The 122,756-nt window shown below is 43.2% G+C and overlaps 4 protein-coding genes across 6 annotated transcripts in view; 1 reads left to right on the forward strand and 3 right to left on the reverse strand.

Moving 5' to 3' along the window:
* Positions 1–10,541: 10,541 nt before the first annotated feature.
* On the reverse strand, positions 10,542–16,898 carry G6pc2 (glucose-6-phosphatase catalytic subunit 2). Its single transcript, XM_057755799.1, is given in 6 exon segments — positions 10,542–10,674; positions 14,478–14,589; positions 16,074–16,183; positions 16,681–16,790; positions 16,792–16,865; positions 16,868–16,898. Coding segments are annotated over 6 exon segments (570 nt in total).
* A 9,743-nt stretch (positions 16,899–26,641) lies between these two features.
* Positions 26,642–35,482, forward strand: Spc25 (SPC25 component of NDC80 kinetochore complex). Its single transcript, XM_057755524.1, has 7 exons — positions 26,642–26,736; positions 27,539–27,688; positions 27,783–27,848; positions 29,676–29,822; positions 30,424–30,528; positions 33,318–33,416; positions 35,320–35,482. Exons 2-7 carry the CDS (start codon positions 27,550–27,552, stop codon positions 35,442–35,444), a joined length of 681 nt encoding a protein of 226 aa, XP_057611507.1. The 5' UTR covers positions 26,642–26,736; positions 27,539–27,549; the 3' UTR covers positions 35,445–35,482.
* Positions 35,483–40,216: 4,734 nt separating this feature from the next.
* Nostrin (nitric oxide synthase trafficking) lies at positions 40,217–90,803 on the reverse strand. Of its 2 annotated transcripts, XM_057755220.1 has the most exons (16): positions 90,702–90,803; positions 81,884–81,969; positions 71,953–72,036; positions 68,786–68,848; positions 68,469–68,550; positions 66,665–66,727; positions 64,533–64,631; positions 59,035–59,160; positions 53,762–53,860; positions 53,531–53,656; positions 48,662–48,770; positions 47,299–47,387; positions 45,201–45,326; positions 44,185–44,299; positions 43,236–43,322; positions 40,217–40,421 (listed from the first exon to the last, which is right to left on the reverse strand). In XM_057755220.1, exons 1-16 carry the CDS (start codon positions 90,726–90,728, stop codon positions 40,285–40,287), a joined length of 1,518 nt encoding a protein of 505 aa, XP_057611203.1. In that variant the 5' UTR covers positions 90,729–90,803; the 3' UTR covers positions 40,217–40,284. The 2 variants fall into 2 exon arrangements, with proteins under 2 accessions (XP_057611203.1, XP_057611204.1); XM_057755221.1 differs by lacking the exon at positions 81,884–81,969 and having other exon boundaries at positions 90,702–90,788.
* A 20,317-nt stretch (positions 90,804–111,120) lies between these two features.
* The window catches only part of Cers6 (ceramide synthase 6), a 228,347-nt gene continuing 216,711 nt past the window's right edge, over positions 111,121–122,756 (reverse strand). The window contains exons 9-11 of one of the 2 annotated variants that reach the window (XM_057755084.1): positions 119,992–120,148; positions 119,392–119,415; positions 111,122–116,784 (exon numbers count right to left, since the gene is read on the reverse strand). In XM_057755084.1, the coding sequence (XP_057611067.1) occupies positions 116,632–116,784; positions 119,392–119,415; positions 119,992–120,148 (334 nt within the window). In that variant the 3' untranslated portion in view covers positions 111,122–116,631. Of the gene's footprint in view, positions 116,785–119,391; positions 119,416–119,991; positions 120,149–122,756 lie in introns of both variants that reach the window. The other variant, XM_057755085.1, reaches the window with a different exon arrangement.

A 122,756-nucleotide genomic window follows, 5' to 3' on the forward strand; every position in this document is an offset into this window, starting at 1 on the left:
CCCTGCCCCGTGTTGCCTGATGTCCCTTATTCCTGTGAAATCCTGGTCATAGAATGGGAATGCAGCAGCTTCTGAAGCTGTTACATAATAATCTAGTTAAACGTCGTAGAAAAACACCATGGTTATCATTTTCTTCAGAATACCACTAAATACCACTTCTTACCGTATCAAAGGAGGCATGAAGCCTTAGGAATAAAGAAAATTTCAAAATGATGACAGGTGAAAAAATGTGTGAGCTAAATTTGTGACAATGGATTTCAAAGACAAGAGGAAATTGGCATGCAGTCTGTTCACCAGGAAGAGCTTGTAGACACCTTTCCTACCACAGACCCCTGGAAAGGCTAAGATACAAAAGTCTCAGGGTCCTTTTGGAAGGAGGAGTCAGGGGAACAAATGAGCCCAAAGTTAGAAGAATGGGCTGAAAACCTGTGTAAATCTTGTGGGTGCACAGCCCACTCTTGCAGCAGGCTGGTAGCCCTGGTTCAACTCCTGAAGGACACTAGCTACTGTTTCCCTTGCCCACAGGCAGGCTTTAGTGTAGGGACATAAGCTACGACTGAAGGGCTGAGTCCTATACAAGAGCCGAGGGCCTGGGTATAAGATTATAGATGAACAGAAAATCTTGCGGCTGTCCTGTCTGGCAGGGGATCAAAGAATTACTCTCTGGCTGGAGCAATTGGTCAGTATAAAAGTGGAAGATCTATGGTCTGATGCTAGGAAAATTCCACTCACTGTCCTACAATGAAGTCCAAGAGCATGCATCCACTGAGTGTGCTGTTCTCTGGCTGTTCGGTGTCTCTCTCAGGAGGAGACAGACCTGCTGGGATTAGTAGGACGCACTTTAACAAGTAAAGCAACCACAACAGGGCACCAGGAGATAGGAAATGACAAAGTAGGGAAACACTGAGAGAGAGACAAGATAATTCCTGCTATCCAAATAAAAATAGGGCTCTATGAAAATGACCACACAGAAACATGTGCATGCTGGCACACTCACATCACACACACACACACACTATATATATATATAATAGCGCATGATTAAAGCAATGGAAAATTAAATTAAATAACAGAACAGTTCATGGGCCATACTGTGATTGCAGCACCTCCCCCTCTTCCCTCTTCCTCCCAAGTCCATCCTGCTTATAACTTCATCATCCCATGCCTATCAAATGACTCTCTGCCTACAGCCTCTTCCCATGCCCATCAAATGATTAGCTGCCTACAGAGAAAGACTGAGCTGTGATATTTCGAAATGGACAGTTATTGTTGCCATTGTTATGTGCCATTTGGTGTTGCCTGGTAGATAACTGCCAAGATGGGCTAGCAGGTTAACCTGAAAGGTCAGACTTGCTGAAAGTGCCAAGCTGGGGAGGCAGATGGTAGAGGAATGCCTCTCATTGTGGAAAAGAACAGGGGTGAGTAAGTTCAGAACAAATGACTGCTAAAAAGGAACTAAGGCCTGTAGTAAAACTTGCCTCAACTACAAGTCACTTGGTTAGTTTTTTCAAAGGGTGAGGAGGGGCTGTTTTCTGCGAGGTCGCCTGTTTCCTAGGAAGACATCTGTGGAATGCGTACAAGAGGAATGAATAAATGTTATCCTTTTAAATAAAGCAATTCTAAGTAATTGACGGGAGGGAAAGGACTAACCAGACTAGTTGCTTCTGGCTGTGTTGTTTATTGCAGCAATAGAAGCCTAACTGATACGATTGACCTCTTGATTCTTTCATCCAAAGCTCTTTCAACTCCAATGGCTCTGTGTCTGCTCTGCGTGCACGTGGGCTAAAGCATCCCAGCGAAAGAATGTGTCCTGGTGGAGAAAAATGTATTGGGATCCCAATTAAGAGTATTTTGTATGTATTAGTCAAGCGTTAAATTTAAGTTTTCTATCTTAAGAAATATCATTGGATTTGTGAGATGGCTCAGCGGGTGAAGACACTTGCTGCCAAACTGATGACCTGAATTTGATCTTCAGGTCCCACATAGTGGAAGAGGAGAACAATAATGGATTCCTACAAGTTGTCCTTTGACACACAAAGGCATTCACGAGTATGTGTGTGTGCGTGCACACATACACACCCAGAGGGAGACAGGCAGATGACACACACACACCAAATTAAAAAGAAAGACATAATTTTTAAAGCTATCTGCCTTTTTAAAAAAAGAAGTGATCAGAACATTCTCACAGAACTGGCTGGCTTTGGATCTAATCTCATCTGTTTTCTTAAGGGCTTGGTTGATTATATATTTCTTATACATGCAAATCTCCCTGTAATCAGGCCACGGAAAGATGTCAGTAGAGAATTTTTAAGGAACTGCAGATTTCATTGCTGTTTCCTAGCATGCTTAGAGAGCAATTTGCATGCACATAGGCACCGTGCTAAAATAGGCATTATGTTCCTTTGTATTTTCTGAATCTTGGGCATCAGTGAATAATTTCACCTGCACAGGATGACAAGCGAACGGAACTCCCATAAACAACCAAACTCCACTGCAGTTCTTTCAAACTGTGTTCAATTAAATGCCCAATTAATTTAAATGGATAGACTGTAAATAAAATAATGCACATGATTATCATCTAATTAGCACCGGCCAGCATTAAAATGTGCTCATTAGTGAGTTGTAGAGTATCCTAAGGCTCACAATTAGTAATCAGGGTGTACGTGATTGGCATGGGTAGCTGCCGAGATGTAGCTACTCAACCCAATAAATCAGAGTTAGGGTGAAATGTGCCTTATAAAGGGGAAAGAGGAGTACATAGCCAGTTGGTGAATTACATTTTTCTCCTTTATGTAGGTGCAATTCCTATTCTCAGACACAAACAGATAAATCTAAGAACAACAGAACCTCTATCGGAAAATAAAAATGTGCACTCAAGATGAAAGAGGAAGTCCCAATAATTACAACAAAAGAATACAAAAAGGAAAAAATACACAAAAAAACCTTTGTGTTCATTAGCTGAGAGCATGAAATTCTACTAGAGTAGAATAAGAGTACAGAATAAGAGGAAAGATAAGCAAGGTCTCAAGCTTTCATGCATGTTGAAAATTCCAATAATCATTTCAATATGCCTGGAACACATGTTGTAATTTAGAGAGTACCTTGCCTTTATAATTTCACTGTTAGTGTGAAATCAACAGGCTGCAGAGGACAGACACAATGGAAGTTACATTCATATCTAAATGAAGCCATCATGGCAGATGCTGTTGATTGGCTACACTATTTCCCCTATTACAAAGGCTAGAATTTCTTTACCTTTTCAGACTCTCTTGCAGCTAGAGAAGGTCAGGTGATCCTGTCAGCCTTATGAAACATAGGCACTGGACTCTGTGTGGACTTTTCCTTCCTAAACAAAGCCTTTGTTTCCCCTCTTGTCTAGATGTAAGCAGCCACACTGTGATGACTTAGACAAAGACATGGTACACAAAGAGCAAAAAAGACCAAGCCTGATTCCTGTATATTCCCCAGCTGGTTCACCAGCCTTGGCTATTTACCTCACCCACCTTGGTAAAAGAGAAAAAGGCACATTTTGATTGCATAAGGCCCTGGAATAGCTTGTTATTAACTATGAATAAATAAATAGGTTGTTAACTATGAATAAATACAGCTTTAAGACAGGTTTTTATTCATAAGAATATTGAAGAATAAGTATATGGAAAACTAAACTGTACTATGCTTAAATGACCTTCAGATATGACCTTTATATTGAGAGATAGTCTAAAATGATTTTTGTTTATTTTTGTGTTGCTGGAGGCAGGTGCTAGTTATTTGACTAAGTCTAGTCTGGAGCAGTCTGAATGTCCCAAATTACCTAGAACTCACCTCAAATTACTTAGAACTCATGTTTCTCCTGCCTTAACCCCCAAGTGCTGGCATGACTAGCATGGGTGATCATGTCTAGCTTTTAGAGTGATCTCAAAGTTACTAATTTAAAGGAGGAACCAGTTCATCTGCTTGCAAGTTACTATTGTGGAAAGGATGGTGGATGTCCCTGTAGCTTATGTTAACTGTCTTCCAAAAATATTTCACCTCCTCTGCTTTAAATAAAGGAAGCTGTTAATTAGGCATTTCCTATGATGTATGGGAACTATGAAGGTTATAGTCTCTAGCCCTCACTAAGTATATTGGGCTTACATTGGGAACATCTGGATTCCATTTAAAGGTGATAAACCATTGAAAAGAAAGTAAATGAAGGAGAGGGGAGATTTAAAGGACAGTCTAGAAAGATGTGAGGTCATGCCCCCAGTCACCTCACAGCCAGTTATGGTCTCAACAATTCCCTAAAACCCACAAGCTAGAAGTATTCCTAGGATCTAGTAGATCTGCAGTAGATGGCTGGGAGCCAATGGGACACTCCTCAGGGCAAAGGCTATGGTATTCTATGATAGCTGTGTATAACCCTACACCTCGAGCACCCAAAGGCGCTTGATTAATGTCAAGTGGATGGTTGAAAAGTTAGAAAAGAAAAGCCCAATTTGATCCTAAAGAGATCTTTGTACAGTTTTTGAAACTGTTTTCTAATATTTCTTTTACACGGTCATTCTCAAATACCTCAGTATCATAAAATTAACTTACAAAGTGTTGTATTATGTTCAAGAAGCACATTTCAACTCATTGAAAAATTAAAATATGACTTATCTTTCTTTTTTTTATTTTTTGAGATCTACTTACATCGTTTCCCTCCTCTTTTCTCCAACCAAACCCTCCCGTATCTCTTTTAAATTCTTGATCTCTTTTCTCAATGGTGCTACATGCATATGTTTATACTTGTATATATTCCTAAATACATACGTGCATCCTGCTCAGTCTGGATATTGGTACTCGCATGCACATTTTCAGGGCTGATCATTTGGTATTGGATAACCGGTTAGTTGATGCATAATCCAGTAAGCTTCTGAAAACACGAGTTCAAACAGGCTCATTTTCCTCACACAGCAAACATCTCCAACCCCACAAAAGTCACCTCTTTTTTATACCTGCTAAGTATCTCTTCTAACAAGAATTCCCATCTTAAGATGTCAAGGAAGAATGGAATTGGCACTTTAATTATAAGAACAATCAGTGGGCATGAAGTCTATGAATATACGCATTTTAATAGTGTTGCTTCATTATATCAGTTGAATTATTTCACATCTTCAAGTATTCCCTTTCATAGCTATAAAACTTAAATTTTAATTGGCATGAAATGTTTGAAAGGCCAAAATGTATTATATAGATCCGAAATTGTTTAACAAAAGAGCAAATTTCAAATCGGATTACAGCCTTTTTTAGAATTTATAGCCTTGTTCATCCCATTAAGCAAAATTAAAACAGAATCTATGAAACACATTTTACACAGCCTTTCATATCATCTTTCTTGCTCTTTTTATAGAGAAATGACAATACCCCTATATGTCTTCCACAAAGACGGTTCTTCGCAAGAGCAAACAAAAGAGGAATTTGAGGAAGGGTTACAGTTTGAATCTGATATGTCCCCCATAAGCTCAGTTGCTGGCATCTACCCCCTGTATCCTAATGCTGTGTGGTCCACACAAATTGAGCTGCAATTGTGCCTCTTGATTGGCCGGGATGGGAAAAGCACAACCAGACCAAAGCCAAGAGAATAAGATGCCCAGCAACACCCCAGGACGGGCAGAATGCTTGCTTCCCCTTTGCTAAGTCAAGGCAGTCCTTAGATAAGAAGAGATAGACAGCTCCACTACTCCTTCACCCGCCTCCCCAGATGTTCTAATGGCAGAGCTAGGGATAATTGTGAAGAAAAAAAACAGCCCAAGGACTACATGCTTTTAATGCGGAATTGCTAAAGTTGGAGATGTCAGCGTGTGTTACAGGCAGTGGTGGCTAAAACACCATTCAGTAAAAGCATGGTGTGGTCACGGAACACAGCCTGGGCAACACTGTTTAGGAAGTGAAGCCTGGGGCCTGGAGAGCCCATTTTACAATGGGAGTTGGAGTATGATTGAGCCTACAGTGTGCTGCAGTAGACGAGAGCTGGGAACGGGACTATTTTCTTCATCTGGGGTGGGTTCTCTCTCGGGTACACATGTCACCTGCTCTTGCCTACATGGTTCCCAGATGATCCCAGGGCAGGGCTTCAGCCCTCATCTAGCCCAGCACTGGAAATGAGGTGATGGACTTCGGGAGCCACTGTAACCCCTGAGTTGTGCCACAAACCTAACCCAGCAGGACCCCAGCTGCCATATTCTTGCATCTCCCAGCAGCCTCTGGGAGGCAGGGTGGGGTGGGGTGGGGTGGGGGGGAGCAACACAGTCTTTGAACTGAAGGCAGGATTATATTCAGAAATCATGTGGCAAAATGTTGGTGGAATAGTAAAGACCCCAAGAAATTAAGAATTCACAACAGAACAGAATTAATTGGCTTCACGCTAACCTTTATAACTCCACTTTTGAGTTTTCTCCCTACCACTTCTGTGCTGCCTAAAGAAATGCGATGTGGTTCCTTTGAAATCATTACTGCGATCTCCATCAAAGACAGCAAAGACAGTAATTAGTACTTTTCACAAACCAGCCTCGTATCTGACATAAACTCCAGTTGTCCTTTGTGGAGCCCCAAATGGAGCCTTTATTCTCAGAACTTTCTCATGAGTTGTTACGGGAGCTGCGTCTGGATCTTTCTACCACTCAAGTCCTTTTTGTGGAAACAGGATAAGGACTTCAAAGCATTAACAAAGTAGCATTACCTGACCTTCATGGGGGAGTCACCAGATGACATTAAAGATAAGGGGACAGTTAGGAATGGCTCTTTAGTTCCTTGGCAACATTAGATTCAGGTATTCATCCAAAAATGCTGCCTACAAATTACTGGAAGACCAAGACGAGGACCAAATCTTCACGGTAACTTGATACTTGGGAAGCTTTTGTTACTATTTTCTGACATATATGTATCCTAAACAAGGAAAACTTGTTCATAAAGTCATCCAGTTATCAGAATATGGCCATGAATAATGGACAAAACACACAGTTTTGATGCCTTTGGCTTCCCAGGACATGGTACAAGGAAGATGAACCCAGAGTCCTCGATTTGGAGCAACAAAGCTTCAGGGAGACCCAGGTGGCCAGAACTCACAGGATGGAATCAGGGGGAAGGGACCTGGCCTCTGCAGCGGTGCCTCTGGAAAATGCTGCCGAGACCAATGCTGACATGCTACAGAGCCCCACCCCCCACTTCACCTTATTGTAGTTAGGGATAGGAAACAATATAAATTTTGTTTTGCTTTTCAAGGAAAAGCACGGTGGAGTTGGATTTGTAATACCCAATTCAGTAGCTACTAGACACACACTTAAATTAACTAAGAATAAATAACATTTTATAATACCTATGCTAGTTATTCGTTTTTTTAAAAAGATTTATTTATTATCTATTCAGTGTTCTGCCTGCATGTGTCCCTGCAGGCCAGAAGAGGGCACCAAATCTCACTACAGATGGTTGTGAGCACATATGGTTGCTGGGAATTGAACTCAGGACCTTTGAAAGAGCAGGCAAAGCTCTTAACCACTGAGCCATCTCTCCAGCCCCACATGCTAGTTATTCTTATGTCAACTTGACACACAAACTAGAGTTACCTTAAAGGAGGGAGCCTCAATTGAGACTAAGATCTGGTTGTAATACATTTTATTAATTAGTGATTGATGGGGGAGGGCCAAGCCCATTGTGGGTGGTGCCAACCCTGGGCTGCCTGTCCTGGGTTCTATAAGCCAGGAGGAGCAAACCAGTAAGCAGCGCCCCTCCATGGCTTCTGCATTAGCTCCTGCCACCGGGTTCCTGCTGTGTTTGAGTTCCTGTCCTGACTTCTTTTGATGATGCACAGCTGTATGAAATGTAAGTCAAGCCGGGCGGTGGTGGCGCACACCTTTAATCCCAGCACTGGGGAGGCAGAGGCAGGTGGATCTCTGTGAGTTTGAGACCAGCCTGGTCTACAAGAGCTAGTTCCAGGACAGGCTCCAAAACCACAGAGAAACCCTGTCTCAAAAAACCAAAATAAAAAAAAAAACTGAAATGTAAGTCAAACAAACCCTTTTCTCCCCAACTTGCTTTTAGTCATGGTGTTTCATCACAGCAACAGCAACCCTAACTAGGACAACACCCTTCCTCAGTTGTGTTAGGCACATTTTTAAGAGTTTAGTAGTCACATGAGCCAGTAACTACAATATTATACAGAAGCAAATATCTTTATCATTCTAAAAAGTTCAATTAAAAAACTGCTGGGGAAAGTAGTTTGAACATATTTAATGAATCAAACTTTTAAAAACTGTTTTTAACCAAGAATTTTGTGTGTGGGTCCATTTTGTCTCAAAAATTTTGGACCTATAAAGTTTAGAGTTCTGTTCTTGGATTTCAAGAATGTCTTATGACATGTTTAGGCTCTCTGTTGTGGGGACATGCATACAGAGATGGCATCAACTTAACCTTCTAAGGGAGAAGCCCAATCAATAGGCTATCAAAAGAAAGTGACTCAACATTCTTCTTAGTAGCTAGTTTTAGTAATAATAAATTCCCTTGCATTTCTTTTCAAATGCATGTTTGATTGGGATAGCTTCTAAGCCTCTTGTCTAGATTGTATTATCCTGACAGCTTGGGATATTGACATTTTTCTCTTGAATATGCAGATGCATAGACACTGAATAGATGGATATAGTGAGTCAAATGAGCTCAATTTTGCTTATTTCTTGTGAATAAATTGAAAGCTGAAGTCTTCTACATCGTGATTAAAATCAGGCATTTTCTCCAAGGCTGTTCAGAACCGTTCCTCTTGTTGCCGAAGCAATTTCAATCACAAAAGCAAATTGCCTCCATGTGGATTCCTCCAGGAGATTTCAACTAGATGGAAAGAAAAATCTCCTCATGAAGGTCTCAGAGGCTTCATGGTAGATGGGGGTAGAGTTGTTGGAGATTAATTATTGAAAATAAGCCGTGCCTCATCCCATTCCCTCCCCCCTGAGGATCACATGTCATCTACAGATAACTGTGTAGGGTAGCTGAAGAAAGTTCCTCCATGGCAACCAACCTACAGGGTAGAGTTGGGCACAGCAGCAGAATCCCCAGCCTATTGATGCCCCAGTCCCCTCAGGCCTGGGTGAAAGCAGGCTCAGAGTGTACGTGGATGGACATTATTGACTCTACAGGAAACTTCCAAAAAACGCTCGGAGGGAAATGGGCCTCTTACATCTGCAGGTGGTTGGGGGGGGGGGCAGACAAAACGCAGTGTGCTGTAGCCTCGTACAGGGACAAGGAACGCTGAAGAAAAGAACGATTCTCTCCTACTTCTCTCCCGCAGTTCCCCAATCAACATGGGATGGTTTTATTCTCAAGTAAAAGCTTCTTTCGCCCTGAGCTTTCCCCCCCCTAAGGAATCAATTGCCAAAAAAAAAGCAAAAAAAACCAAAAAAAAAAAACAAAAAAACTCTAGTTAATGTGTCTTATAAAACCAACAGGACATTTTCTAAAAACACACTTGGAGAGCAGCCAATGATTAGGTGTTAGAGATGCTATTTTCTATGACTCCAACCCACTGGTATGTTTTCATCCATATTTATGGCCTATTTAATACATCATCACCTAAAGTAATTCCTGTCTAATACCCCTGAGAAGAGTTACAGACTGCACTGAAGGAGAGCACAGGCTATCGACATGTAGCGAAGACAGACTCACAGTCTTTGAGCTTGATCAGAAAGACACGGTTATCCACGGAAAGTCTAGAATTCCATGAGGAAGAAAAGAAATCCTGCTGAGAAGTTGTTGGTGTAATAGTACACTCCATAATTAATTTTCTAAAGTGAGGCACAGAGATTGGTCCGATGAGTCAATGTGCATGTATCTAATAGTTTTTTGGTGGTTGAAGAATTTGGTTTTCCTGATTTTGAAAGACTTGACTCCTAAAAGTAAAATATGGGGATGCCACAGTGAAGACATTTTCCGGTAAACAGTAATCCAGTGGGGTTACTTCAGCAGGGTTTATTGACACACTGACAGGCACTTCTGTAGCACAGAGATCAGCAGTTGACAGTTTCTGGTCCAGACAGGAGTTGGCTCTGCTCATTTGCCCTGGATAAACTTGGGTGTCACATGTTCAGCCATTGTTGGCCTGGAAAAGACTGTATTCTGGATGTAAGTCAAATAGATATGGCATTTCAATGCACTAAGCAGTACAAAGCAGCCACCGAGTGAAGTTGAGTCATGCAATAAAAACTTAGATAACCCAGACCAAGGGGCTGTGAGTTGTAGGGTCTTTATGAAGTCCCCCAAAAGCACAGTATATGACATGATGGTTTGGAAGATGGACTTCATTTCAGTGACACCTCAGAAAAGCCCATCTCACTGTGCAGTTACTCATTTTCACAGTGAGAGAGACTGTGTCAGCATGAACACAGACTCAGGAGAGCAGTACATCACCTAAGCCCCTGTGGTAGCATTTGTGTTAGTAGCTTGCTAGAACTACCTCTGACACCAGAAACCTGATGACCAGGGAGTGCCTGACACCACGGAGCGGCAAGCAAAGCAACGGTGAAATCACACAACTAATCCTAAGAGACCATCTTACTACCCACGACTGCAAGAATGACCTGATGGGGGAAATGTATTGCTATGAACACTCTGGAGACACAGACGCTGACTTGAAACAACCAGAAAGCACTCCAAAGGAAGGACCAGGTCAGTCTGTGATGGAAGAATAGACACAGGTGTGACTAGCAAAGAAATTGAAACTCCTTACACTTAGGCGTTGACGCCTCACAGTCCTTATGGGAATCTCCCAGACATGACATAATGCAATTCGAGAGTCTCTTTTCCACATGCCTTCACATCTTCCATAGGATTCAAGAGCTTTTGCACAGGACTTCAGATTCCTCAATGCTATCTCCGAAGGCTTTAATGAATGCTTAAAAGGAATGTATGTAGTCAAAAATCTAAGCACGGGGGAGGGGGTGCAAGAGGGATGTGCATATGAAATCCCACTCCAACAGAGGAACTACTGGCATTTGATAGCCACGGGGAGGGGGAGACTTAGAGTTGTTTTTCTAAGAGTGTGATACCTGCTAGGTCCACCATGCTCCAGTAAGGCTCCACACCCAAGAGCAGTTGAGTAACACAATTCCCTCTTAATGAGTTTGGGGGGGGGGGTAGAGGGAGGGAGAGAGTGATGGTGGGGAGAGGGAGTGGGGTGATGGAGACAGAGACCCTAAATTGGATTCGTAAGGAGGTAAGGGTGGATCTGGGAGAAGGTAGATGAGAGGAAAGTAATATCAAGATACACTGCATGAAATTCTAAAAGATGTTGTTCTTTGAGAAATATTTTAATACTATTCTTAAAGAGGGGGGCATTTGATGACCTTGAAATAGAGAAAGGGGGGCAAGGAAGATTCAGGCATGTGGGGGGGGGGGATTAGCAGTATCCAGAACAATCACGAATGAACCATGCAGATCTTTGTTCCCTGGCATTTGTGCTTCCTCGCTGCCCTCCACTCTCAGCTTTTCTTTGTTTGAAGGAAACACTACTACTCTGTGTGTAAACTCATAGACTCTCGGGGCCCTGATTGCTGTATGATATACAGAAAAATGAAGAACAAGAAATTATACTGTATACATTCTATTAAAAGCAGAAAGGTACACAAAAAAAACAGGGTAGAATATTAAAATCCAAACAATAAAAAAAAATGCTGTATTTAGTGCCAGGAACCCTCAACTGGTTTATTGTTGACAACTAAAATTTAATTATAGCAAGTTCAAAGATTAAAAAGAAGAAATGAGTCTACCAAAGGAGAGGTATCCAGTGATTATCCAAAGGGAAGAAGAATTAACAGAGATTTGGAAATGTCAGGTAAAATGCAGGAACTCGCTACATTTTCTTTTGAAGACTTAATTTATTTTTATTTTATGTGTATGAGTGTTTTGTCTCCATGTACGTATAAAGCACCATATGTGTGTCCCTGGTGACCTTAGAGGCCAGAAGAGGTTGTCAGATCCCCTGGAACTGCTCTTATGGATGGTTGTGAGCCATCATCTGGGTTCTGGGAACTGAACCTGGATCCCATGCAAGATTAGCAAATGCTTTTTTAACCTCTGAGCCATCTCTTTAGGCCCCACTCACTAAATTTTGATAGATGAAGAAAATATTGCCATTACAAATATCATAAAGGAATAAGGATATTTTTTAGAACAAACATATTTTTTCAGAATTGTTCATTTGAGGGAAGAAAGGCCCACAGAGACTCCTTGCTTATGTTATTCTGCGCTACTCTTAAGAAGTAAAATAGTATTTTCAATTTTTCATTTTAGAAGAAATTTTCTATACTGGTAATGGTTGTATGCTAGATTTTTTTAAAGGTTGACATGTTTTTCTTTCAATAACTAAATTTTGGTTTGCTTGTCAGCAACATAACATTTGAGGATTCTTGGCACTCAGTGCAATCTTTTTCTAATAGTTGAATTTTTTTTTTACTTATTTATTTATTTTTATTCTTTTTTAATTAAAATTTCCACCTGCTCCCCATATCCCATTTCCCTCCCCTCCTCCCAAATATTGCCCTCCCCCCACTTCCCTCCCCCTATCCCCACTCCTCTTCTCCTCCCCCCACTCCATTCCCCCTCCCTCTCAATACTGAAGAGCAGTCCAAATTCCCTGCCCTGCGGGAAGACCAAGGTCCTTCTATCTACGTCCAGAAAGGTGAGCGTCCAAACAGGCTAAGCTCCCACAAAGCCAGTTCATGTATTAGGATCGAAACCTAGTGCCATTGTCCTTGGCTTCTCATCAGTCTTCATTGACCGCCATGCTCAGAGAGTCCGGAATCAACCCATGCTTATTCAGTCCCAGACCAGCTGGCCTTGGTGGGCTCCCAATAAATCAGTTCCACTGTCACAGTGGGTGGGTGCATCCCTCGTGGTCCTGATTTTTTGCTCATGTTCTCCCTCGTTCTGCTCCTCATTTGGACCTTAAGAGCTCAGACCGTTGCTCCGAATTGAGACTCTGTCTCTACCTCGATCCATCGCCAGATGAAGGTTCTAAGGTGATATGCAAGAGATGCCACATCAAATGACAAAAGTATCTGTTCAACTATGTTCATAGCAGCATTGTTTGTAATAGCCAAAACCTGGAAACAACCTAGATGCCCTTCAATAGAGGAATGGATGAAGAAAGTGTGGAATATATACATATTAGAGTACTACTCAGCAGTAAAAAACAATGACTTCTCGAATTTTGCGTGCAAATGGATGGAAATAGAAAACACTATCCTGAGTGAGGTATCCCAGACTCAAAAAGAGGAACATGGGATGTACTCACTCATAATCGGTTTCTAGCCATAAAATAAAAGACATTAAGCATATAATGTGTGATCCTATAGAAGCTAAATAAGAAAGTGAACCCAAAGAAAATCATATAGTCATCCGCATGGAGAGGGGGAAGTAGACAAGATTCCAGGGCAAAAACTGGGAACTTGCGGGTGAGGTGGCATGGGGCAAAGGGGAAATGGGATGAGAAATATGAGAAGGGGAGGATGGGAGGAGCTCGGAGGATTGGGATGGTTGGGATATAGGAAGGATGGATACGGGAGCAGCGAAGTATATATCCTATCTAAGGGAGCCATCTTAGGGTTGGCAAGAGACTTGACTCTTGAGGGGTTCGCAGGTGTCCAGGAATATGTCCCCAGCTGGTACCTTGGGCAACTAAGGAGAGGGAACCTGAAATGACCCTATCCTATACTGATGAATATCTTGCTAATAGTTGAATTTTAACATTTGATAGGATTTTTTTGCATGTTTCTGTTTCTAATCAAAACTGTACAATCTATGACCAAGGTGATGTCTAGGATTGCTTTAGTTACAAAGAATTTCAAAGGAAGAACAGAGGAAAAAGGCCAATTTCTACATGGTGTGCTATCTTAAAGTTCTGTAAGGGTCTACACATTAAGAAATCTGTTGGCAGTAAATCTAACAAGCGAATTTAATTTTGCCTCTAGAATGTTTTAATTAAAAAGACTGCACAGATTTTAACAGCTAGAATATATTTTAGTGATCTTAAAAGCATTGGGTGTTCAGAGTAGGAAGCATAATTTCACTAGATAAATCAACGCATTCAAGAGCAACGAAGATTCTTAAATTTTTAAGTTAATCTTAAGGCAAGAGAATGTGCACACAAAAATGTTTCCTTATGCAATTTTAGATGGCTTGTTTATGAGGTATCAAAATAATAATTGAATTTCAGAATCCCAAAGGCATATTTAGCAAGTCATTAATCAGATAAACATTTCCAACTCAATTATAAAAGTGGTAATAGCTGTGAGCTAATTAGGACATTATCTTAAAGCAGAATATTCATTTCCCCTCAGCCTGCTACATGGGCTGTGAAAGAATAGAATAAGCACATTTCAGTGGACAACTGAACATGTATTAAAATGAATATTTAGAAATGACTTCCCAAATTCAACACTGTCTTGTTAATGCTACAGAAGTCGGGGCACGCTGACCTGTGCAGAGTGACAGAGGACTTGTCCATCTGGCTGACAGTGTTGCTTAGGACAGCTGTTACCATGACATACCAGACACATGATGAACCCATTGCGTGACCAGATGGACTTCCTGTAACGAGCATTGTTTGTTCAAAAAGTGGTTAGTTAAGCATCAGGATCAAAAATGAGACAATAGGATGTTATATTTGCCATGTAAACTACACTAAAATAAAATAGAAGCCTCGTTGGTTACAGGTTAATATGTGCTGTACAGAAGTAGATAAAAGTGGAGTCAATTTGAGGCTTAAATTCATGACTTCAAAAACACTGTTTTTTTTTTTTTAAAAAAAAAGAAGGAACAGAGAGAAAATTGCTAGAAAGATCTGATTTTTCCTCTTGGTCCCTGGAGGAGTAGCCCATTCTTGATCATTTGTAATGTGGATAATAATGGTTAGAGTTAAAATTGCCATGTCAAATACAGGGAATGTGACTTCTCAGACAATTCTACATGATGGAATAGGCCATGAAGTCCTAAATATCATGAACCTACAACATATATAATCAGATATCACTTTATGTAATTCTACATTAACTTTCTTTAATGAGAATGCGCTAGGTCTCTCTCTCTCTCTCTCTCTCTCTCTCTCTCTCTCTCTCTCTCTCTCTCCAGACTTTCAAGCTGACTGAATTCTGCAAATCAATGTATCCGGGTGTAATTAAGAGCATGGGCAGTTGCAGACAACGCTAACAATCTTATTCATTCTTCATGTATTGTTTTCAATTGACAAGAAAATTAAAGTACTTCTACTGGACCTTGAATCGATTTATTTTCCTTAAGCTAATAGGCTACCATTGTTCTGCTTGTGGTCACCAATTGACTTACAAACAGCTGCTGTGTGCATGCAGAAACCAGAATGTGCACCCTGTGGCCACTGCAGTGAGAATCTTGGCGAAACGATGGAGAATCCAATCCACAAAGACACTAAAAGGGGGGTGTGACTTGTGACAGGAAACATCTGCAGTCAGGTGTTTCCTGTCAACCGGCCTTTCCTTAGCACCAAAATGGATGTCTTTCCTATATACTGCTAGTTTTGCTTTTAACTACTTTACTTAGATGTTGGACATAACTTTTCACCCAGCAGAAAGCCTCTCAGGTTAAATACCAAACCCTTGCTGTCCTAGAACTCGCTCTGTAGACCAGGCTGGCCTCGAACTCACAGAGATCCACTCGCCTCTGCCTGAGTGCTGGGATTGAAGGAGTGCACTACCATGTCCAGCCATTTCTAGACTCTTAATGGAGTTCTTTGAGACTCATTTTAGATTACTGTTTTTTTTTCCATTTGGTTTCATACCAAACCATTACTTCCAAAAGCAAATACTCAAGTATAAATGATTTGGATAGGATTCTCCACACGTAATCTTTCACAAATAACAATGCAGAATTCAACTATCCATAAAATTCTTTCCTTCCTCATTAGCAGTTGTTATAATAACGTTAAGCTTCCCCACTCATGACACTTTCTTTGAGATCCTAGCTATCATATGATCATAGGATGCTAATCATGCATAAAGCTTAGAATACTCTCCGTAAAGTGAGGTCGCTTTAATTGTTACCTGGACCTGTCTCACATGTAATAGGAAACTGGTCAAGACATGGGCTTGAGTGATTTGGGTAAATCTGACTTTCTTGGATCCACCAGTAAGGACGATGCCCAAATAATATCCTGCAATTAAAGGCATACAAATTTCACCTGTACTTAAATACAACCATTAACTAAGTGGAGACTTGTCATTCTTGTAAAACCTAACTCAAGTAAAGAGTCATGATTGAAACACCCTGATATAACTTGCGTTTTGGGCTCTTATCTTTACAAAAGATGGTAGTATCTGGGGTTTGGGTACCCTTGTCTCCCACAAACAAGGAAGTCCTACGGGTGCTTTGGGTACTTAGAGTGAGACTATCAAAATGGTCCTTAGACTCATCAATCACACTACTGTCCCGCTGACTCCTTGGTTAATCATAGCATATGTGTTAGTGGGTTTTGTAATCACCTATAATTCAGTCAAAGTAAGTATTTCTGTTTTTTGTACAAAAAGTAACCAATTTGTTTGGAATATATTCCAAGTCAAACTACATACATCTGAAACCTGATCATTAATCGAAAATCACAAATTTAAGAATAAATTTTAGGAAAAAAATAAAACAAGTCAGGAGTCTTACCATTTGAATATAAGGTTGAACCAGTCCCCTATGACTGCTACCCATATCATCTTGGTTCCAACAGCCTGATTCAGTGGAAACCAATGTGGAAAGTAAATAGAAAAGGTATTCCAGGGGGTCTCCAACATTGGACATAAAATGCAGAAAATCGTAGTAAGCCCTGCAGTCTCTCTGTAGACGCTGATTATGAGTACTCCGCCCCTATGAAGGAAATCCATCTTGAAAAGATGCAGCTCTATGCCTGAAGCACTGGAGCTGTGTCTTTCTTTATACAGCACCCTGGTGATGTGTTGAGTGTTGAGCCATCACTGTGACACACGATGCCGAGCATCCATGGAGACAGGATGATGGTCCTCCTCCCTGCAAAACCTCATCTGTTTACGACTTTAGTTGGAGGGAAAAGAGGTGCTGATTTGGGCACTTGGGGGGAAATCTGGAGAGAAGCCCATGGATTTCTTCTGCCTCCTCCTTTCCCGTGAACAGTTGGACCGTGTTTGCTTGGAACTTTTCACACAGTTCATTCCCTCAAGGGCAGACATTAGCAATCTCTATGCTTGGCTAGCAGACGACATAAATAATTATTCCTCGTCAAAGAAGCCTCGAAGCCATGCATTTTAATTTCAGATAGACTGTGGCTTTCTGACTATTCTACTGTGTCTTTCAGGAAAAAAGAGAGCGAATTTTTTTTTTATTTGAAATCTCTTATGATTCGACAGATTCATTTCTGATCATAGCTTTTGAGAAATAAATGACCGGGTAGATCTTCAGTATCAAAGACTGTCGGGATATATATGAAGCAAAGACAAGATACAGCAAATACACGAACTCAGAGGGAGATGTGGTGTTTGCATGTTTGAGTGTAAGGCCAAAAAAAAAAAAAAAAAAAAAAAAAAAAAGCAGACTTCTTTGACTTACTTGGGTAACAGAAATGTGTTAGGACTAAACTATTATTATGATTATCATTATTACAATGTATGTATGTCTGTGTGTCTATGGGTGCACACATAGCATGGTGTAGTTGTAGAGGTCAGAGGCCAAAGTTCAGGATTCAGTTCTGTTTTCGCGGAGGGTTCGAGGGCTTGAACCCAGGTCATCTGGCTTGTGGAACAAGCACCCTTACCACCGAGCCATCTCCCTGGCTCTATATTGCTTTTAACTGACTACAGAATACAGCTGCGAGCTTTGGAAAACTGCATTGGGACAACGGAACTGACTCCCAAGGGCTTCCCACCAATCAGGGATTTTCAGCCATTTGGATTGTTGAGAGTCGCTCGTCAGAAGTAAATGAGAAGCACCCCCCCCCCCAAAAAAAAACAGCTGGGGTGAAGAGAGTGCCACATGGAGACCTAGGGGTCACTGTCAGAGTGAGGTTTCTATCTAGTAGGGTTGGCAAGGGGATAAAGTTAACCCTTACAGGTGCTGAAGGTGCGGCCAGTAACACGCTACTCATCCCTCCATTCAGACAGTTGTCTTTGCTGGTCACAGCCTCCTTTACCAGAAACTCTTTTCACTGGCTGCAGTTGTATCTGTGAGTCTCTTCCAGATATCCCATCATTCCACAGGAACAGTGTGACGGGCATGCAGTCAGTCCCTACGGGTTTCTGTTGCCCTTTGTTGCCTCCCCTGGAAGAAATAGATTGACTGGCCATTAAAAATGTTTGGGGGCGCTTTACAGTGAGCATAGTTCTTCTGATAAGGGAGAAATATACATGGCCTTAGAAGAATTATTCGTAGCTGACAATTAGACACCTCAGGCTATCATGGGCAATGGCCTTGTCTTATCCCATATCTATTGAGTTCTACTGGTGGGATCTGGGCATTGGTCATATAAAAATACTCCGAGTGGGTGATTCTGGTGTAGAACCTGGGCTTAGAATGATGGAGCTCGAACAAGCCGTATGCAGCATCTGCCTTGCCCAACCAACGTCTATGCTTCAGGCTTTTTTGTTTTGCATATTCAGGCTCTCTAATTTCCATAATTTCTTTAATGAGCCATGAGAAAGGACATAACTCCCCTTTATTCTTTTTCTAAGAAGTATCTGAGCTACATAATTCATGATATTCATTTTCTTCAGAAGTGTCATGTCCTTAAATCAGGGTATAAATGATATCAAATACATTTTGTCTTACAATTAAAAATTAAACTTCATGCTCATTCAACATTTCAGAGTCGATGGACTGTGATGTAGTTGACTGCGGATTTGTTCTTCATCTTAGGTAGTTAATTTAGACAGACCCTGTGTCTCCAGAGAACGCCCGTTCTGTAGATTATAGGATAATTAACAGAAGCAAAAGCATCTCAATGTCCTTTTCCCTTTAATACAATCTGCTGAATCTTCTTATTCCATCATAGCTTGCAAAGGCTTTTCATGTCTTTGCTCAATGCACTTTTTCAGCTGGCATTCCTTTTAGGGCATCATATTACCCTGCTAAAGTTGCCATGAGAGCATCAGACTGGGTGGCTAAAATGAACACACATTTATTTTCTCATAAGCATGGAAAGTAGAAGTCATGATGAAGGGGTCAACACTATTATAGTTTGCTCCATGGCCCCTCCTTGGTCTTTGGATGGTTGTCACCATCTCCACGTGTCTTTACATGATGGAGATGGGTCTTGTATTAATCTGTTGCTTTTATTGGTTAATTAATAAAGAAACTGCCTAGGTCCATTTGATAGGCCAACCCTTAGGTGGATGGAGTAAACAGAACAGAATGCTGGGAGAAAGAAGCCGAGTCAGGGAGTCGCCATGATTCTCCCACTCCAGACAGACGCAGGTTAAGATCTTTCCTGGTAAGCCAGCTCATGGTACTACACAGAATATTAAAAATGGGTTAGATCAATATGTAAGAGCTAGCCAATAAGAGGCTGGAACTAATGGGCCAGGCAGTGTTTAAAAGAATACAGTTTCCGTGTAATTATTTTGGGTAAAGCCATACGGGCAGCCGGGTGCCGGGGACGCAGCCCCGCCGCAGATATTACAACATTTACATGGTGTTCCTCTGTACCTGTCTCCATCATGTCTCTCCTTTCCCTTCCTACCTTTGTGTTTCTTAGTCTTTCACCTTTCCATCTCACCCCTTTTTCCCACACTTATTGTGTGGTTTAATTACCTAGACTCATCACTATTGTTGTTGTTTGAAACAAGGAGTCCAGGTTGACCTTGAATCTCCAGTTCTGGGGCCAGAGGTGTACTCTACCACATCTGGCATTATCTGAGACTTCGAATTGATTGCTATCGTTACGCTTCCTAGCCAAAGAGCAAAGGCATTTCTAAACCAGCCACAACAAACATGAAATGTCCAATGTTGCATTTGAAGATCAAGTCAAGGCCATTGAGATGGCTCAACAGCTAGGAACGCTTGCTGCCAAGCCTGGCAACCTGACTTCAAGCTCAGGAACACACATGGCAGAAAGACAGAAGAGACTCTGCTCGCCTGGGCATACATACCCACCTACATACATATAAATGGAAAACTCCCACACAAAGCAAAGACTGCTACTCAAAAGTACACAGTCAAGCACCGTTTTCTTCAGGATCAGTCTATCCTCGCCTTGCTGTGGGATTCGTCTCCAGTTATTTCTCTAGACTTTCAACAACTAGAATTCTGCTATGCCAAAAAATGCATATTGTGTATGTGTGTGTGTGTGCGTGTGTGTGTGTGTGAAAAAGAAAATTTTTTTCTTAGTATGTGGTTTGGGTCCAGTCTTGAACTTTCTGGAATCACAGGTAGTATGTTTGTCCTTACATTTCTTCTAAGAAGGGCACAGCTTTCTGCAGATTTTCAATAGAAGCCCTGACCCAAACAAATTAAGTACAACATGAAGTTTACTGGCATCCCTGTTCTGTCCGTGTGCCTATTCCCAGGATCCCTCCCTCCCTGGTTTCCTTGGAGACTTCAGTACACCATCCTCCCCAGCATGACTGGCTTGTGTTAATGATTTCCTTACTTTTAATGACTGTGTGGGTGTGTTTCCTTTCACTAATGTAGCCAGTCTCGAAACCCTCTACTGTTGCCCTGTTTCTAAGTTAGTTCTAGTAATTAACTACTTCCAACTCTCTCCAGAATGTTCTCATTCTGGTTTATTTAAACTCTCGCTGGGTTTTAAGCAAGCCCTGCTGGTTTTAGACTGCAACCTGGAGGCCACAGTGCAGACTTTTTTCAGTAAGTTTCGCCATAGCAAATATTAAAAAAAAACAAAAACTCACAAGATATATTCTTGTCATAAAATGAACTGTTTGTCTCCAGTTATAGTTCCTGCTGCAATTCAGCGCCATGCAGACATGCTTGACTTTGGCTAGCGCTGCTCCTGTGTTGGCAGCAAACAAAACCAGGCCTTTAATGCCTTCGTGGGCTTTATCCCTTCCTAACAAACTCATCTGCCTCTTCTACAATAAATCATATTCGAGAACTCTCCAGCGTCACCTTGCAGAGTAAGTGGATTTATTTCAGGCTCTAGAGTTGAGACTCTAGTGACTTTTATAAAAGAATTACCTCCATTCTGGCTAGCATCCCAGGAATACTGGCATTCCATAATGACACTATTATAAATTGTCTTGCCACAGCTTTCAGGTACCCCTTCCATTAGTCTCATTAGGAACTACTCTCTAGAACTGATCATGACCTACACATCCGTAAGCCGAGGCTTGGATCACAGGAGAAAACAACAGCGTTGCCCATGGAATAGTGCTCTTCATTCTTTCCTTCTTGGTGGAGTTAAGGTGTGTTATGCAGCTGAGCTCATGTTCGATGGCCGAGGGAGCTCTTGCTCTTCAACACAGTAGTCTCAAAGTCTGGTTTGCATCCTGCTCACCTAGACTTGTTAAAACCAAGATCCCAGGAACCCCTTTCTGGAGTCTTAGATGTAGTATTAATTGAGCAGGCCCTGTGAGTTTACATGTCTACTGAACTCCCAGAAGGTGGTGATGCTATTGGGTGTTGAACCTTAGTTTTGAGAAGTACTGACAGGTTTTGAGAGTCACCTGTTCTGGGTAGGACAGAGGTAGATTGTACAGCAAGAATCTTGTAGTCTAGTAGAGGGGCTGAGACAGCTGCATAAACACCCATGCTATGCTCTTAGACTTGAACAGGGAGAAGAAGAGGAACTTTCAGTCTATGCGAAAGAGATTAGGAAGTTTTGGGGAAGAGGAAGCCTGTGACTGGGCCTTGCACAGGGAAATGCCATTTGAGAATAGAGTGGAGATGATACTGTTGTGCTAACATGTTTGCATTAATTAGTAGACCTCATTTAAAAGCTGTAAAATAGCCGGGCGGAGGCGGCTCCCTCCCTCCTTTCCTCCTCTACTTCCTTTATTTTGAAACTGGGTCTCAAGTTATAGCTCAGACTGGACTGGAACTTACTATGTAGCCCATGCCTGGTCTCAAACTCATGGCAATCCTCTTTCCTCAGCCTCATGAACCCTGGGGTGAAAGATAAGAACCACCATGCCTGGCTTCAAATGACCACTCTTAAATTTAAGAGACAATTAAAAACTTTACTGGCAATTGAAGCCATGACTTCACACATGCTAGGCACTCATCTCTGAATTACAATCTTAACTCTTCTCTTCCTCCTCATCCCGGAGACAGGATCGCATGCAATCCTCCTGCCTCAGTCTCCCTAGTACTGGGAACAGATGCAAACCATCATGCCTGACTAGCAAACAGATTCTTAGAGAAAGTGGAAGAGTGGCGGCCAGTGCCTAGGAGACGGAGAATGGGATTTGTGCCCAGTGGGCACGGGGATGTGAGTAGCCGTGGTGGGTGCAACTGTTAGTACAGCATCAACGCTAGGACGCGTAAAAAGAGTTGAGGTTGTAAATAATCCGTCATGTGTACTTTACCACATTTTCCAAAAGCTGAGTATTTTTCTTTTGGCATTGAACGTTTTCTGAGTATTGAGCAATGTCCTGTCTTTCCCCCTCTGATGCCCTGATATCATTCATCCTTTTTTTTAATTGAGTAGTTTATTAGTGCAATTGTTTTAAATATACAATTCAATGTTTTTTAATAAATTTATAGAGCTGTCATCAATCACCACAGCCTAGTTACCGAGCATTTCTGTCACCTAGAAGGCTCCTGCGTGTCCTTTGGCAGGAGGTAGCTGCTGCTCCTGGACTCCATGACCAGCCAGCTGTCTTCTGTGTGGATCGTCATTTTCTGATAATGTCATACAAGTGCAATCACATACTATATATTCCTTTGCATCTAGCTTCCTTTGCGTAGCATCATGTTTTTTTAGGAAGTCCCCTGTCCCACGCATAAAGTTTGCTGTGAGCCTTTCATTCAATTTCCAGGGCCCTGAAATGACTGTCATTTTTATAAATTTCAGTGTTTCATTTGTAGGGGGAAATTCTTAGTGACTTCATCAAACTGCCATGCTGGAGGGCTCAGGTTAACATAGAAGATGAAAGAGTCTAGTGAGATATGTGTGTGTGTATGTGTGTGTGTGTGTTTGTTGTAACAGGGTCTCAGTATGTAACACTGGCAGACCTGGAACTCATTATGTAGACCAGAATGAACTTACACTCACAGAGATCATCTTGCCTCTGACTCCCAAGTGCTAGATTACAGGTGTGTGACACGTTGCCTGGCGATTAGCCCTCTTTCATAGTTATATTTATATTCCGTTGGTTCTATTCCTCTGGAGAACCCTGGCTAACTCACTGATTGAGACTCCTTCAAACCGCCCCACAGAAACATTTCCAGGCTGGAAGATGTAGTATCTTTTTCCTCCCTACCCTTAAGAAACCCAATATGGGTCACAGGCTATATAGATATTCCACCAAAAAAAAACAAAAAAACAAAACAAAACAAACGGGCGGTGGTGGCACACGCCTTTAATCCCAGCACTCGGGAGGCAGAGGCAGGTGGATCTCTGTGAGTTCGAGACCAGCCTGGTCTACAGAGCTAGTTCCAGGACAGGCTCCAAAGCCATAGAGAAACCCTGTCTCAAAAAACCAAAAAAAACCAAAAAAACAAAATAGATATTCCAGAGAAAACAGCACTCAGTTCAACACATAATTTAATAGATTCACAATAAATCCTGCCTGTGTTGAAATGAACGGCATTTAAACACAGTGATGGAGATAACGACAGTGTTTGTGGATGGTGACCAAGGAGTTCTGCTTTCTCCTTTCAAAGACTCAGAAAGCTATTTCCTGTGATGGAAGGTAGGGGTGGGAGATATTTTTCTCTCTCCAGTTTTCCAGATATGAAAAATCTGACAAATGATAGCAATTTCTTTCTCATACTTTAGTTGAAAGGGAGTCTGGACAAAAAGTCAGTGGCTATGGCTAGGTGTGATTGAGTGTCTCAAGCACTCAGGAGGCTGGCAAAGAAAGAACAGAGATCAAGGCCAGAAGCCTGGGCTACTCAGGAGGCTGAGTCAGGAGGATTACACGATCAGCCAGAGCAACATAGTACGGCTGTCTCTAAATGAAAATGAGGACTGGAGATAGGGAGGAGAGAATTGCCTGGAATATGCCAGGCTACAGGTCCAAAACTGAGTATGGCAAAAATATAAAGAAAGGGAGTGAGAGGTTGTGGGGGAGGGAGGAAGGGAGAGCTATCAAAACTAGGAAGACCAAATAAAGAAACAACTTTCACAAAGAAAGCAACGGTCATCCTAGAGAAGGTCACGCTGAGACTCTAGTGCTAAAGGCAATCTTGTTCTCAGTCCATAGTCCTCAGACATCTAGACTCTCATCACTTAAGAACCAAATAAAGAGCATCATAAAGGTGAGCAGGAACAAGGCTTCAGTTAGCACCTTGCCTTGAATCTTACCTGTAGGCGGAAAACCTAGCACAAGCATCATCACATTTAGCTGAAGACCCAAGACACCCAAGGCATAAAATGTCAGGTAAACGCTACCAGGTATCTGAATCCAGAAGTTAGTGCATCCGTGTTCAAAATTAAAGGCTTTTCACAGCAAACTATAGGTCCAATTTTTAAAAACTTGAAAGTATTTTATAATTAAAAATGTGTTTGTGGGGTTAGAGAGATAGTTCAGTGCCTAAGAACACTGGCTGTATTTCCAGAGGACCTGGGTTTAATTCACAGCATCCACACGGTGATTCACTGTCTGTAACTCCAGTTCCAGGGATCTGATGTTCTTTTCTGACCTCCAAAGGCAGTATGTACTCACAAGACACACAGACATATGTGCATGCAAAACACCTATGCACATTAAATAACAAACAACAAACAAATAAACGAATAAATAGTGCTTTGGGGGAGCTGTATGTACAGGCGTGTGTGAGTGTCCATGGAGACACTTGCATGCTGTGAACTTAAGCCAGGTCCTCCACAGAGGTGGTCAGATTTGTTAATAACAGGTCTCAGGCAAGAAAGTGACTTTCAGACACACTGTGATGTGCTAAATGATGATAACTAACTTGCCGTGATTCACAAGTCTTGGTTTTTAGGTCTTGAGGATTAAATGGCCCAAATCTGGTATCCCTGAGGTACCTTACTTTTTGTAGCCAGTGTTTGGATGCTTAGATGTTTCAAAAGAAACAGCAGTGTGCTGGAGACCTTTGCTCTTCAAGCAGGGGGTTATTTTCAGAGACAATATCATAAGCAAAGATGAAAGTAACAATAAATCAGTCTTTCAATACGGATCACCTCTAGTTCCCTTTCTAGGAGGGCATATTCCCAGTTCCCTGGGTTTCTCAGTTTTACAAAGAGGGAGGCAAATAACAGGAACGGAACGTTTGCTTCCAACAAACCCTAGTGTCTTAGTTAGGGTTTACTATTGCTGTGAAGAGACACCATGACTACAGCAACGCTTTATAACATTTAACTGGGAGCTTACAGCTTCAGGTTGATTAGTCCACAACCACCATGGACTAATGCGGAGCCTGGCAGGGTGCAGGCAGAGGTGATGCTGATGACATCTTGACCAGATTACAGCAGGAAGTCGACTGGCTCACTGGGACCTCAAAGCCCACCCCCAGGGGCACGCTTCCTCCAACAAGGCCACACCCACTGCAAACAAAGCCATACCTCCTAATAGTGCTATTCCCTATGAGATTATGGGGCCCCATTGCATTCAAACTACCACACCTCGTTTAAAATCTTTATTATTGTCATTACTTTTAAAGTATGTGTTTTTAAAATAGCTTGGTGTCTCCTACGTGTCTCTCTTCAGGGAGCATGGGTTACTTCGGTAGTATTCTGGTCCCATTCAGTTTGAAGTTCTGTAAAATCTGGGAGCACATTGTTCTTGTGACTAGTAGTCTTAAAACTCAACATCTGATGGACTGGCGGAGATAGTTTAAGAAAATGCCTGCTGCTGTCCCAACGGCTCACATCTTGTTCCAGGGCATCCAATAGCTTTTTCTGTAAGCACATACAAACATAGAAATCAAATAAGTAAAATACTTAAGATAAAGCAAGGTTAGAGAAGCTTGGAAAATTCAAATAGTAAATTTTGGTAAATAGCTTGGTAACTTTCAGGAATGTTGCTGCCTAATCAATCATAACCGGAGTCAGTTCAGGAATCTTTTGCCATTTACAAAGAGAGGTGTGTAGGACGGGCGGTGGTGGAGCACGCCTTTAATCCCAGCACTCGGGAGGCAGAGGTAGGCGGATCTTTGTGGGTTCAAGGCCAACCTGATCTACTGGAGCTAGTTCTAGGACAGGTACCAAAGCTACAGAGAAACCCTGTCTTAAAAAAAAAAAAACAAAAAACAAATAGGGGTATATATTTTATAAAAGAATGCAGTTAAAATTCAATTTTTACGTTTTTCTTCGTCCCGTGGCAAACCCTTCTTGCTAGCTCACTACAGACTCAGTCCAAGCCTGTCTTAAGACAAGAACTACGAACCCCAGAATGCCCTGCTCCATGTTTGTCCGCGAGAATTCCTCAGGCCGATTTTAAGCAATCGTTGCACGGAGAGCCTTCGCCACCAGCCAATCAGAAGGCGAGTTGACTGGCGGGTAGCGGCGGTCCAGAGTTTGAAATCGAAACTCTGCGCGGTGGAGGAACGGCTTGCTGGTTCCTGCTCGACGTGTCCGGTCTGCTGAAGACGGTGGCGTTTCTGGCCGCCCAGGTCGGGGAGCCTGCCGAAGGGCTGCGGGGCTCGCCGCTCGCGCGCGGTGAGGGAAGGTCGGCTTGGGTCTGCCGGCGTTTGTCCGCCGCGCCTGGAACTCGGGGTCTGGGCTGTTAGCCCCGGGGTTCGGGTTGCGTCATCCGGCGGTCACCGGGCCGCCCCGCCCCCTTCCCCGCCCCCGCTGGCAGGGAGTTAGTGGGGTCCTGCTGGCGGCGGGGGTCTCGTGCAGAAAACCCAGACCGTCGGTCCCCCTGCTTCTTAGGGTCTTCTTGCCTGCGATCGGGTCCTTAGGAGGAGAAGTTGACTTGGGTTCTGTTAAAAAAAAAATGACTTGGAAGATTCATACAACATTTGGATAATATTTCCTCTCCTCCCCACGCACACACCTCCCTTCATGCTGCTGCTCTCAGAATGGCTTTCACCACAGTTCGGCCCAAGTGGCTGGAACTACCCTGTTGCTAGCTACTGGGACTATTGATATTTTGTTCTGTTTTTTAAACACAGGGTCTGCCCTGGAGCTCTCTGTTGACCAGGCTAGCCTTGAACTCACAGATATCCTCCTGCCTCTGCGTCTTTGTTGCAGACGGGGCTAAAGGGGTACACCACCATGCCCTGCTGTTTTTAATTTATTTAGACAAGGTATTTCAGGCTGGACGTGGATTTTGCTGAGGATTGACCTTTAAATACTGATCTGCCTGCCCCCCGTTATGCTGTAGCAAGGCCAAACTGCGGGTATATACTTGGTTAGAATACGTGGCTTATTTGGTGTCCATTACAGTTACATGTGTGCTCTGTTTTGCAGCATCGGACACGATGTTCGAAGACGAACTGATCCTCTTGAATCAGAGCATAAATGAATTTGGAGATGAGTTCAGAAACGGCCTCACTGGAAATCCTAGCCAGATTCTGGGGCTCAGAGATGCCTTCAAGGACTCCCTTAGAGTGCTTTCAGGTACTGCCCTTACCTCCCAACCTGCTCCCCTGGCTGTTCTTCCTACTGATAGACTTCAGCGGAATTGAGACTTCTGTGGCGATTTGTCTTTCAGAAAAGCTGTCTTTGAAACTGAAGGAAGAAGAAAAGATGGTTGAGATGTTTCTGGAATATCAAAACCGTACGTGCAGATCTGTACAGGCAGGAGGAACATTGTATACATAATAAATAAATAAATAAATCATAATGAAAAAAAGAATCATTGTTAAAAAAAGTTGGGCAGCGGTGGCACACACCTTTAATCCCAGCATTCGGGAGGCAGAGGCAGGCGGATCTGTGTGAGTTCGAGACCAGCCTGGTCTACAAGAGCTAGTTCCAAAGCTACAGAGAAACCCTGTCTCAGAAAACAAAAAACAGTAGTGGTAGAGTTGACCCAGAGGCACCTACCTATATTATTTGGAGGACTGTCACAGGAGCTTTGAAAGTTCAAGGCCAGTTTCAGCAATTCAGTAAGACCCTAACTCAGGATAAAAACTTTAAAAGTGCTTGGGGGTATAGTTTGGGGGAGGGTATGGAGTGATTGGTTTAACGTTTTTGAGGGTCTGGGTTTAATCCCCAGTAAAATAAAAAAGAGGGTTACTTAATTTATATAACATGTTTTGCCAGTGCCTGCTCATATGATACATTTTCCTAATTATTTTTATTATATCTAATCATATTTTCTTTTAGTGGATTGTTTTTAATATATATTTTTAAATATGTATTTGTTTTTGTTTTATGTGTATGGGTATTTCCTGCATGTATTAAATGTATAATACATTCATTCAGTTCCCTTGTAGGCCCGAAGGGGGCATCAAATCCTCTGGAAAAAGAGTTACAAATGGTTGTTAGCCTCCATGAAGCCTGAACCCAGGTCTTCTGCAAAAGCATGAGTGCCCTTAATCACTGAGCCAGCTTTCTAAGCCCCTGGATTGATTTCTCTCTGTTTGAGAGTTTTGTATAATGTGTTTTGGTCATATTCATCCTTCCCCTCCCCACAACTTCTCAGATTCACAAGTTCTCTCCCCCACACACCCCCAACTTTTTTTTCCCAAGCCTTCGAGTTTAATTTGTGCTGCCCAAATACTCTTGGCTGTGTAACTTTCTCTGTAGTGAAGGGTGACCTGACCCTCCTGCCTCTGACTCTTGAGCGCTAGGATTGGAAGTGTGCACCATCACACCCAGTTTATGGGGTGCCAGGGATCAATGTATGTACCATGGTTCATGTCAGAGGTAAGAAGTCAATTTACAGGAATTAGCTCCTTTGTCGTCATGTGGGACTGAAGTCAACTCAACAGGCCTGGCAGCGAGCGCCATTACCTGCTGAGTCCTCTCATTGGTGCTGACTGTTTTACATAAAGCTAGCTGTGAGTGGAGGAGACACAGCAGTGTCTGCTGTGTTTTTGTCTCAGGGTTATGCTGACTTCGTCAGGTTTGCCAATCTTATCACCGTTTTCTCCTGTCTTTAGTGCACTCCAGAAAAGCTTGCAAAGCATTAGAATTAGCTCTTCCTGCAAAGACTGTGAAAAGCTGTCTGGTAGAGCTGAACTATCTTCTGTGGTGGGCTCTTCTCTTAGAACTGCTGGGGTCATGAGCTTCTCATTTCCTGGTTTGTGAATTAATTCAGTTTTCTCAATTTTAAAAGCATTTTTTAAATTTTATTTTAAAGACAACTAATGAAGCAGATTCTCTTTTAACATTTATGATTTTTGAGTCACTAAATATGTTTATCCATCAAAGTACTTTTTATTCTAGGGAGATCGAAGCCAAAGGATTATGCGTCTGGGGCCAGCCAGCCTTTGCTACATGGTCAGTTTGAGGCCAGCCTAAGTTTACATAGGCTCTGTCTTCAAAACGAAGTACAAAAGGAATGTATTAATCTTCGGAAAGCCAGTGATTTTTGTGTTTTTCTTAGTTATGTGTCAGAGAGTAGGCTGTGTGCATGTTAAATGCCGTGTGTTTGTTGCAGAGCTTCGTAAGCAGAACAAGCTCATTGAAGAAAAGAAAGATAACCTGCTAAAGATGATCAGTGAAGTAAAAAACAAGAAGCAAGAATTGGAAGGGCTGACAGCAAATATCCAGGACCTTAAGGAAGAATATTGTAGGAAGAAGGAAAGTAAGTTTGTGGTTACATTTAAACTAGTCAGCTATACAAAGGCCCTTTCTGTAAAATCTTTCATATTCAAATAAATGCTTTATTTAGGAGGGAAATGTACTGCCTACAAACTCCAAATCTCTGCGTTAATGCTTTCTTTGACAGTTCTCATCCAAGACTAGACTGTGAACTTGTACTTCTCATCTGCTGTCTCTTAGTTAGACTTATTTGTTAACCAACATGAAATGAGGCTGAATTCTTGGGAAGCAGCTATGCCTAGGAGAATAAAGTATTTTCCCTTGAAACAATTAGTATTTATTTGTCTAGCCAGTAAACAACAACAATAGTGAAATCTTTTTCTAGGCTAGGTATACGTTCCAATAATAAAAATAATAATGGAGTCTTTCCCTAGACTAGTCATACAAGTTCCTGGCCTGATTACCCATATCTCAAGCAATCCTTTTTTCTTTCATATCTTGTTATTTGTTAGTTGGAAGCTGAATAAATATAAACAGATTGCTATACCTGGTGTAACTTTTTAGTAGTTTTCAAGTTTCTTAATGTTAATTCAGTAAGCCTTAAATTGAGAATTACCTGAAATATTGAACACTTTGAATTGTAGCAATTTCCAATGCTAACAAAGCTAACGGAGAGAGATTGAAACGGCTGCAGATATCCGCGGACATGTATAGAGATCACCTTGAACTAGAAATTAGAAAGATTCATGGTAAGTTTATTGTAACTGGTCTATAGAAGATTAGAAAAGGGTTATCTAAAGAAGAAAAGAATCTAAGAGATATTTTTAACTAAACTAGTAAACATATCATTAGGTTTTTAGGAAATAGGCCAGTGTCTGCCTCTAATCTAAATATGACTATTGTTTTCTTTAGCTAGGATTCTGATGAAAGCAGTTTGACATGATTGTCAAAACAAACAACAGAAGGCATGCAAATGTTTGCTGTTTGGTTTTCCCTGGCGTTCACTTCATCTCCAGTTGCCTTAAGAAAGGCTATTTGAGAATGCTGGTGAAATTACTCCTTCCATCAATGTAGCATGATTTATTCTATTTTTTGTCAATTGGATTGCTATGAGTGATTGGATTGTACCTGTTTGCTAGTTTTAGAAATAGTGCATAGACTTTAATCACGAAATTCCCCTAAAAGGGGGGAATTACTATATTAAAAAGCACATAAATATTTTTATAGCTATTATATACATATGTGTTAATTGGTTATAAGTTAGTATTTGGGGCCTTCCCAAGATCACAGTGAGTCTTGGTAAGTCACTGAGGGTACTCAGTCTATGTACTGGTCTTCCTCAATTCACAGGGAATATGTTTTAAGACATGTATGGGCTGGATGGTGGTGGCACATGCCTTTAATCCCAGCACTCGGGAGGCAGAGGCTGGAGGGTCTCTGAGTTCAAGGCCAACCTGGTCTACAAAGAGAGTTCCAGGACAGCCAGAGCTAAACAGTGAAACCCTATCTTGAAAAAAAAAATTTTTTAAAAAGACATGTAGTAGATGCCTGAACCAGTTAGTTGTGAACCCTGTGTATATTTCCCCTGGATGTGAATACTTAACATAGATAAGAATTTATATTTTATTTATTTATTGCATTTTAAAGTCATTTATTTTGTGTATACATATGTGCCATTGCGCTCTTTGGAGATCGGAGAATAGCTTGGGAGAATGAGTTCTTTCTCGTGTGTGTTCTGGGGATTGAAATTCAGGTCATCAGGCTTAGTGGCAAGTGTCCTCCCTGATGAGCCGTCTCTCAACAGCCTCTTTCCCCCTTAGTTGTTTTATCTATCTATCTATCTATCTATCTATCTATCTATCTATCTATCTATCTATCTATCTATTTACAGTCTCTGTGATTATAATGGTGGGAAGGGCATAGTGTGTGTTTGGAACCAAGTAGCATCCTTTGCTATAAACTGGTAAAAGTAAAGTGTTTACCTGACTTATGCAGATCATCTGAACCAGAGGAGTGAGTGATAACCTGCTGTCTTTCAGAAGAGAGCAGCAGAATTGAAATAAATAAAAGGGTGACAAGCTGGTGTCCACTAGAGAACCGATAGATGGCTTGGTGCCCTGCAGGGGGACGCACCAACCCACAAATGGGCACAGAAGTCTCTTTGCTTGTTGGTGACTCTGAGAGTAAACCCAGGTTAAACCCTTCATTTAGTTTAGCTGAGTATATCACTAAATTTTCTTTGGCATTAACATTCTAAAATCTGGTGTGCTGACAGTGACTTCGTTTTGAAGTTGGATGTAAGATAAGTCTTCTCTAAGTTTCTGAAGCTTTCCTTTTATAACTCAGAATTTTAAATAAGATTGCTTAATTTTTTTATGCTATAGAAGAAACTAAAATATGTGTGAATTTATACGTTGTAGCAGCCAGGCATTTACTTCTTTGGAAGCATATCAAGGTATTTTTGGATAGTAAAGTAACTAGAAAAATGCAAAATAAATTCATTTAACAATATGGGTTTTATTGTAGTATTGTATGTGTAGCATAAAACTAAGCTTTTTTTTTTTTTTTTTTTTTTTTTTTTTTTTTTTTTGGTTTTTCAAGACAGGGTTTCTCTGTAGCTTTGGAGCCTATCCTGGAAGTAGCTCTTGTAGACCAGGTTGGCCTCGAACTCACAGAGATCCACCTGCCTCTGCCTTCCAAGTTCTGGGATTAAAAGTGTGCACCACCACTGCCCAGCTAAACTGTTAACCAAGTACATTCATACATTAATTACATCTGAAGTGTTGTGTGACCAACACTAACCACCGTGGATTTCTGTATCTTTTTATTACCCCAAGCAGAAATTTTTAAAAGCTCTCAGTAACCTTGACTTTATTTTTTGGTTTTCATGAATTTATCTTATCTGTTGTAACTATTTTATATAGTTGAATTGTACAATATTTGTTCCTTTGCATCTTAGCTTTGTATTTCCAAGGTTTTTCCATCTTGTAGTTATGTATGAGAAGTTCATTCCTTTTTATGTCTGGGAAACGTATGTATGTGTATGTTGCACGTGTGCATGTAGTGTACACATACACAGTGTTGTGTTTAACTGTTCCCCTGCAAGGGGAAGGAGCTGACACTGATTGTTTCCCCTTCTGGTTACAGTGATCTTAAATCTCTTAAAAGCTTAAATCTCTGCTTTTGTGTTTTCAAGTTTTTAGAGTTTTTAAAAGTGTATTCTGTGCATTCAAGCTTTAGTGGGTATTTGATTTACAAATATTTCCCATAATTTTGTGAGTTTCATTTTCTTGATAATATCTTTTGAAGGAAAAAAAAGGTTAATGTCCACCTCTTCTGTTCTTCCTTTGTTGTCTGCTTTTAATGTCATTTAGACTAATTTGTAAGTTCTGTGTTTGGAGATACTGGTTAAGTGAACACACGACAGTGTTCATACTGATCAAAGAAGTGTTTGTGTGTGTGTGTGTGTGTAAGTTTATCTCCACTGAGAGCCTTGGCATTCTAAGAATTCTCATATTAAATGGTTTACTCTCTTCAGGTGATAAATTGCAGTTTATATTCACTGGTATTGACCCTAAGAAGCCTGAGAGACCATTTATGTTTTCCCTGCGCCTAAATGAAGCCAGGGATTATGAAGGTATGTATTCCCATCTTTCTCTTTTGTTTCAGATCACTGCCCTCAACTGTTGTTTGATTCATAATGTAAGGAAACCACTGTTTGCACAAGCTGTCTCCTTTTCAGTGTTTCTTCTTGAGGTCCAGTCCTCTAAAGGATGTTAGAGTAGTTTTGCCATGTAGATGTATTTAGGGACCAAAGCTCTTTATATTTTATATGTAAATTTGATTGCCCTTGCAGATAATTAAAGCTGAAACTGTGACTGGCAGTATGAATAGTTTAGTCATTGCCACTTTGTGCAAAATAATCAAAATGTGGTCATTTATTTGCTCCAAATATTTTCTTTAAAGGCTGTTTCATCCCCAACACAGGTTAGTAACTGGTTCTGCAGCAGGTCAGAGAACCTTTAGTTTATAGGGAATGTGTGTGTGATCGCTAACAGCGTGAACACTAAGCAGGTACAAGTATGTTTGTGTCGTCTTAATTCTAGTCCTTGAATTTGTTGGTGTTCATAAAAATGATTCTCACCTGCAGTATCATTTTAAAGCTTGTGTAGCTGGCAGATAGATGCCCAGGGTGCTCCGAGGCTCCGAGGCTCTGTCATCCTAGAGACTCTTCATCCACAAAATATTTGAAGATTTTCTCTTTAGTAATTGTATTTTAATCAAACAAGTACTAGATATCAAAGAGCAAACTCCCAAACCCTCTTTCCTAGTTTTTCGATTTTCTCTAAATTGTGTATTATTGGTACATAGGCTGTTTGGATGTTAGTGTTGTTACCATGAGCGCGTGCTGTGAGTCATTATCGTGATTGTGTTGATTGAGGCAGGAAGACCTTAAGGTGCGTGGTATGGAGCTGAGCAGGAGCACGCATGCATCAGTACCTCATCACTCTGTGCTTCCTGATTGTGGGGATCAGGTGGCCAGCTGCTGCACGCTTCTGCTGCCCTGACACCCCCACCATGGTTGATTGACCTTTGAACTGTGAGCTGGAATAAGGCCTTTCTCTGTTTTATCAGAGTATCATAGAACAGGAAAGACAACTTAAAGACCCTCACAGTGTTTGATAGTATATTAAATTAAAGCTCCCAGAATGAATTTTGAACCAAGTCCTCTGCTCCTCTGTTATGGTCCTGTCCATGCAAACTCTACAGAGAGCTAATGTGGCCAAGTCCTTCCTCCCGAACAAAGGAGATGATTGAGGTAGAAAGAGTGGGATTGTTCTTTTGGCAGCTCTCACTGGAGATTTGCTCTAGTCTACGTGTGCAGCTGACACAAGGCTCTTTGTACCTTGTAGCTTTTGCCTCATTTAGTTAGTGGACTCTGTAAATGCCACTCTTGGAACAGTTGCTGTGTGAAAATCTTGAATATTTCTTTCAAAAATCATAAATTATTGAGAATTGGCATTAAGGCCAGGTATGTGGGCTCTTGTCTTCAATTCCAGCACTTAAGAGGCAGAAGCAGATGGATCTACATAGAGTTCCAGGCCAGCCACACCTATATAGAGAGACCTTGCTTCAAAAAAAGAGAGATAAAAAGGATTGGCATTAAAAGTGTTTTTTTTTTCTTTCATATTGTGGCAAGAAACGTAGAAGTCAAACTGAAGGTTTGCACAGAAAATGACTTCTAATAGTTAAAACAAAATGTGTGTGAAAGACGGCGGAAGGAGCACGGAGTGTCCCCCGGCCCTCGATCCTCTGTGCCATGCCCGCATTTAAGGTGGGACCGAGTCTCACAGTTTGAGTCCATAGGGATTAAGAAAGGAAAGGACTAAGAGATAACTATGAAACTCAAGTGTGGTAGTTTCTGCCCAGCATTTCAGTAAAGTGTAATTGTCGTTGAGACCAGCTTAGAGCCTATGTTAGAAGCACTTCTCCACGGTATAGAGAGCCCCTCATTTAAAGTGCCTTCTTGTCTCTTCCAGTGTCCGACTGTTCACCTCCTCTTGAGTGCCTAGCAGAATTTCAGGAGAAGGTCAGGAAGACTAACAATTTTTCAGCGTTTCTTGCTAATGTTCGGAAAGCTTTTATAGCCACGGTTCATAATTGATGTAGAAATAGTAGGTTTGTTCTGCTTTGTTATTGTATATATATGTACCCTAAAAGAATTTTTGTCTTTTGCCCCTCTGGTTCTTCAGTGTTTTTGTGTGGTATGAAGGAAACTAGAATAAATCATCCCAAAAACATGTTCTTTGACATAACACCTGTGGGCTAAAACCAGTTAAACAGCAGCAGAGTTAGAAACGGCTGTGCCCTCCCTGAATTTGCCTAAACACGGGACCTAAAATGATAAGGTGTCTAGCCTCATACCCACAAAGAAAGATGGAAGTTAACCGCAAAAGAGATCGCTTACCTCTTCAGACATGTCACTGGAGAGATGGACAAGCTAGCTTCAAATACTTATTCCTGTAAACTTATTCTCCACAATTCCCCAAACTTTGGAAGCCAAAAGTCCGACTTGTCATGTTTGTCAAATCTATCTCTTCTCTGTTGAAGATGCTGCACAAACGTGAGGCTGAACCTGTTTGGTGCTCTTTTATTTGGGGTCTCCTGTACAGTATTGCATGCGTGTACTAATAAACGTGATAGTTTTCTCTCTGAACCAGTCTTTGTCTCTTCACTATGAATTTATGAGGGCCGAAGGGAAATGGTTTCCTCCCTCACAGGTATATTTCTGCAATTATTTTCATTAAAATTTTAGAGGGAGATTGATAAGTAAAACATGCCCTTTAAAAGTGAGACAAAAATTGATGAGCTAACTCACTAGTACCTGCGTCCAAGCCTGATGACCCAGGGTTAATCCCATGACCCACATATTAGGAGGGAAAGGACTCCCCACAATTGTTCTCCGACTTCCACCCGTGCCACGGTATGTGTGCCTGCTTGCATGCACACAACTGAAAAGTTTTTAAATGAAATATATATCCGTAGAATTCATTCATCTTTGTAAGTTAAACACACGAAGAGGTTAGCAACAATAATACATTTTGGTCCTTTAGAAGAACAAAAACAATACATCACATAATTACAGGAGGTTCACTGGGTCGGCTTGCGTGGTTGGAGACGAGTGGTTCAAGAGTGGTGTGCATACAGGAGATGCCAAGAACCCAGTAGCTCTTTAGGCCGTGAAACTTGAAGCCCCAGAAGACAGGAGACCAATGATACAGTGCCAGTCTCAGGCTGACGGCTGGGACACTGGAGAGTAACTGGTGTGAGTCTCCATTGAGAGGTTAGTGGCCGTGGGCAGTGACAGCAGCAGCGTTAGATTTAGGGAGGGTGGCACTGCACTCCTTTCCTACCTTTGTTCCGTCTGGGTCCCTACAGTGGTGCTAGCTGCCCCTATTCAAAGCAAGCCATCCTCTTGGGAAATGCCCTAGCCTAATGTACCATCTCCCCTTAGGCGTCTCTGAATCCATGTTGCCAATCAAATGAGTCATCTGTAGTAACTACCAGCAAAATCAATTGTAATAGCGACAAGTCATTATTAAGAATTACTCAAACACAACACTGAAATATTCTAATAGTGGATGACGTCTAAGCTAGCTCTCCGTCGACTAATGTGGGCAGTATGTTCGTGTGAATATGCTGAGCAAGAGCGGCTCACCTGATGTCACATTGTGGTGCCACATTTTGTCACACTCCACCACTCAGTATACAGTTTAAAAATGTAGGACTTTTTATTTCTAGAATTTTCCATTTAATGTTTTTAGACTGTTGACCGTGGATGATTGACACTGCAGAAAGTAAAACCGCAGTAAGATTATTTTAACAGTACAGTGAGCCAACTCCAGTGTTGACATTTGTGGACCTAGTTCAAGCATCTAGTAAGCAGTTTCTTCTAGACTGGATGGCATAGAGTGGGGGCCCAACAATTTCAGCTTCATCTCAGTCCTTAAACCAACTTGGTGGTAAAAGGAATAAAGTATATGCATTGGATTAAGCTAGTTCCCTTTATTGTAACAGGCACCCCCAGACCCTAGGCCCCCAAACCTTAACACCATGTTCTGGGAAAGTCCCCAAATGTACTAACCTTGCCTTTTGGCTTTTTTTTTTTTTTTTTTTTTTTTTTTTTTTTTTTTTTTGAGACAGGATTTCCTTGTGTAGCTTTGGTGCCTGTTCTGGAGCCAGCTTTTGTAGACCAGGCTGGCCTTGAACTCACAGAGATCCCACAGCCTCTGCCTCCCTGGGATTAAAGGCGTGCGCCACCACTGCCCGACTGGTGCTTTTAGCTTCTTTAGTTCTGCTTCTGGCAAACTTTTCTTGCTTCCTGAGATGTGTTAACTCAGGTTGTAATGTCTGTGCTTAAAAGCCTGCACTGAGAAAGTCTCGGGACTGCACTTGGGTCACTGGCTGCCAAATATATATATATTTTGGTTTTTCGAGGCAGGGTTTCTCTGTAGCTTTGGTGCCTGTCCCGGAACTAGCTCTTGTAGACCAGGCTGGCCTCGAACTCACAGAGATCCGCCTGCCTCTGCCTCCTGAGTGCTGGGATTAAAGGCGTGCGCCACCACCGCCCGGCTTATACATATTTATTTTACATTCCAGCAGCGATTTCCCCTCCGTCCTCTCCCCCCAGTTTCTCCCCCCACCCCCTTCAGTTTCCACCCCTCGAAGCCACTCCTCCTCCCTTCTGTTTAGGAAAGGATAGGTCTCCCAGAGTATCAACAAACATGATATATCAAGTTGCAGTAAGACGAAGCACCTTCCAGTGTGTTAAGACTGGGCAAGGCAACCTAGTATGGGGAGTAGGGCCCCAAAGGCCGGTAAAAGAGTCAGGGACATCTCCTGCTTCCACTGTTAGGAGTCCCGCAAGAGGACCAAGCTACACAACTGTAACATATATGCAGAGTGCCCAGGTCATTCCCATGATGGCCTGGGGAAAAGGTGTTAATTCAGTCTACCTGACAGAGCAGCCATAGTTGTGGACGTGACCTAAATCCCACTACCTAGGAAACGGAATGCTAATGAATTTCCCCCACCAGTTTACGTTTTGGTATAAAAGCTGTTTGGAGAATAAACGTGGGTAAATTTTTAGGATGTGAACTCAGGATTTCATGAGGGATCACTGAGAACTCCCAATAAAATGATGTGAGTTGTGTCTTTATTCTCACGCCTCCCCGCTGGTCCGAGAGATAATTTATGTCGAGGCCGGACCTCGACAAAAGGAGGGCACAGGAAAATGAGAGGATTTTAATGAATGCAAATATAGATGCTTTGGAAGCATATTTTTGGCAGAGAAGATGCGTGTCTCCATCAACATCCTAATTCTCATTCCCTAGAGTGTGTGATCTCCATTCTCTGCAAGCGGCTGGCTACTGTAACACATCCATTAAGTACTGTTGCCCTTGAGGGAGTTTGCTTTCTTTCTCAAGCTTCTTATTAAATGTATTTGAGGAAGCTGCATACATGTCCCTTTTCAGCCTGTAATCTCGGAACTTGGGAGGTGGAGTCAGAGGCAGGCAGATCTCTACAAGTTCAAGGCCAGCCTGTGGTCTGCATAGTGAGTTCCAAATAAACCAGAGCTGGGTAGTAGGATCCTGTCTCAACACACAGACACACACACACACACACACACACCACATATACACACACCCCTCAGCGCACCACACCATACAACAACAAACATTCTATTTTGATGGGCAATGCTGGGTTCCACTTTCTGCTCCAGCTGAGTTCTTATTGGCATTAGAGTTCCTTCAGTAGGAATTGCATAGGGTATTTATTGCCTCCACAATGACCCAGTTTCCCAATTGGCAGAAGATGTTCTGCTACAGGAAAGGAGGCGTGAAATCCCACACACCACCTTCTTCCTTGCCTTCCTGTTTGCTTTTCCTCAGTTCCCAAGCCATTCCTGGCTTGTATTTGACCTCACTCCGAGAGCTGTTGGGGGTGGGCAGGGGCTGGGAAGTTGCTATCTCAGAAGGTCATGGCTCTGGCTGAAACTTCATTCTGCCCTGAGATCCTCTTAGGGTCTCACTCCCAGCCACCCCCCTACCCCCCAGCCTGTTGGGAGCAGTGAACCCCCAGATCCTGAATTTCTTTTAAACAACTTGTTTCCTCTGCTCTGAGACAGCCTGCAGCTGCTCTGAGCACGAGATCCTCAGGAGTTCCTGATGGCAGGAGAGTGGTTTCTGGTGGGTTTGGCTAGGGCGTGGCTATCAGTTAAGGATCCCTATGTAAGTGGCTCTGGTATGCAATAAAGGGGGCATTCTTGGGGCATTCTTGTTTCAAGGATGACCCGTGTCTCTGTCTGTCTTTTTTTTGTGTGTGTGTTTCAATCTTCAGCCCCTTACCCAGTTCATGAACTGTGTGGTAGCGCATAGAGCACAAACGGACGCGGTGCGTTGCACCAGCCCAGTGGACTTTGGAGCCTGGCTCCTGATCCTTTATTCTGCTTCCCAACCCGTGTCTATCATATTGTATCCTGCTTCTCTGTCACAACTAGATTTGGCTTTGGTCTGTGTTCTTTCTTATTTCCCAGGCTTTGCTTGACCCCTCATAGGCCTGCTGGTTCTCGTCACCACTCAAAGCTAAAGAAAAGAGGCACCTAAATCTTAATTATTGTGTACTCCCAGTTAATGATGTCACTTCGGGCAAGTGACTGAAGTCACTCTGGATAACCATCTCTGTTTTGTCATGAGTGGGTTGGCTCTAGGGTCTTATATTTTAGGAATTCTAGGAACCCATAAACTTCTGTGCTTCATTCAATCCAACTGTCTTTTATTTAATCCTTTTTGAGCTAATACCTCTGAGCACCAAGTACTGTGGAATGCAGGCAGGTCTCTACCACCACTGCATAAGGAAAACTCGCAAAGATGATAACTGTGCCTCTTTATTCGCAGCACATCATTTACAGAACACGTAAGGCCCCCCAGGTGTCCAGTCTTGTTTTATGACTGCGTGGCTGCGTTCCCAGCCTTTGCAGGCAGCTCCTCCACATAGGCAGCAGGAAAATGGCCTTTCTTCCCATTCAAAGAGCCGAACCACCATCCTTCTTCCTTCTTCTCATGTAGGGTCACAATGTCTCCTGTGAGGACACACACTGAGTTAGACCGATGGTTCTGGGCAGCCTGAGCACATGCCACACAAAGTTGGTAAGAGCTTTGAAGAACAGTTCCATACCCAAGAAACTGCTTAGTAACATTGCTTTCTGCATTTGATTCGGATGAAGCACAGTTTGCTGAGTGCTGTGCATGAGAGGCTGAGAATGCTAAAGAGGGTGAAATAATGAATTACGGAGTGATGTTTAAGGATTTGCATAAAATCAGAATTGTGGTAGAATCGCACAGCTGGCTTCTCCTTTTATGTGCAGTGAACGGGTGGTCAGCAAACTTGCTGACCATGCCTTAAGGGTTATACATATTGGTGGCCATGAGAGTTGAGACTATTTCATTGGAAGTGTGTCTCTATTAATAATCTTTCTTGAAATTGTGATAACTCCCTGTGTCACATTTGGCTTCAGTCTTTCTGCAGTTTCACGTAGAAATCTAGCCTCCATTCATTAATTTAGACGACTTTAATAATAAAACATCAATTTGGAGATAATCATTTGAAGGAAATAAGTAAAGCCAAACTCCTAACAGAGTTCTTGTCTAATTTTTGGTTGCCCTTTAAAAAAAGTAACCATGGTCTTAGTAACTGTAAACTTGGTGGGTGGGCAAGCACACTTTAGTTAAGCCTCTGGCTTGAGAGAATTCTTTTTCTCTCTCTGGGCATATTATTGTTTGCTTATGAAGCATCCCCTAACGGTCTGTGCGTTGAAGGTTTAGTGCCCGGACAGTGGTGCTGTTGAGAGAGAATTGGATATTGAGGCTGCTGACTTCATGAATGCGTTCATATTGAATGACCAGTTCAGAGATCTGTTTGCGGGAAGGTCACTGAAGGGCTTGCATTCAAAGGTCAATGCCATCCCATCACGTCCCTCCCCCTCCCTTCTCCTCCCTCCATCCCACCCCCACCCCCCGTCTTGCTAGCTATGGAGGATGGAACAGCTTTCCTCCCTTGACCTCCCCACAGACCTGAAAGACAACCAAACAAACCAAATCCTCGGAAGCCAGGAGCCAAACTGGCCATTTCGTCTCCTCAGCTGTTTTTCTCAGGCATTTTGCCACAGCTTTGAAAAGCCGACTACCAGGCTGCTTCCCACACATCAAGGAAGAAACACCCACTTCCCGGTCCAGCATCTGCTTTTCTTTAGCCCCATCCTCACGGATGTCTCCTTCACTCTTCCCTGCCCAGCCCTGGTCTGGAGGGACAGGTGACGGTACCGTTCTATCTTCCCAATCACGGTTTTCTCTTTCTTCTCACAGGAGCTCATTCTGATTCTGAGTTTCCCTCTCCAAAGAATTTACTCAGGCCAGTAGGTTGTTTGATGAAATTTAAACAAATCTGGTGCCATGTTTCATTGAAAAGAGCTACTTAGACTAAAACGCATAGGTGGCTTTGTAACCAACAGAGAACTGATACAAGTAAGATAATTAATGTAAACTTTGAAACATAAACTTGGGGACCTTTGATTTCTTGGGTAGTCTCTAAGTAATGTGTTTTTTTACTCTCAGAAAAGGGAAGTGATAGCCAGGAGAAATCTGACTGGCCTGTGGTGATTAAATCTGACTGTGGTAACTAGAAAGTTCCCTCCAGCCGGGTAGTGGTGGTACACACACCTTTAATCCCAGCACTCGGAGGCAGAGGCAGGCGGATCTCCGCGAGTTTGAGGCCAGCCTGGTCTACAAAGACAGCAAGGCTGTTATACAGAGCAACTCTGTCTTGAAAAAACAAAGAAAGAAGAGACAAGAAACATGGAATTATTTGCTACAACATCCATCTTGATTTTCTTTTTTGTTCTTTCTCTTTCTTCCTTTCTTTCCTTTTTTTTTTTTTTTTTTTTTGAGACAGGGTTTCTCTGTAGTTTTGGAGCCTGTTCTGGAACTAGCTCTTGTAGGCCAGGGTGGCCTCGAACTCACAGAGATCCTCCTGCCTCTGCCTCCTGAGAGCTTGGATTAAAGGCGTGCGACACCGCTGCCCAACTCTCCATCTTGGTTTTCTATTGCTCTGGAAGCCATGGCCATGGATAATAAGCTTCTCTTATGGCATAATTCTTTTTCATGGGCACATTTCTAGGTCTCTGCCTTAGCTTGGACATCCAACCATAGAGATGTGCAGAAAGTGGAGGCTGGACATTTGTACTTATTTAGGAGTGTTAGTTTATATAGTCTACTGGAAAACACTTCCCTGGGAAATACTCTGACACAAAGGGACCTGATCCTTTAGAGGGGCTCCAGGTTCTTTTCTGAGAAATGGGGAACAAACATTAACCTGGGCACCAATGGACTCAGACTCTAGAACTTTCTGTCATACTAAGGGAGCTATTACTTCACTTTTCTGCAATTCTCCCATCTGAAAAACAAAAAGGTGGAGTTCTGTCTCCAGTGAATCCCCACGAGTGGCATCCTGCCCCAGTATAGCAGTGCTGTTAAGGACATGACTAAGTTCTAAGCTCAAATCCTGCACTGCTCCTGCTTGTGATTTTAGTCTGAGTACGGAACTTTTCTCTGTGACATTCTTCTCAGCTATAAAATAGGAATAAATAATGTCTATCTCAGAGGGTTCTGTGAATAATAATTGAACGATATGCTCCCAACAGTGCCCGACACATACTTTGAAACATGAAATGACCTTGGGTAATTAAGGTTACACAAGCCTTAATTTCATGCACTTTGTCTCTATTCTGAAAACCTCAGCCAGGAACAACTTAACGCTGTCCTTGTAAGACAAATTTTATTCAAAGGAAGCATCTCAACATGAAAAAAAAACAATTAAAATACATGAGAACGAGTCTTACCTTTTTCCAAATTCAGCTCATCATCTTGCCTTGCTTGGAAGGTATACAAGGCCTTGCAAAGATTGTTGCCGACTCGGGACCCAGAGGCTAGAGTTTGGGATGAAGCTGTAGTTACCATGGTGACTCAGTAGGTAAAATGAACATAATCAGAAATTATTTGTTTAACAGTGTGGTGCATAATTTGAATTTTCTGAAAAAAATTTATAATTTTATCTAATATTTCTTCCTTGGTCCAATAAGTATCTATAATATACCCAACATTTATATGAACTGTGCATATCATATAATGAAGACTCAGATTATGCAGGAAATATTAATTCTGGAGGAAAATTACTGTTATTATACTAATAACAATGGCAATTTAAAATTATTTGCTTTCCGTGTGCACATGGTCGATAGCATTCGGTAATGCGTGTGGTAGCTGCATTTTTTCTTTTTAAAACATGCCAACTTTGTCATCCAGGTAGAGAAAGAGAAGAGTTGAGCGTGTGTGTCTCATTAGCCTTTGTTGATTAGGAAACTGTTTCTCAAAAATTTCACTGGTGGCTTTTGAATAGATTGTGTGACCTCAATGCCTTGGGTCTTACTAAAACTCTTTTTTAATAAAACAAATAAACTGGAGAGCTGAGATTGTGAAGTGTAGCTGAGGGTCAATGACCGTGTGTATGTATACATGTGTGCACATGTATATATGTACGTGCACACGTGCATACATAGTTTCTCATGTTATAAAATGATGTTCCCAGCCTGCACTCTTTCGTAAGGCCTTCCTACCTTCCCTTCTACGTTTGTATGCAGAACTACAGATGCTAACAAATTCATCACTCTCGGCTGAGAGGTAATTTCTTTTTAGTAAATATGGGTGAATGTAGCTTAGAAATCATATTTAAATATAGCGATGAACCCCACCCAGAGGACAAGCTCATGATTATTTTGGGCACTGGATTACCTGAAGGTGAAGAACTAGGGCTGTTCTGCCCGCCAGAAGGTGCCTTGCTCACAGTTTTCTCTAATCTCGTCGTCAAAAGCGGCCGGGATATTCTTACATAAGTGTGAGAGTGCTCCTGTGCAAATAGAGTTTATAAAAAGAAAGTCATTTTAAACAACCACGTTATAAATATCCATGTAACACTGTTCTCTGTATGTCAGTTCCTTGGGATTTATGTTTGTTTTTTTTTTTAAATGGGGATGATGCATAAATAATCAAACTATTCTAAGACCCCCCCTCCCCCCGTGTTTAAGCTTTCTTGTTCCAAAGGCAAAGTAGTTTCAGAGTGAGATGATCACTGTATGTTATAGTCTGCATTTCCAATTTGGACCTATATGTCTGGGCCTAATAGAAACGTTCACAGCAATTCTGGAAACCCAAGTTTAATGGGTCCCCAATAAAATGATTGAGACCAATAAAATGATTGAGGAGAACTCATGACTCTCCTCAGAAAGAATACTGTCCCTTCAACACTGGGTGTGTGGTTATTACTTCCCTTTAGAATGTCACAAAACTAGCCACAAGCAGTAGCTGTCTGCGTAACAATTTCCAGAGTGTGGCCCTGCATGGACACCTGTGTGTGTGGTGTTATGTACTGGGTTAAACATTTCCACTGTGCTAAGATGAACCTGATGCTTGCCATACGATCTTACAGTCTAGGTCTGTCGGAATACCAACATTTTAAGTTAGTCGGAGGTTCCACAATAGCACATTGTAAAGCTAAAGTTAAGGTCTGAAGAGAGAGAAATCCCGAGTTCTTCACTTGAGCGACTGAGTCTCATTCCAAAGGACGTGTTTAGTTGGGTTTAGTGCCGGTGTTCTCAACAGAGATAAAAGTAAGTTTATTTTAGTCACCGGAGTAAGAACTGGGGCACAGGTACAGCTTGAAAGTTACGGTGGGTTTTCTGCCTTGACTTTCTGGTAAGCCCTTCCGCCTGGCCAGTCCAGCTAAGCCATCCCAGTGATCTCCGCATTACCTTTTCCTTCCACTTGAAGATGCAGGCGCTACAGGGGTGGCTGGGTTTCGGCCTCTGCTCCAGGTCTGCTAACACTGACGACAGTTTGTAGGAGTTCGCTTGCAAAAGGTCTAGTTTCAAACTGTTCTGTAGATCCCATCGTGTGGTCATGGGAGGAAATGTCAAGAGAACAGGGCACAGCCGGTGAATAAAGGAATCTCAGGATCCCTTCCAAAGGGAAAGAGGTCTAGAAACACACACACTCAGCTCACATATGAATACACACATGAAAAACGCTGAAAGAACAAGACCCTTACCTCTCCAAGAACCCGGATACTACAAAATACTATGAAATCTGTCAATACCACCCGTGTCCCTCTCCACCGAGGTGAAGAGTTTTGTGGGATTTGGCATCCACCATCTGAAGCTTCATGCTTGCTGATAGAGTCCCAAGCTCAGGGGTTAACTCGTCTCTTTACTTCTGTGTGAGCTAGGCTAGTGTGTGAGCAAATGATGCTAATGCGTGTCTAATGCTGGCAACGACAGCAAAACTCAATGCAAAGACGACCGAAGAGACGGTGGCCATGCCTTTTATGACTCTGCTTTGGTAGATATCCTTTGCATTGAATTAGTTAATCGAACACTTTGTGCTGTCACACAAAATGTCCTACAGTGTGTTTTAAGACTTTCTGTAAACTATACCCACAGGTCATTACAGTAGTATTTCAGATCTCCGCTCCCAAGCAAACAGAATGAGATCTTTCTTTTCACAGAAAGTATTAGGGTCATTTCTGCAGCAGCCTTCCTACTAAAGGAAATCTATACTTAAAACACGCACACACACACCCACACACACCACAAATTATAGTTGGCTGCATCTGCCGGTTTTCACCAAACCACTACTCAAACGTCCAAGTTGGCCAGAATTATTAGATAGCTACTTCCTCAGGAAAGTTAGGTTAGGTAAAAAAAACGTTTTCTGGGTTCTTATATCCTTTAAGACATTACTAAAAATGTCCACCCTTCCTGAATTCTTCTTGTATTAACAGCAGCCCATGTCCCACCATGCAAACCACAGCACAAGCCCTCTGCCAGCCCCTTCTCACTCCCACCCAAAGTCCTTCAAAAGTTTGCTTCTAAAATACCTCCCTGCTTCCTCAGAGTCCTTTGCCACACCCCTGTGCTCTCCTTTGCCACGCCCCCATGCCCTCCTTTGCCACGCCCCCATGCCGTCTTCCTGATTATAGCCATATCTTTTTTTCTTGTTTTTAGAGGATTCTGATGTCAGTTGAAGGAAAAAAATGGAAAGTAGAATCTTATTAATAACTTTAGCGGCCCCTCTTCATGATGAGGTTTCATCCCGATATGCTCAACGTTAACTGAGAACTGATGTAATGCATCCAACCTGCTGAACGCCCCCACTTAGGCCTGCAGGCCTGAGGCTGCTCAGAATCTTACATTAGCTTACATTGGGCAAAATCACCCGGTGCAAAGATCATTTCGTAACAGAGGACAGTCTCTCATAATATATTGGACATTATACTAAAAGTAAAACACAAAATGGCTATGTGCATATACTATCCCACCACCGTAAAAGGCAAATAATCATCAAGTTGAACAAGCTGTCGATCAGCTTTTGAGCTCCTTCTCTGAGCACTGCGGTGGCATTTCTGGATACCAATGCGTCCTCAAAAAAGCTCTATGGTATAGTATCCGTATTCCCATTTTGCAGATGAGAACAGTAACATTCCAGGTTTCTATGGCCAACAAAGCTAAATCCAAGAATCAGCTTCTGTGAATGGCAAGCTGGCGATCTGGTGATTACGGGCACCTGACAGGGTCACAGTGCCTAGGATTCCACTAACGGATGCTTCTATTTTGGAGACTTCTATTCAGGACACAATTGTGTCTCTCTTTTATAGAAAGTAAAATAAACATTTCTAGGTGATAGGAAGCTTCCACAGCCCCCCAACAACCCGTGCAGGAGCAGGCTATCTATCTCAGCTCTCCTACTCAGTTGTTTTGATTCAGCAGGAAGGAGCCGCAAACAGGGTAAGCGGGCTGAAAAATAGTCTAAAAATAACCCTCTCTTCAGGAAATGCACTCTGCTAATGTTTACCTCGTCCATTAAGGCCTCTGCATCCTTCTGGCTCTTGGCATCAGCGAAGGAAGAGTTGCCAGAGAGTGTTTTAAGCTTCTGTTCCAGGCCTGGAAATAAAAGCACATGCTGGATCACCTTTCACCCAGTCCTAGTCGGGTGGTAACAGGGAACAGTCACCTTTAAAGAGATCCTGAAGGCTCGAAGTGACACACAGGGGATGTGGTGTTATTTCATTTGTATTTTAATAAGTAAAGCTTGCCTGAAGACCAGAACGCAAAACAGCCACGCTAGTCAGCCATACAGGACAAGTAGTGGCGGTACACACTTTTAATCCCAGCCGCCACACTAGTCTGCCCCAGAGGCCAGGCAGTGGTGGTACAGGCCTCTAATCCCAGTGCTGGAGAGGAATATAAGGTGGGATGAGACAGGAACTTGCTCCTTTCAGTCTAAAGATTTCATAGAGGTAAGAGCTCGCTAGTGGCTTGGCTGCTTTGCTTTTCTGGTCTTCAGGCTGAACCCCAGTCTGTCTCTGGGTTTTATTATTCGTGTTCCAGTGGGACTCCCTAAATGGAGGTGGATTGGGTGGGGGAAGGGCTTCTCGGTGTAGCCGTCGTGGGCCTTCACTCAATGGAGATGATTAGCGAACATACAGCTCATTTATCGCTACTCTACTTGGATGAAATTAGAGAAATACCCGTGCTTAAAGGATCTGACAGTATTTTTCAGGATAAGATTTTGAGTTTCCTTTGGCCTATTCCAATAATCCTCACATTTACACGATCCTGCTAGGTTCTTCCCCCGTGTTCCTTTTAGGCCTGCAGCATTTCCTATCTTGGGTTTCCTAGTCACGTCAAAAGAAACCCTGTGATCCACGCCAAGAAACTGGACTGTGAATGTGAGGATGTTTTGTTGTCTGTCCTGCCTTGGGATTAGTTCACGTAATATTTCACCTCTGACTCCCAAGTATAGGATTTGGCGTGAATAACTGTTATAACATTTCAAACATTAGTAAAAGGACAGAAATGAAACCCCCAAATCATGTCTACATCTCACAAATCGTCTCTCATCCCAGTCACTTTGAGAAACAATGAAACCATACATTGCTAAAGCAGAGCAGTGAACTACTTACAAAATTCTCATAAATTGACCAAAGTGTCCTTTTCTACTTTTTTGTCTTCCTTATTTTGGTGTTTTGAGATTGGGGTCTCACTCTATGCTGGACTGGCCTTCAAGTCCCTATGTAGCCCAGCCTGTGTTTCAGCCCACAGCAGTCTTACTGTCTCGAGGGGCAGAGACAGGACAAAAGTGTGAGGCCAGCCTGGTCTGCTCCGTGGAGTGAGTTCCAGGCCAGCCACGGTTCTGGGGCATGAAAATCACACACCTTCTTTGTCCCTTGAGGCCTTTTCGATGTCTTTTTGCAGTCTCAGCAATTTCGGTTTTATCAATGACTTCCGTCTCTCTTTATCCATTGTATTCTTTGGATCTTCTTCCTTTGGAAGGGGAAAAAAATGACATTTAATAACTTAAGGGAAACAAATGAGAGTCACTACTTAGAGTTTTTTCTGAAATTCTCATTATATTTGATGGTTTTTACTCTTATACTGTATTTGCTGGTTTTATTCTTATTCATCATGTTTGATGGTTTTTCAGTCTCACCAGAGAGGGCGAGATTGAAAAATGAAGGTAATATTTGGTTCACGCACATTGTTCTATGTTTTAGGCCTGATTAATAAGGTCACATCCTGTTCACAATTCATCAGCACACAGCTGAGCATTCTATTTAATAAAGCAAAGGATTCTTGGGGGAAGAGATTTTCTATGGTGACTTCGGCTTCTGGATAAATAAATTATTTGCCTGATACCTCATGCTTCATGACATAATTGATATTGATTCAAACTCAAGTCTTTTAATCATCCACCGCAGGACTCTGCATGCCTCAGGTTAGGACTGTGTCAGGAGCGGAGCAAGCGTTCGCTGGATGCTGCGCTGGCTAGCTATCAGGATTACTAGAGCTCGGACGCATACTCAGCCCCAGATTGTGCATTACCTGGTTAGTTCCCCAAGCACAAGGTTAGGAGAAGCAGCCACTCAAGGCCACACGTGTGTGTGCACGCACCAAGGCTGTAGACTGGTGAGGTGAAAGGAGGACCAAGGTCATTCTGCAGGAGAAACAGTGCAAAGAAAGGAAAGAGCAAGAACGGTAGAAGAAAACGGGGGCCTGTATCGGTTAGACGAGAGGTTAGCGCGGAAGCTGCAACGTTTGTGTGGTTTCATTTTGCTTTGTTTCATCTTGAGACAGGATCTCACTATTTGGTTCAGTCTGTCGGGCTTGAACCTACGGCAATCCTCCTGCCTCAGCCTCTCAAGTGCTGGTATTACAGGCATGAGTCACAAGACCTGGCGGTGTATAAGTTCTCATGTGGATTACTTCCGGGTTGGGTGGCAAGAAAACAGTCAAGCTGGTGGGTCAGGAGGTGGCTGAACACGAGTGAACAGCAACCCACAGAGGAAGGAGGGAACTGCTCGGGGAGGGGGGAGGACTAGAATTGTGGGTGCTGGTAGAGAACCTGGCTTTAGAGAAACCTCCACAGAGCGGGGGTCACACAGGATGTAGAATGAGAGCATGATCCCCATAAAAATAGGAGGTTGCTAAAAAGGGTTTCTTTCTGTATCATACAATGGAGGTTTCCCTGTGTCTTTATCACATCCACCTCTTACTCTCTGAGCTTGGCTGTGTTTCCCTCATCGTACCTGTGACACTGAGATATGGAAGAAGGTTCAGGCTGAAGCCGGCAGGTATTCAACCCCTAAACACAAAAATAATACTCCGACCCCAGATTCTCCACCACTGCTTCTGAGAGCTGCCTGGAGTAGAGGCCTTAGCTGCTGTCAGTACTATTAGGTGAGACTTGACTAAGCCCTAAGGACACCTCACTCTAGTCCTAAGATCTCGTTGGAGGAATGCCATCACAATGTGGCTCCCGCACCGGACGTTCTGGGGACACCTAGCATTTAAACGTGCATTACCAGGAATGCCACCTCCTAGCACTTCAATAGAATCCTAGCCAAATGTCCCAGCATAGCCTTATTTTTATTGACAAAGGTGACAGTGGCATTTTAAAACTTTATTACGTTTATTTATTTACAAATGTTTGCAGAGGTCATAGGTCATGGGAGTTAGTTCAGTCCTTCCTACATGTGGCTCTTTGGAATGTGCTTACGGGCAGGGCAGCGACGCCTTCACTCTGCCTGCTATCTTGCCAGCCCCGTGGGGACATCGTGGACATCGTGGCTACCGCTGGTAAGCAAACAGCAGGTGAGGTTTGCTGTCCATTCGCCCATCTGAGGGTTCGCACAATGTTGGAGGAAGGAAAAGACACCTTTCATTTTCATCCCTGTCTTCCCCTTCCTTTCTGCTTTGAACAAACCAACTTGAGGACATGGGGTGTCTCCACATTCTGTCCTTCTTCCCCAAACACTGACCGGGAGAAGGGCAGTACCAAGAGAGGTGTGTCAAGCTGCAATCCTTCAGGCATGGAGTTTACAGAATTGACAAGTAGCTCCACACTGGTCACTGGCCTTCCACGGTAGGAGCTCAGATTACTCTCTGGTCTCGTTTGCTCCTATCTGAGTAAATGTCACGGCACTGGATAAAAGCCAGTTCATACTGCCGGGATGACCGTGAGGTCAGACGCTGGAAGGCTTAGCTTTAAGGATAGCATGGCAATCCTCGTCAGTCATCTGAGACAGATTTAGCCACCATGGTTGAATTCTAGGGCACCCAAGTTTCTCAAAATACATAAATTCCCATGAGCATACCCATTAGAGATGAACCGTCCTAACTCCTGATGCTGCAATGGAACCCTCGAATCCCCAGAATACCTTTATGTTATTGATAAGTTAGGTGATGGAGGCATTTTCATTGCCCTTTGGAAGAAAACGCAGGTGTGTCTAGAAATACCTGCTTAACCAAAGCTGGCAGGGAAGAGCACCCTCCCCTTTCATTCCCGCTGCCTCCCTTTCTGTGCTAAGCAGACAGGGCTGCTAGCAGCACCCTTCACCTTTGCCGAGGTAGGAAAGAAAAGGCTCAATAAAGAAACAGCCGACTGCTTGGGTGACTGTTGGGTGTGGGGGAAAGGTTAGTCTTGTCCGGAGTCAGAGTTCTTTTCCTCTCCCTTCTCCCTCTGTCTCTGCACTCTGAGCAGGAGTACTGGTTCTTGGCTCTGGGTTGGCTGTATATCGAATCCAGCTGGAGGGAATGAGTAGATTGGCTCAGCAGATCAGAGCCCGGTAAGAGCTGGGAGCGAGCTTGGAACCTGGATAAGTCCCAGCAGATAGCACAGGAAAGAGCAGAAGTCATCAACTCTTAGGTATAAGGTGTGTACAGCTCAGGGTTGTACGCTTGACTTCCATGTACGGGAAGGGCCCTGAGCTTATTCACTCCTTGACAGCCAAAAAAGAAGAGAAAAATTTAGGATCCTGGGGCCTGGAGTTCCAAGCATGAAGGCCAGGAGAGACTTGGGGGGTTGGGGAAAGGAGAAGTTTGGTTTTGCTCTTTTTTGTTGTTTGTTTTAGATCAGCTAGCTCCTGGAGGTCAAAGAATTTACTCTGAGAAGCTGAGTGTGTAGCTCACACCTGTAATGCAAACACCCAAAAGACTGAGGACGAGTAACAGAAGCAAGACGACTTGGTCTGCTGAGAGAAACTGGGCCGTTTTCAGCAATAAACACTATCCTGTAGCAGAAACCCCCAAATGGCCTAAGAAGAGGTCTCAGGCAGTTTGGTCCTAATTTTTCAAGGGTAGGAATCTTTAAAAAGTGCCAATTTCCCCCGTGCTCGGGTCTTACATCTCTTCTCCTTTGAGTAAGGGTTGCACTTACTGACTTCTGACACACAGACCATGGCGAGAAGTCTCTGCTGGGACCAGTTACACAGAACTGTGCTTCCTCTATGAGTGCTATGGCTTTGGGTATCTTAAGCCACTCATCCAGAGGGAAGCAGGCTGCTTTGTGTTACCAGAGAGAGATGGAAAATTCACATTACAAAAATTAAATATGTGTGCTGGGCGGTGGTGGCACACACTTTTAATCCCAGCACTCAGGAGGCAGAGACAGGTGGTAGATCTCTGTGAGTTCAAGGCCAGCCTGGTCTACAGAGTGAGACTCCAAAAGCTACAGAGGAACCCTATCTGGAAAAACAAAGTAAAACCAAACAAAAAATTAAATGTGTGTGTGCACGTGCGCGCGCACACACACAAGCATACAGATTCAGAAAGTAGAGATAGAAAGGGAACTATGAGAGCGGAGGACAAGGTGGGAGAATAAAGAGAGCAGTGGAACACATGTGGCCTGGAAGCAGAAGGAAAAGTCTGCTTTGGAGGAGGTAGGAGAATAGCAAGCATGATAAAGAGGAAGAAGGTAAGGCCATGGGGTAAAGTATAATGGCATCTATACATATGTATATATATATATGTGTGTGTGTGTAAATATATATGTGTGTGTGTATATATATATATATAAATGCTGCAGTTGGGATATATTGTATGAGACAAGAATAAAAAAAAGATAAAAAGAAAACAGAAAAAGGAGAGAAAGAAAGAAAGACCCTCAAGTTGAAGTACTGAGAAGATCAGACTTTCAGAAATGAGACATGAGGACTCTTCTTGTTAATGGACTAATCATTGTCATGGGAATGAGTTTGTTCTAGAAGCAAGTTCAATCCTTGCTCTCTCACCCATATGATTCATTTTCCTGTCCTGTTATGATGCATCAAAGAAGATCCTCAACAGACTCAACCACCCAGGACGTCCCAGCCTCCAGAACCATAATCCACCTAAATTTCTAATCTCTGTTAGTTACCAAGTCTGTTGTATTCTGTTCTGGCAGCATGCAAGACGGACCAAGACAAAGCCCCAAGAAGATTCTAAAGCTTAGCCAGCTTTTCAATGAAGTATCGCTGCAGTTGTAACCCACGGATTATTGTTAATGGTTATTTATAACTCTGTGGAAAAAATAACATTTTATTTACAAAAGAAGAGAGTTCCGTCTATGCATGATGACACATGCTTGTAATCCCAGTTCTTGGGAGGATGAAGCAGGGCGATCAAGAGTTCAAAGGTCAGCTGTGGGCTACAGGAGACTGGGTTTGGGGGTGGGGAAGAAGATATTTGCTTTAGAATTGTTTTCACTTGACTTCTCAATGCATGGCCAAGGTGACCTGTGAAGGTCACTTCCTGTCGCTCATACTTACAAAGTAGTCAGTCAGTAGAAACTCGGATTTGTTCTCTGTAGACAGGATTGCAGTTTCTTCCATTAGAGCCTGGATGTCTTTCTCAACATCAACCTTGCTGATGGCACAGTGGATCTGTGTGTGGCACTGTAACACCGAGCAGAGGAGAGTGGGGAGGGTGAGGAACTGTTTCCCTCCATCCTTCTCCCCTCCATCATACACACCAGGAATGGATCCATTTCTGCCACTCACCGTGGTCAGCGTTTGTCCAAAAAGAGAGATGTGTTGGCTGTACTGGTTTAGATTATTACATAAAAGTTGAATCCTTTCCTTCTCAAGCTCCAGCATGCTCTGGAGAGAAGAAGGAAAAAATGAGGAAAGATCAAACATTGGCTTCACAGAGCTGGTCACCCCTCCCACATCGTGAGATACCCTGAGCAAACTGTCCCGATTTGTCTTTCACTACGGTACATCCAAACTGCAGCGCAAGGAGAATCCCAGGGCAGGGATCTGACTTGCTGCCTGTCCCAATACTGCCATTGAAGATGGATTTAATGCCTAAACTTCCCTATGTTCCTCTGCCTGCACACAGCATGGGGGCAGATGCTACAAGTTACCGGCTGTCTGCGAGAAAGGAGAAAAAGAGAAACGAGGGCACTAAGATGCACCTTTGATGTTTTACAAGAGACTAACTCCCACGAAGACCCATCTCCGTCTCCTAGAAATGCTTCTAGACACCAAATACTTCCAAAATTGTTAACAATAGAAGCAAGGCACACAAGAAGCAATGTTCATTCTCTTCAGTTTTTGCTGCGCTGGCCCCAGGGAACTCACAGGGGATCTTGCAGGGGCTGCCTTTTCATTTGATCTGCTTTCAAGCAGAAGATGTATCCTATTTAACTCAGGTTATAGTAATTTGATGTTTGGGTATTGAGGAAGTAGTTACTTTGTTTGTTCCTTGTTTGTATCATGGTAAAGAAGTCTTGCCTTCTGCCCCTTCTTTCCATATATAAAGCGTATGGAAAACACATGCTGGTGGATTCAGAATTCACCGGGTCGCCCTCCCAACTCTCTTCTGTGTCTCTATTTCTTTTGTGTTTCTGTTCTTTCCTGCCTAACATTTCTAATCCACACATCCCCTACCCTAGAACGTACAAACCATTGAGGCTGGACCCCCAACAGATGTCACCCCAACACGGGACTCGACATATGAGTGTTTTGTCTGTACATATGTGTGTATGTCACATGTGTGCCTGAGGACGCATTGTGTTAACCACTGAATCATCTCTCCAGTCCCCACTCTCTAATCTTCAAGAAACCATATGATAAGAGTGGAATCTCTAATTTCAATGAGTTCTTAATGCTAACCTTTATTAGACCTTGGGGATCAGAGTCTATTGATTAAAGGTAAGAACACGGCCTCCTCATTACATGCAGGGTAACAAAAATTCCACAGCTGGATTTTTATGACTTTTAGCTAGCAAGGGTGAATAAGGAAGTGAGGAGCACACGCTTGTTAGCCTTGTTAAGGTTATGCGGATAGCTTCGCTGGCCATTAACATTCTAGAGCAAGTAAGTTACTGGACTCTTGGCTCTCACTTGCGGTTTGTGGCTTTCAGGATGGATGGAGAATTTCAGAAACCGAGGGTAGCTGAAGTGATCAGAGGAGATTTATAGGCCATGTTGGAACAGTGCAGGCTGCAGAATAGATGCCCAGAGGACTGTGAGCTTTGACAGAGATGGCAGGTATCTGGGACAACATTTTCCACAGGTGTTTTTGATAAGGTCAAGACTCTGGGAAAATCAGTGGGTATCGTTGCCCCAAGGAAGAAGGATGACTGGGTATCCAGGCTTTTGGTAAGCAGGCAGGGCAGCACAAAGTCAAAGTTGCCCCTGGCTTGATCAGTTGGTGTCCTCCTACATCCTTGTGCTATTATTTATCTGTTGGACATAGCCACCAACGCTTGCAGTTTGAATTTACATTTTTAGCTGAGATAAGGTTTACATAATATAGGCAGCCTCATTTTAGAGATACAGTTCGCTACTCTGAAAAACATTTGCTTTGCTCTGCAACCCTCATCAGCACCATCTCCCCGCCACTTTTCATCTATACCCATGAAGTAATGACTGTCTGTCCCTGCTCCTCCCGGCCCCTGGCAGGTAGCGTTCCACTTTCTCCCTCTCTAAACTTGACTATTGTAGGTCTCAAACAGGACGAATCATCAAATGTAGCTTTAAAGTCCACCTATGTTGTAGCTGTGCCTTTAAGGGGGAAATGATAACCCAGTGTATTGTATGCTGTGATTTGTTTATTGGTATAGGATCATTTTAATGTGTCTTCAAATGGAAGCAGCCAAACAGTCAACCGCAACAAAACACCTCTGTACCACCAGGAATACAGATCCTCCCCCCATCCCGGACATTTTGATGGGAAGCCGGCGGTTGCGCCCTCATAGCCACCTGATTAGATAGCTACACCATTTTTTGTTAGTCGAGAGAGCCCAGTGCCTCTGCAATTGCCAGTCTCTCCTGAGACTTCCCCTAAAATCACAGGCATCAGCAAATTGAATGTGACCAATTGTCCTTCTGCCTTCCCAATAAAGAATTAAAGACACAGAGGAATAGCCTATCAAACAGATTAGTAGATTTAAAATTTCTCCTAACAAACATGCAAGACAAATGCAGTTCATTGGTTTGGATCACCTTTAAAAGGAAAAAAGAAGTCCTTATTCTACTTTTAAAAACCTAGAAATTGGTTGTTGCAGTCTAGCAATGCAGGCAAAGGATGTGGACGTGGGGAATAAAAATCAGGCTTCGAATACACGGAACTCTAGGGAGTCGCTGTTTCTTTACATTGATAAGCACAGAACCAAAGCATCAATCTGAGATTAGAATAACTGGTGTCCTTTTGTAGAGATGGGGATGTTTAACAGCTTTAATTACATTTCAGGGAAATCATTAAAATGATTTGTGTTTGTTCACGAGAAGAGGCAGAAATGAATTCCTCTGTGCAAAGGGGAAAATCCATATCTCATTTAATGAGTTATTGCTTCCTGGCGTCTTGTTCTTTCTGCACAGAAATGGTTGATGGAGAGACAAGGCATTCTGGAGGGCCTCCAGCTGTTTGACAGCACAGGGGAAGGAAGCGTGGTCAGAGAGTTACCAAGGGATGGCAGATTGAGAGCCTGTCTGGGCTCGTATAATTCGCCTTCTTCAATTATTCTCTTCAGTTTCTGCTGCTCTGGCCTCAGGGAACTCACAGGGGATCTTGGAGGGGCTGCATTTTCATTTGATCTGCTTTCAAACAGAAGGTGTATCCTACTCGTTCCATAGCGGGGACTTCAAGCTATAGTATGCCTAGAAGTTACCTGGACCCTTCCTAGCATCATCCAGAGGCTAATTTTAACAGGCACTCTGTGCTTTGAGACACTATCTTAAAGTCACACACACACACATATACACACACACACATACGCACACGCATGTACACACACACGCACACATACACACACTATACATTCTAAAGACTATTATAGTAACTGTTTTAAACATTTTTTAAAGCTTAGAACACATAGACAAAAGTGAAACAAAAATATTTAAGTTCTTACCAACCAGAGTTGCTTATTGTTTCATATGATTATACTGGCTACTTTTGGGTTTGGTTTGGTTTGGTTTTGTCAACTTGGTATAAGCTAGGGTCATCTCAGAAGAAGGAAGGTTAATTGAGAAAATGCGCCCATCCAATTAGTGTAGAGGCAAACCTTTGGGGGCATTTTCTTGATTACTGATAAAAGTGGGAAGACCCAGCCCGCCGTAGGTGGTTTCGCCCTTGCGGACGTAGTTCTGGTCTGTATAATGAAGCAAGCCCTAGAGAGAAAAACCGTAAGCAGAGTTCCTCCATGGTCTCCACCTGAGTTACTGCCTCTAGGTTTCTGCCTGGGTGTCCTCCAATGATGAATCATAACTTGTAAGCCAAATAAACCCTTTCCCCCTCAAGTTGCCATCCTGTTTTATTATGGCAATAGGAACCTAGCTGGGACAATGGTAATGTTTGTGTTGACTTGCAGAGTTCAGCAAAGCTGCGCTTCTATATCTGAAGTAGATTTAGGACTGGAAATGGTTATATTGCTTTCTCAGGAGTCACTCACAAGCGGAATGGCTGTGCATTGCAGCCCTGCGGTATTCCCACCAGGAGTTCCCTCTCCCTGGTTCAGCCCAGGTCTGGACACTCTATTTACAGACGTATCAACTCGATATGCATCAGGTGTGAGTTGAAACCTCTCTACGTGGATGTATAAATGATTTGTTTTTCCGTAATATCATTGTTTTGAGGCTAATTACTATTTAAATATAGGCTTGGTTTATTTGTAGCTGGAAATTGGCCTACTTTATGAATTAGAGCACATTTTAAGAGTTTTCTATGGGCAGGCATGAAGACGGAGTGCAATGATTTCTCACCATCTAATTATAAACTATCTTGCAATAAATATTCTTATACCTCAGTATTGAAGTACAGGTTAAACTTTTCTTCAGGATGGACCCCTACATGGGAACTTCTATATTATGGGCAAAGCCACTTTTCTGTTTTCTCAGATACTGTTAAATATCTCATTACAAAGCTTCAAGAGTTTAATTTTCTAACATCCTTGCTAATACTAGATATTCTCACTCCCTAATTTTGACACATGACTGTCTTTTCATGTGCTTAGCTGTGATTTTGAGTTTTCCCTTTGCAATTTGTGTGTTCATATCTTTGCCTATTTTTGTCAATTTGACACAATTTATTCCTTTACAAAAAGATTTTTTTTTAAAAAAAATTATGTGTGTGGGTATGGTGCCTGCATATATGTATATAAACCACACAAATGCAGTGACTGCAGAGACCCGAAGAGGGTGTCAGACTCACTGGGCCTGGAATCACAGATGACTGTGAACTGACATGCAGGTGCTGAGAATTGAACCAGGAGCCTCTGGAAGAGCAGCCAGTGCTCTTAACCACAGAGTAACCGCTCCATCTCACAGAATTCAGAATTCCTCCTCTGTGTATCTCTATGTTACCAACGATCACTTTTAAGGTTTTGAGTTAGTATCTTTTTTGTTGTTATATATTACTTGTCTAACAAATGCCCAAAGCAGAAAACTCCATACATGAACACTGAGTCTGCTGAAATTCCAGTCTGAATCTCTAACACCTAAGTCTTAATTTACACTCTACTTGGATAGAACTTCTTTGATGTTAGCTTAGACTCCATTGAGAATTAGGAGCAGAAACCCTGGCTAATGGTGCACATGAACTCTCACTGGTAATTGTGCTCATGGAGAGATGGAAACAAGGAGCGGGAAGGCGGACTGTCTAACGCCATACTACAAATGAGCATCAGAGCTCGGAGAGAAAGCAGATCTCGAGAATGCGGAGCCAATCAGAGCTAAGAAAGAAGGCAGATCTCATGAATACAGAGCCAATCTTCACTCCCAAGGTTACACAAATGACCTGGGGAGAGGAAAACTATGAACGCTGGACGTACCTTGTAGCAGCTCTCCAGCGTGCTCTCCCATTTCAGTCTAGTAGAATAGCCGGCCAGGTTTTTTTGGTAGTAACTTTCATCTTCCTTTTCCAACTTCTCAGTGGATTTTTTCAGTTTGTTGAGGAGCTAAAGTCAAATATCAGAGTCACACAGTCATCGGTATATTTACAAGAGAGCTCTTGGCATACCATGAACCACATGTGGCCCAGTGTTCCTCAGCTTCAGCTCTCTATAAATGATAGTTACCGCAGAAGACAAAACCTAGGTTTTTTTTTTTTCTGAAACTATTAAAGGACATTCAATGTCCTCTCAATAAACCTCCAGTTTTGTGTTTGAAGAAACTGAATTTTAACTGAATCCTCAAACATGAAGTGATCTGTCCACATCCCTCACATTAAGGCCAAATGACTGAATTTGACGATTTACAAAGGAGGTCCGAGAACCCCACCTGCAATCTACTGGCACATCCTATGGTTTTCTCCTTCCTTCCCAGTGTGAGCAGAGACTTGTTGACTCATAGAAATTTCAAACCTATTTCCATGATGGGGAACCGAACCGTCGTTATACAGCTAGAAGCAGAATTTTGGAATGAGGCACCATGGATCAGAAGTCTTATTTCTGTCGCAGGAGAAGTGACCTCACTTTCATGGGCTACAGAGACTGTTTTGCATCTCTGATGGGGATGACTGCGCCCACTTCACTGAGTGGTTAGGAGGATTCAATATAGTAATACATGTGAGATACATAGCGCATCATGTATCTGACACCATTACAACACTAAGCCTGAGATCCGTCCCCATGTTAGCTTCTCGTTAAAGACATGTGGTTTCCTTTCATTTTGCTCTCCAAGGATCTGCCCCTCATAAACAGTCCCCTCTATGACATCTGCTTTCTGATTACTAAGTCTTTGGGAAATCAAGTCAATGTCGAACTCCCTGAACCACAATCGCTGAAACGACTAATGGAAATGTCCAGACAAGCAATTCCATTTCTGAGAAATGAGGATTTGGATTGTACAAATGATTCACAACTTTCATGTCCTTAGGTATGAACTGGTATTTATAAAGTAGCAGCTTCGGGGCTGGAGAGATGGCTCAGTGGCTAAGAGCACTGGCTGCTCTTCCAGAGGTCCTGAGTTCAATTCCCAGCAACCACATGGGTGGCTCATAACCATCTGTAATGAGATCTGGCGCCCTCTTCTGGCGTGCGGGCATACATGGAGGAAGAATGTTGTATACATAATAAATAAATCTTTAAAAATAAATAAATAAATAAATAAATAAATAAATAAATAAATAAATAAAGTAGCAACTTCTAGGGCCCCCAGTAGAGATAGATAGTCAGTCGTTAGCTAGCTCTGTAATGGGCTAGCTGCAGGTCCTCAGGTGGCTCTCATGCACCCTCCTGGTGTTAGCAGTTTAGAAGTTTCAAGGGCAGGCTTTTTTTATTATTATTATTTTATGACTGACCCTCTTTATGTTTAAGGACGTTTTGACTAATGTTACAATAATGGAGAACATCCATTCAAGAGGCTGAATACTAAGACTGTTCTCTTTATTATTCCAGTCAATACACTGCTGCTCCGTGATGTATGACCTATACCAGGCACATTCAGTTTTGCATTCCAGGGGTAATGAGCCACATCTATCTGCAGAAACACGAGCTTGTGAATTTTAACCTGATAACAATATAGTGCCCTGATATGGGAAAGAATTGATGAGCCCAGAGGACCTAGAAAGAACAGTCAGAGATAATGACCAACAGGAGGGAAGGTCAAGTCAGTGAAGGCCTTGCTGGGCCACGTATCAGAGAGTAACCCAGATTGTGAAGTCACTAGACAGCCTTCAGAGGCTTTTCAGAAGAGAATGAATGTAGATGACTTTAGCTTCAGGAAAGTCACCATGCATGTGAGTGACAGTAAGAGCCAACACTAAAGGCAAAGGGGCCCACTTGTTAGTTCCAGTAATCCAGGCGAATGATGAGTGTGCCTTGGTGCATGGTGTCAGGGAGATGGGGATGTCAACAAATGGGGATGTCAGCACATCCAAGAAGCAATTGGTTTAAGGGCTAGAATCGGAATGGTACACCAGCTAAAGATGTGCAGAGACCTAGAAGATGCAAGGGAAAAGACTTAGGTAGAAAGAGATGATTTCTAGAGGTGCCAGGAGACAGTTTAGAGACAGATATGGCTAGAGACATAAAGACATAAATTTAGGCATTGTCCATGTAGAAATGAGAGTTGAAGTCTTGGGAGTATATACGTTGAGAATCTATTATTTATTGAGTGCCTGATATTGAGAATCTTTTGTTGGACACTGGAGACACAACAATGAATTAAACAGACGGGCCCTGGGAATAAATCCTCAGGTACAGCAATATATAAGGGCCAAGTGGGAAAAAAATGACATCCATAAAGGAGGCAAAGATAAAATATCCAGAGATGTAAGGGGACCAAGAATGGGATACTGATAAAGTTAAAAGAAGAGACTGCCTGCAGAAGGGGAGATAAATGATTTACAGTGCTTCTAAGAAGTTTGTGGGGTAGCTTGAGGAATGAACAAGGAAGTGGAGACAGAGCGCAGACAACCCTTCAAATAAATCTTAGTGTAGCAGAGAGAGAGAGTGGAATGGGTAGGGTCATGAAAACTTCCCTCTGACTCTTCCTGCTCTCCCAAGGCAGGAGGTGCATTGGAGGAAGTGGACGAGCGTCTCCAAATTGGAGTGTTGAATTTTAACTTCTCTACATCATTGCATTAGAAACTGGAGTCTTTGGGAAGCATCCCAAGAGTAGAGCTCTCATGAATGAGATCAACGACCTTAGGAGAGGAACCCAGAGCTCTCTCCTTGCCTTATGAGGCTATGAAGAGATGACTGAAGTCTTGGCCCTCACCAGAATCTGACCATGCTGGCTCCTGATCTCTAGAATCATGGCAATTTCGACTGTAAAGAAGTTCAGTAAGATGTACGCACCAGGCAAGTGTTTGAGTGGCTTCCTTAAACTAACTGTGTGACATTTTTATCTGTGTGTTAGTTAAAGTCATTTTACTTAGGTTTCTGTTTTAAAGGTTATGAGAAATAGACCCTGTGGTGCCAGCTGCCCAGGCTATGGTAACTTCTTATAGCTGCTCACACAGACCAAGATAGACCTAGGAATTCAGAAGACTGATGGGAAGAAGCATTGTGGGGCAGGAGGGGGTTGTCTAAGACAGGACAAGTCGGGTAATCACCAGAGGGTCTGGGAGGCAGGTAGCTATAGTCTCAGAACACGGGATGAACTGGGCTCTCCCTTGCACATTTGCAGTTAAAAGTGAGTAGTGACTTAAGTCCTCTGGGAGTGGGTGGGAAGGACAGAAGTGGGAAAAAGATGGGGTCTAAGCTCGCTTCTGCTTCCTGGAGAATTGGGATTGCTAAGCAGGAAAACAGGAAGAACTGCCTAGCAGCAGTGCTGATGATAGAGCATTTCCATGTGCGTGAGAAATGAAGGCCGGGTCTGGTGTTCACTTTAAACAAACAAACAAACAAACAAACAACAACAAAACAGATCTAATTTAAGCAGTGACTATGGGAGGGACCTATGATGTCATCACAGGCAAAGGCCACGGTCACAGGCCCACTGTAGGAAGGTGGGGGACGGCACCGCAGACTTTCACCCCCAGGGAAGCTGCTACCGAAGAAAGCAGAAATGCACCCCTCAGCTGCACCAGTTTTTTTTTTTTTTTTTTTTTTTTGGTTTTTTGGAGACAGGGTTTCTCTGTGGCTTTGGAGCCTGTCCTGGAACTAGCTCTGTAGACCAGGCTGGTCTCGAACTCACAGAGATCCGCCTGCCTCTGCCTCCCGAGTGCTGGGATTAAAGGCGTGCGCCACCACCGCCCGGCTGCACCAGTTTTTCTGTTGCTGCTGTTGCTTGACATCAAGGAAGAATAGCTTCTGATGAGGGTAGGAAGGCTGGGGCATGTCCTGCTGCTGAGATCTTTACATATATGAATTAGCTTCCTCCGTGGCTGCTTGTTATCCAGCACAGTTTTGAACTGCGAAGACGGGCATGTGAAGAGATAAGGATCTTCCAGATCTTGCTAACGATGCATTTAAGTTACGCAGCTGACGATTTTTTCAGATGAAGTGATCGTCACTCGCCATGACAGTTTCCCTTTCCCTTTTGAGGACTGTGATGGTACCGGCTGCTTTCCTTGGGGGGTCTTCACGTTAGAGAAAGTGTGCTCCAATATGGAGCACATCCTACAGAAGCTGGGCTAGATAATCTTTTGAGGTAGAGCCCAATATTAGTTGTGTTCATTTTTTTGTCTAAGAACAGAGTTGTCAAGTTTACACTTATTTAACCCGTGACTCAGTGCTGCGGCCTACACATGGACGGTTATGGATTCCGAAGAGGCTTGGGAGAATGGGGGGGGGGGGGTTCCTGCCACAGGAGGGAGCTGCAGCGGGGCCTCACAAAGACCTTCCCTTCCAGCATCACGGAACTCGGGGCCCATTAGCAAATGTCTGGCTATGTGGATCTACATGTGTCACCTGGCTTCAGTTAAGTTAACAATGACGTGCGCACCAAAGTCTTTAAAACATTTCTGCCAGGAGTGCTTGATCGCTTCCACTAAGAAACGAAACATGAAGAGGAAACAACCTCATCTCGGTGGACGTTTTCTTCTGCTCATGGTTATGAATACATGATTGCTCAGAGGGAAAAGAAAAATCTGGGTGATGTAGGAAGATATGACAAGAACTTGATGTAAAATGTAATTACTTACTTTTTTTTTAAAGATTTATTTATTATGTATACAACTTTCTGCCTCCATTTATACCCACACGCCAGAGGAGGGCGCCAGATCTCTTTACAGATGGTTTTGGAGCCACCATGTGGTTGCCGGGAATTGAACTCAGGACCTCTGGAGGAGCAGACAGTGCTCTTAACCACTGAGCCATCTCTCCAGCCCATTACTTACTTTCTTAATAGTTCAAATTGCCAAGATGAATGGTGGAAAAGTAAATTTATATTTACTGTGATTCATACTTTTTCCTTGAGGGTATATTTTATTTGCATACTTACTTGATGATTATTTCCTAGTTATATGAACATACCATGGTTAGCTAACCATCTAAAATGCCATTTTATCTTTCTCTCATCTTATAATCATTTCTACTTTTCATTTTATAGTGCTCACAACATATTAATGTAATATGCAAAGTGTTATAAATAGTAGCCCATAAACATAAAGGATATATATTTACTTATTTGGAGAGGGAGCTGAGATTTTTTAAAAAATAAGAGTCTATATCAAAACTGTGGACACTGTAAGTCTAATATGCCATGTCCGTGATATATTTCAAAAATCTTATGTGAACCACAGGTGACTTTGAAATCCCTTTTCATGCCTGACCAACCTACAGATCCCTACAGAGGATGAGCAAGCCAGTTCTCTATATTCCTGCAGAGGGTAGGAAGCCACATGTCTAAGCAGCGTGCTCCTGCAACCAAGACGGCTCACCTTCTGCTTCTCCTTCTGGGACACGGATTGCTTGGAGCTTTCTACAAGGTGGAAAAGTGCTTCATGCTTCTTTGTACTCACCATTAATTTTTTCTTAGCCTAGAGACAGAAACATACAAGTAAGAGAAGGAAACAAAGCAGAAAGAAGCAGAAATGGCCATTTAGAGAAAAGCTCTTCCATTTTGGAATGAGCTCTGTTTGTGAATGACTGTGAGATTTGACTTCTTTGTTCCCATCCTTTATCTCAATATCTGCCCCAAATACTACAGCAGCAAATATTTTGATAGGGAACCACTGTGCATTTTGTCACGATATTGGGTACTATGTGCAAGAGAGTTAGACATTTGCTAATTGACCTTGAACTCATTCTTTTGGGGCCTTGGCTTCCCGAGCGTTGGAAATGTAGGCCTGCACCATCAAGCTCAGACTGAGAGTTCAGAATACAAAATGAAACAATGTATGGGAGGGGGTAGGTGGAGGGAATCAGCGGTAATGCCTATGCCTACGTCCTTCCTTGAAACCTGTGACGACCCTATGAGAGGAAGTTCAAGGCACAAGCCGCTTATATAGCCCCTCTTTTAGCTCAGTCACGTGCCTGATGATAAATGGGTGTGAGTCGAGAGTACTTGGTCCTTCAGAATTTGCAATTTTATCTCCCAAGCAGGCTGCACGTCAGGACTGACAGGCGAAGCCTCTTCTTGCATTGAAACGAGCGAGGAAATGATTACAACTCAAGAATTCCATGTGATCTAATGACTTTGTCATTCTTCACAAAACAATAAAATCATTTAATTTAGAAAAACAACTTATTAGGAACTGGGGAATAATAGGAGGTGGGTTTTTTCTTTTTTGTTCTTTGAAACAGTTATAGAACATTGTCTCTAACCTTTGATCTATTAATAGTATTTGATCTATTGTTTCCTGTGAGAACTCAGAGTTTACAGATAATTGGTTTTTCAAAACAAACCTTTTAAAAAAAACTCAGAAAATCAAAAGCAAAATTAAAAAAAAAAACAAGTGTTTAGATACTTTTTTTGGACTTTGAGATGGGTTCTCAATGTGACTCTCTTTATCAGTACATCTACCACAAGGGTAGGAACTTGTTTGTCTAGAATAGTTCTCATGTTGGTCTCTGGAGTCTTCGATATCAGCAGAAGCTTCAGAAACAAGCCTGGGGCCAGCTGCTTCTGAGGGCATCTCTGGTTATTTGATATAGGCGGCTGTTTACTTGTGAAGGTTCTTTGGGGTCATTAACAATAGGAGATGTAAAGGAAGGGTTCAACTCTTGGAATGCACATCTTCTTCAAGGACATGATTGGGTTTTCTTAGTGGATTCCTCAGTCTCTCATCCTTTTGACTCAAAGCAGTTCCTACACAGGATTATTCTAATCTTCTGTACATATGGACCTCATCTGCTGTTTCTATAGCTTAAGAACCAGCAATGGAGTTCTCTAGCTTCTTACATTGAATCAAAACTTATCTAGAAGATTCATGTGCTGTTTCCTGCATTTGTAATCTAGCCAACTAAGTTTTTAAGTAATTGGAAATGAGGAGCGAGCCTTAGTGTAGCCCGTGTGCTCTTGTAGAATTAACACGTGTGTTCCCTTTGACATCAGCACAGTCCTTACCATGCCCTCGCAATAGCAAGGTAGAGATCACTAGCACCCTGTACAAATGAAAAACCCAAGCAGTGTTTGTTACTTCGCCTACATGTCAAACTCCACAGAGAGGCAGCCAATATAATACGATGGAAAAGAGCAGTGACTCCAGAGCCCAAGAACTTCTAAGACTTCGTGGTTTAACCATTAACCAGTTTCAAACCCTTGGAAATAACCTTGACAGTCCAAAGTCACGTGATACCTTGGTTGGTATGATGACTGAACATACAAACAGGCAGCTCTTGGCACATAAATATTGCCATGTAAATATTAACCATAAGCCATACCCATATTTCAAGTCATCCTCTGCTTTGGATTAGTTGAATGATGCATCTATATAACAACTCAGGGGAGTTATTTTCTCTTCAATAGGTACATTGAAAAGTATTAGGACACACCAGTACATGTGTCCAAAAGTAAAGAAGTCCCATCCTAAGAGCTGCGTTTGTGAAAAAGTGGTTTATGTATACTTGCCTTAATTTGCTGATTCCAGTTGTTAATAACAAGATTTGCCGTCTTTTCAACTTCATTATCAAGCTATGGAAAAGAAAAACAGAATGAAAAAATGTTGCTTTCTTGCTTAGTCAGTGTTATTAATTAAATATCTATGGATACCAAAACTCAGAGATCAAAGCCTATTCCTGCAACATCATAGCATTTAGAGGTGGGACTCTGGGAAGTGGGAGGGGCATGAGAGTGGAGCCTCATATGGATCTGAGTTTGTGATGGTTTGAAGCCTTGTACGGATCTGAGTCTGCGGTGGTTTGAAGGAGAATGGCCCCAGAGGCTCTTGCTTCTTGATGTCTGGTCCCTAGTTGGTGGAATGTTTGAGTAGGTTTAGGTGGTGTGGCCTTGCTGGAGGAGCATCACTGGCAGTGAACTTTGAGATCTCAAAAGCCCAAACTAGGCCCTGGTCTCTCTCTCTCTCCCTCCCTCCCTCTGAACAGGAGATAATGGGGACCGATAATTGGAGGATCATGATGTCAACTACCCAATGTGTTGTAATAAATTGTAATAGTGCTAATTAATTTATGGCATTAAATGTAGTTATCTTATTATTATATGGTATGTAAAACATTTTTTGTTTGTTTTTCGAGATAGGGTTTTTCTGTAGCTTTGGAGCCTGTCCTGGAACTAGCTCTTGTAGACCAGCTTGGCCTCGAACTCACAGAGATCCGCCTGCCTCTGCCTCCCAAGTGCTGGGATTAAAGGCATGTGCCACCACCACCCTGTGTAAAATATTTTATAATTAATGAAATATAGATTTGCTTTGAGTTTTCCTAAAGTTGCTGGCAAAAGTAGATGATTATATTTACTCTCTACTACCTTAGGTAAGACATCCATTCTGGTGGAACACAAGCATACACACACACACAAACACACACACACACACAAACATTGATTCTATTTAATGTGTTTATATTTCATTTATTTCCATTTCTCTTCCATCTGAGTTTTCCCAGTTCCTTTAGCTCTTTAGACTTATAAACAACTTGACCCACACCCCCCACCTCCAAGACTATCTTTTCCTTTTGCAAGGATGGCCTGCTAAGCCTCAGGCACTTTGTACCTGTGCCTGACCCTGATCCCACCCCATGGGAGCACAGCAGTGTTAACAGCTATGCTAGTTGTCTGGAAGCATTGTCTAAAGCACTAACCACAGTGATACGCTGAGAAGGAGGGGGGAGGACACAGTGAAATTGTCCTAGAAGAAAGAGTGCATGCCCGGAGCAGAAGACACGCTGAAGACAACCAGCTGTTCTCAAGAGGCATGCCTAATGCCTCCCTTTAGTCTTAAGACTACTCGAGAGTTGTAGCTATTATTACCAAATCTCACGTTGGTAAGTAGAAAAGTATCTTTTGGAACAAATTTGCATATGGGACTTGGGTGGAGTTCAGTGATAGAGTTTATAAAATAGAATAGACCATTTAAAAAGAACCAAAGAAATTGAAAATAACCTCTAATTTTACCATCTCAAAGTAATTCTTGTTAACATTTTGGGAAGGATCTTGGAGCTGAGATCCTATTACTCATTAGATTTCTTTCATTTTGTGTTTTCATTTAATATCATATGTGGAACTTGCTAGCCTAGAAGGCACAGAGATTCACCTTCCTCTACCTTATCAGAGTGTTTCGCTTGTTTTTTAGGAACATTTTATTATGCCTAGGGCTTTGAGCATGCATACGTAGCAAGTGGTTTTATTTATTTATTTGCCACTGATTTATACTCAGCCTTAGAAATCTTCCTTCTAAGAGGAAAGAGAAGCTCTGACTCACCGATTTTCTCTTCTTTTCTTGCATACTCAGGACCTGATGTGTTGGCTTTATTGCTTCCGACTCAATCGCTTTGCCAAGTTTTCTGGAAACAGAACATAAGGGTGCCCAGTCTCGTCCTGGGTTTCCATCCTCTGCCCGAATGCATTTTGGGGTAGATGAGTTGCAAGTCATAGCTAATCTGTTTCGTGCAAGTCTGAAGTGGAATATTGGCCCCCACCCACTGGAAATGTGTGGCACCCCCCTTCAGAGTAAGGGCAAAGGTGTGGGCGTGGGGTGGTGGAAATGGGTACGGGACCAGCATTACGGGAAGCACTCACTGATGTAGGTCTGCCGCCGATTTCATGCTCTCTGAGGCCCAGGCCCAGGCAGTGCTGAGACAGCTAGATACACAAATGGGGGTGGGGTGGGGTGTCAATTACTAGTGAGCGCTGAGAAATCAAGCATTACAGTCCACAAACTGCCTCCCCTCATATTCATTCCCTTGCCGGAGCTTCAATTTCTCCGTGAGATTAAATCCAGCCAGTATATTTATTTGCACCACAGACATTATACATACTGCCTTTTCCCGGTCCTTCTTTTTTTTTTCCACTTAGATTTTCATCTTCTATTTTATCTATGCAGAAAATTAGGGAGATAAAGTGGCCAAGGAAAGGAACAGGTGAGGGAGAGGAATTTAGAAAACCCTCACAGAAAAGCTTTTCAAGTCCCTCACTTTACAGATGAATAAACCAAGCCTTAGAGGATGTAAGTGACACAGGATTTGAGCCCAAGTCCCTGGCTCATTGTGCGTGCTGATCTTGGGGTTGGAGTCCAAATCCTGCACAGGGCTAACTTTTAAGACAGCCTCACATCTTTCCTGGTCCTGGAGGCAGAGGGAGGACAAGGAAGCCTGATGTTCTCTTCTCCCATAGCAGGGGTCGGCTCTTAGTTGTCTGTCAGGCGCCCTTGGAAGTCAGGACAAGTAGTCTTAGTTAACTGCAGGGACAGAGCACATGCCACTTTTGATGGAGAGGAAGAGAGGAAGGGGCATTCCTGCCAGAATCAGACCAGAGCAGAAGTGCACCTCCAGTGGCCGAGTCCTCATCCTGCCCTGGGACAATGGGAAAACCAGATCAGAGGCCAGGGTTTCTGCAATCTAAACCAGCTCCAGAGTGTGCCTACTGTGTGTTTCTAGTGCAGGAAACCACAGGAAGGAGAAAACTAATCTACATTCACATGACAGGGGTCAGTGGTTGTTTGGCGGCGGTGGTGGGGGCATGGATGCAAACAGGAAGAAGCAACTTGGGGTGTGCTGAAAATGTCTGACTTTGGTCGCGGTTAGTTAGGTAGTACACACATCTGTTAAACTGGATGGACCAAACCCTGTACTTAAAATAACTGCTGCTGGATGAGGTGGCTCATTCCCATAATCCCAAGCAACCGGAATGTGGAGGCAGGAGGATCAGGTTATCTGAGTTGACATAAAGAATTTGCGATCAGCTTGGGCTACAGGCGGCACTACCTCCAACAGCAAATGAGTGTTCACTATTTCGTGTAAATTAACCCAAATATAATTGTGTTTATTAAGGCTATGAGGAGCATTCATTAAAGAGACCCTCCCAGGTGATTGCACAGCCGCTGGACAGCCTGACAGGAAGTGCATCATGTGACCTCAGAGAGCCCAGAGCACAGGTCTGAAAGGAGATATCCCTGTCCCTGATTTCCTTTGTGACTCACTCAGGCTTTTCTGAGCCTCATCTAACTAATCTTATGAAATAAGACATTGGGATCTCTGTGTAAGCATCTAACACAGATTTTGACCTAAATTTTATCACTAAATACCACACTAGTGCTGGCTCACTGGCCATTGTGAATGTGTCTGCCATTTTGAAGCTAAGGTTGCCATGGTGGGAACTGAATCATTAGAACCAAAATTAAAAGTTTCCCTCCTCATCACGTGGTCTGTTAAGCACACTTGCATTTAATTCAGTAACTGTAAGGAATGGGTTTTATTTCTGTTTTTATGTTAGTATATTTATTATCATTATTTATGTTGTCTTTTAGAAAGGGTCTTACACTACAGCCGCATTGGCCTGAAATTCTCTGTATAGCCTAAGCTGGCCTCAAACTCATGGCAATTCTCCTGCCTCAGCAGATTTACTTCAGCGCCACGGCATATCAGCTTCATTTTCATCTTAAAGAGACATTTAGACAGAAGATGAGTTGTCCCAGACCACTAGCCTGAGAAGTAGTATAACTAGAGTTTAAACTGGACTGTCTAAGCGGAGGTCAGTCTAAACCCAACCACACTACTGCACGGACTCATTTGTAATCTACCAAGATAATCACCCTAAAAATAAAAGTGGAACAAGAACCGGAGCAGTTTCAAAGCAACTTGCTATTATCACCATGGTGCCCAGGCAGGAGTGAGAAATTGGTTCCAGAAGTCTTTTTCCCCCTGAATTTCCCCTCTTTCATCATCAACACGAGGACCCTCAGCAAGAACCCTGCGAGTTCAGAGTCTCATCTGCACACAGTAGTACAGAAGCAGCGTCGTAGCAAGTTTTCAATAACGGACCATTTTAGTGTTGCAATATACTGTGTGCTTGACCTCACACGTCATACTGTGTGCTTGTCCTCACACGTCATACTGTGTGCTTGTCCTCACACGTCATACTGTGTGCTTGTCCTCACACGTCATACTGTGTGCTTGACCTCACACGTCATACTGTGTGCTTGTCCTCACACGTCATACTGTGTGCTTGTCCTCACACGTCATACTGTGTGCTTGTCCTCACACGTCATACTGTGTGCTTGACCTCACACGTCATACTGTGTGCTTGTCCTCACACGTCATACTGTGTGCTTGTCCTCACATGTCATACTGTGTGCTTGTCCTCACATGTCATACTGTGTGCTTGTCCTCACACGTCATACTGTGTGCTTGTCCTCACATGTCAAGTCCTCCACACAGTTTGCCTCATTTATCATTCAGGCTGCACGTCATGCTATAACCCACATACACACTCAAATGCACAGATGAGCACATCTGCCCCCTGTACAGGAAGACATGGAGGCAAAGGGAGACCAAAATCCTTGTCAAAAGTCACAGAATAGAGATAATACAGAATTTACACTTCCCGTCTCTAAGACCTCTTGGCTCCACCCTTCTCCCTAGATGGCATTATCAAACCAATGGTGGGCTCAGGAGCCATAAAGTCCCAGGATGAGTCTAACTGGACAGCTTATTAACTGCATGATGGGAGTTTTATTTCAGCTGTTCAGACTCAAGTCCTCATCCGTAAGGAGGATAATCATAAGAACTTTCAAGGATTGTTGTGAGGATTAAATAGGAATATCCACTAAGCATTTGAGGCACTTCCTGGCCATGCTTGGTAGGATTGTACCTGCCGTGCATATGGTAAAAAGCTGAGAGTGAGGGTTTTTTTTTTCACTTTTAATGTTTTACAAAGGATTTTTGCCTTCCCTTTGTCATCATACTTACTTTTTCTTTGTGCTCTGTAGTGCTTTGCTCAGCTTGGCTGCCAGTTTCTGAAGTCCTTTGGCATAGTTGATCTCCAGGTTGGCCCTATGAGCAAAGGACTTGTTATGTAGGATATACTGGTCAGAATCAGCAAGAGCACATATAGACAAAGATAAACACGGAGTGGGGGAGGGAGGAAGAGATAGATAGATAGTAGATAGATAGCTAGATGGTAGGTAGATAGATAGACGGTAGTGAGATAGATAATAGGAAGATAGATGATAGATATAGATAGACAGATGATAGATGATAAATAGATAGATAAATGGTAGATAGATATGATAGAGAAATAGATAATAGAAAGATAGATGATAGATAGATAGATAGATAGATAGATAGATAGATAGATAGATATACAAGTATACTCTCTCACACACATATACTCAGACACAGACACTCAGACACACAAATACAAACACTCTGACACATAAAAGGTCAGGATGAAAATTCAGTGTCTTTACGAGGATGAGATATCTATTGACGTAAGGATTCTCTTGTCTTTTGGCAAACCCTTAAGAATATCAAAGAGGATCCCCAAGGAGAAAGTACTCTACTAAACTCTCTTTCCACCGATGCTATCTATGAGTTGGATTGCGCCTCCCTCAAGGAGTACTGAACCCCAGCATCTTGGTTACTTTTTTATTGTGTGATCTGACCAATGCAATGTCAACAGAGAAGGCTTCATTTTGGCCCACAGTTTGAGTATACAGTCCATGGTGGTAGGGGCATACTGCAGCTGATCACACCGTGTCTGCAGTCACAAAGCAAACAGAGCGAACCCAGGTACTCAGCTCGTGTTCTCCTGTCTACTTGGTCCAGAACCCTAGCCTGTGAGATTGTGCAACATGCGTTGGTCTCCTCACCTCAGTTAAACCCTTCTGACAACGCCATCATAGACATGCCCAGAGATACATCTCCTGTGTGATTTTAGGTCCTGCCAGGTTGGCAATATTGATCACCACACACAGGCTATGTGAATGTGTCTTCTTTGGAACTAGGTTCTGTGAAGGAGATCAAGTTTAGACAAGGCCCAAACAGAATTTGATGTGTCCTTATAAATAGGGTGGGGAGGGAGAGGGGCACTGGACACAGAGATGGGCATGTGCGTGGGAAAAGACCCTGTGAACATGAAAGTGGGAACCAGAGGAAGATCTACAACCCAAGGCATTAGCAGCAAATCATCAGAAGCTGGGAGGGGACGTGAGACAGCATGAAGTGTCTTCGTGAGGAAGAGGTATCTAGCAGGAACCAAACTGATCAAACCAATGAAGCCTTAATCTCATCAGAGCTCCGGTCTCCAGAGCTATTACACAGGGAGTCTTGTCCTTCACGCCACCCAGTCTCTGCCACTTCATTAGAATAAGCCTAGACACCTGGTACAGCTAGTAAGTTGCACAGTCATCACTAAACCCATCAGCTCGATGTCCCAAATAGAAGCTGGAAATAAAATGATACGTATGATTGAGATAGCCACGTGGTAGCTTCAGAGGGCGCCTGCTGCCTTTAGCTCCCAAGGAACTGATTAGAGGCAGGTGCCCGGCTCAAGCGGCATTATGGTAGAAACCTGAGGGGCTCTTCCGTTACTTTCTATGCAGGGCAAGATATCAGGAAATCATTGGTTCTTGGAGAGATCAAATTATCTCTTCTTAAAATTATTTTACCACTTCCTCGTTATAGGTCCATCTCTAGCTACAATGAGGTTATGCTTCTATTCACCTCCCCTCCCCACACGCCCTCTTTTCCAAGATGACTTCTATCCACTTTAAATTTTTTTAAAAAAATATTTATTTGTTTGTACATGAGTGTGAGCACACCACAGTATACACTCAGAGCTCAGAGGACCACTCGAAGGAATCAGTTCTCTTCCTCCACTGTGTAGAGCCTGGGAATCAGAGTCGGTCACCACCAAGTCCTTTGACGGTGATGAGTGCCTTTATCCCCTGAGCCACCCCTCCAGAGCATTACATCTGATGAATGCATACTTTTGGACTCACAGTGCTAGACACAAAACAAATAGTAAATATTAATTTTTTGAGGATGATGATGATGGTGACGGATTGAAAGGCTCTTTAGGTATTTAGGGAGAAGCGTGTAGTCCTCTATGCCATTGTCTCCTCGTAAGGTCTTCTAGGCCAAGAGGGGGATGCTGACAGGGACAGCTTCTCCTTCACAATTCAATTTCCCTTCCAGAATGTTCTTACAGGCTCTGCGAAGGGGCTCAGAGGCCAAGTGAGAGTGGCAACTATCCCAAGGAAATACTTCTTTCCTTAGCATTAGTAATGTCATTAGATTCATAGGGAAAGAAGGTGGGGTTTTGGTGTCGGGAGGAGGCTCTTGGCTTGCTTTCAGATCATTGGCAGTTTCTAAGTCTGGCCGTCTCTGCTCCTGAACGCCCACCCCTATGCATTCTCTTTCTCCTTTTCCCACCCCCTCTCCACAATCTCAGGTTGACCTTGAACTTGATGTGTAGCTTGGGTGACCTTGAATTCCTAATTTTCTTGCCTCAACCTCCTGGGTGCTGGGATTATAGGCATGTATCACATTAGCTAACTCTCCCAGACTTTCTATCAAGAAGGTAGAGTCCCACCTGAGGAGGTTCATTAGCCAAGCCGGGATTTCTTCCATTAGTATCAGTGTCAGGGCAAATCTGTGAGTCTCCAAATTAAAAAGCCGTCTCCCACACATGACAATTATGTATCAAACAAATGCCCTCCGTACACCGAAGGGTGTGTACTTTGTGACTCCGCAGACACTTGACCTGCGCTCTGTTTATTCACAAAACAGCAACACCCACCCTTTATCGGGCCGTTATACTACGCAAGACACTATTATAAGCATTGTAGCTCTTTCCTCTAAAAAATTATTGCCTTTATTTAGCATGGGGAGGGGGCACCACAGCACAGATTTGGAGGCCAGTGGGCAGCTTGATGGATTTGGTTCTGTGATTTCACTGTGTGGGTCTGAGAAGCAAACAGGTTGTTAGACTTGACAGCCCGCCCTTTACTCACTGAGCCGTCTCTCTGGCTCATTTTTATTCATGTTGAACCTACAATGACTTGCTTGAGGTGGACACGATCTTTCTGACCATTTCCAGGAGGGAGCACCAGGCCTGGAGTTGGATTGGTTGGTTGCTCTGCTGAGGACACGTGAGAGGGAGGTGATACAGCTAGCTTCCAAATCCGAGCTACTTAACCATGCTCCTCCCCTGACTCAGATGTGGAGAATGGCTGTGGCTATTGCCAGGGGAGTCAGACAAAAGCGCATTTTAAAACTTCTAGTGCCACTCCAGTGTTAATTACAGCGTTGTGACTCACTGAAGCTCCCACGGTGTGGCCACTAGGAAGGCCACTGCCAGCTATCCCAGTGCACATGTTAAGACTCTCTGCTCCCGGGCCCTTTCCCGAGGCACTCATGTATTGTAAATTGGTTGGGGAGTGGGGAGAATGATGATCTGGCTAAGAGGCAATGGAGGAGGACTCTGATCTCAAACACCATTCATTAGGTTACTTGTTAAGGCCAGGCTGAGTCGGACCCAGTGTCTCTGACCAGTCAAATTGTGTTCTTTATCTCTCTGCTTGCAACTTATTAATGACCACCGAGGACTTTAGAATCAGCCAAACAGAGCAGGCTGTATCCATCCACTTTTGTCTTCTGATTTCTAGAGCCCCAACGGGGGGGCTGATCATCAGAAGGAACTGCAATGACAAACAGGGAGGAGGGGAAGGAGGAGGTGGTATGGGATATTGTCCTTCAGGCCCTCAGAGGCTTTTACCTTAACAGATGTCCATAGCTAAATTCCTAGCCAATGACCAATTTCCTATCCAATGGCTGGATTTGTCATTCTCATGGGAAGTCATGTTCTAAGAGACAAATATGATATCTGTCATTTTTGTAGGTCTGAATGATTGTGTGTGTGTGTGTGTGTGAATGGAAGCAAAGACTACTATGTGGTGTTCTGTGATGTATGTGTAAGTGGCACACATTGTGTGTGTGCATGTGTGTGTGTGCAGTGGGTTGTATGTATATGCAGGCATCCCAAAAGGATACCCTTCAATCTTTTCAGGCTACCTACCAAATAGACTGGATGTTGGCATTTTCTTGATGTAGCACAGAGACTGGTTTCATATTCTCTCTCTCTCTCTCTCTCCCCCCCCCCCTTTATCCCACAGGACAGGGCTTCTCTGAGCATCTTCTCTGTAGACCAGATTGGACTCGAACTCAGAGATCTGCCTACCATTGCCTCCCAAGTGCTGGGCGTGCACAACCACAGCCTGGCACCATCATCCACTCTTTTGAAGGGAGCTGCTTTATCACGTTCCCCAGTCACAAAGCAATACATGTGCAAAAGGAATCCAGAGGGGCAGAGCTAATCTCAAATCAGGTCTTGGAATTTTCTTTCTCTTGGGTAAAACAACCCAAGGAAGAAGACAGGAAGCACAGGGAACTCGATATTCTCACCCTCTCCCATCGTTTCCTTCCACTCTACAGACATCATTTCTCACGTGAATGAAGAGGCTTGTCTAGGCCACGGCTTCTTCATGTGTAAAATTGATAGTGTGCATGTATATCCCGTCTGCTGGGTATATATTTTAGCTCAAAATATTCCAGTGAATTTTAATGATTCTGAGCCAGCGAAATGACACTTTGACTTTGAACCCATTTATGTTTTAGTTTCCTCTCAGCCTGCAAGGCAAGTCGATATATTTTCATTACTAGTCATGAGAACCAACCAATAAGTCAAAAACCAGTGTTTGACCTAGATCTTAAAATAAACCACGCCTTTGGCACTGCGAAGGCTGTAAAATCCGTGCTCTTGGATCTGGTATTTTCAATGCAGCACAGGTTAAGCTGTGAGACTAGGTGGCTGTGTTCAGTTCAGAGGATCCCGCTGTGATAAACTTATGCAAAATAATTGTTCAAAGCCCTCTAGTTTCCTCTGTGTCTATAAAGAATTTGTTGAAGCTGAATGAAGGTCTTCTCATGCTGAGGGAAGCAGACGTCTGTGCCCTCCTCTGTAGGAATTAAGGATTTTAGTAATCTCAATAGATTGTTCCCATATTGTCTTCCACGTCACCATTTGAGCCAGAACCAACTTCCAGTTGAGGCTGAGTAAATGGATGTTTTCCCTTCAAGTCTTATCATTTTTCCTTTAAAAGGTAGCCGCAGCTCTTCTTACAAATAAGTTGTACATAAAAGTTACCAGAAGCTGGGTGTCTGCTGCATGCCCATAATCCCAGCCCTGTATGGGCTGGGAGAAGAGAACCAAGTGTTAAGGCCAAGCTAGTCTACATAATGAGTTACAGTTCAGCCAGGGCTTTATAGAGAGCAAGATTCAAGTTCAAATAACTCCACCCACTTCTTAAAGGTGACCAGAGACCTTGGGTGACTGTTCTGCAACTGTGTAGGTCCCCTGTTTCACAAGAGCATCTGACTGGGGGTAGCATGGATGGAGACAGAAATACAATCCACTTGCATCCTTCTTATTAAGATGCTCAAAGCTGCATCTTCCCAGAGGAACGCCTGTTCAAATCCAAGCAGAAGCCTCTCAGCTTGCTGGTTGAGGCCCTGGTCTTATCTCTAATGCATCTGTTATACTGAGAACTTGGAACAGAGAGTTCAGGATGTGGGGGATAAATGTATTTACTGGGCCATAACTGATTTAAAAAAAAAGTAGAAACATATCAGGCATATTGTGGGTGGGGGTTGGGGGAGAATAGGGACCTTTTACAACATTTGAAAGCAATTACCTGGCCTTGTCTCCTGGGTCATATGAGTTGGATTGTATTTGATTAGATAGGAGATGGGCAGCCTGCTGTCTTGCTAGGTAGTAAATTTTATACCCTCATTTGCCCCACCCGAGACTGGCCATTTAGAGTGAGGTACCAAGGTTTAATAATTAGACTCTAATTAAACATGACATCATAAGTTACTGGGTCAGGCTCCATACACTAGGGGTTTGATTGACCCAGTCTTGTCCTAGGTTACTATCCTGAAGCCCTGTAATTTCTGGCTGAGCAGAGGGTTCGAGTTTGTTGGAAAGGAAGGGATAGGGATTGTTTTTATATTTTGGGTCTTTGTTATCTCCAAGGTATTTTCTATTGTGACCTTGATGCTGTTTTGTTTGTTTATTTGTTTCTTTTTTTCTTTCTTTCTTTTTTTTTTTTGATACAGGGTTTCCCGTGTAGCTTTGGAGCCTATCCTGGAACTCACTCTGTAGACCAGGCTGACCTCAGACTCACAGAGATCCACCCACCTCTGCTTCCCGAGTGCTGGGATTAAAGGTGTGTGCCACTGCTATCCAGCTGTGACTTTGATCCTGTTGAAGATCCTACAGAGACTCCTTTAGGATGAAATTTGGACTTTATAGTATTTTGTAAAGAACTGGAGATTTAGACTTTCCCTTCTGCCTCTCTTTCCCCTCCCCATGATCCTTACCCCCCCCTTCTTACTGCATCCCTTGTCCCAGCACCCCACATTATCCATTCAATGGGCCATTGTGTGGGCACATCCTGGCCTTCCGGGGCTGGCTCTGGTAAATCTACTCTTCACGGGTCAGTGCTTCATTGTGGGAGACCATCTTTAACTCAGGTCTCTGGTCTGAAACTTCCTTCCAGTCTGTGTGTAGAGTCGCACCCATCTCTGCTGTAGCTCTTACTGCCTTTGTCTTATGAGGCTTTCCCACCTGTATCTAATGCAAATACAATGTATCATTGATTTGTATGAAATGCACCTGCACATTTAAGAGAAAACCGCCCTGGCCTTGTAGCTGAGGGAAGACACTTAAGGAAAGATAATTGTACCCCTCTGTTTGGTTATCAAATGGTTGAAACAATGCACCTCGAGAAACTGAAATTTCCCAAAGTCTTAGACTGAAAAAACGAAAAGGCTGTGACCCTGGTACCCACCAGAAGGGGTGCTTGTCCCCTTGAAATAGAGTTTTAGTTCAGACAATTCAGTTTGTTAGACCACAGTGCATAACTAGAGCTGAGGCAGTGATGGGCCAGTGGTGGGCATGACCACGCCTTGACAGAAATGCTTAGTTATGTGTACCTCTAGCCAGAAGTAGAAACTTCCAGCTCAACCTCGCGTCAGTCACCCTGGAGATGACCTTCTGGGTCACTGGATGTCCTTGTTTGTATTCGCTCTCCTCAAAGTAGCCACGATGAATAAATATCCTTTCTTTGCTTTTCATAGTTGCTTCTTTCTCCACCCCCACGTGTGTGTGTGTTTACTCAAGTGTGCCACCGTGTGTGTGTGTACCACCGTGTGTGTGTGTGCCACTGTGTGTGTGTGTGTGTGTGTGTGTGCAGGTCAGAGGACAGCTTTCAGAAATCAGTTCTCTCCTTCTGACTGTATGCTGGAGATGGAGTTCAGATAGTTAGGTTCGGTGGTGAGCATTTTACCTGTTCAGCCACCTGACCAGCTCTGGTTTTGTTTTTTGTTTGTTTGTTTGTTATTTTTGCTTTGTTTTATTTTGCTTGAGCTACAACCTCACTACAACGCCTGGATAGGCCTTGACCTTGCAATCCTCCTGCCTCAGTCTCCCAAGCGCTAGGATTATGGGCAAGCACCACTGCCTTAAACAAGAGCCAGCCTTTTGTGGTCTATAGGATTAGGGAAGCCATAGAATGAGGAAAGTGAAACTGAACTGGGCCAGGTGCACGGCAATCACTGGTCCTTGTGGACTAGTTTTGTGGAGTCAGTTCAAGAACAGGGGGAAGAGGTAGCAACCTCTGAATCATTTCATTTGGCCCCACCCAGGGCTATGATACAGCATCTATCTTTGCCAACGGACTCATAAGAATGTGGAGTAAAAGTACACCATGAGGAAACATCCATACATTAATAAAGTACGTATGTCTACTAGAAATGGTTCTCTGGATATGTATCCCTCAGGCTAGCTGCATAACTGGACAGTTGAGCCAACCCAGGGATCTGGCATCTTAAGTAGGAGGGGTCACTTCAAATGAACAATTACCAGGAGCCAGTCAATATCAAGTACCCCAGCAGTGGCATCTTGTTTGAGGGAAATAATTTGGCTCTTCCAGGTTAAATGTCTGTCTCGTGGCCTTTCAGCATTATTTGAGGTCTTCCTAAAGCATTTATAGCCATTCTTCGCATTTAATGCTATGCAGCTTTTGACTCAGACTTATGTTGCAGTTTTGGCCTACAGCATCCGATAGATATTCAGATCCTAAACCTGGTCCATGAGGAAGCAAAACCATGAAGAGAGATAGCTCTACTGCCCAGGGGTTTCACATTTGCCCCTTGAGGATGTGGAGATGGCGGTTTTCACACACTGAGAGGGCAGGTGGTGGTCCTGGCAAGGGACCCCAAGGGAAACACAGGGAGGAAGCCAGGGCTCTGGCTGTAGAGGAAAGTGAGGCTGAACATCTAGAACGGAAGAGAGTGGTGAGACGGAGGCTTCTCAAATCCTGTGAGTTCACCCTGGAGCCTCCTGTAGTGTGGCCCATTTCCACCTCCTGGCTTCGTGGATGTCTATCTGGCACTAATTCTGAACTCTTGGACACCAAATAATCCAGACCAGTTGACCACTATCTCAGTCACCTGCATGGCTAATCAGTATATAATTCTCTCTGCTTTTAATGGAGAAGAGACTTTTATCTAAGCAAAGAGTTGCATTTATAGACTAGTTAGCTGATCTTATTTAAAAACAATTTCCTTTGAGACTAATAAAAATCATTTCTCATAGAAAGAAACATTGTCTTAGATTACCCCACCTCCTATTCTCTCTTGGAAAATCAAAGCAGCTTAACTATTAGAATGGAAATATATCTCACTTAAACTTTTATTTTCTTTTTTATTCCATTTGACAAACTCGCACTTTTCTTCATAAAAACGTCTTTAGAGCTCTCCTGGTCATTTATTGTTCTGATAAAACTAATGTGCTCTTTTGATATTGATTTGCTAATGAGGGATGCTCTTAACTCATGATCTCTTTTCTATATGGCGCATATATAAAGTGTGCGTACATGCGTGGTGCTCCGGGGATTGAACCATGGTCTCACACCTGCTGCACAAGCACTCCATCACAGAGCTTTGTTGCCAGCGCTACAATATTTTAAAGTTGAAACTGTTTCCCTTTAAAACGCAACAATCTTTATTGGAAAAGTAGCTTTAGAATATTTATTATAGAGATAGCTACCGTAGAGTCAAAGCCTAAATGCCCCCTTTATAAGCCAACGTTTTTCTCTGGTTCTTTCATTTTAAGCCGTGCATTCCCTGTCCTTTATTGCCTGAGTTAACTGTGCTCACTTTAGTGCTATGGACATCTTTGTTCACAGTCAAACTTGGTGTTAAGAGGAGATACTAACATTAAAAATGGAGGCTTCCCATCCATCCATCCATCCATCCATCCATCCATCCATCCATTCACCCATCCATCCACCCATCCATCCATCCATCCATCCATCCATCCATCCACCCATCTATCCATTCTCTAGAAAATGACCAAAGAGTTCGAAGACTTGGCTCTAAGAATCTCTTATCATACAATGGGTGAGACACAGCCTCTGTCTTTGTAGCATAAGAGAAAACATAAACGAATAATCGAGGCCAGTGTGAAAAGTACAATAATGGGCATACACATCAGATGTCAGAGTGGGCCCCTGGGAGCGTGCTAAACTTAGTCTGAGGATTAGAGGCTTGCCTGGGTCTTCCTAGGCAGCAGTTCTCTGTGTGGTTTCCTGATAGTTACGGGGCCAGGTGATAAATGGGTGACGGAGCAGGCTCATGATTCAACCCAATTTCTCCAGCACCAAATTTAACACTGTGCTCTGGAAAGCGGCGCAGCTTCTAATCGCCCCTCCAGACATGTCACTAGCTGCGACGGCAGAGGAAGGATTGCTTGTGGCAAATGCACATTTTGTACCTTTGCTGAAGGACGGATGTGATCTGCTTGCAGAAATTCTCTCCATTTTGAGCCAACTCCTTCAGGCTCTTGTATACTTTATTGTACTGGAAAAAATGAGAGGAAAATTATGAGCACCTCCATAGATAGCATACCCATAATTCAGAGCGCTGCTGTCGTGATGACTGCCACCGTAGAGGACTGTGTGGCTGGGGGGGCGCACACAGTTTGGGATGACTTCTTAACTAAACATTAAGTCTCCTCTGACTGGCTATGAAAAAACTCCAGGCATATTTTTCCAAAACTGAAGCTGGCCTGTTGTTTCTATCTATCTCAGTTACTGTTCTATTGCTGTGAAGAAATACATGCCCAAAACTACTTAGAGAAGAAATCACTTAATTGGAAACTTGCTTAGTGTTTCAGAGGGTGAATCCCTGACCATCATGGTGGGAAGCATGGCAGGAGGCAGGCAGGCATGGCCCTGGAACAGAAGCTGAGCTTAAGCTCACAAGCAGGAGGGAGAGAGAGAAACCTCGAAACTTACTCCTAATAACACACCTCCAACAGGGCCACATTTCCTACCCCTTAAATACTTCACCAGCTGGGAAACAAACATTGAAATACAGGAGCCTATGGGGCCATTCTCATTCAGACCACACACTGTCCTAGGTCAGATACAAGCAACCCAACAGAATCTAGTTTTGGAATTTGGTTTTCTGGTGTGGGACGGCTAAAAGCATACTCCACAGTACACCACATCACCACAATGTTGTTCCCCCGACCTATGCACACGACAAGCCCACAGTACAAGTTGTCTAAAAGAATCTGAAATGGAAACTGAAAACACTTAAAGAGCCAAAACTTTTTGAGTTCTGATTTAATGCTATAAACAGAAATTTTCACACTTGATTTAAATGATGAGTCTCAGTCAAAACACAGGCATGAATAAAATCTTGTGTGAGATCATCTCCAGGCTTTGCGTATAGAGTTATGGGGAATATAAATGAATTTCATATTTAAGTTCGGGTTCCATCCCTAAGATGTCTTATTATATTTTAACAAAACTACAAAATCAGAAGAAGAAGAAGAAGAAGAAGAAGAAGAAGAAGAAGAAGAAGAAGAAGAAGAAGAAGAAGAAGAAGAAGAAGAAGAAATTCTAACTCAAATGCACTTAGCTTTCTGTAAATTAGGGAGCATTTTATGTTTCACAAAGATCATGGTCATGTAGGAAGTAATGACACATACCTACACACTCATCTAAATTACAAAGACATCAAACTTCTAATTTGCTTTTTCTGAGCAACTGTTTTCTCATTTTCATAATTTCTTTGGTTATTCTTGGACATTTATTCTTCCATATGAATATTTATCTAATTACGAGATTTTGGAGGTTTTTTTACACCCCTGTCAGAATCCTAATCAAAACCGTATTATATGTGTGTTTATATGAATTAGAAGAAATTAACATTTTAAAATGGTATCTAGATTTCCCATCCAAGAACACAGTGAAAGTCTTTTCATCTGTTTAAATCTTAGTTCATGCCAATAAAACTTAAAAAGTTCTCCATAGGACCTGCAGCTCTTTTATTTGATTTATTTAGAAATAGCTCCTGGGATTAAGCTGTATATTCTTATCATTTTTCCTGTCTGCTTATAGCAAAGCAGAAACAGAGGCCCCACAAGGAACCCAGGGTCCTCGGGCAAGCTAGATTTGGCTGCTTCCTTGCAGAGTGGGGTTTTCTGCTCTCAAGCAAAGATAATCTAGGGTGGAACCAACAGTGCCGATCCCCCCCCCCCCCAGAAGTCAATGAAATGTTTCTTAATGATAGTCTGCCATTCTCACAGCTAGGTGTGTTGCCCAATAGTCATCAGCTGCCCCCATCAGCTGATGAGAGCAGATGCAGAGACCCACAGCCAAACAGTCGGCCGAGCTTGGGGTACTCAGAAGACACAGAAGAGGGAGAGGAAGGATTATAGGAGCAAGAGTTGGGAAAGTAAACCAAGAGAACACAGCCCATGAAATCATCTAAGCAGGGCTCACAGGGGCTCACAGAGCCTGAAGCAGCAATCTTGGGGTCTAATGGGTCTATGCTAGGTCCTCTGCATACATGCTGTGGTTGTTTAGTTTGGGGTTTTTGCGGGACTCCTGACATTGGGAGTGGGGGTGTCTCTGACAGTCTTGCCTGCTCATGGAACCCTTTTCCTACTGCGTTGCCTCGTCCAGCCTTGATGTGAGCGTGTGTGCCTAGTGTTACTGCATCTTGTTATGCCATGTTCAGTTAATATAATTAGGAGACCTGCTCTTTTCTGAAGGCAGATGGGGAACCAGTGGATCTGTGGGGAGATAAAAGGTGGGGACAACTGGGAGGAGGAAGGGGAAGGAGGTTGCAGTGGGAATGTATTGTATAAGGGAATAAAGACAAAGAAAGGAATGGACGCATCAGATTCCATCACCTGAGGACAGCCTTCCCAGGCAGCCTTGCGGTGAGAATAGGAGACTGTGGAAGCATGGGAAGAATGGCTTCCCCATCGTTACTCTGAATAAGAAAGTCACAGAACAAGTTTCTATACCTTGGACTCTTGGGGGTCACTGCAGTTTTTGATGTCTTAGGCCTTCAAAACCCTGTACGACATCTTTTACATTGTCTTCTTGGGAAAAGCTTTGGGAGGCCAGGACATTCTTAGGGGTTAATACCTCATTGTCCTCAGGTCCAGCAATGGAGCTGTGTGGCAAAGCAGATTATCTGTCATCTTTGTCCCTTACAAGCTTCATCTCAACTTAGTTTTTTTTCCTGAGATTTATTTAGTGTGTTATTTTAAATGTATGAATGTTTGGCCTTCAAACACGCACTATGTGCACACCTGGACTATGGAGGTCCGAATAGGGCATCAGAGTCTGGGGAACAGGAGTTCCAGAAGTTGTGTGTAGTGATATTTTATTTGTATCTTAATAAACATGCTTGCCTAAAGATCATAGCACAAAGCTAAGCCACTAGAGGCCAGCAGTGGTGGCACACACCTCTAATCCCAGGACTCAGGAGACAGAAGCAGAAGGATCTCTGTGAGTTCACGGCTACCCTAGGCTACATAAAGTCGATCCAGAAACAGATCCAGGTGGTGATGGCTCACACCTTTGATCCCAGTGTTTGGGAGTCACACACCTTTAATCCTAACACGAGGGAGGTAGAGACAGAAGCAGTATGACTGGGCGGAGGGAGGAATATAAAGAGGAGGGGACAAGCACTGGGGTGTGGAGCCTGCGTTTTGGGGAAACACAGTGCAGTCTAGGCAGTCTGAGAATTTACCCTCCAGGCTGAGCTTCGGTAGGGGTAATAAGGTCTCTCTAGTGGTTTATTAATCTGCTTCTCTCACCTGCAGCTATAATCCCTATATCAGTCTCTGGGTTTTTATTATTCTTGCTACCATGAAGGTTATGGGGATTGAACCCAGGTCCTCTGGAAGAGCAGCCAGGGCCTTTTCCTGAGCCATTTCTCTAGTCCCCTACTCAACTTGTAAGGAAAGAGGTTTCTCAAGTAAAGCACAGCTACGGTTTCTGTTGCCCTTGAGTTATCGGCTGTAGGACTTGGGAGATGACTAATTCACCATATTTTTTTTTCATAGAAAGTATTTGTATTGGAACAAGTGGTAAATGGACAAAGTTCTTCCAGACAGAGAAATGGCCAGTGGTTCTGCTGCCTCAGCCACTCTGGTCAGATCATAGGTTGGAGGGATCCGCGCCTCAAGCAAACCATTTCCTGTGTTCCATTGTGTCCAGGCAATACATCATATTGTTCTTAATTTAATGATCAGATAAAGAAGGATATTCTGTTTATAACAACATGGGATAGAATCTTTATCTTTGACCTTATGTCCAATGTGCTGGAAACTCCGCAAAGCCTGATCCAGACTAAGATAAAGGTGATGTCTATAAATAAAAGAGATGCTAAGACTATTTCTATTTACTCAGCTTAATTTTTTATTTAGAGCCAATGGTCTTGGACTTTTTACTGTGTACCATTTATTCAAAGTTGAACATAAACACACAAAAAAAGTTAAAGTAGACTTCCCTAAATGTTAAAGAAGATCCTATGATTATCTACTCGTGTGTGTGTGTGTGATCAGAAAACCTCACTGTTTCTGCTCAGAGGCAGTGAAATCTCATCACCTTGACTTTGGCTCCTCTGCTTCTGCTCTACTTCCCCTTCCCACACACTTCCACTCATCAGAGGTGACTTTGAAGAGGTCCCATGGGACACACTATGAAAAGCACAGAAGCCCAATCTCTTACTTAGAGTTAAGACTCAAAGAGCTAAAGATGACCTCATTAGACTATGGACAGACTTGTGATTAGAAATGTCAGATAATTAAATCAGCTAGACGATCCATTGGAACCAAATGTCTGCATATAGCTAATCAATATAATCAAACTACACTTACTCAGAGAGCTGACATGTTGGTTCGAGAGGCATCAATGGCTTCCTAATATTATCAAGACGCAAAAAAGGATTCGTTCTGGTGAAAGACATGTGGAAAGTAATTTGAACTGTCTTTTCCTACCCATAGATCCCAGCCCCACAACATCTGCATCCCAGGGAAGAACTCAATGCTGAGTTTATATCGCAAATAAATTTATTTGTACAGGCTCTCTCTCCCCTGGACCATTAATTCACATGATAACATATTATGTTTTTTAAATTCCCTTTATAAATAATTAGTCTGTTTGTAGCCAGGATATTTAGGACATTTCTGAGACTTAAAAAAAAATCTTTTCATTTTTGCACACAAAGGCATGTCCCATCCAGTGCTAGGACAATGTCTCTGATAGACACTTGAAAGCATATTCTGTTGTTTAAATGCTGCTGTTACAATGCAAGCAAACAAATAGCCCACCAAACAGCAAAGCAAAGCATAGTCGTCTAGGCCAGCAGCGTGTGGCATGACGAGGCCGTTGAACTGTAAACATTATAAAACGCTGCTGTTGAACTTGGCCCAGTTGCTCTTTCTGACTTTACACGGTTCGAATGCTTCAAAAGGCTAAATTTAATTGTTCTAGGAAAAACTGTTATTACCCTGGATGCTCGTGATGGTGTGATGGTTAGGAGTTAAAGAAGCAGTGAGGCCTGACTTGAATTTAGCTGCATAAGTTTCTTGGTGCTCTTTCTGTGCCAGGCTGGTGCAACTGATTTCATGTGGGTCCTCACTCACTGGTGGTGATTGTTTCAAAACACTGCCCCTCAAATTAAGGCGTTACCTGTATTTATTAGAGATCTGTTTGGTATTTGAAGCGTTGTGGTAGGATTTCTTAAATCGTAAGAAACAGTACTAAGGAAACAGTACAATCTACCACCACTATGGACTGCACATTATCCACGCCGGACTCCACTTGCCCTTTCCTGTCTCTCAGAGGGGGAGAGGTTCCCAGGAGCCATGAACTTCGGTGCCCTTGGAGTCTGTGCCAGTCACAGCTGGTGAGCCAGGTTGAGCCAGCAATCTAAGACGCTCAGGCTGGCATGTGAACCAGGTTACCAGGATGAGGAGTAGCCTGGTCTTATTTTCGCAGCTGACTGAACAAGCGAATGGGCTGATGTAGGAGCCAGAGGCATGCTCTAACAGGATCCTACCTGCCTTCTTTATGAGTACCTAAAATGCAAACATTTGGTGACAGTTTGAAACTTTCGCTCCATTTGGTCCCTACAGTCTTCTTAAGAGGAAGGGAGAAAGTGGTCATTTTTTTCTTTCCTTTATTTTTTGTTTTATTTTATTTTTTACACGATTGAATCATTTCCTCTGGGAAGAACTTGATGCTATCAACTTCCTTGCTCATGGAGTTGAGGAAGATTTCTTGTGTCTTAGGTCTCAGTGAGACGCTCACAGGCATCAGGCTTGGAGCCAACTCTTTTCCTTTCCAAAATCAGAACTTAAAAAAAAAAACTTAAAAAAAAACAAAAACAAAAACAAAACAACTTAAGAAATAAGCTCTAACACCCTCATGATTATTTAAAAGCCCTACATAGTAACTGCTGCTCTCCAGCTTCTTTTAGTGACAATCACTTGACAGCAGACTTGACCTGACTGCTGGAGGTTGAGGGGCTCCCCCCCACCCCCCGTAGCGGTTCTTTCTCTCACAGAAGCATGGCCCGAATGAGAGTTTCAAGGTTTTTTTTTTTTTGGTACCAAACCCGCTTTCAAAGTTCAGTAAAAAGTTCACTTAGAATATTATTTTCAAATGCAAAAAGGAAAACACCACAGGATTCCAAAGAAACAGAACTACATTGATATATATGTATATTTATAAAAATATTTTTAAGCTTATGATATTGGGTGGATGTTTATATGTACATGCTAAATAGCAAGTCTTAAGAATTACCAAAGTATCTAAATAAGGCTGAGAATAAGCAATACTCTGACATCTACAATAACACTGTTATATAAAAAAAGATCTGTGCTTTTAATTGTTTATACAGTCATAGATACTGTTAGTGGTATTGGATACCCAAAGTTGAAGAAAATTCTACATTTTAGTTAGAATCGTATAAATATAGATCTTCGCCCCATTTATTTGTGTATTTGACTTTGCTCTTGACACACTGAGATTGATACTCAAATCCATTGCTGTGGACCAAGTTAAGAATTACAGCTTAAAACCAGGAGGTAGTGGTGCACACTTTTAATCCCAGCACTCGGGGGGCAGAGACAGGCAGATGCCTGTGAGTTCAGGACCAGTCTGGTCTACAGAGCAAGTTCTAGGACAGGTTCCGAAGCTACACAGAGAAACCCTGTCTCGAAAACCAAGGGGGGAAAAGGAGGTTTAATTGTGCTTTGTGCAAAACTAGGGCCTTTTGAATGGATATTTTGGTAGGTAGTGGGTGTTCTTTCCCAAAACATTCCTCTGAAATCCATGTCCTCATTTTAGCATGTTCCCCATTGTAGAGCATTGTTCCCTCAAGTACAAGCCGAGCTTGTACCAGGAAGTCAACTCGAACATTTGATAAAGATGGAACAATTGCAAATAAATAAATAAATGCTCTGTGGCTTTAGAGAGTTTAGAAGTTCAGGATGAAGGGATATCCGCCTCCTCTTGATTCCCGGATACCTTTGGTGGCAATGGGCCCATAGACATCGCCTTCAGTCATGGGCAAGCACAAACATCCTCCGGGATGCTCAGAATAGGGCAAGGCATCACCTAGCACCCCAGGAAGTAGAGCTCTGAACTGCCACAGAGGTGAGGGGTAGGCTGCCTTGGGGGCTGCTTAAAAGAAAACATTTGCCCTAATGCTGACTTGAAGATAAGTTTTACTACCTACAAAAAAAAAAAAAGTGGTAGACATTTAATCTTTCTTTCTTTCTTTCCTTCTTTCTTTCTTTCTTTCTTTCTTTCTTTCTTTCCTTCTTTCTTCCTTTTCTCTTTTAAAAACTTAGTGCTCTTTCCTTCCTCTCTTTCCCTTTAAAATATTATATTATCTTCGTATTGACTTTCTTTCTAAATAATGGGTAGTACCAGTTTTTGCATCAATGTATCCCATCCCTGCCCCACCTTACCACCCAGTACCAGGGAAAAACATCACCAGACATCCATAGTGAGACAGGAGAAGATTTAAAAATGTCATAGGGAGCAAATTCAGAGAAAGAAGAATGGATTTCCTTAGAAGATTATCTTTAACCACCAATACAGAGGAGACTGAGAATGGGGTACAGTGGGGGGCGGGTCACTCAGTATCATCATGCAAGCACAGTGTTGGATGTTTCGTCATTAAGTACATTTCTCATGCTCCCTGAGGCTGGTGCTACAATCTACTAGACAGTTAGGCGGTTGCCTCACCAGTCACGTGATTCTTGAACTCAATTAGCATAATAGCAGCTACCGTTTTCTCTCTCTCTCTCTCTCTCTCTCTCTCTCTCTCTCTCTCTCTCTCTCTCTCCCAAGCCCATGCTCTCCTCACCCTTTGGTTGACACCCTTTGGTTAAACAAAAGGAAGAAAGGAAGGCAGGAGGCAGCAACCCTCTCTTAAGGTTTCTTTTCAGACCTCCTTCGCCTGTCCACAGGCTTGTTTTTAGTAAAATATTTGAATGACTACATTGATTTACAATGACTACAATTCTTGGCTTCTGAATTCACCAAATTCAGCTTCCTAACGATGCTTGCTGGGGTAAGACATTTGAAATTTCTCGATTACTTTGGTTTTGAGATAAATATATCTTCCCTTTATTCCTATTGCATCCTGTCTCCTACGTCAAATCTCTGCCACTACTGCTGATGACCTTGCTGTGTCTTTGGACTTTTGATCAATTTTGTATTTGGGAGAAAACTCTCAGGACTGGAGCAAGCACAGTGGTGAACTGTCTACCAGGCTGACAGAAAGGGTGTCTGTTCTGTGTCCTGTAGGGCTTAGGATAACAACTCTTAAACTGTTGGATTAAAAAGTGGGTTGGGATGAGGGACGGGGAGGCAATACCTCCTTCCTTGATTTGATCTCTAAGCTAAAATGCACTATAGATAGTCTGTGTACTCCATATCTGGTCAATACACGATGTTGACACTGTTAGTGTGTGCCTTAATGCTACTTCTCAAACAGCCCCGTCTGAATCAGACTCAGATGCGATACACTCATCCAAACCTTTCCCCATCAATTTGAGAATGAGAGACAGCTATGACTGTCACTTTTTTGAGAAAGCTCTATTTTAAACTTAACTGAAGAAAAACTACAGATTTTTTTGTATCTTAGCCAACATCTAAACATGCCTAGTTTCTGATTGTCTCAAATTTCTCTGCCATTACACACACACACACACACACACACACACACACACACACACACACACACCACACTGGTCTACTCACCGAGCAATCCGTCAGTGGGTCCCTCATGTCGAAATGCTCTTTGCTTTGTCTTTTAGCTATACTACAGCATTCTGGACGTTGCAATCAATCAGATTGGGTGTGTTCTGGACTTCCGGGATTCAAAGGGCTTAGAGTACGTCAGTCCTTCTCAAACACACCAAGGAGGAAGTTCCAGCCCTGGACTTTCATCCAGTTTGTTTCCTGAAAAAGCAAAGCACAGCTCGGGGTCAAAAGAGCTTTTGGGAGATGGTGAGAACCAGTTCAGCAAACACTCACAGGGCAGGACACTGAGGCCCTGGGTGTTGCCTTGAGAAGAAGCCCAGAAGCTATGTGGTATTCCCCCGTGATCTGAACATCCAAAATGTTGGTGGGAGCTCACATTTTTCCAGCCTTCTGGTCCAGTCATGGCTTATAGTTTCTGTGTTTTATGCTGCTCTGACTTTTGGGAACTATACATGCTGGATAGGAGAAAAGTGAAAGCCATAGCTGCCTTTCATTCTCCAGATGATGGGAAAAGGTTAGAGTGAGTATATAGCATCCTACTGGGATCCAGACGGGGCTGTAAATAATGTTTTTATCAACTTGATAGGATCTAGAATCATCTAATAGACTAACCTCTGAGCCTACCTGTGAGGGAGTTTCTAGACTGAGTTAACTGAGGTGAAAAGACCCACCCTAAATGTGGGCAGCATCCTCGATGAGCTGGGTCCTAGCCTTGAATAAAAACGAATGAGTGGAACACTAGCGTTAGCTCTCTGCGGCCTGACTGCAGATGCCATAGGACCAACCGCCGCTCCCCCCCCTTCCCTGCTGTGATGGACTGGATGGTACTTCAAACTACAGGGCCCAGATAAACCTTTCCTCCCAGCCTTTGTCAGGAATTTTGCTGCAGCATTGAGAACAGTAACTAACACAGGAGGTTAATTCCCAGTGATGACAAATCTGCCTGGAGCCCTCCCTTTGATATGTAAATTAATGACCCAGACCCCCCCTCACACACACATGATGTACCAAACCTCTATTTCTCCTGCCCCAAGCCACTCAGAGTTAGAATAAGCCTTATAGAACTGTTAACACTCAAGTGTCCAAAAGATTGTTAGGAAGCAAGCCATTCAGGAGCCACCTCTCCAGGCCTAATTGAACCCAGATCCCCATTCTCAGCCCAGCAGAACCAAGAGGCTAGGTATTGATCTGAACTCCAACTTCCAGCCTGTCAAGCACTGATCCCTCTGGGTATTTAGGTAGTGCCCAGAGAAGGAACACGTGGTCTTGGGTTTGCCTGTGTGCCTTTCATCTGTCTTCTCCCTGCCGTGGTCCCTGCTACCCTGGCCACGTGGGAGTCCACCATCTATTAAACTCAGGCATTTAATTTGGCTTAATCTGGTCTAATTGGATTCCTTTGTGCCGGCAGAGAGGCTCTATTAGAAAATATTCCTAACATTCGGTTGTCAATTTAAGCCTATGATTGGCCTTATCTTTCATTGCTCAAAAGGATGAACAGAGCTAGAAATCTCTTATCAGTGACTTATTTTATCACGGCTTTTCTACACCTTTTCTAGTTGGCAGTCCCTAGGTTTATAATTGCCTATGGACTTGTGACGGTCATTTGCAAGGCGTGAGCACCTGCGCTCTGACTTGAGGGCAGGCAAGTATGGGGCCACATTTGACAGTAGTAGCTCTGTCCGCAAAGTCCCCTCAAACACTCCTGGCAGCTTGTCTATGTCCGCCCAGCTGCCACCCCTCCATTCATCTGCCTCTTGGGTCCAGGCTCTCTAGAAGGTACCTGTTAACAGTGTGGGAGGGAGACAGTAAAAGAGGAGAGTTTATAGAAGCCAAGAAATGAAGTCTGAATCAGGAGACACCCTTCACATACCATCGACATTCTCTCCATCGGTTCAGGCATCATCACTGGACGTTACATCCCTGGGCAGACATCATCACTGGAGGTTACAGTCCTGGGTGGCCATCAGGAGACTGGAGTTGTACGGAATATCTCAGCACGATGAAGCTGGTCAGCGTTAAGAAGCTCACATTCCCATTAATGTTTTCTTTAGTTTCAGAGTTTTCATAAACTTGATGAGCCAGAGTTTCAGGTTCTGGGGCAGTTTCTTATCACCTCTGTATTCTTATTTCATTTTCCTGATTTTTTTCATTTTTAATTAAAAATAGATTTTTTATACAGTATATTCTGATTACAATCTCCTCTCCCTCAACTCCTCTCAGATTCTCCACCTCCCCTTTCACCCATATCCACACTCTTTCTTTCTCTCTCTCAGCAGAAAACAAACAGGCATCTCAAAACATAATCACAAAATAAAATAAACTGGAATAGAATAAAGCATACCAACATAAGACAAAGAATCAAAGAAAAGCAGTTCTTTTGATAGTTAAGACTTGATTTTATTTATGTTTTTTTCTTTATACTCTACAGGTCCTTTGGGTATATATTATAGCTTCAGTTTTGTGTTTTTATGGAATTCCTGAGTGTGTGAACGAGTGGGTTTATGTTTCTTGGGCCTTTTCTTGGCTTTTCCTTCTGTTCCTTTGTTTTGTTCTATTTAATGTGTTAGCTTTTGTTTTATCTTATTATATTTTATTACTATGCCTTAGAAGTCTGTTTCACTTTCTTGCTTCTTTTCTTTTGCTTTTTTTTTTTAAAAAAAATTTGAGGCAACTTTTCTCTGTATAGCACTGACTGTCCTGGAACTTACTCTGTGGACCAGCTAGTTTTAAACTCCGAGATCTGCAGGCCTCTGCCTCTAAGGTGCTAGGATTAAAGGTCTGTGTCACCACTGGGCTCCTGTTTATTTTCTAATGAGAGACATAATGGAAATGGTTCCAGGTCGGAGGGGAGGTGGTGGAGGTGGTGAAGAGTTGGGAGAAGTAGAATGAGGGAAAACCATAATCAGGACACATTATGTAAGAAAAAAATCTATTGATTCATTGACAAATCCTCATGTAAGCTGTCGGTTCCCAGGCTCTTCCTGGGCTTACTCACAAGGAGCAGGGCCTTGATGCATCTCTGCAGGGCTAGGCACTGCCTGGTGTAGCAGCTTTCATGGGGTGCTGGGCTGGCTGTTGCCTGAGGCTGTATCTTATTAACCAGCAGCCCAAGCCTACAATTCTGGGGTACATTATAGGAGCATAGAGTGTTAGTGGGAGTTCAAGGGCTTTTGAGGCGCAGACTCACAACTGACTGCCCAGTCACGTTAGCCATGCCTATCTGAGCAAAGCCACCAAGGAGCCCACCCAGATTCAAGGGTGGTGAGCTGAAAGTCCCTTGGCAAAAGGACATAGACACAGAGGGCGTTGGGAACTGGAACCACCTTGTCATTCAGTCTATCGCAATGACTGGTCAATATTTGCTTCTCAGTGACTTGAGAGATAAAGGAAGAAAACACAAGAGGGAATGACTGTTCTCTATCTTCTGTTCCTTCCTGCACTCAGTGGGGTAGGCTTTTGCCAAGAGCACAGACCTTGCATAGGTAGACAAACACAAGAACACATTCCCCAGGGAGGCTGCCTGCAGCTTTGGGAGAGGACATTCCTCTCTGACCTCACAGGCTACTGTGGAGAGTCTCGTGGGGGTGGGGGGAGGAGTGTGGGGTGGGAGCGGTGGAGGGCAGTGGCACAGCAGGTTCTCTGGGGTTTCCTATCAGCTGAGCCAGAGACTGGCTGGTGAACCTTGACAAGGAGGCCAGGTCAACTTAAGTAAGTGTGTTCTGGGATTTAGGAGGAAGCCACAGACTCTGCCTCCTAGGAATGACTAGGAGACATTGGGAGTTGGAGCACGAACCCCTGAGTCAGCAAGATGGGCAGAGAGCCATGTGGCTTCAGAGTAAATGTGAACATGACTCATTTGTAGCCCCAGATGATGAGAGCTATACAGATAGCAAGGCATCTCCATGGAGAAGGCTGATCACAGTCTTTCTGGAGAATCTAATGTCTCAGCATCATTTTGACCTCTCTGCTCACGTTGGATGCTTTTGTCTGGATGTCTCTGGATGCTTTTGACCTGGATTCATTTCCTGGCTTCTTCCCAGTTCAGGTCTTCAGTTTGACTCAAGCTTGGTGCTCCTTCCTTCTTTCTCAGCTGTGCTCAGCATCCTTGTCTACAGAAACCAAACCAAAGGACACATAACGGGAGCTACTGTACAGGACTCTGTCTGCCACACCGTGTGTCTCATTCAAGGGGAGTTGGCTACATTTTGTACATTTATTAAGTACTCAGCTGGGGGAGGAAAAAAACAGGAGCCCAAATATAGTGAAGGGTAAAAGCAATCCAAAACTGCCCTGGGATCTCTGTGAGTTCGAGACCAGCCTGGGCTACAAGAGCTAGTTCCAGGACAGACTTCAAAGCTACAGAGAAACCCTGTCTTGAAAAACAAAAAACAAAACAAAACAAAAAAAAGCCCTTCCTAGCTAAAGCATGTAATACATTATGAGTGACCCGAACATTATCAATATATCAATAGAGCCCTAGTTGAACACCTTATGGTAAGAGGAATTCATGTTTAGAGGGGTTACCCTGTGTCCCAGGACACCCATAAAAGGCTGGATGTGTCTGTGTGTGCCTGTAACCCCAGTGCAGTGGGATCTGAGGTAGGAGAACTGGGGTGGGGGTAGCACAGGGCCAGGCTCAGTGAGAGACTGTGCTAGAGCAGATCACCTGACTTTTCCTCTGGCCCTCCTCCAGCACTCACAGGCTCACACCTCCCAACCTGGACACATCCCACACACGCATGTGGCACACTATGTGCACACATATACACACAGACATACACAAAGAAAAGAATGCTAATTTTTAAGATAATTATAACAATTATTGGGAGCAGATATGTATTATTTTGATCCTTACAGTACCTAGGGGAACTGAGGCCTGGGACAGATAAGTGACTTCCTCAAGGTCACACAGGAAGGGAGACTACTTTCTCTGACTCTGGTGCTTCCATGTTTTGGTCACCATGTCACACTGCCACTTATTCTCACAAGAGATACTAAGCATCCGAAAGATGAGGGCGTAGTATGACCTACTTAATGTGCCGATTTGAACACAAAAACAAATGGTACGATTCTGTGATTCTGGGTTGACCTTTACATAAGGAAAATTGATCTAGGTGCATATCCATAGAGAGATTACAGTTTATCTCTGAAGGTGTTGAATTGAAAGACTCACTAGATCATATACTTCTGTATAATTTAAATATTTGAAATAACTATGTGTTACTTTAGAAACCAACAAAACAGGCAAAAAGGTTTTAAGAAGAATGACAATTATGTTCACTCTTTTTTTTTAAAGATTTGTTTATTTGTGTGTGTGTGTCTGAGTGTATGTGTGTGTACCATGTGAGATTGGAGGCCAGAGGAGAACTGGAAGGAGAGTTATAGGGAGTTGGAAGTTGCCTGATGTGTAAGTAGAGACTGTTTGTTTGTTTCCTGGACACTCAGACCCAAATAATCACACCGAACTATACTAATTACAGCACTGTTTGGCCTATTAGCTCAGGCTTCTTATTAACTAGCCCTTCCATCTTTTTAAATTAACCCATTTCTATTCATCTGTGTATCACCACGAGGCTGTGGCCTACCATTGTGGGCACTGAGACCTGAACCTGGGTCCTCTGCAAGAGCAGCAAATGCTCTTAGCCACGGAGCCAGCTCTCCAGCTCCTCATTTCAGCTTTTCATAAGGGAAGAAACCGTGACCTCGTGGGCCATCGCTTCATGCGTGTAGGATTTTGCAGCTGTCTGTTCCTTCTGCCTGGAGACCCCTGTTTATTTATGTTGGCCTGGTTGACTTTTACTTAGAGTCTAGTGTGTGTGACTTTTCTCAGACAGCACTTTGTGGTACTGGTATCCAATGCATGTGCCTCCTTTGATTTATTTATCCCATTGCATTGGATTATCGGTTTAATTGTCTCCCCGCCATGCTGCAAATGAGATCTTTATATTCAAGTACCTGTAGCAAGTAAATGTTTAGAAATAATTGCTCATATTCAATTAAATTCAGTGCTGGGAAAGTGACCCCCATAGCTGGTTCCTCTTCACTGACAAGGCAGGGGATGTCACTTGTGAGTAGGGTTGTATCCTTAGCTATCCGGAAACTGAGGAGTTCAGAACCCTGAAAGGAAAGATAAGTGTGACCTTCTAGTCAGGAAGTCTAAAATGAGAAACGGCTAAATGCACTTGGGAGATTCTGACACAGATTAAAATTGGCCTGGACAGCTGGACAAGCAGGAAACTGAGAAGTGCTCCACCGACTAGAGTCCCCAGGGGCCACTTAGAGAACTTTCTTGGAGAGTTTTGTTTCTCTTTTCTTTCTTTTTTTTTGGCTTAAAAAATTATAAACAAAGAAGGGAAAGGACCAAGCATGAAGCAAGGAAAGGCCTAATGTTGGGAAGACGTTTGGGAAGACTGGGGGGTCTAAGATGAGCTGCATCCTGGAAACCTTGCCAAGGACAATTAGAAAGTTTACTATATTCATAGCAGGACAGATGTACAGGATGACAGCGAGCCTTCATCCAGGCTGCTGGCCTGTGGTCACTGATGGGTGAGTGAGTGGGCAGGAGCAGCTGGCCACGCTGCCAGAAGTCAGTGGTTGGACTGGGCAGGCCAACTGGCTTTCAGTGGAACAACATTCCCTAAAGTGCTTTCCAGGAGAACTTGGGGAAGCATGGTAGCATGCCTTGACATCTTCCCAAGACCACACAACCCTTCTAAATTCTGGATGACACCAGTCCTTGGCCTGGTTGAGTTACCAGAGGAGCAGGACGTTCTCTGCAGCCATTAGGCACGTGGGAGAATCTTGAACAGTGTGTGCTGAGCCTGACATCACTTCCCCACGTCATCCTTATAGAGCCGTGTAGAAGCAATCTTATTCTGATTAAATTACCTTTTATTTTTAGCCTCTGCATGAGGAAGTGATTAGTCTATTTATTTTCCACAACTCTGCAAAAACCGAAAAGCATTTCTGAAGCCTTGCCCGAATGCATACATTATAAAACAAATACAAATTAAAAACAAAACAGAATGAATATTTGCCCAACACTTACAAGCTTGTGAGAGAAAAACAATAATAATAGCAAAAAACAAAAAGGAAAAACCTTCTTTGCAATGAGGAAGCACAAATGAGGGCTTTGGGACATAGTAGAAGCCTTGGGTTTGCATTGTGTGGTTGTTGTGAAGTCAGCTTTGTTTATAACACAGAAGGCAACCGAATGTTTCTTTGTTCTGTTTCCACTGTCTGATAGCTAATCTTGGTTGTCAACTTTACACATCTAGAAGAAGGAAACCTCAATTGAAGAATTGCCTCCATCACAAACTGGCCTCTGGGCATGTCTGTGTGACATTGCATTGAACGATATTTGATGGCAGAGGGCTTAACCCCCTCTGAGTGGTGCCATTCCTGGTTGGGCAGGTGGTCCTGTGTTGACTGAGGTTTCTGTCCTGCCTGGTCTCTCCTCCCACCAGGTCCCACAGCCGTTTTACCTCAAAGAAAACCACACCGAGGTCTACATAAGTTATAAACTAATTGGCCCATTAGCTCAGGCTTCTTATTAACTCTTATGACTTATATTAGCCCATTATTCTAGTATATGTTAGCCACATGGCTTGGTACCTTTTTCAGCAGGGCAGGTCACATCTTCCTTCTTCTGTGTCTGGAAAGGACTGGGGAGGAATGGGCTTCCTTCTTCCCAGAATTCTCCCGTTCTTATTGTCCTGCCTTTACTTCCTGTCTGGTTGTCCTGTCTATACTTCCTGCCTGGCTACTGGCCAATCATTTAAACTGGCCAGTTTATTTAAAACATAATTGACAGAATATAGACAATTCTCCCACACCAGTCCTGGGTTGTCTAAGAAAGATGGCTGTGCACAAGCAGGAGAAACAAACTAGGAAGTAGCATTCCTCCATGGTTACTGCTTCAAGCTCCTGCCTCAAGTTCCGGCTGCGGCTTTTATTTATGATGGACTGTAAAGTGTAGGATGATATAACCGTTTCCATTCCCAAGCTGCTTTGGATCAGTGTTTTAGTCACATCAACAGGAAGAAAACTAGAACACACCGTGAATTTAGAAATTGTACAAGCTAAGTTTTCTGTCTCTAACCACTTCCTAAGAAATCACCTTCTCTTCAACTCTACCTTCTTTCTCCCAGCATTCAGTTTAGTTTTCTCCTCTAGCTCTATTCTGCTAAGCCACTGGCCAAAACAGCTTTATTCATTAACCAATAAAAACAATTCATATACAGAAGGACTTCTCACAGTCCTTAATTTGCTTCTCAGCAGCATTTTGAAGGTCTATGCCTCAATGGTATGGGTTTGTTCATTCACGCATTCCTGGACCTCAAAGCCCCATTTGTTTGTCTCAGCTCTTATGAAAGGAGACAGAGATGCTAGTACTATAACTCCCCATTTCAAAGAACACAGTCTAAAGGAGGGGGTTATATTAATTTGAGATGGATACTAGGAGAGATCTTTCCGGGAATGTGCTGCAACTTCCAGAGACGGACCCTGCACGGCGTGGCTGAGGGAAGGAAGAGGAGAAAGACAGAACCGTGGGAGGAGACAGTGGGCCTGCAGGTGCTTGGAAAGCACACGCTAATAGTGTTTGCATAGCAGAACATGTTTTGTTATCTCTTGAAAACTACAAATCTATTGAGAATGCCTTGGGTACACAGTTTTCTTTTTCTTTTCTTTTTAAAAAATAATTTCTTTATTGACTCTTTGGGAGTTTCACATCATGCACCCAATTCCGTTCATTCCCTGGTTCCCCCATCCTCCCCTCATCCCCACCATAAGGAAACACACCAAAACAAGCAAACAAACACAGAAACAAAAAACACAACAACAGAAAAATCTCTTCGCTTCTTCTTTCCTGCTTCTCTTAACACCTCGTTGTTCATCCTGGTGGCAAAGGAGGCTTCAGTGTGCCATATAGCATACCTCTTTTTCCCATCAGTTTTCCTGACAAATGTCTATTGCAGTGAGTCACTGGCATGGTTCAAGGCCTCTTGTTTCTGCCAGTCCTTCCATCAGAGCCAGGATGCCTACTGGGTCCAAGCTGCTGCCAAGAGCCACCTCTGGGTCCGTGGTCCAGTTATAGCTGGGGTCTGTGTAGATGTCTGTGGCCTGTGTCACCTCAGGAGGCCCAAGAAACGATGAGAGATGAAATTAGAGGGCCATGCTGAGCTGGCCACGCCTTCGCTGGTCCTGGGAAAGCTGACCTTGCTTCTCCCTGGGCACTACAGCAAAGAGCTGGGCCCTGCACACTGATGAGATGACCCCCGCCTCTCACCACAGACCAGGGGGAACCAACCCTGAGGACTTGCTTGTAGGGGAGTTGATTTTACTTACGCGCCCTGGGAGGGTGGCCCCAGGGCCCCTGTCTGACCAGCTTCGCTACTATCCGGGCCCACAACCAGGCCTTGGGTTGACCCACCCTCGCATCTACCCCATCTAGGACCCGCTAGAGCTGGTGAAGGGACTGGCCCTGTGGAACGATACCTGCAAGATCTCCAAGACTCGTGGCAGCCACAGGGTACATAGTTTTCAAGGGGCCTTGGAGAAGTGGGTTGCATGCCCTTGTTCCATGCTGCAGGCTGCTGCCATCGGACCAGAAACACGTGACCAGCTCATGGTGCACGGAAACCTCTGAACCGTGAACCAAAGAAAACAGCTTCAAAACAGCAGCTGCAAACCAACAAAACACCCACAAACCAAAACGACCACATTCTCACTTTACAATATAGAAATTGCTGCCTTCAAATATCTGTAAACATCACTTAAAACATTAATAGAATTAAATTTACATATTGATTAAGATAATCATAACATGACAGGCAAATTGCAAGTTCAGTACAGTTATGGGTTCTTTTTTTCTGGAATAAATTGCTAATCAAATGTCTGGAATGCTCTGTTATTTTAGTATGTATTTCCTGTGAGTAAAGTTGCTCCCGGAGGCAACCACAAACAGCCCTCTCAAATGGAAAATTAAAATTGATACATTACCACCGTCCATTTTTCTTCCATTTTTTTTTTTGTACTAATGTTCTCCATAGCAACAGAGGCCTGTTTGGTACCAAGCCTTGCATTCAGCAGTCCTGTTCCTGTCATCTCTTTCTGGTAGATTTCTCCAGTTTCTGTGGCTTTTGTTCCTCTGACTGATTTGAAGATTACTGGATGGGGGTGTCACTGTGTGTAGTGCAGGGGAAGCATGCTTGCCTAGCATGTGCGAGGCCTGCGTTTGATACTAAGCACACACACACTCGCAAACGTCGGAGCACACACATGCACATACATACATATGCATGTTTACACACAGACACACACAGATATTCGTGTGTGTGTGTGTGCACACACTTGCAAACGTGGGAGCACACACATACACATACATACATATGCATGTGCACACACAGACACAGATACTCATGTGCATGTAGTGAGTGCACGTGAGCACATGTGTGCTCACACACACACACACAGGATGATGGGGGAAGGGCAAAGAATACTAGTTAGTCACTTTATAAAACGTCTTTCAAACTGGGTGTATCTGATGATTACTCCTGGTTAGGAGACGGCTCTGCATGCTTGCCACGAACACCACAGAAGCAGAGCTTTGGGAAGCAACGCTATGCTGACATTGCAGCCGTCCGAATGACTTGGTGTCACGGTGCTGATGCTGTTTACCGGATCCGAATGGTGCCAGTCTGGCTTCGTCACTCTTCAGTCACTGCTTTAATCTTTGCAGTTAGTGAATATTTTGGTGAGCTGTGCCTTGAAATTAGGCAAATACCTTGCTTTTCATCGAATTTTCAGTTAGCTTACTAATTTATATTATTAAAGCAATACTTTTCTATTTCAGTCAATGCGTCATTAATCTATCCTGTTTCACAAAACATTCTTGGTTTTGCTGGGGAGAGCCTCTTCAAGTTGGTTCCGCGTGTTAATAGCACCCTAGCCTTCTCTCAGTACCTGTTAGGTTTTTTACTCACGGTTTATTACAAACCCAGCCAGCCCTGTCATAGCCCAGACTGACTCAGCTCCGTCTTCGGGACTAAATATTAGGGCATGAGGAAGGACATGTTGCAGGAAATGGACACGAGTTATGGAGAATGAGAGCAACTTGCTGTCCTGGTCCTAATTCTGCATGAATTTTTCATGGGGGGGGGGCTTGGATAAGCGTGCAAGGATGCTTGTGATGTTCAATGTGTAAAATCCAAGGTGAAGCATCACAGCTGCAGAATGCCTAGCCTTTTTTTTTTTAATTGTTCATTTTATGTGTGAATGCTTTGCCTGCTCATATGAGTATGCACTATGTGCCTGGTCTGTGTAGAGGACATCAGATGCCCTGGAACTGGGGTTGTGGATGCTATGAACCTTGATGTGGATGCTGGGAATCCAAACTGGGACCTCTGCAAGAGCAGCAAGTGCTCATAACAACTGAGCCATCTCTCCAGCCTTGCAGAATGCCTGCTCTAACTACATAGATGTTTGTGGAAATGTAGAGACTACGGGTCTGCTTAATTTTGGAGTGTGATGTTTATTTCATTTACAAGTTTTGTTTTAAATAATGAAGTTTGGAGTAATGATGATGATGATGGAATGTTGATTCTTTTTGGTGGAGAATAGATTTGAGAAGTTGAATAGTTACGTTGCTGAGTAATGGGTTTATTCAGGAGGAGTTACTGAAGACTCAATGATTCCAGGGCCTAAGGTACACACACACACACACACACACACACACACACACACACACGGTATATATATGCATACACAGATATATACAGAATACAGATAGGTTTATTTTGATATCACATTTATATATTAAAAACCATAGATACCTACACTTTTAATTCAACTTTACTAAGTTCATTTACTTTACTCCTCCCCTACATGTGTAATTTTGTTTCTAAAAGTAAGAACCTCACCTCCATTAGTTTTAATATACTTCTGCATTTGATCAGTTTTCCTATATGTAACCAGTCTTCCATTGTCTCCATTCTGACAGCCAAGCTCTGACCTCTGGTTCTAGGCTATGCAGGGACAGTCTCCTTATCTGGCTTGGGCTTTCCTACCTTGTGAGTGTCGCCCTCACCTGTGTGGACAACCACTTCAGTTTAAGCCTGGTTCTCCTTGCATTCATGTCTTACTTGGCCCCCAATACCCTACATTAGGCCACCATGACTCTATGACTGGGCACAGACAGAAACAGTGCTCTGTGCTCTGAGGTTTTCAGACTGAATAATTTAGGAAGAAATAGAATTGGGTGGAAGAGAGGAAGAGGAAAGGGAAGGTAATAACAATGGCTAGTATCCTTAAAAGTCTCTCTTTGTGTTGCCAGAGATTGACCCCAGGACCATGAACATCATGCCAAGAAAACACTATTCTTCCTGTCCCTTTATCTTCCTTATCATGTTTTCTTGGCTGCTGTGTAAAGCCTCCTGTGTCCTCATATCATGGGTCTTTTTTAGAAGCTTCTGCTCCAGTAGGCAGCACAGAGGTGACTCAGAACTTGGACAGAGTTATATACAATCACCAATCTTTAAGTAGAGCATAAGAGGGCTCTTGTCTTTCTATGCTTTATTTTCTTTATTCAGAAAAAGTAGAAATACTAACAGCACCTAGTTTCATTCCCATATTATCACCATTTCATGGATATTTATGCACAAATAGATTGTCATTACCTTTAGTTAAATCTGTAAAAATCAACTCACTTCCTCTCTCTCCTAAATCACACTTTCAAAGCTCCCATGTTTGGGAATGCATCTGTCATCTTAAAGCATTCATCAATCCCCTGTGATATAATGGATGAGGGGGGATCCTGGAGGAGGCTTTCAGTCTGGTGGGGATGTGGCAGATAAAACAGTCACATCTTTTCAAGTTTTAAGAGCCATAGGAAGGAACAGCCAGGAAGAGCCTTCCAGGTGGATCAAAGGGCTGGAGATGTGACTCTGGCTCACTGTGGGACAGCAGGCTTGATGACTTATAGAAGGAGGCTATGGGGAGGGAAGAGGATTGATGTCCAGGTGAAGGTCAGGTGGCTGTCACCTGAGGGACCAGGAGGGTACTGAGGGATTACTCTCTGCATCTCATTCCCTTTGTGGTAACCCTTTCTCTGTTCATTGGATGCATGCGAACCCTATCCATTCCTCCTGGTTTTCCACTTGAAGTTTTTCCGTATCTCATCCCAAAGCAATCTCTTCCCTGAACTTTTATATCCATTTCTATCTTACACTCTCTATGCTGTAAGAATGATGACATATGTCATATCCATGGAATAAGTGCTATTTTAAAAAGCTATTTACTTTTATCATTTAGTTTGATCTACAAAGTAGAATAGGCATTGTTTCTCTCAGTGTTATCTTGGGCTGCTAAAATAACTACTGTTTGTGCCTCCATTTCCAGTTAGATTGAGGACCTCTTCAACACACCATAACATCTCACAGAGACCTGGTGTTCAATGCACGTAGCAACTAATTTTCTAGAGATTTTTTTTTTTGTTTTATTTTACGGATACAAGTGAACCAATGTAGTCTTAGTACCCATGAAGGGGTCAGAAGAAGGCATTAGATGCCCTGTTTGGAAGCCCCCATGCTGGGAATCCAACCTGGGTCATCTTCAAGAGTAGCTCTGAACCACGGAGTCATCTTTCCAGCCCCCACATATGGTTTCTTTCTTTCCAAAACCATGTGACCTTGCCTAATACTGCTCTGGCTCCTTCAGGGATGTGCGCTTGCATACTTAGTCTCTGTAGGCTTCCAGGGGTAAGCTGAGGAAGGAGATGCATATTTCGGGGATTAGAATGATGCCTTAGGTTAAAAAAAACAACAATTGAGTTTAGCCCTCTGTATATGGGATTTCTTTTGTGCTTTACAGTTCAAGATGTTATTTTAAGTATCTCTCTTATTCACCTGTCAATGAAAAGTCAACTACTAGGAAAACAAGATAACTTGTATTAGAAATGAACCAACCAAACAGAGAAACATTTCATAAAAATGTATCCAGCTGTAACAATTTCTTCATGTCTTCTCACCCTCATATCCGGGCATTTCTTGTACACCTTGCTTTACTTATTGTAGCATCTAGCTCTACTTGACCACCCCCCCACGCACACGTATTCTTCAGTTGTCTTTCCACATATTAAAAAGAACAAAATCTGTTCCAGTTCTCCACTCACCCAGGCAGGCCAGCGATCCCCCATAATTCACTCTAGAACTGAATTTGTCACAACTGGCCACCAGATTATCTGCTTTGCGGAGTCACTAGTACTGTGGGTGCTTGTAAACAAGCCTAAAACGCAGGAGACCTGAGTTGTAATCCCAGTTCCGCTGCTTGATTTGCTGCCTGGCTTGGCTAACTCATTTCACCCTTCACAGCCCTTGGATACCTCTCCCTGCCCCACCCCCAGCAGCTATGATCCAGAACTTCCAACTCAAGGTGTCTTATAAGCCTGGCTTCTTTTGGAAATCGCAGTAAAAACCGACATCCTGAGATACTGGACATCATGAAGGTTCTCAAGAAGGGCTTCTGATGCAGTTGAGCGCACTAACGACTGTTGACTATGAGGATTAGAGATGAAAAGTACGGGGGGGGGCAGGGAATCAAAGATCTATGGGAAAAATGAAGTCAATATGAGAAAAAGCTGCTGGCAAATTCAGCTGCGCTAGGAACTCCTGGCTTCAGAATCAGCCGCAGCCATTAAAAGCAGTGGGACGAACCTAGATGAATGTGCTCTGAAATCACCCAGCTCTGGGATCCAGTCGCTCTGGCTTATGGGGATGCTTTTTAACTTCAAGGCATAGTTTCTGCCTGTATAGGTATTGCTGTCTGTGAGTTTGATGTTAATGAGCCAAAGATAGTTTAAGATCCATTAATATTATATGTTTTAACACTACATTTGTTTATCTGGTTGATAAAGTCTCACAGGACCCTGCCTCAGTATGTGTGTGTTTCCTAGGAATAATGGTTTAGTTTTTCTAAGTCGGCGTTGGTGCTAACTTTATGGAGCCTAACTAGTAGCAATAACCAGACTCAATTTTTTTAGGATGGTTTACTCTAGATAGTTTACAACTGGTGGTACCTAATATCTGACACACACAGTGCACAAACAAACAAAAAACAAAACACGGGCTGAGTGACTTAGGGTCCCTTCTTTCCCCCCTGCCTGTGCAATGTGTGATGCTGACCAGAGTGGGCTCATTTGCACGCAGCCAGCTGTCAGGGAATCCACAAACAGCAGGAACTGTCCTCTTTGGCACCCTGACTTCTCCGGAGAGGCTCTTTGGAAATTGCTCTCATCCATCAGTTCACAGTCTGCTAGGTGCCTCTGAACTGCACAAAAGGAAGGTGCTAAGGACAGTAATGAAGAAGAACGGTTCGCGCCCAGGATGTCTGCGCTCCCCCTCTGCCTGGGCCCAGGATGTCTGTGCTCCCCATCTGCCCGGGCCCAGGATGTCTGTGCTCCTCCTCTACCCGCGCCCAGGATGTCTGTGCTCCTCCTCTGCCTGCTTGCCTATCTCTCACATTTTCCAAACCGCTTTTCTTAACAAGCTGGAGCTTTTCCTGCCCGGATCTCAGTATCCAAAAAGTTAGACTGTTCGCCTATCATGAAGATTCCTTTTTCTTGCATCTTTGGGAATGCTTTTTTTTTTTTTTTTCCTGCCAGTGGCTATGTGCCCATCGCCCTGTGTGTTATCATCACAGATCTTCACCACACGTGTGCAGACACCACTGCTACATGGGGCTTTGAAGTTTTCTGATCATGGTTGTGATGGGAATGGTTAGCCTATGTTTTATTTTATTTTATTTTTTGGTTTTTAGAGATAGGCTTTCCCTGTGTAACAGCCCTGGCTGTCCTGGAACTAGCTCTTGTAGATCAGGCTGGCCTTGAATTCACAGATATCCGCCTGCCTCTGGGATTAAAGGTATGCTGGGATTAAAGGTATGCACCACCACCGCCTGGCTGGCCCATGTTTTATTATTAAAGATGACAACCAACCAGACCATGCTACTCCTCAAATCCTTTAAAAGCTTCCTATTATTCTTACCTGAATCCACCCTTCTCACGGGACATAGGCCCTATGTGATCTCTTGCCCCTAACTTTCCCATATGTATTATTCCCCATCCATGTTGGCCTTCCTAATAGTCCTAGAGCACATAGATATGCCTACGTTGGATGTGTTGTGGCTTAGGCTTGTACTGCCTGAACAGCTTCTGCCTCAGCGTCACATGAGAAAAGACTTTGCATTAAAGGCTAAATTGTACCACCCCAAATTCATCTTGTGGCACTCAGGATCTGACACTATTGGGGCATATAGCCTTTAAAGAGGTGACTAAGATAAATAAGGTCATATAGTTGAACGCCAGTCAAATATGAACAGTGTCCTTGTAACAGAGTCTAGGGGCTGGGGAAATGGCTCACTGAGTGAGAGAGCAGGTGTTGAACAAGAATGAGGATCTGCCTCCAGCACCCACTGTGAAAAGCTGGGTGTGGTGAAGGACATATTTGTTACCCCAGCTCTGTGTGGGGCCCGAGTCAGGAGGAGCACTGGGATTTGCTGGCCACAGCAGCCTAGCTCTAGGTTCAGGGAGAGACTGGCCACATAGAAAGCGATAGAACAGGGCACCAGACAAGTGGAAATTCTCAAGTAAAAAAATCAAGGGGTGCAAACGAGGGAAGAATAGCCAGGAAGAGCATAGAAAATTTTGAGGGTAGTGAAATTCTCTCCGTGACTCCATAATGTTGGATATATGTTGCTGGGCATTTCTCTGACCTCACAGAGGGAATGCTGAACTGAAGATGGACCTGGAGCGAGAGGGCCACCAACTGCAATGCATGAGGACTTGGTGTGACGCATCCGCGACAGGGGAGGCGCATGAGTAGGCCGGGAGTGTGGAAGGATGTTTCTGTACCTCTCGCCTCATTTCTCTGTGAGCCCATTAAATAAAAGAACAAGTCTATTAAATACAAACAGAGGGACCAGGCAGGTAGAATGTAAGGACTGAGACTCCCTTTGCTATCCCTTCTCCGACTTTTAGCTAGGATTGAGTGTAGAGATTTATTTTGTCACAATCTGGATCCTTGAACTCCCAGGTGCAGGTGTCATGGAGCTTGATTTCTTCTGAAGCCTCTCATGTTGGCCTTCAGGGGACCTTTCAACTGTGTCTTCTATGTATGTGTGTCTGTGTTCCAATCTTTTTAAAATTGCATGTGTGCATGTGTGTATGCAAGAATTTCATACATAAATACAATGTTTCGATCAGTCATTCTTCATTCTCTCCCTTCCACCTCCACCACCACCACCAGCAGCAGCAGCAGCAGCAGTACCTTTTCTTCCCAATCCTATGTGCTTTTGTGCTTCTTTCTCTCTCTCTCTCTCTCCCTCCCTTCCTCCCCCTCCTTCCTTCTTTTCATTTTTTTTTGTGGGGGGGGAGGTTTCGAGACAGGGTTTCTCCGTATCTTTGGAGCCTGTCCTGGAACTCATTTTGTAGATCAGACTGGTCTCGAACTCACAGAGATCCGCCTGCCTCTGCCTCCTGAGTGCTGTGATTAAAGGCGTGCGCCACCACTGCCTGGCTAATGTGCTTTCTTTTAAAACCATTTAATGCTGCCAGCATGAGCATGGGTGCAGATCCATCTACTGGACCACAGCTACCCAGTTAGGGGCCCCATGTGAAGAAAACTTGACTCTCCCGCCCCTAGCAGCCACCAGCTGCCAATAAGCCCTCTTTCTTCAATTGCCACAGCTGTGCCTTTCTTCCCAGAACGTCAGCTACTTTGGGATAATGCAGTATCTAACCTTTTATGATTGGCGATTTCCATTTAGCAACAAGTACTTAAGTTACTTCCATGTCTTTTCTTCCCCCCATGGATGAGTAAATAGCTCGATTCTTTATAGCACTGAATAATTTTTCAATAATCTTCTGGATGTAGCTGAGTTTAGTTTAGCTGTCTATTCATCTACTAAAGGACACTTTGTTGTGTAACAGGTCTGGCTGTCCTGGAACTCACTCTGTAGACCAGGCTAGTCTGTGAGCACAGAGATCTGCCTCCCCCTGGGATTAAAGGTGTGGGCCACCACCACCTGGCTCGATCCTGCTGTTTTAATTTGCATTTTCTTGTTGACTTCTCCTGTGAAGCTTCTTGTCGCATTATCTGCTTGTTCTTCCTTCCTAGATTATATGTTCCCTGGAAGGCGACCATATCTATCTTAGTTCCAATTCTATCTTCATTCTCAGTAACAATCGGAGGCATCCTGTGGACCCTTGTATTTTTGAGTGGTTGGACGACACAGCCAGTAGCCTAAGCACTAGCTTACCGAGCCATCGAGCCATCTCATGGCTGTTTCCCATTATTCATTAAGAAAACCTTGGTTGTGGGTGTTGGAGCTTAGACCTTCTTGCTGCACTTTCAGGCCACAATTCTAGCCTATCCATTCTCTTGCTCTCAGGACTATCTTTCTCTAGCTTCTCTCAACTTGGTTCTAGCCACTGTTTTAGCTCCCATCTTGAATCACCCCAAAGCCAAACCACCCTTTTGGCTTCTGTACCCACTATACCAGTAAGCAAAATGGGGGCCCACAATGGAAAACCTTGACCCTTTATACAGTGGGAATCAACATGCTTTCTCCTTTATCTCTTTGCTCTTGTTCCCTAACAGTTTTCATTGCCGATAGCTCACGACCTACCATCCTAACTGGGTATGTTTTTTTTTGGTACTGACTGATGTTTCTGCAACACTGTGCTCTATGATGTGCCAAGTCCTGGCTTAAGCCAGAGGTCCTGGCCTGATACTGTGTACTGTTTGCTGGCCCAGATCTTTGCTTTGCCGGGTGCGGTGAGGAGCTCAATCCTGCAGTGTGCATCTCCTGAGCTCTGCAGGGTAGCGTTCTGGTTGAGTTCAGCCAATGGGTGGCAGAGACAAAAGATACTTTCTCCCCAACCAGGTTTCTAGCTCTCACAGCATGGCCAGCCTTTTCTCTATATTATTCCCTCACTCTGTTACCAACCCAGGGGAGAAAAGGTCTTTTCATACTTGTTAGGTAAGGTGCCTTATCTACCTTGATTTATCTGGCAAATCAGCTTGCACATCTAAAAATATTCATTTCCTCGGTTCTTCAACTTATCCACCTACAATGACTCATGGCTTTCTCTTATATAAGCTTTATGAAACTTTAAAGTTTCAATGCATAGGAATCATAGAGTTTGTATTAATTACTTTAATAATACGGTGACAAAAATATTGGATAAGCACTTAAAGGAGGAGGACTTTACTTTGGCTCATGGTCTTGGAGGGTTCCGAGTGTGCTTGTCTGACACTGTGAACCTGGGAAAAACATCACGGCAGCAGGAACGCCTGTGAGGTTGTTACTTCATGGCAAAAAGGAAGCAAAGAAGGAGGAGACTGGGAACGAGGTGTAATCTTGAAAAGCTTGCTCTTAGAGAGAGTCACTTCCTTCGTCCGTCTATATCCCAACCACAAAAACAGAAGTACTCTATAAGAACCAAGCCTGAGATGAGCGTTTCATACCTGAGCCATGACTCTTACGTTTTCATGCTTCAGTCTTTGGGGATAATAAAAAACTGCAGATGCCAAGATTTCAAGCAGCACAACGATTGATTCTGAGGCGCACCAGAACTCCAGCAGGTCCTTTGTCACTGTGCCTTCTTCAAGCGTTGCTGACATTGCTGCTACTCTTCTGGTTGAAGGAAGGGCAAGATTGGTAGACAGTGATTCAGGAGGCAGAAATCACATATATGCCCAGGTTTGATGTGATTGTCCTAGCAAGATGGGGGTTGGGGAAAACCAAGTTGCATTTTGGCCACTGGAGAACATATTCCTTGTATTGGATTAGCCTCTTTAGAACTGGAAGAGTTCATAACTTCCCAATGGATGTATTTTCTCATAGTTTTTTTTTGTGTTTCAGAGAAATTTTGGTGGTTGATGTCTCTAGAATAACTTAATGGATCAGATCAATATGATTGCTACATTTCTAATATTTTGTTTTTAGTGGGGCTATTTTTGATTTTTGGTGGTGTCTAGATGCATTTTGGTGCCACTTTATGCCTTTTAAGATGATGTAAGCACAGATGGAAAAGCAGCGTGGGAAAGGCAGACTCCCTCAGCGGAGGCAAAGGAGGGGAGAAGGTCTAGTGATAGGGAGCCCAGACCCCAAGAAGATGTGTTGGCCAAGATGTTCAAGGCACATGTATAGAGATAGGCAGCTCTGGGTATTAGTTATCAGTGTCGCCTTCACAATTAGGAAAAAGTCAGCATCATCTGATCTATTTAGATAGCTTTCTCTATAAATGAGGATTCCAGAATGGAGAGCTATGTAAGATTTTACACAGAAGATTTTCCACCCTAAATTTTGAGACATTTTAGCACATCACACAATGCTCTAACACTAGTTCTCAGTGATCACAATGGTTTGGATAATTGTAAGAAACGGCTGAATGGCTGCGCCCCGACATAACCCAACCCAGGAATGCTCGATGTGTTCCCAGTTCAGCTGGCCATGCTTACAGTAAAGGACACTTTTGCTGGACTCTTAATACTTATCTTTATTATGAAAGTGTTTCCGAAGTAAAATGATCCTCATAATAATGATTACTTCCAAAGATCAAGAACGAATAATTATATTTCCATATAAAAATCAGCAAAACACGGTAATAGTACACGGAATAATTCTAACTGGCTAATGGTACACCATTCCACTTCTGACAGAAGCTCAAGTACCGAACTGTCTTTAGAAAAACAAAGAGCTTCCGGCACCTACCCTGGTCCTCACTGAAAGCCGGAAAAGAGAAACACATTCCCAAATTAACCACCATCCTTTTCTATGATAGCAAACGGCCATGAAGGGAAATGAACATGACTCGAGCAAAGGAACGATGAAGACCGGGAGCTTAGGGGAAATCAAACTGGCGTGTTTTCCACATTTATGTTAATTAACCGTTGAGCAGAAGTTCCAGAATCATAACAGAACTATTCCAGAGCTTTGTAGCTAACATGAAAAAAATATTCTTCACATTAAGGAGTTTTACAGATAGTTGATGACATTCACTGTAGGTAAAAAGGGTAGGAAATATGAACGAAATCAACTTCTTCACTGAACACAGAAACGAAAATGACTGTTGCCGTACCTCGGTTCCCAGGCAGCTCATGGTACAGGAAGCCAAGCAATCGTGGACCTGTGCTAAGGAAACATGGGCACATGGGCACACCTTTTAATATTTTATCCTCCCAGGAAAATGGGCCCGGACACAGGAGCAGGTGTGGGAAGAACTGATCTAATGGTCACAGGTAAACTGAAAGCAGAAACATGTTCGCATTTGGCTTTCTCTCACCAGAGCTGCAAAGGCTAAAGGATGACTAAGTGAATGAGACAAGTGAGATCGGCTCTAGGCCAATGGAGCCCTCTCATCACTTCCCGGCAATCCTGGAAATACCCAGTCCCCTACAGATGCCAAGTGCCACCCAGTGGCAGAGGCCTTTTTCACTTCTTAGAGTTGGTGAGGCCTCAATGCACCCATTCGCCAATGCATTCACTTCAAAGGCTCTGGTTAAATTCAAGTCACAAGACCACGCAAGAGGCCAAGGTCCTCCTTGGGGTGCCTACAGATTTCATTACTTTATGATGATTTATGTTCTTCATTACAATTTTCTTGATGAAAACTGGCTACCTATGAGTGCTGGTTACAGGGGTTTCAATAGCTGTGGTCAGGGCTCCCTCACATCTGCTTGGCGCCCCCTTGGGGCGGGTTGGTGTTATGTTCGCATAGGCAAACCACGAGGCTCTCCTTTGGCCCCTGAGTTTGTAGAGCTAAAATGTGATTGGTAGAATATTGCTAATTAGCCTATGGCATTTGGAAAATGGCACAATTTCAACTCAGCAAGGGAAGCTGATATTGGGAAGAAGACAAGTGAGGAAAAAGTCTCGTTTCACTTTCTAAGAAGTCTGTGGTCATTCCTGGCAGGGACAACACAGCTGAGGCCAAGTGGGATATTAGAGCTCTCCTCTTTTCTTTCCGCACAAGAACCCGAAAGAGCCACGCCATCATTATTTGGATGTTAGAAACATTTCAGGGCCATGGTTCCTTATTTACTAAGCAGGAACAAGTCAGAGACAAGAAAGCAAGCGAGGGAGAGCCTGAAGGCCATAGATGCTGCATAAAATGTTAACACTTAGCCTTTTATTCCCAAAGGTGTTGAAGCCTGTCTGGATACTGATCAATGGACCTATAGACACCTTTGGAGTAATTCTGTATGCTTTTTACACTTCAAATTAAGAAAAGTACTCAACTATCCAGGCAACTTTGGCATTAATTTCCACCCAAATGATTACTAATACAAGATGAATGGGTTGGGGACCATCAAGGGTGCCATCCATTCTCTCAGAGAACTTGTCAGCAAAGACGTAGGTAAACTTCAATGAAGTCATTTTTAACAGGCAGACTACAGCAAAGTCTCATTCTTACTTAGCCCAAATAACAATGAGATTTAAACGCAAGATGGACAACTCAGAGCCCTTCTCTCTAAGGTGCAGGAAGGCATTCAGTTTGCTCAAGCTCACACTCTACCAAGTATGGTCACATGTCCCTTAACGTCTTCTGAGAAATGTGTCCTTAACTGATTCTGTCATTCTATGAACATCGCTGGGTGTACTTACACACAAGCAGACAGTATGGCCTCTCAGTGCCTAGGCTGGCATCCTCTTTTGGGACCACGGTAGCACATGCTGCCCATCCGTGAGCACAGCGCTGTGGCTGAGTGCATGACGGTGCTCAGATGAAAAGTTGATATTGTGAGACTCACCCTTCATACGGACTGAAGATCTAACCTAGCTTTGCTTGCTCCCTGCCTCGTCTACCTTGTTCATCTCTGTTAGATGCCAGGGGCATAATCGGAGGGGGATGTGGGACACCATCTGCCTGACAGTCCAGCAGCTTTACAGCCCTGGGGTTAAACGGCAATGATCTGTGTTTTTACAGCAAACACTCGACCGACCCACAATACTGACACGTGTGGCTGCTCCTCTCTTCTCAACATCCACGGGACTGGGTTGGAGACAGAGAACTGGGCTTGGCGTCTGTGTGAGAGCAGGTGCTTTAGGACCTGGGTTCTGTCTCAGGGAGCTTGGTGGATAAGAGGCTGAAAGGGTATGGCTACTCTCAGCAGGTGGGAAGCAAACCAAAAGAGAAGGGAAGCTTCTAGAGTACATATGAATGTATTTTTTAAATGGAAAGAATATGGGTGAAGATGAATCAGTAATAATTTGGTTTTACTGGTTTTTGGAGAAATATACATGTACACACATAAACCACACACATCATTTATTGACTCAAGGCCAAATTCTACTTGATTTCCCACGTTCCCCCCACTAAATCTAGGTAAGCTATAACACTGGAGATCAAAAGTCACGTTTCCTAGAGTCCTTCCTACACACACCTTGGTACCCTGGGAAAATCTGAATGCGACCAGGAGGAAGGGAACATCACCACAGGCTAAGCTAATTAAGAAGGACACTACTCGGGACTAAACTATAGCTGGATTTACAAATCACACTTCTGAAAGCTGTGGCCTGGCACAGGTGGACAAGATTCCTCACACAGTGCCTGCTCTCAGTCTTATCTGGTCACTATGGGAGAACAGGAAGCAGAGATGATAATATTCTATTCCAGGAAAAGCCTACAAAATCCATTTCAATCTACCGAACAGAATTATTTTCTCTAGAATGTAAAATGAAACAAAAATTTGTAGACACACAGAAGAACAAGTCAAGCATCAGAAAACACGTGCCTATCCTAGTGGGTTTAGAACTGCCCTTGACATGGGCAGAATCAACTTACTCCATTTTACATACCTCTTCTGAATTTACAAACTGATCTTAAAATTCTTCTGGGCAAAAAAGGGTCACCTGGTTCAAATTCAAATACACTGTGGTCCTCAAGTTCATCTCACCCCTGGGAGGATGTGCCCAGATACTGAAGCAAGATGGGCATGCTCCCTAGCTAAGATGATGAGAAAGGTTCGCCCTTCAACACTGCTATTGTTTTCACCTATTTGCATTTGAGCAAATGCTCTGAATACTAACAATACCTTTGGTGTCTTATCACTGGTCTCATAAACTCAAACACTTCCAAGTTTCACTGTTAGACAAATAAATCAGCCAAGCTCAAGTCACAGTAGGTTGCGCTGTCTTCTACAGCAACAAGGAGACATGCTTCCAAGCGTTTAAAATGATAATCTGGACCATACCAGAAAATACTGTTTTGTAATTGGGTGGGGAAAGAGCTAACATTGCAGTGAGAGTTCTTCGGGAATTTTCTCTTACCTAGTCACTCACAGGTTTCAGAGTAAGGGTATAAAGATTTAATTAAAGAAAAACTAAATGAATTATGGATGGCCGTGGCCAGGACAATGACATGCCCTGCGGCACTTTACTTTTGGCTACTCAGTGCCCTTATTTTTTTGATTCCTGTTTTAGGTGATGCTTGACTTAGGAGTATTTGCATAACTGTTCAATTCCCTTTTTACTAAAGACGAGATGAGATAAAATCCTTGGCTCATACGTGTGGTTTTCGAAGCCACATGCCAATGACAGTGGCCTGGGTGGGTGGGGGGGGGTGTGGGACGCTCATGAACTACTCTTTGGTAACTTTCCTTATGGCTGTCACTGCCATTGTCCACGAGAATTTTTGCTGTTTTTCTGGAAATAGCTCCACTTGAATAAAAATTCTTAGGAGCCCCCACGAGTCTTCAGAGAGGTAAATAAACCAGCCTTGCAGTGCAAGCCTGATACTTTTAGCAACAAGAAAGTCATTGTGGGATGCAGTTAAGGAGAAAGGCGAAGGGTAAATGGTCTTTCTCCCACAAGTCTAACATTAGGGAGGGCTTTCTCTTGAGAGCTTGCGCTAGTATAGTGCTTTGCGCGGAAGGTAGCTTTGCCAGCTCTTAAAAGACTCATTCTTTTTTTCTGCCTCGAAACATTCTTGGCTTCTTTTTTTTTACACGGCAAGGCAGAAGACTAGGCTAATACAGTAGGAATTCTGGAAAAAAAGACCTGGTTGAAGTCAGTTGCTATCTTTATGTGATTCCCAGAACACAGAGCAAGTCCCTAGCATGTGGGTCCCTTTGTGTCTGTGAGCTTAAGCAAGTGACATTGTTTCAGAATCAGAACACTGGCCTCATTGGAGGGCAAAATAACTTTGTTACCAACAAGGTCAACTCCTGACCACACCAAAGAAATCTCATATTTGTACGCAAGAGACAAACTATTTCAAAGCAATTTCATATAAAGTTTCCAAGTCCCCTAAGAGCTAGCCTCTTTCATTTGAACTGCTAATTGACCACAAAGAGTAAAAACTAAAACACTGGGTACATCCTGTTTAGACTCCCATGGGACAACAGCCACCAACTATATATGGGCGATCACAAAATGGGTGCAGAACAGAAAGAAAGCCAACCTATTGGGAGCTGTGTGGGGGATCTTGCACGGGGTTTTACTTGCTCTAAGTGATGAAGTAAGCTGATGCTGATGCTCACGGCACACTGGACTACAACATGAGAAGCGGGTAGAACAGATGGAGCATCTCCTTCACGGTCAGTCATGAGCCCAGAGGAAAAGGAGCGAGGGGATCCTCGACTGTCCACAGATTTACAAACAAATAAAAAAATAAATAATATTCTAAGACAAATGCAAATATTGTTCCCTTGTGTCAGTTACATATAGCATGCCTACAGAGAATGGGATTTCTTCTTCATTCACAGACAGGACACATGGCAGTACACTATTCAGAATGCTTTGAGAATCCTAATTTTTTTTTTTGTCTCTGGTGATGAGATATCAGGAAAGGAACTGCATTTGCAACTTATTAAATACTTCCAGGAACAAACAGTTCACGTTGTTGAGGACTTATAGTTTTGGGTAGTCAATCATCCATGGAGCATGGACCAGTCAGGAGATACCCGTTGGTACCACTGGTTCCGTTGGTGGTTGTCGAAGTGTGTGGTTTCTTCCCTGGAGGTTCTGAGTCCTCATCATCCGAGCTAGATTCAATATCACTCCGGTCATCCTTGGATACCTGCGGAACACAAGAGCCGGAGTGAAACCAGCTCTGAGGACCGGCACGGTAGCGCATGCCCTGCAGCTCATGCAGGATGAACCTAATCACATGTGACAAACAAAAAAGAGGGGGACAATGCCATGGTAGTGTGTGCTCTTCCACGGAGGGATATAATGTGTGTGACACAGCAGGTTGTGAAGAATGTACGTGGATTTAGACACCACAGAGCCTGAAGGGTATCCTCCACCGTGGAGAATGCCTAGACCATGAATCCCATTCTTACCCAGAGTGATAGTGGGATCTATGCCACTAGGATGTCGCTTGAGGAACTGGGGACAAATGAGTCAGTTTGTTCACTAATAGCCATATTCTCCTTGACAGTTACTTAAGGTTAACTCTCAATTACCATGCTAACAGAGATATACACACAATCGCTCAAATCATTATAAGCAAATCATTGCTGTCTGGCACTGTAATTCATTGTTTTATATTTAATTTCCCTTTCTTCTTTGATAAGATGACTTTGAAATTTGTTTCAGATGTGACATAATAACAAATGTCACCAGATGACATTCTAAAGACTCTCTAGACGAGACAGGGTCTCAACTTTTGCTAGGCAGAAATCTATGGGCCAGATCTGCAAAAATTCTTTATTATGTGCCAGTTTCTCCAATTTTCCACTCAGTTTCATTAAGTAACGAGGACAGGAAAATAAGACACATGTCTATATGTTAACGTGACATGTGAAAAACTCCTACTATGTATGGAATATGGTTATTAGTGAATAAATTGACTCATTTTACCCAATTCCTAAAAGCGACATCATAGTAGCATAGAGACCACTATCACTATGTAGCAAGGAAACACTATATTGATTTTAAAACAAATAATTGGAATCCCCTTCTCTGCAGGTCAAATTATAGCCAGCATTTAAACCTAGAGGGTCTTAAGATCTTTCAGCAAGTGTATTGTTTACTTAATTAGTCAATTTTTATTTTGATACCCTGTCTCATTGTGTAGCCCAGACTTTGTAGCAATTTTACTTTAGCCTTTGGGTGCTGGGATTCTGGGTATCCACCCACACGCTCAGCTTCATTCACATGTTTGAGCTGGAAGTCCAGGGGATCCTGTTGGCCTGGCTTCATGGGAATCTTCCCAGCCTGGTCTTCAGTGACTCCCTGGGGGGCTGGATGGACAGACTCTCAGAGCCTCCGGAAGATGTCTCAGAATTCCTGGGGGACTTTCATATAGGATCCTGCCCTCAGCACCGTCAACCCGAGAGCTGTGGAGTCTACTACCCAGAAACCATGAGGGAGTGAGGACTTCATCATTGGTAGGTGGGAAAAAGCAAAAGCTGAGAACTATCGTTCCGCTCTAACCAGTGATGGGCTGAATTGCATACACACGTGATCCTCAGTTCAAAGCCCTCTGAGGCGAGATTGAACTCACATAGACAGTCTCACTCCGAAACAACGACAAACTTAGGTACTGAGGCCACAAATGACTGAGGGGATGAGAAAATTTCAACTTAAAAGGCATGAATCATAGACAGTACTGCTGCAGAGCGCCACCATATCAAGTCTATTAGTACCGAATCAAGGAGCTAATAGAGGACTCCAGATGCAGATGGTATTAATTTGCCTGCCTAGTAAGATTATTTTAAATTACATGTGGAAAAAAATCCACAGTTATGATACTGTCAAAGAAAAAGGACAATTTAGAGCGTCTAAAAATAACCCACAGGAAGAGCCCACGGACAGGAGCAGTTTCGCCGCGTTGGGTGAGAGCAGTAACGGCAGGGAAGAAACCCTGAGGCCGAAGCTGTGGAACGTAATTAGTGATGATTTCTTCATGGAAATGAAGGACTAGCAGCTAGAGGGGAGAGGACAGGGCTGGTGGAAACAGCGATGCTCTAAGGAGACAAGTAATCTAATCCAGCGCGCCCGTCATCTTCAGTTATTATCATCCTCCCAGTACTATGCACAGGGATTTAATTTGTGTCCAAATGAAGACCAGAAAAATTTCAAAAGCAACATGAGTTCATTCTAAAGAATAAGAAGCCACAAGAGAAAGAAAAAAACGAACTTCCTCTCCTAAGAACTTAGCCCATCAAAATATTTTGGATTTGTATAGGCGGTGGTGTTGAGGAGGTGTATAGGAGGTGGCTTCGGAGATCATGACAAGTCGTCCAGACACCTCCCGAAGAGGGGGCCGATTCTGTGGACCTCCCTCACAGAGGAGAGAGGGTCAAATGCTACTCTGTTTTCTGAAGATCGGGACACCTGTAGCTCAGGTCTCTTTCTATACCACATGGATCAGCTGGTTCTGTTTCTCCCACTTCACACTGAACTGTTTGAGTGTCTTAGCGGACATGTTAGGCACCAGTAGGAAAAACTCTCCCCCTTCCTGCTGGACCAGCACCAGCAGGTTTTCACGCTCACACAAAGGGGCAGTGACGGAACTCCCCCCGGTATCTTCTGTAGTTGGCGGAAACTATGGCTGCCACAAAGCTTCCAAGAGTGCCAGCCGGTTAGAAGGAAGAACAAGCATGGAACAAAACCCACAAGCACCCCTCCAGCAGACAAGTGTCACCCAGGACAGCAAGAGAGAAGACAAGAAACTTACATGTAAAGGGTTCCACTTCCCAGCCTTCCAGGGTGGCAGGAGGAAGACAACAAAAAATGAAATAAGAAAACATCACGGACAACGATCTGGAAACGTCGCTGCTCTAGGCAAAGGGGCTGGCTCTCAGGAAGGCTTATTTCAGTCAGCCCCTTAATTCCATTTTAAAACAGAGACAAGTCAATTTTGTTGGAGAAGTCATGGACGTATTTATTCTTCTACTGGAGAGAAAGGCCTGCTTAAAAATGGGCACGCGACACTTAGCAATCCTTTCATGAAAACAAATAAATTACTAAATTAAATTTCTGTTCATGGTAAATAACCAGAGAAAGTCCAAGGTGGAGAGAGGAAAAAAAAAAAGCATAATAGATAGTATGTCATCATTAAACCTAAAGTTGTAAATTCTGGGTTTCAGCAACCACAAAGCAACAGAGAAACTTTAAAAATGAACCAAATGGGAGGAAAATAATTTGGTTTGTGTTTCAAGGTGGTTTTGGAAGGAGTAACACTGATTTCGATGAAATCAGAAATACGTGATTTCAAAGGAGCCAAAAATACCCTGACATTTCTGGGACATCTCGGAGAGAGTGAGTCTTATCTTACCTTGCCTTTTGAAACAGCTTTGCAGGCTATTTTTACAATCAAGTAAGACCAGAAGCAGTTCAGCCCTTGTAGTAGCAACAGCAGCAGGTTAAAAACCCACCAGGAAGGGAAGGGTCCGACGATCTCCCAACTTTCGAACAATGTGGTGTTTAACACCCTGAGGAGGAGAAGAAGGCCATTACTGAACACAGCATGTCACTCTGTTCTAAAGGAGCCCTAGCGGTTTCCATGGAGCACAGGTCAACAGTCTCCCCCAGCAGCCCCTCCCTTCCTGCGCAGATAGCTTGGCAGTTACCAGGTACTGAGGAGCCATCCCTTGCAACCGTGCCCTGATGGTGTGAGCTGCAGCGACTCTACCAGGGAAGTGTGGACTTCACTGGCATTGTGAAAATCCACACACCTGTGTAACCACCACCGCCCACTCCCAGAACACTTAAAAAATGGAGTAGCTCTCTACCCTCTGTCCCAGGCAACTTCCATTTTCTGCCTCTGTGAGCTGAGCTACTAAGATCTGTTTGTGGAATCATGAAGAAAGGGTTATTGGTTCCTTCTACCAATTCTAAGGTTTATCCATTTTGCATGAAGTTTGAGGATTTCTTTCCTGTGGAAGTGTAGGTACATACCACACTTTGTCTCTATATTCACCCACCAGCAGACACCTGGCTTGCTTCCATCCTTTGGCTATTGTAAATATTGCTTCTAAGAGATAAGGCTGTGGGCTGGAGAGATGGCTCAGAGGTTAAGAGCACTGGCTGCTCTTCCAGAGGTCCTGAGTTCAATTCCCAGCAACCACATGATGGCTCAAAACCATCTGTAATGGGATCTGGTGCCCTCTTCTGCTCTGTTGCCATACATGTAGGCAGAACATCTTTGTGTGTGTGTGTGTGCATCTATATATGTATGTACATATATATGTATGTATATATATATATATATATATGTATAAGTAAATCTTAAAATAAAAGTTTGGGCTCAAACAAGTATCTGTTCTAGTACACACCTTTTGGCTCTACACATAGAGGCAAAAGTCTTGACTTCTCCTTCCCTTCTTTTCATTCATTGTTTCCTCTATGAATTTCATTCATCATTTGGATTTACTTCCCTAGCTAACAACTAATTTAAAAGGCCTACATTGTCCTCAAATTGTTTTTCTCTTTCTATAGTGTGAGGAACACCACCCAATATTATATAGCAAGAAAAAAAAATAGGGTGAACTCTTAAACACGAGCTCAGTGCAGAGCTCCTGACGCACACAGCAGCAATTAGAACATGCACGGGAGCCAGCCAGGCTTGCATCTGCTTGGGGCTCCATTAGAGGGCTCTTAATTTTCTAATTCTTCCCCTGGGAAAGAAATGACAATTGAAAGACATCATTTGGAAGTGATACCCTGATATGAGTATTTGAAAGGTTTGCTTTTAACAAAAAAATAAGAGAGTATAATAAATGTATTTAGTTTTCAAAGTACATTGGAGTGTATGTACTTGAAAAAAAAAGTAATTGGTTCTATAATTTGCAACAAGACCCAGCAGGGGGCAACCACGAGGGACAGATGCATGAAGCCTGGTTAAGGGGCTCTGCTGCGGTTGTTCTGAGCTGCTCTCTAGTCCTTGGAGATTGACTCGCCATCTGGACCCCTGCCGCTGCCACAGAGTCACATGACACTCCCTTCCCCACTTGACTTTTAAGTCAAAGTTCCCTTCTCTCAGTTGCCACCAGGCTGCAGTTCGTCACCCACAACTGCAGCACTGTGCTTGGGACCAATCAGACTGTAGGGGTGGGGCTGTATGCTCAGGCACCAAGAGGCTAACGGGGTGAACTGCTCTTGGATGTAAGGTAGGAGCCACTCACACGAGGTCAGAAGGAAAATACAGAGGGAATTTAAACAAACAGCGTAATGAGAGATTTCAGAGAGGTTAAAACACGCCCTTTAACAAAGGGTACTTACTGTCACAAGTGGCACAAGAGTTCCAGGGAAATCAATGCAAAATAGACCCAAGGGTGCTCCCCACCAAGGGTGCTCCCCACCAAGGGTGCTTCCCACCTTGAGTTTCTGTTCAAATTCAATGACACCTAGTGCTGGGGTAGATAGGGTATAGGTCAAGAAGCAGAGCGAGCTTTCTAGTCAAAGTATTGGTATTATCCAGACATTGCTCATGCTTGTTTAACTTGGTTGCTAGGTAAACCAACCCAAAAGTCACTCGGCAGACGTCTGGCAAACATGTTACTGCCAGGAGTCCTGAACACAGCTGGAAATAGCAAACGGGAGGTGTGTGGATCTCTCCCCCACGGCCGAGGCACTGAGTCTTCTTTAGACCCAATGGTCCCTCGTCTGCAAAGGCACACTTCAAGAGACCAGGGCCACTTCCCACAAACAAGGCAGCAATAGAGATATTATTTCAATGCACTTTTCCTTAGAATTAACTAGCATTTTAAAAATTATTCATCCTAATTTCAGAAGAATAGAAGAATGTAAAAGAAAATATAAAATTCTGTGATTCACCAAAGGACATCCTACAAGGTTTAATATTCTCCTTCCCTTCCTCCCTCACCTCCCTGTCCCCCCCCCGCCATGATTTTTTCTTCCATCATTAAAAATTCCTGAAATATGTTACAGGGCCAGAGAAGTAACTCAGTCGTAGTTACTCACTCAAAGTGTGTGAGAGACCTAAATACAAAAAAAGAAAAAGAAAAAAGAAAAAGAATAGAAATAGAAACACACTTCATTCTTTGATTTACTTTATAATTTCTGAAATAGAGATAAAAA

This window comes from Chionomys nivalis, chromosome 22, assembly GCF_950005125.1.
Source record: "Chionomys nivalis chromosome 22, mChiNiv1.1, whole genome shotgun sequence".
NCBI lineage: Eukaryota > Metazoa > Chordata > Mammalia > Rodentia > Cricetidae > Chionomys > Chionomys nivalis.

Coding starts and splice junctions, on each gene's coding strand:
- Nostrin (XM_057755220.1), bottom strand. CDS start 90,728: ATGAGGGACCCACTGACGGATTGCTCG. Junction 45,327..47,298: donor CAGAGGCCTTAATGGACGAG/GTAAACATTAGC, acceptor TGGGATCTACAG/AACAGTTTGAAACTAGACCT. Junction 40,422..43,235: donor TGAGCTGAATTTGGAAAAAG/GTAAGACTCGTT, acceptor GTGTCCTCACAG/GAGACATTGTGACCCTACAT.
- Spc25 (XM_057755524.1), top strand. CDS start 27,550: ATGTTCGAAGACGAACTGATCCTCTTGAATCAGAGCATAAATGAATTT. Junction 27,849..29,675: donor GTTTCTGGAATATCAAAACC/GTACGTGCAGAT, acceptor TGTTTGTTGCAG/AGCTTCGTAAGCAGAACAAG. Junction 29,823..30,423: donor ATATTGTAGGAAGAAGGAAA/GTAAGTTTGTGG, acceptor TTTGAATTGTAG/CAATTTCCAATGCTAACAAA.